Source organism: Phacochoerus africanus, chromosome 1, assembly GCF_016906955.1.
Source record: "Phacochoerus africanus isolate WHEZ1 chromosome 1, ROS_Pafr_v1, whole genome shotgun sequence".
NCBI classification, from domain to species: Eukaryota; Metazoa; Chordata; class Mammalia; order Artiodactyla; family Suidae; genus Phacochoerus; species Phacochoerus africanus.
In genome coordinates this window covers 134,004,859-134,149,037 of record NC_062544.1, presented here as the reverse complement: position 1 = coordinate 134,149,037, position 144,179 = coordinate 134,004,859, and the positions used below count along the sequence as shown (strand labels likewise).

The 144,179-nt window shown below is 41.9% G+C and overlaps 1 protein-coding gene across 1 annotated transcript; it reads left to right on the top strand.

The window, feature by feature from the left end:
- Positions 1-35,305: 35,305 nt before the first annotated feature.
- On the top strand, positions 35,306-118,771 carry RYBP (RING1 and YY1 binding protein). Its single transcript, XM_047779226.1, has 5 exons — positions 35,306-35,530; positions 36,281-36,406; positions 113,940-114,116; positions 114,211-114,309; positions 114,747-118,771. The coding sequence occupies exons 1-5, from the start codon at positions 35,499-35,501 to the stop codon at positions 114,997-114,999; spliced, it is 687 nt and encodes a 228-aa protein (XP_047635182.1). The 5' UTR covers positions 35,306-35,498; the 3' UTR covers positions 115,000-118,771.
- The last annotated feature ends 25,408 nt before the right edge of the window (positions 118,772-144,179 follow it).

The following is a 144,179-nucleotide window of genomic DNA, read 5'->3' as shown; positions in this document are numbered from 1 at the left end:
TTAAATTGGCTTGGAATGAATTGCCCTTCCCAAGCCACGCGGGTCCCTAACCTTCCTAGATGACTGCCAGCTGAAGGATTGATTATCTATGGCTACAGAACAGATCACCCCACAATTTTGTAGCTTGGAGAAACAGTAAGCTCTTATTCTCTCACAAGTTTTCTGTGGGTCAGGAAATAGGGGGTGGCTTAGCCCAAAGGTTGTGGCTTGGGGTTGCTCAATAGTTTGCAGTCAAGATGTTGCCTTGGGCTGGAGTCTTCTGAAACTTCGGGTGGGAGAATCCATTTCTAAGATGGGTGGCAAATGGCACTGCCAGCTGGCCTCAGTTCCTCACACCAAAGACCTCCCCATGAGTGTCCTCCTGACACAGCAGCTGGCTTTCCCCAGAGTGAGTAAGCCAAGAGACGGTAAGGCAGAGTCACATTGTCTTTTATGACCTAGCCTCTGAAGTCACACTTGGTCATCTCTGCCATATCCTATTGGTTGTACAGGTCAGCCCAACTCAATGGGGGAGTTTACAAGGGCATAACTGCCATGCCATGGAAAGAACCGGAGGCCATCAGGGCTGGCTGTTGCTCCCAGGTACCAATTGAAACTATGCTAAAATTCACAGAACCATTGGTTGTTTCTCCTTTTTACATGAATGGGAAACTAGCCAGTTCTCAGTTGCAAGAATAGTTATGATGATAATCCCGATTGACATTTGTGCATCAATTTCATCTTCTGGGAGCTATTGCAGCTCCATGCTGCAGATGAGAAAATGAAGGCACAGAGAAGTTAACTGACTTACTCACTGTTCCAAAAGTTAGAAATTTTGGGACGCCTGGGATCTGAAGTTGAGTGTTGTAGCTCCTAGTTCAGTTCCCTTGCTATCATACCATCCAGTTGCCACCAAGCCTCGAAGACATCACCCATGTCCCTATCTTCCAGGGCAAATGTGAAATGGAGAGCATCCACAGTGGAACAAAGGAAATCGTTCTTCTTTTTTTAATGTCTGCGCCTGCAACATATGGAAGTTCCCAGGCTAGGGGTTGAATTGGAGCTGCAGCTGCCAGCCCCTGCCTCAGCCGCAGCAATGCCAGATCCTAGCCACATCTGCAGCCTATACTACAGCTTGTGGCAATGCCAGATCCTTAACCCACTGAGGGAGGCTAAGGATCAAATCTGCATCCTTGCCAAGTCTATGTTGGGTCCTTAACCCACTGAGCCACATTAGGAACTCCAGGAAATCTCATTTTTAGTTTTACTTAAAAAAAAAAATTATACAGGTAATCCATGCTTATGACGGAAAAGCTACAAAATAAAAATGATTTGTAAAAAGAGGAAGAAAGAAGAGTTCCTGTTGTGGCTAAGCAGTAATGAACTTGACTAGTATCCACGAGTACGGGGGTTTGATCCCCAGCCTTGCTCAGTAAGTTAAGGATCTGGCATCATGAGCTGCAGTGTGGGTCACAGATGTGGCTTGGATCCTTTGTTGCAGTGGCTGTGGTGTATGCTGGCAGCTGCAGCTCTGATTCAACCCCTAGCCTGGGAATTCCCATATGCAGTATGTGCAGCATAAAAATAAATATTTTTCAAAAAAAAAAAAAGAAAAGACATTCCCCCATAGTTATATGACCCAGATCTACCACTGTTAATATCTTAGTGTATTCCCCTAAGAACAAAGGAAACGGTTTTAAAATATATTACATTAACAGCATCTCCAGGGCAGACTCTGAAGGAAACCCCATCCACTCACCTTGCCTGAGGGGAGGAAGGATGTAAAATATAACCTCGTGAGTTTGGTGGGCTGTGTGTGTGTGTGTGCACGCATGCATGTGCACAAATGTGTACACACGTGGTTCTTCTCTGTACAGACCAAGGGACGGTTGGCACATCAGCAGTTAGTTGAGGGAAACTTATTACAGCCTTAGGAAACAGTGTTTTTTCAAATGAGAGGCAGGGCAGCCATGGCTCCAGGGGGCAAAGTGTCTCATCCTCTGGTTTGGTTCAAGTTGCTCCAAACAAGGGAAGGTTGATTCAGTTTAATTCCATCCATCCCACCTTCTATGCTGCCCGCTGACAGCCTGGGCCCCAGTGTGCTCCCAGGGTACCACAAAGCCCCTTTGTCATTTTCCTTACATATGAAACGTCTTTTTTTTTTGTTTTTTTGTTTTGTTTTGTTTTGTTTTTGCTGTTTAGGGCCATACCTGTGGCATATGGAAGTTCCCAGGTTAGGGGTCAGAGGGTCAGATCAGAGCTACAGCTGGCAGCAACAGCCACAGCCACAGCCACAGCAATGCGAAATCCTTAATCCACTGAGCAAGTTCAGGGATTGAATCTGCGTCCTCATGGATACAAGTCCTGTTCATTACTGCTGAGCCACAATGGGAACTCCTCCTTACATAGGAAATGTCTTGTGACCGTTTTCCTTCCCCCTCCCCCAACCAGAAGTTCAGCCCTGGAAAGGGGGCCTCACCTGCCCTGTTCAGCGGAAGCAACCTCTCAAAACCTGCCACTCTGCCTGGCAATTTGTCATACTCAAATTGTGTTTGAATTGACTGCAGGGTTTGAGGGTATACACAGGAAAGTTGCTAAGGGTGTTCACAATTTGTATCTAGAAGGAACTAGACCCCACTCATGGAGGCAGTCAGAGTCCCAGGCACATTCTCTCTGTCATCTCTTTGTAATGCAGACCCCCAAAGTCAGGTGGCCACCACCTGGAGGCAGAAGAGACAGGTCTACGTTTTTTCCTTGAAGAACTGCAGTGTGTGACAACTCACAGTTGAATAGGATCTTCCTGAAGACCCCTTGTATGTTCTCTGGGCGGGAGGACAGGAAATTGTACCCTTCCTGCCTCCAGAGCCTTCTATCTTTCCACAGCATCTGGGAGAGCAATCATAAGGGTTAAGTGTTTGTCTTCTTCCATCGAGACCAGTCTCTCATTCCCATTTTAGGAACGAGAAATCTAAGATTTGAGGGAGTGAAGTAAATTCTCTAGTCTCATGGTAGTTTTGTGGCAGAACCTGCTCAAAAAGCCATTGACTCATTGCCAACTGCTTGTCCTTAATTCTAGATTCTTTCAACTCAAAACGTGATTTGTAGACAAGCAGCATTGGTGTCACCTGGGAACCTTTTAAAAATGCAGAATCTTAAATCCAACCTGAGACTTACCCAAACAGAATCTGCATTTTAACAAGATCTCTGGTTGATTCATATGCATTTAGACTTTGAGAAGCCCTCATCTAGAACTTGCTTTTCCCCCCTGGTTCCTCTCTCATCATTACTTCAACCTCAAGGGTTTGTCAACATCTGGGGCTGAATTTAGCCCAGTCTCGGCACATAACATTCAAGGAGTCCCAGTGTCATTATAGCACAGTTTTCCAGTGGAAGAGATTTCTACTCTGTTTTCTGACATTTTTTTCCTTTGCTTTATTTAAAATTCTAAAAAGAAAAGCCTCGTTAAGAGAGTCTTTTTTAGAATGGGCAGGAGAATCTACCACCTTAAACTTCCAGCAGAAAAGGCATGATAGGCACTTAATAAATAATCACAACTGGGTGGTGAAATGTATGTGAAAGCACTTAGTAAATTATAAAGCAGTGCACAAATGGTACTGATTATAATTCCAAGGCTGTAGGATCACAGAATGAGATCCTTCATGAGCCCATTCAGGGTGAAAATATTTTTCAGGAATAGGATGCGAAACTTTAAAGTTTTCTAATTATTTTCATTTTATTAGACATCCCAAGGAGCTAGACTAGTGGTTATCAACTCTGACCATGCATCAGAATAATTTGGAGAGCTTTATTTAAAAATACATGAGGCTGGGCTCTGGCCCTAGATTCTGTTTCTCCGGGTCTTGAGAGTTGGGACTCAGCAAAGGTCTATTTTTAAACTCTCCCAGGTGATTCTAATACACAGTGAGATTGGAGAACCACTGAGCTGGAAAGTTGTTATTTCCAGGTTTACGGTAAATATATGTGAGTGAGCATTTTATCCATATTTATGGCATGGCTAAAGTCCAAGTTTTCTAATTTCTACAGCTTAATGATAATCAAACCACCAGGAGGTAGCGCATGAACTGAAATACTAATGGCCTCTGATTCCAAAGGGCGTTAACTTGGCAATGACCATTTCATTCATTGTTCATTCTTTCACAATTTAGTCATCGGCCAGCTAACATATACGACTTCAAGGACTGACTTGAATCCTGATGGTCTGTTTGTGTACTGGTTTGTACCCCAGGGTCAACAGCCAAATTCTCATATTCTATGGGGTTTTTACTCCACTGATCAGATGTTTTGACAACATAGGGTTGAAAGAATATTGATGAGGATTTAGGATACTTAAATTCTAGGCAATGTTCCTTCCTGCAATCATCTAAAGTCGATGTCCTACTCTGAAAAATGAAGGTGTTGGACCTGTGATTGTTGAGTCTGGCTGAACATCAGATTCACCTGGAGATCTTCGTAAAAGCCACAGATTTCAAGATCCCAGAGCCACCAAATGTAGACAGCTGAAGTAGGGGAGAAGAGTCTTGTAAAGAAGGATTTTAGAAAGAATCCTGGAAGTTGATTGGACAATCACCTGTGTTTGGAGACATTGAATTAGATAACTTCTTCTCAGCTCTAAGAATCTATGGTATCTCTTTAGTTAAATTCTTATATCAGAATAAATTGGTCTGGAGTTGAGGCCTGGCCAGAGGGCAGGGTCTAGAGAGGAAGAAAACAGAAAATGGGCAAAATAATAAGAGCAGCATCTTTGACTATCTCCCTTGTCTCTCAAGATTTTGTGTTCATGAAGCTTCTGTTCAAGTCTTTTCTTCACAGTCATGTTGCTAAATGTGGAGCTTCCGTCTCATCACATTACCCTTAAAAACCTTTTTTAGGTGCCCCTGGAGAATAATGTGCTGATAGGGAATAATCACTTTTCCTGCTCCTCACCCACCTCACTTCTGCTCTCATTTTCATTGTGTAAAAGAGGCTCCTTGAAAAGCTTGTTTGAAATACAGGTTCCTGGGCCCTCCTTTGATTCTAATTCAGGAGATTTGGGTTGGGTCTAGAAATCTGCCATGTGCATACGTATCTGAGACATCCAAACTTCTTATTTTACTTTATTAAAATTATTTTTAGGGCTGCGCCCGCAACATATGAAAGTTCCCAGGCTAGGGGTTGAACTGGAGTTGTAGTCGCCAGCCTACACCACAGCCATAGCAATGGAAGGTGTGAGCTGCATCTGTGACCTACACCACAGCTCACGGAAATGCCAGATACCCACTGAGCAAGGCTAGTGATTGAACCCACATCATCATGGATACTAGTCAGGTTCGTTACCGATGAGCCACAATGTGAACTCCCCAAACTTCTTTTGATCTCACTGTAACAGTTTGCAGCCTTTCTCAAACTTCCCTTAGGATAAATATCTCTTGGGTCCTTCAGTGAATGAATGGATAAGTAAAAAATGGTGCATCTGTACAGGGGAATACTATTCAGCCATAAAAGCAAATGATGTATGAATACCTGCTACAGCACTGGTAAACCTTGAAAACATTATGCAAAGTGAAAAAACTGGACACAAAGGGTAACATACTGTGTCATTCCTTTTATGTGAAATGTCTGGAACAGGCAAATCCAGAGACAGAAGGTGGATCCATGATTGCCAGGTGTTTGGAGGGAAAGGAATGCAGAGGGACTGCTGATGAGTAGGGGTTTCTTTTTTGGGTGATGGAATGTTCTCAGTGATGATGGTACAACTTCGTGAATATATTAAGAACCACTTGGAGTTCCTGCTGTGGTGCAATGGGATTGGCGGCATCTTGGGAGCGCCGAATTGTATATTTTATTTAAATTTTTTTTTCTTTTTTGGCTGCACTTGTGGCATACAGAAGTTCCTAGGCTAGGGGTTGAACTGGAGTTGCTGCTGCCAGCCTCTGCCACAGCCGCGGCAGCACCAGATCCGAGCTGCATCTGCAACCTATACCACAACTTGGGGTAACACCAAATCTTTAACCCACTGGGCAAGGCCAGGGATCAAACCCACATCTTCACAGAGACAATATCAGGTCCTTAACCCACTGAATCACAATGGGAACTCCTGAAGTATATACTTTAAAAGGGTGAATTCTATGGCACATGAATTATATCTTGAAAAAAATTCCCTGGGATGTTGTTTAAAAAAAAAACAAAACAGTTTCCTGGGTCCTACCCAAGACCTGCTGATTTAGTCCTCCAGGAGAGAAACCTGTTTTTTTAATAAACTCCCCAAATGATTCTTATCAAAGAATCATTTTAGGAAAATCATTTAGGAAAACTCCTTGGTGCATTGAAGGCCTGGCCACCATTCTTCAGGGATCCTTGAGACTCCATCTGTGGCTAGCAGTCTCTAAGAACCTCCCCACTACCACCACGGTCCCTACTTCCTGGTGTTCTGCTCCCCTTGAGTGTGAACCCAGCTTGTTGACTCCCTCCTAATAAATAGAATACAACAGAATTGATGGGATCTTATTTCTAATTTTAGGTTCTGCAGTTGACATCCAAAGAAGATAGACAAAAGACTAAGAGACACATGAAAATACACTCAACATCACTCATCATTAGAGAAATGCAAATCAAAACCACAGTGATATATCACCTCACACCTATTAGGATGGTCACTATAAACACACACACACAAACACACAGAAAAAAGCAGGTAATGGTGAGGATATGGAGAAACTGGAACCCATATGGACTTTTGGTGGGAATGTTCAATGGTGTAGCTGCTGTAGAAAACTGTATGGAGGGTCCTCTACTATCTGATCCAGCAATCCCACTTTTGGGTATATATCCAAAAGAATTGGAAGCAGGATCTTAAATAGATATTTGCTCACTCATGTTCACAGTTGCACTAGCCACAATAGCCAAGGGGTTGAAACAACCCAAATGCCTGGTGATGGGTAAATGGATAAAGAATATGTGGTATATTCATACAATGGAATATTATTCACACTTAAAAAAGAAGGAAATCCTATCACATACTACATCATGGATGAACTTGAAGACTTCATACAAAGGGAAATAACCTAGTCGCAAAAAACAAATACTGAAAAAATACTGGTGGAAATGGTCCCACTTATATGAAATACCTAGATTGGACAGATTCATGGGAACAGAAAGTAGAATGGTGATTGCCAAGGGCTGTGGGGAGTGGTTCAGTGAGAATAGAGTATCAATTTTGCAAAATGAAAAGGTTTTGGAGATCTGATGCACAACAATGTGAATATACTTGACACTAATGAACTGCACCCTTAAAAATGTTAAGATGGTTTTAAGAAAAAAAGATTTTTCAGGAGTTCCTGCTGTGGGGCAGTTGATTCCTGGTCCAGTTTGTCTCTATGATGCCACCAGATCAATCCTCAGCTTGGCACAGTGGGTTAAGTATCCGGCATTGCCACAGTTGTGGTATAGGTCACAACTGTGGCTCAGATTCGATACCTAGCCCAGGAACTTCCATATGCCATGGTGCAGCTGAAGAAGGAGAAGCAAGGAAGGAAGGGAGGGAGGGAGGAAGAAAAAAGACAGACTGTGGCTTTCATCTCAGACTCTCTCACTCTCTCTTGATATGTTCACTCTCTGGCTCTGGCTCCCAATCTGATCATCAGCTGCCATGTTGGGAAGACAATCAGGCAGCTTATGGAGAGACCCACGTGGTAGGAAGTAGAGACCTGCCAACAACCATCTGGGTGAACTTGGAGGTGAATCTTCTGAGGCCTGCCAACATGTGAATAAACTTGGAAGTGGATCTTTAGCCCCCAAGTTGGGTCTTCATAGGAAACTGAAGACCTGGCAAACAGCTTGACTGCAACTTTAAGAGAAATTGAGGGGGACTCAGCTGAGCTGCATGTAATTTCTGACACATGGAAGTTGTGGGATCATGAAGACTTGTTTTAAGATGCTAAGTTTGGGGGTAATTTGTTATTCAGCAATAAGTGACTAATACACCATCCAATGCATTTTGCTCAGATTGCAATGCAGACCCCGCCAGATTGCTTCTCTTGCAACCCTGCTTTTCAAGATATCAATGTATATGTCAAGGTAGGCCAAATAATAGGACCCCCAAAGTGTCCACATCCTACTCCTTGGAATCTGTGACTATGTTAGGTCACATGGCAAAAGGGAAACTGCAGGAGTTCTCGTTGTGGCGCAGCTGAAACGAATCCAACTAGGAACCATGAGGTTATGGGTTTGATCCTTGGCCTTGCTCAGTGGGTTAAGGATCTGGCGTTGCTGTGAGCTGTAGTGTAAGTCGCAGACACGGCTTGGATCTGGTGTTGTTGTGACTGTGGTGTAGGCCGGCAGCTACAGCTCCAATTAGATCCCTAGCCTGGGAACCTCCATATGCCTCGGGTGTGGCCCTAAAAAGACAAAAAAGGCTGGGGGGGGGGGGGAACTGCAGATGTCATTAGGATTACAAAGTTTAAAATAGATTATGCTAAATGATCCAGTGGGCTCAGTCTAATCACATGATCCCTTAAAAGCAGAGAACTTTCTCTGGCTAGAGATAGGAGAGATTTGGCAGAAGTTGAAGTTGGAGAGATTCAAAGCAAGAGGGACCCCAGGGGCAATGTCTACAGCTTGAGAATGAATGTGGGCAGCCTCTAGGGACAAAGACCAGCTCCCAGCTGACTGCCAGCAAGGACACTGGGACCTCAGTCCTACAGGCATCAGGAACTGAATTCAGCCAAAACCCTGAATGAGCTTGGAAGCACTTCATCCAGAAAGTCTCCAGAAGGGAACGCACGCAGCCCTGGTGCCACCTTCATTTTGGCCTTGTGAAACCCAGGACAGAGAAACCAGTTCAGCCAACTGGGACTTTGAATCTACAGAGTGTGGGATAATAAATTTGTGTTATTTTCAGTCACTCAGTTTGGGGTAATTTGTTAGGGCAGCAACAGAAAGCTAATATATTTATATGGATATGATATTTATTGGTTTTCAATATTTTCCTACCAGGTATAGCTATGCAGATGTTGCACAATGCCATTTATCATTTTCCACTTATCCCGCTGAAGCAATCATTCACAATCTCAGTGGTCTCTGTACTGCAGGCTTGAGTGTTCTATGTATTGTTTTTCAAGGCTCTCTGGGAAAGACACTCCTTCTTTGGGAGACTGGCGTCTGGCTGGAGAAAGACTGAGTGCCTCCTGGTTGTTTCTGAGGCCACTGATCAATACTCACCATTAGGACGACAACTCCATGCATCACTAAACTTTGACCTCTGTGCCCTGGAGCAGTCCCAAGATGCCAATTGATGTACAGGCGATATACATATTCCTCAAATGCAATACCCCTTTCATAGACTTCCCTGAATTAAATTTTAGAGGCATTAGCGATGGCAAAATAATGTTGCTAATGTACCAGCAAGCCCAGGATATTCAGAAAGTGTGCTTGGATGAAAGTAATTGTGTTTGTGCTTTTGAAAGAGTTGCATTTGGATTGATGACCAGCCTGTCGTCTGTCGTCTCCACAGCTGGGCGGTACTGGCATAAAGGGTCCCTTAAGTCAGCCAGGAAAAGGAGGACACACCTAGAAGCCCAAGGCCTGAAAGCAAGTGTTTGCCCCCCCTCTAGAAATCACAAGACAGGTCTACAAGAGTCTGAAAGAGGTTAAACTGCACTTTTATCTACAACTTTTGGAGTTTTACTTCCCCAGAAGTATGTGTTTTTCAGGGATCTCTTCATAATGGTGTACCTTCACATAGCAATGTGGTGCTCTCAGTAAGGGGAGGATACATTTTTCCTGGATCTGTTCAAATGGGATCAATTGCCAAACAATTGTTTGTATTAAAACCAAATGGTTAATCTAATCAGGCTTACAAGAGGCAGTTATTTTGATTAAAGGAATCATATCTAAGTGGCCTTTGGCAGGTTCTTGTATCTAATCAGTGGCTCCCACACATTTAATCCTTCTGTAGAACCAGGGGGCGTTGACTGCTCAGGTGCAAAGGGATTTATCGGAAGAAAAGACTCATGAAAACCCTGAGCTGAGCCTCACAGGAACTGAAAAGTCATTAACAATCCAAAAGGGGGAGTTGCCATCGTGACTCTGTGGAAATGAATCTGACTAGCATCCATGAGGACCGAAGTTCGATCCCTGGCCTTGCTCAGTGGGTTAAGGATCCGGCATTGCTGTGAGCTGTGGTGTAGGTCACAGACATGGCTCAGATCTGGCATTGCCGTGGCTGTGGTGCAGGCTGGCAGCTATAGCTCCGATTCAACCCCTAGCCTGGGAACCTCCATATGCCACAGGTATGGCCCTAAAGAAACAAACAAAAAAAAAAAAACAAATTCCAAAAGGGCTACTGCCTCTGTCTCATTCTGGAATTGCTTGCCTCCCATCATTGCTTCCCTCTGGAATTCTTGGCTCGGCTTAGTCGTTGTTGTGCCCAAGGCTGAGAATTCTGCCACCTTGAGTTTACATCACTGAGAGTTCTGTACCCATCACCATCATGACAAACTTCACCCTGAATCTGAATTCTGATCCACTCAATTTTTTATTTTATTTTATTTTTTTCAAGGGCTGCACTTGGGGCATATGCAAGCTTCCAGTATAAGGGTCAAATCAGAGCTGTGGCTGCTGGCCTACATCACAGCCACAGCAACGTGGAATCGGAGCCATGTCTGCAACCTACACCACAGCTCACAGCAATGCCAGATCCTTAACCCACTGATCGAGGCCAGGGATCAAACCCATATCCTCATGAGTACCAGTCGGGTTCGTAACCCACTGAGCCACAAAGGGAAATCCCTGATCCCCTCAATTTTAAATTCCTAGGAGAGAATCTAATTGTCTTGGTGTGGTCATGTGTCTAGTTCTGGCCCAATTAGCTGTAGCCAGAATGCATCGGGGTCACAAGAAATGAAGGGCTGACTCCTCCAGGAGCTGGTGGGAGAAAATAATGGATGCCTCCAGAATGTTTTCTGAACTGGTAATAGTAGATGCTTCTTTGCTACTTCTTGCCTTACCAATCTGCAAACTCTTGAAGGGTAGAGAATTTTTTTCGTCTTTATCTTCACCACCATACTTGGCTCAGTGCCTTATTATATATGTGTTCAATAAGTAAAAAAAGACAAAGTTGGTCATGCCAACTTTCAGTCATATGTACTTCAAATGGTTCTTACCATGCTGGCCTTAACTTATCTGGGTGCTTAAGTAAGAGAAGTGGAGTCAGGTGGGCTGCCAACTCCTGAGTTCTTTCTTCTAGCACTGCTTAGGTCAACAATAATTATTATGTATTGTCCATTTTCCAAGGAGCAAGCATAATGTAAAAGTGCTTTATACATCATTATCTCATGTATTCACTATGATAATCCTGTGAAGAAAGTAGAATTCACAGAAGTTAGGTAATTTGCCAAGGTCACACAGCTACAAAGAACTCTGGCCAATTCTAAGCCTAAATCTATAGCCCAAAGAGTTCCCTGGTGGCCAAGTGGTTAAGGATCTGTCATTGTCATGGATATGGCTTGGGTTCGATCCCTGGCCCAGGTTCTGCATGCCACAGGTGAGGTCAAAAAAAGAAAAAAAAGAAAAAGAAATCTGTAGGTCAGTCCTCTTAAGCACTTTCTCCTGGGCCATGAGTTGTGAATGAGTCTGAGAGGAGAGGTGTTGGCTGAGTCAATGCCAATTTTGTGAACTAAACAAAATTGTTGGAGTTCCCCTCATGGCGCAGTGGTTAATGAATCCGACTAGGAACCATGAGGTTGTGGGTTCGGTCCCTGCCCTTGCTCAGTGGGTTAAGGATCTGGCGTTTCTGTGAGCTGTGGTGTAGGTCACAGATGTGGTTCAGATCACATGTTGCCATTGCTGTGGCTCTGGTGTAGGCCGGTGGCTACGGCTCCAATTAGACCCCTAGCCTGGGAATCTCCATATGCCATGGGAGCGGCCCTAGAAAAGGCAAAAAGACAAAACAAAACAAAAAACAAAATTGTTCCATGCTAACAGTTTTTGAAAGCTTTTTGAACATAGCCCTGGGCCTTTCATGGTTCTGAGGTTTTCCTGCGACTCCTCTTAATTGAGTCTTTCCAGGCTGAGCTGCAGGATTTCAGAGATTCAACAACGAGAAAAGAGTGCTCAGCCTTGCCCTCCTTTCCCTTTAAGCTGGGTGAGAATGTGTCCCCAGCTTTCTGCTTTTAACCACTGGAAAACATGCTGGGGAATGCAAGACAAGACCTGGGTCAGGGCTGTCATTTTTTATTGTGCTTTGCACAGTGAGGGCTAAAATCCAGGCTGCCCTTCACTCACCAAGTCATGTACACTGGCACAAGGCTGGCTGTTTGTGCAGAGGGAGGGGTGCCCTGTTCTAATTCACATTCTATATTTTTGACCACCCCACGGCATACGGAGTTCTCCCGCCAGGGATCAGATCCAAGCCACAGTTGCTACCCAAATCGCAGCTGGAGCAATGCTGGATCTCTAACCCACTGTGCTGGGCTGGGGATGGAACCTGCATCCCGGCACTCCTAAGACACATTGCAACACAGCGGGAACTCCTCATTCACATTCTAGGGCACCCTATAGGTGCACTGTGGGCCAAGGGCAGCCTTGAATGGATTTAACCTTGTTTCAGAGCTGCCCCCCACTCTCCACCCCCAACCGTCGTGAACACCCCACCCCCACCCCTGTCGATTTTGGTTTGGATTACAATTTGTGATGGTGCCATTTCTGGTCAATACCTCTGGTCTCTGTAGTGGTAAGAAGAATCCAAATTCTATAAGTTGTTCTCAAGGGAGAGAGGGGTGGACATTAGGGCCTAGACCTGAGTTTCTGCGTGTGGCTGGGATGATGGTGTCATCTCCATGCCACTTCCTAGCTGATCTCTGGTCTATCTACCCACAGCCCTAATTGCAGCCACAGCAGGCAGTCTTTGCAGTCTTAGGAATGGTGGGAAAAGAAACTAGAAACTCAGCAAGTCGACTCATCCCAACCTTAGCACAAGCCCAACCCTGGGCGAGGCTGGCTTGCCTTTGAGCCCTTTCTTTCTGAGGAAACTGAAAGTCCCTCCGCCAAACCATCAGGACACTATGGGCATAGCGAAAGGGTTAATAACGTTCATGGACTTTCTACTTTTGTTTCTAGGTACTGTTAAGATGGCTTTCTAAGATGCTGCCGTGATTTAAATTAGGCATGTCTGCTCATCCAGAAATATACACACTTTGGAATATATTTGGATTTTAAAGAGAGATAGGATTTTAAAGAGATAGAAAGATTGTGAATTTCGAGATCTCCTTCTTCCTGTCGCTACCCCAGGCTCATTCAATACCTGGAGGTATTTATACATGCCACTACTAGGTAGTAAAGTGTAGTGGTTAAAAACAATCAGTCTGGAGGGACAGATGGGGGTTGGGGAGGATCTTCAGATCTCATCTGCCACTCACTAGCTGCATAACTTTAAGCAAATTTTTTGCTTGTTTGTTTGTTTGTTTGTTTGCCTTTTCTGGGGCTGCTCCTGTGGCATATGGAGGTTCCCAGGCTAGGGGTCTAATCGGAGCTGTTGCTGCCAGCCTACACCATAGCCACAGCAATATGGGATCTGAGCCACATCTGCAACCTACACCACAGCTCATGGCAATGCCAAATCCTCAACCCACTGAGTGAGGCCAGGGATAGAACCTGCAACCTCATAGTTCCTAATCTGACTTGTCAACCACTGAGCCGCGACGGGAACTCCACCTTAAGCAGATTGCTGAAACACTCTGAGCTCCATTTTCCTCATCTGCAAAACAGAGATAGTAAATTTCTTCTCCATAATCTCATTGTGAAGTTCAGGGAGATGATATATGTAAAACTGAGTACAGAGCCGGGAACACAGCACCATAAATGCCAGTTGTTTTTACGTCTCGAGATGGGAGCCTGAATTCTGCTCGAGGACTTGAACATCTGGGACAGTTTCTGTCATCTTTTGTTGGAGGTCCCCCTTTACTCCATTGAGTGCTCTCACAATTTGGTCCTAGTCCCCCAAACATCGTCCATGTCATTCTTCCTGCCAGAAAAAAGTTCTGGTTACCATGATGTGCACTTAACCATGAGCACACCTTTCTGTCTCCATCTCTGGATTCCAGAAATACAATGGGCAAGTGAGCTTGTCAACAAGAGTGCAAATCTGGAAGGAATGGGCTGTCCGTTGGATGTACTTAGTTGCAAAGTTATGTGGAAAAACAAAATACTGATATTTCAGACACTGTAGAGAGAGAAAGATCATGGAAGTAAATTTTCCATTCTTTTTATTATTATTTTATTTTATTTTGAGGGCCACATATTGGCATATTGAGGTTCTCAGGCTAAGGGTCAAATGCCTATGCCACAGCAACGTGGGATCTGAGCCACGTGTGTGACCTACACCACAGCTCATGGCAACGCCGGATCCTTAACCCACTGAGCAGGGCCAGGGATCAAACCTGCATCCTCATGGCTGCTAAGTCAGATTCATTACTGCAGAGCCATGACGGGCAGGCCGAGTTTTCAATTCTTACATACAATTGCTTCTATCCTTGGGATATAACAAAACTTTCCGATGGCTTTTTCTCTAAGGAGACAGTGAATGGGCTGACTTTGGGGTGAGGCAGCCTTGGGTTAGCTGCTACTAGGGACTTCTGGCAAGTTATTGAACCTCTATACCCCCTGTTTTCTCCTCTATACAATGGAAATATTAATAGCATCTCTCTTATCTCATGTTTTGAAGAGTAACTGAGATAATGAATGTAAAGTGTCTAGCACATAGTAAGCATTCAGCGAGTACCCTTTCTTGCCAGCATTATCTTAATTATTGCCTAGATCTTGGTGATTCTCAGTGTATGGTCTGCAAAGCAATCAGCCTTCTGTCCAAAGTTGGTAAATAAATGGTGGATGTCATACCTCTGTTGTGAACATCAATATAAAATTAAATTATTCTTTTTGAAGCTCTCATCCCATTCTGTAAGGTCTCTGGTTTGCTCTCCCATGATCCATCCTCAGCCTGTGCAAGGATGGTTTCCTCTGGCAGACACTGTTTGTTGCCATCCCAAGTGCTAGTCCCTCTTCTTTCCTGTGAACCGAACATAATTCTGTTCAGGTAGCTATGTTGTTAGCCCCAGGGAAGGAATCATGATCATTGCAAGCCATTTATGGCCACCTGTTTACCTTTGTATTAATTGGTCTAGGAGAGGGTATGTGATTGAGTTCCCAAGGAGATATAAGGGAAAGTCTCCCAATAAAAGGAGAGAGGAATGTGAGGCGAGCCTCATTTTGGCCCCTGCTGTCTTCCTTCTTGTTTTAGGTGCTGTCAGGTGAGCTGCCATTTTGTGACCATGCAGTTATAAGCACGAAAATGACAGAGCAGAAAAATAGAAAGAGTCCAGATTCTTAACAACTTTGCTAAGCTGCCCGATTGACTCTGGGGCTGCTTGCCTGCAAACTTTTTTAGTATACAATAAGTGTTCTTATGATTTGGCCGATTGTGAATCTGGTTTGTTGCTGCTTAATTGATATCCTCCTTTTCTGTTTGCCAAAGCTAGAATATGACTGCTATACAAATTCTGCCCAGATATAAAGACATTCAATTCCCATTTTCTTCCTCTACATTTGGGGTAATCAAGTGTCTTTAAATAAATTCTGCACTCGCCATTATAGTGAAACTGCTCTTGAAAAGGTCACCGGTGACTTCTTGATTGACATGTCCAGCAGCTTCATCTAATTTCACTTCCTGCTGAGGCTCTGCTCCATTGGATAGCTCAACCGAGTTCTTATTCTTCAAGTGAGTCCCTTCCTTGACAGATGTCACTTCTCAAAAGACAGCAACTTACTGGTCCCTCTTCTGCTTCCCTGTCTCTTTCTGCTCTTTTAACTATAGGTGAACCCCAACACTCTGCTCTTTGCCTTTTCCTTCTCATCTCTCACTGGATGATTCCCCCAACGGCCTACTCTACTTCCAAGCCTTTGGTTACTGCCCACGGGCACTAGTAGTCCCTACATCCATCCGTGTCTCCAGTGCAGCTTTTTCCTCAGTCCCAGATCCACCTTTCTCTTCATGCACAGATCTTGCCCACATAGATGTCCCCTCAGGACTAAAACACCATATTTCTAAACTGAACTCTGTCCCCTTCAAATTACTTCTCCTCTGTAACACCCCTCACCACTCATGCTAGTCCTCAGCTGGGAAGCTCATAGTCACCCTCAGCAATTCCTTCTCTCCCAGAGTCCAATTAATCACTGAGCATAAAAATGTCTCTATTCTCAGGAATCTGTTGCAGCTTCCTCATGTTCACGGCCATGGCCTCCATTCGTCATCTCTGTATTGCAAAAGCCTCTCACATGCCTCCAATCTCTCCCCTCGCCAATCATCTGCATTGTTATTAGACTGAATTTTCTAAAAGCAAATTGAGTCACATCTCTGGACCTGAAATTTTCCAAGTGGGTGGATGTGAGTGTGACAGCAGTGGGTGGAAAGATCGTATCAGCCCAAACTGCCTTCCAAAGTCCACACTTTATGATATGGCACAGAAGACCCCCTACTTACTCTGGAAACAGAGTGGATATTTTTTCATGTCCTACCATCTCCCTTCCAGTGTCCCTGCATCCTTAACTCGAGCTCCCGGGGACTCCTATGTCCTTCTACCATGTCCTCTGATTAGACTCCAGGTCCCTACTAATGCCCTGCATTCTGAACACCTAGCATTATCTACTTGTCCCCGAAGCATTCCCTGAGCCTAGGACTAAACCCGAGTTTCTCAGCTTTAGCACTTGAACATTTAGGGTTGAATAGTTCTTTGTTTTGGGGGCTGCCCTGGGCGCTGTAGGATGTTTAGCAGCATCCCTGGGATCTACCTCCAAGATGCCAGTAGCTCCCTTTCCCCTACCATGGCAACAAGAAAAATGTGTCCAAAGACTGCAAAGTGTTCTTTTGTGGACAAAATTGCTCCCTTACTCCCATTAAGAATCATTGAAAGAGACAGAGACTGGTTCCCTTTTCATTACCCCCATAGCTTCCTGATCAGAGCACCTGTGGCACTTTGTTGTTGTTGTTGTTGCTTTTTAGGGCTGCACCTGTGGCACATGGAAGCTCCCAAGCTAGGGGTCAAATCGGAGCTGCAGCTGCCGGCCTACGCCACAGCCACAGCAATGCCAGATCTGAGCCTTATCCGGGACCTACACCACAGCTCACGGCCACACCATGTCGTTAACCCACTGATTGAAGCCAGGGATGGAATCCGTGTCCTCATGGATGCTAGTTGGGCTTGTTACCTGCTAAGTCACAACAGGAACTCCCCCACGGTACTTTTTTAAAATGGCTTGTCTGGCCCTCTCATCTGTTTCAATAGATGGTTATCTCAAAGGGGGCGTCTCCCAGGGCCTGGCACTCAACAGGTCTGTAGTATAGCTTCACAAACATTAGCCCTGCGATGGGCGAGATCTTGCCTGTCTTCTGCCTGGCACCCAGCATGGTGCTAGCACATGATAGGGCTCGATAAATATGTGTTGAGTGAAGGAACAGGTGAAAGATCCCACTCAGACATTCCTTTCTCTGTGAAACTTTTATTAAGTATCTGAGAGAATGTTAGAATCTTTTCATCTCTTCATCCCCTAATATTTAGGACATGCCCCTGTCCCCTAGCACTTACTACCTTGGAACAACTTGGTAATGAATGTTTGTGGAAATGAAACTGTGCTCTATCTTCAGGCCTCTTTCTAGAAACAGGAAAACTAGGTCCATGCCTGTGCCCAGGAATCACGTGATGTCTTTCCTTTAAACGGCTACACCTGTTCTGCCCCTGGATGCTCTCAGCCACACCTGCCACACACGCTCATCCATCTTCCTTAGCTGACTTCAAAGAGGACGGTCTCTGAGCTGCTGAGAATTAAGAACCAACTCCCTGGGAGGGGGAGGGAGTGGGAAGGACAGGGAATTTGGGGTTAGTAGATGCAAACTATTATATTTAGAATGGATAAGCAGGAGTTCCCGTCTTGGCGCAGTGGAAACGAATCCAACTAGGAACCATGAGGATGTGGGTTCGATCCCTGGCCTTGCTCACTGGGTTAAGGATCCAGCATTGCCACAAGCTGCAGCATACGTCACAGATTTGGCTCAGATCTGTCATTGCTGTAGCTGTGGCGTAGGCTGGCAGTTGCCACTCCGATTCAACTCCTAGCCTGGGAACTTCCATGTGCTGAAGGTTCAGCCACAAAAAGCAAAACAAACAAACAAAAAAAAAACAACTGACTTCTACTTCCAGGACACATTTTGCCCTGCTCTTCCCTGACTTTGCTCCCTGGCAGTGAAATCTCAGAGGTTTTAAAAACATATGGTCCTGGCTCACAGCCTCTCCCAGGGATGGGAAACACCACCTCTGCAGCATGCCCACCACCTGATGACTTGATATGCATGAAGCTACAGTGGGCTCTCCTATGGAAAGGGGCTGTGATGTTTTTCAAGCAACGGCTATTCAAAATGGTTGTTGAAAAGGAGAGAAGCCTGCTTGGGAAAAGAGCTCAGAACTCAGAGAAGAGTTGAGTGGTTTTTCTGCACAGTAGATGGTTAATATGCTAAACGCCTGTAGGGAGAAGATGCTGAAGTTAATATTTATATTTGGCCTCCAACCCTCCGCATAACTAGCAGCACAGAGGCCCTGTGTTTGGTTTGAGGTCAGCTCCGTTTAAACAGCCAGGCCAGGTGCAGACCTACACGCTGGACCTTTGAACTTGGGGTGTTGCAATCCAGATGTTCAGCAGAGGTGATGAACTTGGGTCACTGATGGTGAGAGAGTGTGCAACGTTCTTCTAGCATCTTCCATGGGGAGCCCTGGACAGTAGACTTGGCCCTGAGCCCACTTGCCTTGCCAGAGTCAAGAAACAGTAGCAGCTGCAGTTGTTGCTACGGATGAGGGAATCAACCACTGGGGAGTTGAGGTAGCCGGGAGGGGGAGGTGGGTAGCAGGAAGGAGGTCATGAAATTGACCGTGCTTAGCCGCTGCCCACGTTTGGATTACTTGGAGACATTCTGCAAGGGGAAAAATATTAGGCTTTTAATGACAGCCCTGACAAACACGATCCGTCTGACCAAATCAGTCTCCGAAGCAACTGCTATCATTTATTAAAGGAGGATTTGCCAAATTGCATGGTTCTTCTTGGTTTTTCCAAGTCCCACACTTTGCCTCCAAAAATGTGCATAAGTGAGGGGTTTGAACCTTTGGAATTTAATGCAAAGCACATATGTTGTTTGGGTTTCATTTGTTTGTTTTTACGGTTGCAAAATATGTTATAGGAAAAGGAACCATATAGCAATAAAATGGTAATGTAAACACAAACCCTCCAAAAGGATGCAACATATTTCTAATGAAAGGAAACAACCACCTTCACTGGATCCACAAAAAATAAAAATAAGGATGAAGAGGGGGCATTTCATTCACAGATTGTAGAATCCTACTCTTTACCACTCTCCAAATGAGTGTTCTGGAGGCATGACTTAAAACGGGAATTTTCAGAAAGGAGCAGTTCCTGGCATCGTGGCAAGGACGCGGATGCTGGCAGCCAGGCAACTTGAATTCCAGCCTTGACTGCTGACCCCTTGCTTCCTGGCTTCCAACCCCGGCACTCCATTCAAAGTGCTCTTGTCAAGGGTACCAGTGACCTTCTAATTGCTAAATCCAAAGGGCAGTTTTCAGTCCACTTCTGACATGACCTCTTCAGCAGATGACATAATTGCCCACTCTTTCCTCCTTGAAATCTTCTCGCCCTGTGCCTTCACTGACACCCTCCCATCATCGTTATACTCCAGCTTTCCCCGTCACTCCTTCTTAGACCCTCTCTAGGCTCTTCCGTTTTCCACCAACGGTTACAAGCAGCTGCTGTGGGCTGAGGTCATGGGAGGCTGTGGGTGTATTTTCTTATCAACTCTTCACAGCAGCTCTGTGAGGTAGGGCTTTGTGGTTCCATTTAACAGCCAAGGAAGGTAAGGCTCTGAGCTGTGAAGCAGTCCTCACCCCAGGTTACGTGACTGATAGTAAATAGCTGGCCTGGAATTCCCATCTAGATTCCAGAGTCAAATTCTGAACTATTGAGAATTTCTCTTTGCCAGGAAGCCCCTTAAATAGGGGTGTTCCCTAGTGTTCTTTCATTGGCTCCTGTTTCTTCTGCCTCATCCCTGTAGAGGTTCATCCTCCCATAGCCACTCTGCTGCATCTTCAGCCAAAATCTGTCCTCTGATCCACGTTTCTAGCTGTTTCCAATATTTCCCCATTGCCTTATGCCACAGTCACCTTGCAGAGATGGTGATGGGGGACTTACTGCCATTCCATTCCTGATATTTGGCCAAAGCCTGAGCTTGCTTATGGGGTGGGCACGTGACCCGAGGCTTCCAGGAGACACTGATGGAATGTCTAAGAAAGGTTTTTCCTCCTTTTTTTTTTTTTTGGCTTTTTGCCTTTTTCTAGGGCCTCTCCTGTGGCATATGGAGGTTCCCAGGCTAGGGGTCTAATCGGAGCTGTAGCTCCCGGCCTATGCCAGAGCCACAGGAACAGCAGGATCTGAGCCGCGTCTGTGACCTACACCACAGCTTACAGCAACGCCGGATCCTTAACCCACTGAGCAAGCTGGGGATCAAACCCGCAACCTCATGGTTCGTAGTCAGATTCGTTAACAACTGAGCCACGGAGGGAACTCCCTCCCTCTTGAATAGACATGAAAAATGGTTCCTTTTCTTCTAAATGTTGTTGTGCCTTATAATACTGGAGTGGTGACAGACAGAGGCAACCACGAGGTGGGCGTTGAATCCAACAAGAGAGGGATGGAAACTGGGTCCTTAACAATCAGCTGGTGGTATCTTTACTGGGACAGGGGCTTCCAGTTATATCAAGCAATACATTTTCTCATTGTTTCTATGAGTTCTTCTTTTTGTTGTGCCATGTTGCTGTTGTTACTGGCAGCCACAAATATCCTAAGTGACCCATCAAATCCATCATATTCACAATTCAATATCCTCTCCTCCAAACAGCCTCCCCTCCTACGACTCTATCTCTTTTAATATTACCCTGATGGACTCATTCACCCAAGTCAGACACCTGGACATCATCCTTGACCCCGCCCTCTGCCTCATCCCCAAAGTGCAATCATGAATTAAGACCCAGAGAGTCTACTGTTGAAAATTTCTCCATTCCTTTCTTTTCATGAACCCTCTCCTTGTTCTTTTCAGTTCTTTGCCATTCTACTGGTGTTCTGCACCCGCCGCCCCCCTCCGCCCCGTTTCAGTCCGACTCAAGCCACTACCACCTATATCATTCCCAAAGAGATTTCTAAAACTCAGTACTGGATTCCCATGGTGGATCAACTGGTTAAGAACCTGACTAATATCCATGAGGATGTGGATTTGATCCCTTGATCAGTGGGTTAAGGATCCAGTATTTCTGCAAGCTGTGGCAAAGACTGCAGATGTGGCTTGGAGCTGGCATTGCTGTGGCTGTGGTATGGGCCAGCAGCTGCAGCTCTAATTCGAACTCTAGCGTAGGAACTTCCATATGTCACAGGTGCAGTTCTAGAAAAATAAAACAAAACCCCCAAACCCTTCAGTACTAGTCCTGCAACTTCCTTGATGAAAATTTGTCCATGGTCTACCCTTGTCTTCAAGATGAAATCCATCCAATCCATGTGGTTTCTAAGATGCTTCAAGGCAGAGCTTGCTTTTCTGGCTTCTCACCTCCCCCATGCCACACGAGCTCTAGGCTTTTGCTCACCAATTTCTGTGGTTCATGAGCCAAGAGTCACTGCATGTGCAGTTCTTTGGACCTGGGATGTCCTCTGTGACTTGACTCCCTGGACAGTCTTGGCTGGCTAATATTTTCTCATGCACCTTGGTTTGCCTCTCCATACAGCCTAGCAGGTTTGAATTTCAGGCATGCCAGAAATAACTGTCTTTATGCTCATCTCTCTCCCTGTGACTTTTATTTTGAACCCCCATCCCAACTCAGTCCCAGTCTCCTTGGTGCTTCCCGTTTCTCTGGTTCGTATCCAAGTTCTAGCCTCTCTAGTGTCAGGGGCTGAGGGAAGTGTCCACCTGGTCTCAGGGAATCTGTTCATCACAGGTTGCCATAGAGACCTCCTTGGTTTTCTCTTCATTGCCCCTTCTGGTCCAGGAGTCACCTTGGTAATGCCTACTCCATGCTGGATCCCTAGAATCTAAAAGGCAGCTTTGGCTCTTTCTGCACAGACACCCCTACTCCTGCTCTGAGATCTTGCCACCTTCCTGGGGGTTTGTGAATGGACACCACAGCCCTCACCTTCTCTATCTCATTCACTCCTTGCCTTCTCTTTATCCCATAGTACCTGGGAAGTTTTCCTGTCCTGAAAGAGCTCCTCTATCTGCTATCTTCTCCTCAACATTTGTTTACTGCTTACCTCCTCTAAGTTCCCCCGTGGGAACCCAGAAGGTTTAGGGTTATGGAACTTGAGAGGCAGAGACTGACAGGCCTTTGTTTGCTTCTACTTTGTAACACTGCTTCCTTCAGATAGAGAACATGGACCCAGTTAACTGTTTGGGAAAGAGGGAAATACCAGGAAAGGCGTGAACACAAAGGGACGATTAGTCACCTGGCTGCCACTGCTGGAGCCCCACCCTGCTGTCATTATCTGCTTCTGGCCAGATAATGAGCTTTCTCCCAGCCCGTGCATTCCAGTGGCCAAGGCTTGCCTGTCCCCTCTCTCAACTTGGTTAGCACCTGGAATCTAGCACCTACTAGGTGCCTCATAAGCAGCTATCAAATCTAAAACTAAAAGTAAGGAGTGGGAGTTCCCATTGTGGCTTGGGTTATAAACCCAACTATTATCCACGAGGATGTGGTTTCGATCCCTGGCCTCACTCAATGGGTTAAGGATCAGTGTTGCTGCAAGCTGCAGTGTAGATCACAGATGCGGCTTGGGTCCTGCATTACTGCGGCTCTGGCTGTAGCACAGGCCTGCAACTGCAGCTCCAATTCAACCTCTAGCCTGGGAACTTCCATACATTGTAGGTGTGGCCCTAAAAAGAAAAAGAAAGAAAAAAAAAACAAAACCAAAAGTAAAAAGAGAGTGGACTTTGAGTCAGGGAGACCTGAATGGATCCTGCCAACTACCTTTCTGGTGGTGTGACCCGGAGCCACCTCCTGCTCCTCTGTCCATGGGCAATAGCCTCGGGAGGTGAGGAAATGAAGAGGAGGTAAGAGAGCAGTACTCAAGGCTCTGGCGTTTGTCTCTTGCCCTCCCCCCAGCCTTCCCAGGTTCCAGCTCAATTTCACCATCTCCACTTACTCTCCATGTGGCCCAAACTTCATATTGGATACCTCTCCCCTGCAAATGCATTTGGTGTGACAACACATTTTTGCCCTGACTTCTCTCACTGTATTCCTGCCCTAGCTCCAGTGACTAACTCTCAGGATTCTGAAGTTCCAGGGATTCAGTTTGTGACAAAGTACAAAGAACTTGGAATTCTGGTTCTGCCACACCCTGGCTCTGAGAAGTCTGACAAGTTTCTGCATCTCCATTTCCTCATCTGGAAGATGGGAATGATGATAACGGAATTAACTAGATCTTTGAGAGCATGGGCTCCTGAGCCCAGGCTGCCTGGGGATCCGTCCTGGTACTTTCCAAATGTGTAGCTCAGAGCAAGTGACTTTTGTCTTAGTTCCCTTGTTTATAAAAAAGGAACACACTGGAGTTCCTATCGTGGCTCAGCGGAAACGAATCTGACTAGTATCCGTGAGGACGCAGGTTCGATCCCTGGCCTCTCTCAGTGGGTTAAGGATCCAGCGTTGCCATGAGCAGTGGTATAGGTCACAGATGAGGCTTGGATCTGGTGTTGCTGTGGCTGTGGTGTAGGCCAGCAGCTACAGCTCCGATTAGACCCCTAACCTGGGAACCTCCATATACCGTGGGTGCTGCCCTTAAAAAAAAAAAAAAAAAAAGAGGAACTCACCCAGCCTATCACAGAACCCATCTCACAGGGTTGTTATTAGCATCCCCTGAGTTGAAAAATATCAATTGTGAGGCACCTCACCTGTAAGCCCTCCATGTATGCTAGTTATTCTGATTCCACAGGTGGTCTCTCTTTAGCTACCCACAAACTTGTGACACTGTAGTCTGCTTGGGCTGCTGTAATAAAACACCACAAGTGGGGTGGCTTAGACAACAAATTGATGATCTCATTTATTTGCCTTACATTGCTGGAGGCTAGAAATCCAACATCAAGGTATCGGCAGGTTTGGTTTCTCCCAAGGTCTCTTTCCTTGGTGGGCAGATGGCCACCTCCTGGCTCTATTCTCAATGCATGTGCATTCCTGACATCTCCTCCTCTTCTTATGAGGACACCGGTCAGATTGAATAAGGCCCGACACTAACAGGCTCATTTTATCTTAATCACAGCTTTAAAGGTCCTATTGCCAAATACAGTCACATTCTGAGGACCTGGGGGTTAGAACTTCATATAAGAATGTGGGAGAGGGGACACAATTCAGTCCATGATAGTGTGTAAAAATAAACCCCACCATTTAATGTTTTACGGCTGAGCCTCTTTCTTAGTCTAATTCTTAATAATGGATCCCAGGGTATTTTAGGGGATTTCATTTCTAGTATAGTAGAGAGGACCTGTTCTCAGAAAAGCAGATTTTGAAGCTCCAGTTTAAAGTCTCACAGGTCTGTGGGCCGCCTGACCCTCAGTGAGCATCTTCATCCTGAGGAAGAGGATGGTAACTCACATGGGAGTGGCTATGAGGACAAAAGCCCCTAATAATTTCTGCACCCCTGGGTTTTCGTCTCTGACCTAAAAAGACAGAACTACCCTCAAAAGTCTATGACTGTGATTCTAAGCATGGAAGTTCAAGCACAAGGACAAGCTGCTGGGGAAGCAATTTCTGGGTCCAAGGCATCAGTAGATACTATTGAGTCAATGAAGGAAATCATGCCAGCATAGGGAGCCCCGCCCCCCACCCCCAGCTCCGCATATTCCTGAGGCCCAAACTGCCACAGTGCTGATGTGTATCATTCAGTCCCTGTTTTTCGGCACATGTAGCTTGTCTGCCTTGGCAAGAACCCACAGCAATGTGGGCCCGTAAACTAGGTGTGCCTGGGCAGAAAACCTCTCTGTCTTCAAGAGGAGCCGAGGATGCTCTGTCAGAAAGGACCACTGGAACTTCCACGTCTGCCCAGCTGCCTCAGGCTCCCTCCCAAACTACCTGCTTCTTTTTTCAGTGAAAGCTGTGTTCTAGAAGCACTGATGAAGGGATGGATTTGAGGAATCAGATGCTGAGTTTGCATTCAAACCCTGTCCCTGACTCTGGGCACATCACTCAGTTTCTTTATCTATCAAATAGGGTCATAATAGGAGATCCCACTGTGGTGCAATGAGATCAAGATTGACAATGTAGCCCCAGGGAAGCAGGTTCATTCCCCAGCCCAGTGCAGTGGGTTAAGGATCCAGAATTGTCACAGCTTTGGTGTAGGTCGCAGCTCTGGCTTGGATTCTATCCCTGGCCTGGGAACTCCAAACGCCGTGGGTGCCCAAAATAGAAAAAAGAAGTGGTGGTGGGGGTTGTCATAATAGTTCTTACCCCACTGGATCATTTGGTGTTTTGTTCATTTCACCAATAATTTTTGAGTTCCTACCATGCGTAGGAACATTTGCTTCACTGTTCTGGGCACTAGGGATACAGAATGGAACAAAGCAAACTCATTGTCCTCTGAGAGAAGTTAACTTCTAGTAGAGGAGTAAAGCAAAAATAAATAATCCATCATGCAATGCCTCGTCATGATAAGGATGTAAAGAAAAATAAAGCAGGATGAGGAGATGGCACCAACTGGGTGCCAAGTTAAGATAGCTTAGGCAGAGAGGTCTTCTCAGAAGAGAGGGCACTGAGAAGACATCTGGGCAATGAAAGAGAGCCAGGGGAATATCCTCGGGAAGAACAGGTGCAGAGGCCCTAAGGGATGGAGGAGCTTGACAGGAAACTGCAAGCCCTGGTGTGCCCAGAGCTGAGCTGGCAGTGGATGAAGTCAGTGAGCTTTGAACACCAGGGTCAAGATTCTGGGTTTTAAGCTAAATTTCATGAGAAGTCATTGGCAGATTTTGAGCAAGGGGAGAGGCTTTGTCACCTACACCTTAGAAAAATCCTCTGACTCCAATTTGGAGAAAAGACTTTAAAGAATTATGGTAATCACCAAGCTGATCGCCAAATACTTCCTGCACTTCCTGGCATGTGGTGGGCTACACTTCCTGTTGCCAAGTGGCGGGGTGCATAAGACTGTGACCATTGAGCTGGGGGCAGACATCATAAGGCTCACTTCCAGGCTACTGCCAGTGCGAGACCCTCCAGAGCGCCTTTTCCCTCTGTCTTGGCAAACAACAATATTGGAGGTGAAGCCTGGGTTCTGGGAGGAGACAGGGACAGAGTTGCAGGGGGCTGGTAGAGAGCATGTCGCCCTAGAGAAAAATCAACCTTTGTTCATCGGATAAATCATGAAGATCTGGGAGCAGTAACCATAGAATAACCTAACATATCCTAACAGGTACCAGGAGCAAGAGGGGGCCTAGGGAGCCAGTAAGGATGCTGGAAAGTGATCCCAGCTTGGACTGGAGTGAAAGCAATGGAGATGCTGAGGAGTGATCAGAGTCAGGATATATACTGAACGTCAAGTGCAAGGGATCTGCTGATGGATAGGAGGTGGGGTATAAGGGAAAGAGAGGCAGTATGCAGGACTCCAATGGTTAAGGCCTGAGTAACTGGGGGAATTACTGGAAAAAACACTTAGGAATGCACAGGATTACCCATAGTGCTAGGCACAAAAAACAACTACAGAACACTAGCTCTTGTGGTTATTACTACATAGGGGGCAGGCAATATGAAATGCAGAAGCTTAGGGAAATTTTCAATCCAAAATTATCAGATTTATCGAGGCATAATGTATGTACAGTAAAATTTACTTTTTCTGGCGCATAGGTCTGAGTTTTTAAGAAATTTTTAAAAATTTTATTATATTTGATTTATAATATGCCAATTTTTTCTGTACAGCAAAGTGACCCCGTCATACATATATATACATTTTTAAAAAATATTCTTTTCCATCATGTTCTATCCCAGAAGATTGGATGTTATTCCCTGTGCTGTACAGAAGGACCTTGTTGTTTATCTGTTCTGAATGTAATAGTTTGCATCTACCAATCCCAAATTCCTCGTCCATTCCACTCCTTCCCCCCTCCTCCTTGGCAACCCCAAGTCTGTTCTCCATGTCTGTAAGTCTGTTTCTGCTCTGTAGATAGGTTTCATTTGTGCCATATTTTAGATGCCACATATAAGTGATATCATATGGTATTTGTCTTTCTCTTTCTGATCTGTTTTACTTAGTATGATCATCTCTAGTTGTATCTATGCTTCTGCAAATGGCATTATTTCATTTTTTATGATTGAGTAGTACTCCATTGCATGTATATACCACATCTTCTTAATCCATTCCTCTGTCAATGGACAGTTAGATTGTTTCCATGTCTTGGCTGTTGTGACACAGGGGTGCATGTATCTTTTTGAATTACAGTTTTGTCCTAGGTCTGAGTTTTGAAAAAGTGCATTTTTTCTTGTAGACACCTCCACAACCAAGATGCAAATTATTTCCATCACTTTCCCAATTCTATTTTGCTATTCCTCCCTTTGTAGTTAAATATGCCCTCCATACAAAGCCCTGACAACCACTGATTTGTTCTCCATCCCTGTAGTTTTGTCTTTTCCAGAATGTGCCATAAATAGAATAACACCCTGTGTGACCTTTGGAGACTGGCTTATTTCACTAAGAATAATGGATGTGAGATTCACGTGTGTCAGTAGTTTATCCCTTTTCCTTGCTGAGTAGTATTCCACAGTGTGGCCATACCGACCACTCTTTGTTTCTCATTCACCAGTTCAAGGGCACTTGGGTTGATTCCAAATTTTGGTGATGAAGAATAAAGCTGCTATAAATATCTGAGTACAGGCTTTTGTATGAACATATGTCTTCATTTCTCTTGGTAAATTTCTAGAAGTAGGATTGCTGGCTCATATGTTACGTGTGTGTTTAGCTTTATAAGAAGCTGTCAAACCACTGTTCCAGAGGAATCATACCATATTGTGCTCCCACTGGCATTGCATGAGGGCAGCTCCACACTCTCCTTAGCACTTGGGAATGACAGGACTTTTTTATTTTAGCCATGCTACTGTGCAGTGGTATCTTACTGTGGTTTAATTTGCATTTCCCTAATGCATAATTATGTTGAGGGTCTTTTCACATGCTTATTAAGCATTCATGTATCTTTAAAAACATTTTTTTTTAAATATTTTAGGGCTGCACCCATGGCATATGGAGGCTCCCAGGCTAGGGGTCCAATTGGAGCTACAGCTGCCAGCCTACACCACAGCCACAGCAACGCTGGATCTGAGGCACATCTGCAACCTACACCACAGCTCACGGCAATGCCAGATCCTTAACCAACTGAGGGAGGTCAGGGATCAAACCAGAAACCTCATGGTTCCTAGTTGGATTGTTTCTGCTGCTCAATGATGGGAATTTCTCATATATCTTTTTTGATAAAACATCCACTCAAATCTTTTGCTTATGTTTCACTAGGTTGCTTGTTTTTTAATTGCATCATAAAAGTTCTTCATCTATTCTGATACAATTCCTTTATCATCTATATGTTTTGCAAATATTTTCTTGCCATCTTTGACTTTTTTTGTTTTTTTTTTTCATTTTCCAGTGCTTTTTCTTTTTCTTTTTAGGGCTGCATCCCCGTGGCATATAGAAGTTCTCAGGTTAGGGGTCAAATTGGAGCTGCAGCTGCCAGCCTATGCTACAGCCACAGCAATGCAGGATCCTAGCCATATCTCTGACCTACACCACAGCTCATGATAACACCAGATCCTTAACCTGCTAAGCAAGGCCAGGGACTGAATCCATGTCCTCATGAATACTAGTCAGATTTGTTTCTGTTGTGCCACAATGGGAACTCCCCAACTTTTTCTTTTATGGGTCATTTTTTTTTTTCTTTTAATCAGACCTAAGAAATCTTGGCCAAGGCCACAAGGGTTTTCTTCTATATTTTCTTTGGGAAGTGTTATAGTTTTAGGTCTTACACTTAGTTCTAAGATCTATTTTGACTTAAGTTTAGTAAATGGTGTGAGGCATAACCCAGGACAAATTTGACTTGTGACATTTTTTACTGTGCAAGAAGCAGATCAATAAAACTTCATTTCTTTGATAAGCACATGCACAGGTGACACTGTAGCTGGTTGCAAAATCTGGTAAAGGTTCAAACACAGATGGTCAGGGAAGCTGCACTTCTTTCTGACTCCAGTGCTGTTTCTTTAGAAGTTAATTCCATCTTCAGTAACTCTTCACTGATGGCCCCAGTGATACCAGCACAGCCCTCAGCTTTTCTTTGTTTTTTTTTTTCTTTTTAGGGCCACAGCTGTGGCATATGGAAGTTCCCAGGCTAGGGGTCAAATTGGAGCTACAGCTGGAGCCTGCACCACAGCTGCGGCAATACCAGATCTGAGCCACATCAGTGACTTACACCGCAGCATGCAACAATGCCAGATTCTTAACTCACTGAGTGAGGCTAGGGATCGAACCTGAATCCTCAGGGACACTATGTCTTAAGCCATAATTGGAGCTCCAGGCCTGAATTTTTCAGTGAAATGAGCTAGGTTTTCCTCAGTTCCTAAGACATTCCAGGCAGTTGTTACAAGAAACATTGTTCTGGCATTCCCATCGTGGCTCAGTGGTGACGAATCTGACTAGTATCCATGGGGATTCGGGTTCAATTGTTGGCCTCACTCAGTAGGTTAAGGATTTGGTGTTGCCGTGAACTGTGGTATAGGTTGCAGACGCAGCCTGGATGCTGTGTTGCTGTGGCTGTGGTGTAGGCTGGCGGCTACAGCTCCAATCTGACCTCTAGCCTGGGAACTTCCCATATGCTGTGGGTGCATTCCTTAAAAGCAAAAATAAATGAAATTTTAAAAAAGAAAGAAACATTGTCTCTCTTAAAGCACTGAAAGAACATCCAGTGCAAAGTAGGGCATTAAATCTTAGGACTTATGATGGTAATCTTAACCTTTCTAGCTTCTGTTCTTCTTGGGTGATTTTTTCAGTCACCAAGTGATACTGTTTTCTCCTTCCTTTTCCCCTCAATAACACTACCTTGGAAAGTTTCATTTAAATTATTTAGATCTTGGTACACTAAAAACATCAAGAATGAAATTGGTGAGGAGAAAGGGTTAGGAAGCCAACAGAGAACTGTCCCTTGCAATTTGGTCAACGGAGTACATTTTAAGCATGGCAAATACTGTCTACAATTGCCAACATTCTATTAAAGAAAGGAGCATTTGGAGTTAAGATCCTGACTGCAGTGCCTCAGATCGCTGTTGAGGTGTGGGTTCGATGCCAGGCCTGGCACAGTGGATTAACCATCCGATGTTGCTGCAGCTGTGACATTGGTTGCAACTGTGGCTGGGATTCAACGCCTGGCCTGGGAACTCCCATGTGCCGAGGGTGTAGCCATTAAACAAAACAAAACAAAAAAAGAAAGGAGCATTTAAATTACTCAACCCTCCAAGTAAAGAAAAAACTTTGGAAGAACTTGATCTCAGAATGAAAAATGGTCTTTGCTAAGAACAATCTCATTGGTAATTTACTTGGATGTAGGAAAGTATTCATATATTTACCCTCTAGTTTTCTCATTTCACAGCAGATTGGTAAAAACCTCACACCAAACCACAGTCTGGACTCAGATTATAGAAAGGTATAACATGGGTGAAGAAAGGCTTTTTTCTCTCACTTGCGTGTAATATTTTTTTTTCATTGCCGAGTGCCCATGGTAAATGTAAGTTCCCAAGCCACAGGTGTGGCACCAGGTCCTTTAATCCACTGCCCTGGTTTGGGGATCGAACCCACTCCTCCATATTGACCTGAGTTGCTGCAGTCAGATTCTTAACCCACTGCACCACGGGGGGAACTCCTGTGTATAATACCTTCATTGAGTAATGCTAAAGTTCACAGTCTCGGTTTTGGATTTAGGTTTTCTGCCTGGGAGCAGCATTTGCAAATTAAAAGGCAGGAGGAAGCTAAGCTGATGCCATTCCAGACCCTTCCTTTGAAAGGCACTGGTATTTTTCCCTTCTTTCTTGAGCAAAAGACAGGAGGGAAGCACCTTTCAAACAGCGCTTCTAGTCCAACTCTCAAGCCAATGGAAAAGTCCTCCTCCCTGCTTCCTCCTCCCTGCTTCCCCCAGCCAAAGGGTCTGCTTCTCCCAGCCCCACGTTCATGAAGGCTGACCACAGACAGTCCTAGGCAGATGGAGTCTAGGTAAACTCATCAATGGCTTCCAGGGAACTCGGGCTGGAGACTCCACTCCCATCTCAGCCCACCCAGCCATGCAGGGTGTGGGTGGGGGCTACCTTGCAGGCCCCATGTCTCCTCTCCACCGGGCTCCTGGCACAGCTGCTTGCCTTCGTCTCCTCCAAAGCTCTGGGTCCCTAAGTGTTTTTCCTTTCTCTTCTCCTAGGCAATCTCGCCTTGCATCCTATACTTTGTCTTTGTAGTAGTTGTCACAATAATAATTAATTACTTGGCTAAAGTCTGGCTTCTCAAGTTAAATGTAAGCTCCAAAAGATGAGGAATCAAGTCTATCTTATTGATCTGATCTTCCAGTCCTGGGCTGGGGGCAAAGTACTGAGTTGCTGCTCAATAAATTACTGTTAAATCAAAGAAATTCTCTTCCGTGCTTATTTACCAGGCACTGTTCTAGGCATTTATATAAAACAGTGTGTGTGTGTATGTGTGTGCGTGTTGGGTGTGGGGGTGGTGGTCAGGGTGGGGACAAAAAGGGGAAAAAAATTCCTTGCTGTTATAGAGCTTATATCCCACAGGGCAAAGATCTGCTGAACAAGATAAGTATGGTATGTTACATGGTGATAAGTGCAAACAAGAAAAAAGTCAGGCAATTAAGGGACACACGGAGGCTGGTGGATGATATTTTTAGATTTGGTGACAAGAGAAAACCTCACTGAGAATGTGACTTCTGAGCAAAGATATGAAGGAGGTAAGGCAGCTGAAAATGGGGTTATCTGGGGAAAGAGCATTCCAAGCACATGGAAGAGCAAGTGCAAAGGCCCTGGGGTAGGAAGCATGATTTGTTCCCGGAACAGCTGGGAAGCCTGTGTAACTGAAGTGGAGTGAATGCCAGGAAAGGAGGCAAAATGTTAAAGGTCTTTTAATGTGCTCCATGGTATCTGTGCATCATTTGCACTAGACATTTCTTGGTGAGTGCTTCTAATCAGCCTCTATTCTAAAACCATGGGTTTCTAATAGTTTTTAAAGCAGTAAAGTAAAAAGGAAAGTTTCCTTTCAATGAAACATGAATTCAAAGTCCAAGATAAGAAACAGAGGAGCCTGAGAGTGGCTCTTTGTCAACTCCCACTCATCCTTTCACTCCACACTGTTTCAAGGTAACATTTGTTTCCCACTCAGCTCAACCTGAAACCACTGCTTCTAGAATCAGAGTCTGAGGCTTTGCCTAGAGCTATGCTGTTCTTCAGCACACTGCTCCAGAAGCAATTTTCTCTGGCTCCTGTAACTACAAGGAGACTTTCAGTAGATATTTACCTCCCACATGTGAATGAACATAGAGCTTCTACAGTTACAACCACAGGGTGATGTATGGGTCTGATATGTCCCTAGAAAGTAGTTCTCTGTTCTGGAACTTTTTTCTTAAAACCACTTTTTTTTTTTTTTTTTTTTTTTGCCATGCCTGTAGCATGTGGGAGTTCCAGGTCAGAGACTGAACCTGTGCTGCAACAGTGACCAGGCCCTTAACCCTCTAAGACACCAGGGAACTCCTTAAAACCAGTTTTTAAACTTTTTCTTTTCTTCTTTTTTTTTACTGTCACACCTGGGGCATATGAAATTTCCAGGCTATGGGTCAAAACAGAGCCACAGCTTCAGGCCTCCACCACAGCCACAGACACAGCCACGCTAGACCTGAGCTGTATCTTTTACCTAAGTCGCAGCTTTGCAGCCACATCAGATCCTTAACCCACTGAGTGAGGACAGAGACTGAACCTGAATCCTCACAGACACCATGTTGGGTTCTTAATATGCTGAGCCACAATGAGAACACCACTTTTTCTTTTTTTTGAAAAGGTAAAACAAGTCAAAGACACACACACACACTCAAATATACTAAAAAAGTCAGTCTCCTAAGGATAACCAAATGACAATGAATTTGGAATGGAAATCTACACATTTAAGCTAACAAAAATGAACTACTGGTATAGGCAACACTCTGGATGAGTATCACAAATATTATGTTGAACAAAAGGTGCTGTCCAGATACTTCAGTACATACCATATGACCCATGCGTTCAGGCAAAGCTAATCTGCAGGGAGGGGAGTAACTCACCGGGAAAATGAAAATATTCTATATCTTGATTTGGATGGTGCATGCAAAGGTGTATGTAGCAGATATACATAAAAGTTCATGGAGCTACAAAACAATTAGAGTGCATTTCACTCTAGATAAATAATCAAGCTACTACCTGTAGCTCCCAGCTACCCAGTTTTCCTCCCCAGAGGTTACTCCTCCAGCTGGGATTTCTTAATGCCCCTTTTCTCTCAGTACCTTCACACTAGGGGCAGAGTTCTGGGAGCATGCCAGGCAGACACTAGAGGCCAAGGCTGCAGGCACTGGGCCATGGCTAGTGTGCATGCCCCTTGCCTTTCTCTGGCCTCTTTGGCCCTCAGCCCCACACCTTCCTCCTCCTCTTCCTCCTTTCCTCCCTGAAGTTTGGGAGTTTGCTGACCATGGCTGAACAGTATTGTCCCTGCCGGCCCTCCAGGGTGTGCCTGCCTAGAAAGAACAGCGTGTGCTGATCAAGCTTATCATTGACACAATCCCTCCCTCTTTTATTCACTCCCTTCTGATCCCTGGACAGATCCTAGGACTTCTTGCTCCCTGGGCATTCAGTCTCCGTGAGCCTCCCTGGTCTCCTGCCCTGGAATGCTTCCCTTTTATGGGGCAGTTTTGATAATAACTCACTTTATGTTTGCATATAAACTGGGAATGGGGGTTCTCAGTGGAAACTAAGGGCCCATATTATCTTCCCGCCACTCCCCTATCCCCACCCCCAACTTCTAGCATCATCCTTTGACCCTGTCCCTCCCCCCACCCAGGACCAGCCCAGCCCAGCCTTTTGTCTTATTATCTGTGGTCCTCCCCCTACCACGATTCCCCCCCCCCCCTCCGCCCCATTGCCTGAGGGCAGAGGGGACTGAGTCACAGTCAAGCCAATCTAGCAAGCATTCTTGGAGCCCGGTGGGAAGTAAAGGGTACTACTTGTTCGACTCCAAGAAGCTTCTAAAGCAGGGGAAATGGTGCACAACCCAGGCCCAGTTGTAAGAGTTCTTAACCCAGTACTTTGTATTGATGTGGGGCTTAATACTTTGTATTAAGTGTGGGGCATTAACCTGCTTGCTCTTCCTGCATTTCGTCTCTGAGTTCTCCAAACAAGCCGAGGAGGATGGTTACTAGACTCATTTTGGAAATGAAGGCGCTGAGGCATAAGGTTTAAACTGCCGGCATGTAGCCGCCGGGATTTGAACAGCAATTTCCCTAGGGAAACGCCCTATTTAGGCTCTGGGGGGCTCAAGCAGAAGCTGAGTGTCGGGTATCAGGGGGACATTTAGTTGTGCCACACCCTTTCTGCACAGTTCTCTCCTGTGTCAGGAGCCTGGGAAGGGGCTTCTGGACGGTGCATTGGCTAGCGGCAGGGACTTGGAGGGAAATACAAAGCTCCGCGTGGTAGAGAAGTAGAAGGGCGTGGGGAAACCCGTACCAAAAGAGGCCCTGCCAGCTCCCAGGGCATTGCAAGCCTCGAGGTATTCCTAGCGTCGCGGCTGTTACAAACCCCAGCGGCGCACGCAAATTGCGCGCAGTTACTTCCTCGTGGTGGCTGCGGGGTCGAGGTATCCACGACACTACCACGGGGCGGCGGCGCGGGGCCCGAAGTCCGGCGCCGGCTCCCGAGCGCGGCCACGTGCGCCCCGCCAGGCTCGCACGCTCCGGCGGGGCCACCGGCAGGCACGCGCCCCCAGCGCGCACACACTCCCGGGCACGCACACCGACGGCCCGGCCCACGTCCGCCACGCCCCGCCCTCCCCCGCGCCCCGCCCCCGCCCTCGCGGCGTCCGCCGCAGATTTCCCATTGGCCGCCCAGCGCGTGACGCGCGGCGCCCGGCCCCGCCCCTCGTCAGTCACTCGGCGGAGGCGGCGCTGGCGGGGACTAGTCTCGTCCGGAGACTGGCAGCGGCGGCGGCGGCGGCGGCGGCGGCGGCCGGAGCTAGAGCCCCAGCGGCTGAGGGCGGGCGGGCGCGGGGGAGGGAGGGGGGCCGGTCCGCGACGACTCCCCGGACGGCGTTTCTCCTCCGAGCGGCGCCGGTTTCTGCTTTGGGGGGGGCGGGGGTACAGCCCATCCATGACCATGGGCGACAAGAAGAGCCCGACCAGGTACCTGCTCCGAGCTGAGGGGGCGGAAGGGGAGGGAGGGCTGGGGGCGGGCGGGGGCCGGCGACGACTAGGCCCCGGAGCCACCCGGGGCGGGGGGAGGCGCTGCTAAGATGGAGATCCGGGGGCGGAGGGAGGCGGCGGCGGCGGGCGGTGGCGGCGGCGGCGGCGGCGGCGGCGGCGGGAGGCGGTGTCGCTCTCGCTCGGGGCCGGCGGCCGTGCGCGCCGCAGCCATGGCGGCTCCTCCTTAGCCGCCCTCCGCCGCCGCCGCCGCCGCCACTCCTCCCAGACAAAGGGAGATTTAACCAGGTGGGGAGGGAGGGAGGGCGCGAGCATGGGAGGGGAGAGGGAAGGAGCCGGCCCACTCCCCGCCGGCGGCCTCGGGCTGCCCCTGCGCGCCCCCTCCAGATCCGGCCCGCGGCTCCCCTCCCGGCCCCCCCAGCCCCACGCTCAAGTCCACAAGTCCGCCCGCTTCCTGCGCCCGCCGCGGCCCTTCCCGGGGCGCCGCCGCCGCCTACTGTGCGAGGCTGCACGGCCCGGGCCCAGAGGCTGCAGGGTGCCGTTGGGGGCGCCCCGTCCCTTTCCCCGGTCCCTCCTCGGCCCCGAAAAGGGTGGGTGGGTGGTCGTCCGAGCGAAGTTTCCAGCGCTGGATTCCTGCGAAATTACGACGGCTCACCAGCGCCTGTGTTTTGCTGTCTCCCCTTTTTTCCTGCTCCCTGACTCTTCCCTCCCCTTTCCCTCACTCCTCCGAAGGCCAAAAAGACAAGCAAAACCTGCCGCAGACGAAGGCTTTTGGGATTGTAGCGTCTGCACCTTCAGAAACAGCGCCGAAGCCTTTAAATGCAGCATCTGCGATGTGAGGAAAGGCACCTCCACCAGGTATTTGAGATGTGTTACCTTTTGTTATAAGACTTTTTTTTTTTTTAATGTTGGGGAGAGGGTTGTGAGCTCTACTTTTTGCCTTCTTTCCAACTTGTTGATTACGGCTTTTTCTACATTTGGGGGGGGGTGCGGGGGGAGTAGTTGATGTGTGATTTTGGTTGTGTGTATTTCATGTTGGGTGCAAAGCCTCGTGTTCACAGAATGATTTATGGAAGGGAGTTTTTCCAGGTTTCGTCTTATTTCAAACAGACGCTGTATTTATTTGACACTTGTATCCATTGGCTTTTGGTATTGGCTCCAAAAGAGAAGCAGCTGTACCTTTGCTATGGATTGTAGGACATAAGATCTTTTACTTTTGCCGTGTTCAGAATGTTTTTAATTGGCCTGTCCTGAATTATTTTTCTCTAAGAAATTTGGTGGTGCTTGTACGGTAACATGGTGTACAACGTGGTGGTTGTTTTTACTGTCTTGAACTGCAAATGTCTTTTTTTCCTTGCACTTGAAAATAAATGCTGGGGTTAGATAAAGAAAGCGTTTTTTGGAAGACTGAACTGTCAGTTTGTGTGTTTTTTTCTGATTAGCTCCTGAGGAGTGGTGATGGAAGACGGTTTTTGTAAAATGTGAAATAAATACTGTGATTATATTGAAGTTTGTTTTTAAAGCCTTATTAAGTGAAAAGAATGTTGAAGGAATTCCTTTTTATTTTGATGAAGGTAGTAAACCGCATGGTATCAAAACGAGTTGAACTACTGCAGATTTAACATTTAAATATACTTGAATGAAATGTCAAAGCTGATTTTGTAGTCTTCTGGTCTTCCGGTATTTGTTTCTGTGATTTTAGTGTTTGAATTTAAACTACTGTTTATGTCATTGAATGGGCAGGAATTGGGGTGTGTGAGTGAGAGAGAGAGAGGGAAGGCAAAACAGAATCAATGAGTTCCTGGTGCATCTTTAAAGTTGATTGCCAAAAATCTCATCAGGTATTTGTTTTTGAATTGGTGGTGGTCCAGCGTGACTGTGCAGTAGTAGTACCTCCACAGTTTTAACTGGATATTGTTCTTTGACTAATGTGTCCTGTTAGAGTTTGATTGCTTTATTTATATTTGGGAATAAATAAGATATTGGGCAATCTGAAGAATATAACCAAGCCACATATCCGACCTATGAGGCAGCTGTGGGATGAATTGGCCCAATTACTGGAGGAACAGTTCTGTGAATTCCACTAACTAATAATGAGACCTTTGAATAAAAATACTTAAGAAGTAAAAATATTTCCCTATAGGTTGGTTGGTTGTTTTAATTGAAGTATCTTTGATTGACAATGTTGTATTAGTTTCAGGTGTTAAGCAAAGTGATGCACACACACACACACTTTTTTAGATTCTTTTCCCTTATAGGTTATTAGAAAATATTGAGTAGTTCCCTGTGCTATGCAGTAGATCCTGGTTGGTTATCTGCTTTATGTAGAGACGTGTGTATATATTTATCTCAGACTTCTAATTTATCCTCCATGGTAATTTTCAAAGTAAATTCATACCAATATTTTGTATTATCATAGAACACATTCAGTTAAAATAAAAAACACTTATTGGAAGTTTAATAGATTCTGTTTTGCTCTCTAAAACAGGGAATTCCATCAAATGTCATCAAAGTTGAGAAATGTATTTGTTATTTAAAGCAATAGTGATTGTATTTTATTTATGAGTAATGTTTTTTTACATGTAGAATCCCTCAGAGGCCAAACCTCTTTATTGTGGTTTTGCTTTGAGTGTTACCGTAGATGATGTGCAAGTAAATGGCTAGGAAACTCCTAAGAACTTGAGAACTTTACTGGTGAAGAGAAACTTAAAGCAAATTCAAAAGTTCACATCCGATGTATTGCTGGGAATAATTACAATAAAATACATTTCAGTTTCTACTCTACACATGTAAAAAATCTGACTCATCAGTTTTTTGGAAGCATGATTTTTAAATACTATAGATGTTTAAAAATCTTCAGTCACAGACAACAGTGGAATTCACTTTTAAAAAACATTAGTAATGAAAATATTGCAGGACTAGAATACTCACCTACTATCTTTGGGAGTTTTTTTTTTTGTTTGTTTCTTTAGGGCCGCACCTGCGGCATATGGAGGTTTCCAGGCTAGGGGTTGAATTGGAGCTGTAGCCACAGGCCTACGCCACAGCCACAACAACTTGGGATCCAAGCGTCTGTAGCCTACACCACAGCTCGTGGCATCGTCGGATTCTTAACCCAGCGAGGCCGGGAATTGAACCAGCGTCCTCATGATTCCTTTCCACTGAGCCATATGGGAACTTCTTTAAGAGTCTTAATGTCATTTTATGATGTTTGTGGTTGTGTAGAATTTTAACATACATTTTATTCTATTTTACTATTTTTTGGCTGCCCTGTGGCATGTAGAGTTCTGGGCCAGTGATCATATCCAAGTCGCAGTTTCGACCTATGAGGCAGCTGTGGGAACTTTCGATCTTGTAACTCACTTGTGCTGGCCTTGGAATTGAACCTGCATCGCTGATCCAATTTCACCACATTGGGAATTGATGAACACACATTTTTAGAGACCTGAGAAGTTAAATTCTTAGCAATTCATGATACTTTTTTTTTTTGTCTTTTTGCTTTTCTTGGGCTGCTCCCGCAGCATATGCAGGTTCTCAGGATAGGGGTCTAATTTGAGCTGTAGCCACCGGCCTACGCCAGAGCCACAGCAACGCGGGATCCGAGCCGCGTCTGCAACCTATACCACAGCTCACGGCAACGCCGGACCGTTAACCCACTGAGCAAGGCCAGGGATCGAACACGCAACCTCATGGTTCCTAGTCGGGTTCATTAACCACTGCGCCACGACAGAAACTCCCATGATACTTATTTTATGTTATTGTCAGTATATTGGTGTGTGAGATCTGTAAGTCTTCATGAAAGATTTTATTCTAGATATTCTATGTCATTTAATTAGAAAGCAAATAACATTTTGGCTTTTTTTTTTTTTTTTTTTGGCTGCACTAAGGGCATTTGGAAGTTCCCAGGTCAGGGATCAGACCCGTGCCACAGCAGTGCCAAAGCAGTGCGCACACAGAGTCAGTGCCTCATGCTGTTGCAGTGACAACCCTGCATCCTTAACCACTGCACCGCAGCAGAAACTGTTTTCACCTTTTGTAAACTGTGAACGGGTTTCTTAAGGGAGGATGAATTTCACAGGTTTTTGTGCTGTGCTGTCCAGTGTATTAACTGTTGGTTAATTTTTCTGTGATAGTAGTTATTACTGCTGTGTTTTTTCTTTGGCTTTGTAATTTTCTTGATAGCACCAGTGTTTGACATGTGCTGCCTTGTGTAGTTTTAATCAGACTTGTTGATGCCAGTGGAAAACTTGTTAGATTTTAGATGCTGGGAAATAGGCAAAATTTTGTAATTTTTAGAATTTTTAGATAATAAAAGGACTTCTAACCCCTTGACCAGTATTGAAATTGGGTTTTATTGCTCTGAGCTGGTGTTTTGTATTATAACAGCCTCACTGGTGGCTAGCCAATGGTAATTTTGGAGTTCATTCATTTTTTCGTTGTTATTGCCAGTATCTACCTACCAATCAAGCAAGGAAGTCAGCTTTGAATTAGCGGTAGTCCAGTAAGATACAGAAATGTATTTACCTTTTTTTAAAAAAAATATATATATATATTTACCCTTTGAGAATAGATTTGACATTCCTTAATTGATTAGGAAAATATTGCCACTCATCCAGATAACATTTATTAAACTCCTAGGATGTGAAACATTCTGCTCAAAACATCGGAGACAGGAGGGAGATGTTAAAAGGTTGGTAAGATACGTACAGAAATGGCTACAGTCCAAGTTGCCAAGGCTGTAGGAGAGGTATAAATAAAGTGCTGTGGGAGGTCTGAGCAGTCTGACTTGGGCATCAATTAGAAGAATTCCCTCTCCCCTCAATTCTTCTGGAGAGGAAGAATTGATTTCTACAAAATTACCTGCCATCTTTCACTGTTATTGCCATGTGTACCAGATAAATTTAATTCTGCAGGTGGAGTCTTGAAAGTGATTCGAAAGGTCTTTTCTTCTTTTCGTAGCAGCAGAGAGCAGAATGAAAGGTCAGAGGCTCCAAAGGAATGTATTAAGGGAAGGAGGCAACACTTAATCGGCTACTTGGAGGTTCAGGGGACAGTAGAGATCTTTATTTTGGATGTATTATCAATTTTGTTTTAGTCATCTTTAGTTCTTAAATATATTCCTTTCCCCACCTATACCGCTCCTCTCTCTACCCTTTGCTAGTTGTTATTTTTTTTAATAGCTTCATTGAGACATAATTTACATACCATAAAATTCACCAATTGTATAATTGTGATTCAGTGACTTTTGTAATTTTAAAAAGTTGTACAACCATCACTGCAAACCAATTTTAGGGCATTTCTATCACATTGAATGGTTTCTTTGTGCCAGTTCTGTGATACACTTTTACTGAGTCTTTAACATTAGAGCATGGAGCAGGCACCTGCAGCTGGAAAAGTTGCCTCCCTGCCATGCTGCTGTATTCTGAGCTTTTCAAGGTAGAAAATAAAGGAATATGTATGGAAGGAGGTGAGGGGGGGGGGAGAAATGCTACCTCTCTCCTAGGTGATAGCTAAAGTAGTATTTCCCAGCCTGCTTTGCCAGTCTCAGGAAAGAGGATGCTAGCTTTTAAAAGGAAAAAAACCAACAAAACTACAAATTCACAAAATTATCTAACCATTCTGCTAAGTTGAAGTTCTTGAGTGTTGGGCAGAGTAACTTCTTAGACTTGGTGATAAATAAAATATATTTTACTTTTGATCCTGTTATATCTGAATGCAGTGATCTCTATTGTAAAATAAAAACTACCTAAACATTGCTGCAGCTCTTCATGATAAATGGCTCTTTGATAACAGTGCTGCATTGAATACCCCCCTGCAAATGTACTACATTTAGAACTTATAGACAAGTGAAAGTGAGGAATTTGCTTTAGATGTATGGTAAGATTGTGTGGCTTAAAAAAAAAAAAGAAGTTGGTACTTAGGATTTGAATGGGAAGTTTTAACTCACTTGTTTTTGTGTAAAACATTTTCCTTGTTCAGGAATTCCCTGATTTTTTGCAGTTGTAATTTTGGACTTTTTCTCCCTTTAAATTCAGATACTCTCATAACTCAAAAGTCTCTTGAGGAGTTGTGAAGTACCTTAGAAGTTTTAGGGGAAAACACATACTTAGTAAAACGTGAAAGTTTTGGTTTTTGCTGGAAGCATGAGAAGTGCCTCATCTTGTGATACTTTTCAGATAGGAAGACTCCCAGGAAGCAGAGGGGGTGTACAGGCTGGAGCAGAGCCAGGCCCTTTCCCACGAACGGTTCTGGGTCATCCACCACAGTGGTTTTCCTCCTTCAGTCCCATTGGTTTTATTGTAGTGTTTGTCTTTCATGAAATTTCTCCATAAAATACATAGAAAAATTACCTGTCTTCCAAACCATCAAACCTTGTCAAACCTTTCAGCTTTGAAGCTGGTACAAAAGCAGGTACGGTTTTAGAGATCACTCTTCTTACCCAGAAACAGTGATAATTTATTTTGTGTTTACTACTACATTGGACTTAACTGATTTATTGGTACTGACTTGATCTTATGTATACTCGGTGACCTTAAAGTAAATTACCTGGGTAGTTGTGGTTATTTGACAAGTTTTTATTGAGTGCACAGCCATCTGGGCTTTGGGATGTACAGCAGTGGTGTACAGACAGACGAGATCTTTGTTCTCATAGAGCTTAAAGTACCATGGAGAGGAAAAGAAAATAAACATTAAACAAGTGAACAGAAAAATAAGGTAATTTCAGCTGGATACAAGTGCTCTGAGGAAATCAAAGCAGGTTAGGGAATTCTGCAGAATGATGAGAACTGGGTGGTAGGGTGGCTGTTTTATAATAAAGACAGTGTTGAGATACACACCTGCCTTTTAGAAAACACTAATGCGGAGTTCCCATTGTGCCTCGGCGGAGACGAATCTGGCTAGTATCCATGAGGACGCAGGTTCCATCTCTGGCCTCACTCGGTGGGTTAAGGATCCTGTGTTGCTGTAAGCTATGGTGTAGGTTGCAGCTCATATCTGATGTTGCTGTGGCTGTGGTGTAGGCTACAGCTCCGATTTGACCCCTTGCCTGGGACAAAAAAAAAAAGAAACACTACTGCTGCTTTCTTTTGGAGCGAGGGGGTAGTTATTTTTGGAGGTTTACCTGTGCCAATTAGCTTATTTGGCTGGGGACAATTTAGAATTGGAGGCTTTGTGCATATATCTTTTTTTTTTTTTTTTTGTCTTTTCAGGGCCTCGCCCACAGCATATGGAGGTTCCCAGATTAGGGGTTGATTCAGAGCTGTAGCCACTGGCCTATACCACAGCCACAGCAACACCAGATCCGAGCCCTATCTGCGACCTACACCACAGCTCACAGCAATGCTAGATCTTTACCCGCTGAGCAAGGCCAGGAATTGAAAACACATCCTCATGGATCCTAGTTCTATTTGTTGCTGGTAAGCCATGATGGGAACTCCGGCTTTTTGCATAGACTACTCAACTTTTAGTTGTGTGTTGTAGACTAAATTCCGGCCAGCCATCATGCTGGTAATATCGTATTGCAGTTGACCCTTGAACAAACTGGTGGTTAAGAGCTGCCAGTTCTCACTCCCATGTGCAAAAGTCAAAAATCCAAATAACAGTTGTCCCTTAGTAGCTGAGAAGCATTGGTTCTGGGACCGGCCACAAAATCCATGTGTGAGTGGACCTGTGCAGTTCAAACCCCTCTTGTTCAAGGGTCAGCTGTTACTAGGATGGGAAGTTTGGTTATATATTATTTTTTCATGCATCATATATTTATAGTGTGCTTCCGTAGATGCTGAAGAAACTCCAAGTGGTTGTAGTTTACCAAAATAGTTGCCAGCACTAATTCAGTTCTTAAGGTCTTTAGGTAATAGCGGATCTCCAAATGTTTCCTTTACAACTTGAACTAAAAGATTCTACAATCATTGTGACTCTCATTTGATCTTTTGCTCTATTGCCAGGGCCTTTTCTTTTTGTGACATCTTTATGCTTTCTATCACTAACATCCCTCGTTTGTTTGTTTTTGGCCTGTTTATTTATTTATTTTTGACTGCGCTCAGAGCCTGTGGAAGTTCCTGGGCCAGGGATCAAATCCGAGCCACAGAAGTGACAACACCAAATCCTTAACTGATAGGCCACCAGGAAACTTCCTGCCTATTTATTTATTTTTTATTTTTATTTTTTTGTCTTTTGTCTGTTGTTGTTGTTGCTATTTCTTGGGCCACTCCCGCGGCATATGGAGATTCCCAGGCTAGGGGTTGAATCGGAGCTGTAGCCACCGGCCTGCGCCACAGCCACAGCCACAGCAACGCGGGATCCGAGCCGAGTCTGCAACCTACACCACAGCTCACGGCAACACCGGATCGTTAACCCACTGAGCAAGGGCAGGGACCGAACCCGCAACCTCATGGTTCCTAGTCGGATTCGTTAACCACTGCGCCACGACGGGAACTCCCTGCCTATTTATTTTTAAGTAAACTTTTTATAAACAGTGTACATACAGAGGAGTGTACAAATCACAATTACAAAGCTTGACAAACTTTCATAAAGTGAGCATACCTCTGTAACCTGCACCCAGATTAAGAAACATTACCAGGCCTCAGAAGCCCCTCGTACTTCTGCCCATCCCATCCCGATCCTAACTTCTAACATCGCACATGAGTTTTGCCAGGTTTTGAATTTTATTTAAGTGGAGTCATAGAGTATATACACTCCTGGGTCTGGCTTCTTTCTCTTATTGTTAATGTTTGCGAATATCTATGTTGTTGTGAGTGGTACCAGTGTAGTTTTATTCTAAGATTATCTTAGAGCTCAACTTTGCTTGCAGGCCCCAACACATTCTAGGGATAGGATCGCTCTTCAACATCTGTTCATTACCTATACTCTTGAACACAGCCATCTCCCAGCAACAGTATAAATCCACACGTTTATTAGGGGAAAGGAATAAAACCTGATGTGTGGAACTTTCTGGTGTATATGAACAGAGCATACTTTCGCCCCTCACAAGTAGTTTGTTCACCAGTCATTTATATTTCAGGGCATTGGTTAAATAAACAGAAAATTCCTGCTCTCAAGGAACCTACCAAACTTGTTGAAATTTTAAGACCATAAAAAGATGGCCAGTGGTGTGAACACCATAGTAGGTATGGAACAAATGAGTACCTGGTAGAGACCATAAATGCTTTTTAGAGGAAATAGATAGTCTGTGGGGTATATCGGGCCTTCCTCCCTGAATCTGAGGTTGTATTTTATTTTAATTTATGTGTTTATTTATTGTAATTATTATTTTTTAATAGTATTTCTCCAATACATTTTTTTTCTACTGTGCAGCATGGTGACCCAGTTACACATACATGTTCGCATTCTGTTTTCTCACATTATCATGCTCCATCATAAGTGACTTGACGTAGTTCCCAGTGAAATCTGAGATTTTTAAATTAGACCTTTTTGATTCTTCAGTGTAGGGTTTATTGTCACAGGTTGATTGATGCAAGTTAGTTTTTTGCCCCCTCCTACCTCATTTTTAACTGTTCACTCTCTTTAGATGTCATCCATACCCTTCCTCTTCTCTTCACAGGCTGGTGATTCCCAGATACTATTTATTACTACCAGTCACCACCCCCATTCATACATACACATGATAAACAGTTCCAACTGGTTCTTGGGCCTCTCCACTTGGACAGCTTAAATTATCTTCTGGTTCTCATTGCCTTTAGGATAGAGTCCAAATCCTGAGCATCACAGGGGGCTTCTGATTTGGGCCCTTTGTTTCTTTAGAATTTTTTGGAAGTAGCCTACCATGACCCCATCTGCCCTCCAGAGACAGTATGTTTCATATCAAACAGCTTGATGTTTTCTTAGCATGGACCATGATGTATCATTTCCATACCTTCACATATTCTTTTCCTCTGGATGTCTTCTGAAATGCCACATTTTCCTTCTGTAACCTGGCTGACTCCTGTTTGTCCTTCTAGATGTCTCAGAAGCCTTACCATCACCCTGCAATCATGTAGACCTCGGCAAAATATTCAGACTGTGTTTTCATTGATTACCTCTGTTATGTTTTCACCGTTTTGGGGGGCATGGTCTTTCTTTTCATACCTTTAATTTTTACAGTGCCAGGCACTTGGCAGGGGTTTAGTAAATGTATTTAAAATAGGTGAAGACTGGAAGTTTGAATTGGAGTAACCTTTAAAACTGTTCCAATTGAGTCTAATACATATCCTTGCTCATTAGTGCTTGTGTCTTGTCTATAAAGTTAATGGATTGAGGAAATTTGTCCTTAAAAAGTAGTAGTCTCATTTTCTGGTTTTGTTTTCTAAACATATTCTAGAAATTAAACACAGACTCACAACCTTGAAGGCCTGGGGCCATGCATTTAAAGTAACCTCCTTGGGGTGATTTTGAGCTTCAGAGCTTTAGCACATTTACTTAAATAACAAAAACTATGACGGTTTTTAATTCATTTTTTTTGCCGCCCATTTGGTGACTTTATCAGCCAAAAGTCATGGAAAAGTCTAATAAATCAAAGGATCTGTCACATTGTGCAAAACCGGTTTTTGAGGTGTGATAAATAGCAAGGTGGCTCTGTTTGTACGATGGTACCTAAAGGCAGTTTAAAATTGGCTACAGAACATTTTGGGTGTTTTTGGAAGTGTTATGCTGTGCTGTCCATCATGTTAAGTTCTTTCTTGTTAACATTACCCATAACTTGTTAGTTGTACCTTGTACATGATGTATATTATTGTTATTTAGATTAGTTACATGTGTTAGGTTGAGGTCTTGACTCATTCTTTTTTTTTTTGTCTTTTTTATCTTTCTAGGGCCACTCCCAAGGCATATGGAGGTTCCCAGGGTAGGGGTCCAGTCGGAGCTGGAGCCACTGGCCTACGCCAGAGTCACAGCAACGCCAGATCTGAACTGCGTCTGAGACCTACACCACAGCTCACTGCAATGGCAACACCGGATCCTTAATCCATTGAGCAAGGCCAGGGATCGAACCTACAACCTCATGGTTCCTAGTCAGATTCGTTTCCTCTGCGCCGTGACGGGAACTGATCATTCATTTTTTTATTTAGCTGTAATTTCAGTTCTGTGCAATGATTGACACAGACTACAGTGCCAAAGATGAATTCTCAGTAAAGGTATTGCAAATAAACTTTTATGTTACTCAGAAATGATAAATACAGATCTTTCTCAACTTCATCTAAATAACCCATCGTAAGTTGAAAATACTGAAAGTTGAAAATAAATTTAATGCACCTAACTTGCCAAACATCAGACCTTTAGCCTAATCTACCTTAAACATGATCAGAACACTAATAAATAGCTAATTGTTGGACAAAATTATCTAATACAAGACCTATTTTATGGTGAAGTGGTGAATATTTTATGTTACTTACTGAATTCTGTACTTGAAAGTGAAAAACAAAATGGTGGTCTGGGTAAGGAATGCTCGTGTCTATCAGTTGTTTGCTCTTGTGATTCACTGGCTGACTGGGAGCCAGGCATCTCCCCACCATCACCAGAGAGGATTATACCACATATCTTTTCTTTTCTTTTTTCTTTTTCTTTTTTTTTTTGCCTTTTTGCCTTTTCTACGGCCGCTCCCACGGCATATGGAGGTTCCCAGGCTAGGGGTCCAGTCAGAGCTGCAGCCGCTGGCCACAGCAACACAGGATCCAAGCCGCGTCTGCGACCTACACCACAGCTCACAGCAACGCCAGATCCTTAACCCACTGAGCAAGGCCAGGGATCGAACCTGCAACCTCGTGGTTCCTAGTCAGATTCGTTAGCCACTGCACCACGACAGGAACTCCTATACCACATATCTTTAGCCCAGGGAAAGATTAAAATTCAACATTTTTTTTTCCTTTTTTTTTTTTTTTATGGCTGCACAGGTAACCTATGGCGGTTCCCAGGCTAGGGGTTGAATTGGAGCTGTAGCTGCAGCCTAGGCCACAGCAAAGCGGGATCTGAGCCACATCTGCAACCTACACCATAACTCACAGCAACGCCGGATCCTTAACCCACTGAGTGAGGCCAGGAATTGAACTTGCATCCTCATGGATACTAGTCAGATTCATTTCTGCTGAGCGATGACAGGAATTCCAAAATTCAAAATTTGAAGTGTAGTTTCTACTGACTAATGCTTTTGCCCCATTGTGAAGTTGAAAAATCTTAGGTTGAACCATTGTAAGTTAGACCGTCTGTAGTTGAAATCACAAGGTAAACAAGTGAAATTTTTACTTTTAAATATGATTAGATCTTTATTCCTTCTCTCATTCTTGACAGTTTAGAAAAATCTATTTAAATTATCCTTTGGTTGGGAAAAGAAAGGATATTAAAAAAAAAAACTTAAAATTTTTTCAAAACATTTTTCTCTGTAAGATCGTTAACAATACAATTGAAGATGAAACTGATAGTCTTGGGAGGGAAAAGAAATTAACAGTGATGTAGGATGTCAGTTTCATCAGATATTGGGTCTTAAAACAAAGTTCATGGTGGTTAGTCAGAGGGAGAAAAACCTGGTGACTGCCTTCTAAGAACAGATCAGATTTTATATGTAGGCTATGAATTTTATGCACTATTTTCACTCTATTACAGATATAAAAATTGTGTCAGTAAGTGCTTCAGGAATATTCAAGGTGGCAAGGAATAGGAATTCAACTTAGACTACCTCAAATCAAATTAAAACAAATGAGTTTACTGGCCCACATAGCCAGTAATGAGAAGGATACCCTTTGAACTCAGAATCAAAGGAGGAATTGCAGAAATTAATCACTTGTCCAATTCCTGGACCATTCTTTGTTGGCTAGACAGTGGGATACTGTGATTAGCAAAGCTTAAGTGCCTGCCTCCTCTGTTATTTGAGGGGAGAGCCAGATAGAGAGGAAAATAGCTACTGTAGTTTAGTATCCTGGCTTTGTTGCTGGGCTCATAGTCATGATATGTTCAGTTCTAGTTTCAAACTATAATGAACTCCTTGAAGGCAGGAGGTCTGGTTATCAGGTATTTAAATCAGCACCGTGTAAACTTTTTATCATATATAGATAAAGGAAAGAAAGATTACCAGTGAACACTGGTAAAATTTAAAAACATTGATATTCTGTAGGTGTATTTGCTTTATTGTTGTATATGATCGCTGATTTTTTTGCCTTTTAATTATGAAGGTAATCCTTATTATACAAAACTTGGGGACAAAACAGAAAACCAAAACCAAACACGGTTCACCCATTATCCTGTCATTCAGAATTGTTTTTATTTATTTATTATATTCACTGGATCACAAATATTTAAGTAACTGTAGGTGCCATGTTTTTAATGTGCTAGTTCATTAAATTTTTAAAAATGATGTAGACTGTAGTTCCATGTGGGAATAGGAACATGAGATAGTATGTACTATGAAACAAATCCAGTTTCTTATTTGAAAGACATATTCTAACCTAGTTTTACATGGTACATTTTGGATTCTTCTAGGGGAAAATATTTTGTAAACACTTCATGGTTTTAGGATTTCTGTTTATAGAAAATAAAGTTAAAATCCAATTTTCAGTTTTCTTTGTAGGTTTTTCTAATTTGGGGAAAAATGAAAATCATTGGTTTCTTACTACTGTTTGTAGGGGAATTAACTTTGCCCAAATCCTTTATTAAAGAACACTTGAGTATACAAGGCAACCCAGATTAAATGTTTTTATACTAAATTTATTTAGAGTGATGGTTCTCAAAATTTTAGCATGCATCAGAATTACCTGGAAACCTTGTAAAACATATTGATGGGGGTCACCTGAGAATTTGCTTTTTTTTTTTTTTTTGCTTTTAGGAGCTGCACCCATGGCATGTCATGTGGAGGTTCCCAGGCTAGGGGTCTAATCGAAGCTACAGCTGCTGGCCCATGCCACAGCCACAGCAATGCAGGATCTGAGCCATGTCTGCGACCAGCACCACAGCTCAGGGCAACACTGGATCCTTGACCCACTGATCGAGGCCAGGGATCGAACCCAAAACCTCAAAGTTCCTAGTGATTTGTTTTCCACTGCTTCATGACGGGAACTCCAAGAATTTGCATTTCTTATAAATTCCTACGTGATGCTGATGCTGCTAGTCTGGGGAGTACACTTTGAAAACTAGTTTAGGTGACCTTAAATTCTCCTTTAAAGAGAAGCCAGCCAGGCTTTGTCATGAAACTGAAGATAGGTTTTGATGCTTGTAATGGCATTTCAGAGTGAACTTAAGAGAGGTAAGTGATCGACATTCTAGGCACCATGTTTTTAATCCAAAGCTGGCATTAGAGGTGATTCCGTAATTAATAAATACATTGTGGAGTTCCCGTCGTGGCGCAGTGGTTAACGAATCCGACTAGGAACCATGAGGTTGCGGGTTCGGTCCCTGCCCTTGCTCAGTGGGTTAACGATCCGGCGTTGCCGTGAGCTGTAGTGTAGGTTGCAGACACGGCTCGGATCCCGCGTTGCTGTGGCTCTGGCGTAGGCCAGGGGCTACAGCTCCGATTCGACCCCTAGCCTGGGAACCTCCATATGCCGCGGGAGCTGCCCAAGAAATAGCAACAACAACAACAAAAATAATAATAAAAAAAAATAAATAAATACATTGTGTGAAGTATAGGAATATTGGTAAATTGGGGGACCATTTCAGCTAAACCTGATTTTTACATTCTAAAATCAGCTATTATTGGGAGTTCCTGTTGAGGCTCAGTGGAAATGAATCTGATTAGCATCCTTGAGGATGAAGATTTGATCCCTGACCTTGCTCAGTGGGTTAAGGATCCGGTGATACTGTGAGCTGTAGTGTGGGTCGCAGACACAGCTCAGATCTGGCGTTGCAGGTGGCTGTGGTGTAGGCCAGCGGCTACAGCTCTGAGTAGACCCCTAGCCTGGAAACTTCCATATGCTGTGGGTGCAGCCCTAAAAAGACAAAAAAAAAGTAAAAATCAGCTATTATCTAGCACTGCCAACAATTTGGTTGAATTTTGGATATATTTATTTTAAAAACTTACTTTTTTGCAGCAAATGTTAGAACCATATCTTAAAAATCAGTAAACCAATCTTCTAGTAAAATGTTGGCAGAGACCATGAATAGGTAATTCATGAAAGAACTACAAACTAAGTTAGGAAAGTGAGAAATGTGTAGTATTATTCAGATAAACACAGAACAAGGTAACATTTTTTGGAAGTTAGAAATTAAAGATAAAAAAAATTTAGTGAGGCTGGAAGGTGGGCATTCTCACAGACCATTAAGGGATGGTGTGTAAAAAAGATTTAAAATTTCTGAAGGCCATTATGGCAGTTGGTATCAATTACTTTAAAATATTTTGTGTCCTGGGAGTTTCCCATTGTGGCTCAGTGGTTAACGAACCCTACTAGTATCCATGAGGACGTGGGTTTGATCCCTGGCCTCGCTCATGTTAAGGATCCATCGTTGCTGTGAGTTGTGGTGTAGGTCTCAGGCTAGGCTCGGATCTGGTGTTACTGTGGCTGTGGGTGGCTTAGGCTGGCATCTGTAGCTCTGATTTGATGCCTAGCCTGGGAACTTCCATATGCCATGGGTGCAACCCAAAAAAGAAAAAAAGAAAATTGTGTTCTGATACCCAACAATTTAACTTCTAAGAATTTGTGTGATCTGCATGTAAAAATTTCTGTGTATATATATTAATTGCATCGTTATTATAACAAAAGAAATCAGCAAGGAATTGTTAAAAACTATGGAATAGCCATGAATATTTTGCAGCTCTTAATGTTTTGAGATTTTTCATATACTGGTGGTAGGAATGTAGAATGGCACAACTACTCTGGAAAATAGTTTGGCCAGTTTTTTTTTTTTTTTTTTAAAGGGAAACTTAACATATGATCTAGGAATTTCACTACTGGGCATTTATCCCAGGAAAATGAAGACTTACATTCACACAAAATCTGTTCACAAGGTTCATGACAGCTTTACTTGGAGTAGCCTAAAACTGGAAACAGAAAAGTCCTTCAGTATGTGAATGGTATATCCATACCATGGACTACTACTCAGCAATTTAAAAGGAACAAACTGTTGATACACACAACTGGCATGGATCTCAGGGGCCCTTATGCTGAGTTGAAAAAAAACTGAACTCTAAAGGTCACATATTGTAGGATACCATTAACATTCTTGAAATGACAGAATTACAGAACAGATTAGTGGTTGTCAGGGGTTAGGGCTGGTGAGGAAGGGAGGGAGTGGGTGTGATTATAAAGGGGTAGAAAGAGGGAGATCTTTGTGGTGATGAAATAGATCTGAATCTTGATTATAGTGAAGGTTTCATGAATCAGGCATAGAACTATTTGTACAAATTATGTCAATATTAAATTTCCTGGCTTTGATTTTTATAGTATACTAGAATCAAAAAGATGCAATTTGAGGGAAATTGGGGTTGTATGGAACCTTGTACTTTTTTTTTTGCACTTTCCTGTGAATCTATAATTATTTCAAAGTAAAAATTTGAGAAAAATTTTAGAAATATGTAATAAAAGAAAATGCTTTTAATATCTTAGAAAAAAGCAAGCTACAAAATGATAAAATGATCCCACTTTAAGTAATATTTCATACCATTTCATCTGATATGTATACCTAGAATTATGACTGATCAAAATAGTCTGCTTAGCAGATAATGGGTTTTTTTGTGTGTGTATACTTTTCTGTAATTTCTGTAGTGTGGATGAGTTAGTATCACTTGTACTCAGCAGAAAACATTTTTTAATAGGAATTTTTTTAAAAATGATCTAATTGTGGAATATTGAACTTTTTTTAGATTATGGCAATTTAAAGGTTTTTTTTTTTCCTTTTTCCTTTTACTGTTGCCCCTATGGCATATGTAAGTTCGTGGGCCAGGGGTTGAATTGGAGCTGCAGTTGAGGCCTGTGCCACAGAAACAGCAACATCTAGATCTGAGCTGCATCTGCGACCTGTGCTGCAGCTTGTGGCAATGCTAGATCCTTAACCTTCAGTAGGTTAAGAGAGGCCAGGGATCAAACCCTTATCCCCCTGAACACTGTTGAGTTTTTAACCTGCTGAGCCACAACGGGAATTCCTGAAGTTTTGTTTATATTGGTTGCACTTGGTATTAAAATAGCTGTTAAGATTGGAAGGTATTTGTACTCTAAAACATTATGTGTTTTTAAATTTAAAATTGTTTTGTGTCCTTTAATTTACAAAATCCTGTATGGTATTCTGAATTAGTGTTGTCCAGTATATGTATTATAAGCTGCATGTAATTTTAAACTTTCTAGTAGTGATAGTAAGAAAGTAAAAAGCAGATGAAATTACTTTAGAATATATTTTATTTGATTATATCCAAATAACTATCATTTCAACTTGCTTGATTTTTTAAAAAATTTTTTTAATGGCCACACCTTCAGCATATGGATGTTCCTGGGCCAGGGATTGGATTGAACCTGAGTGACAGCTGTGGCAACGCCATATACTTTTAACACACTGTACTGGGCTGGGATGAAACCCACACCTCCGCAGTGACCAGAGCTGCAGTTGGATCCATAACTCCTATCATTTCAACTTGTAATTAATGTAAAATTTCAGTGAGATACTTTACATTCTTTTTTTCATACTGTCTTCAAAATCTAGTGTGCATTTTCCAATTATAATACAAGTCAGTTCAGACTAGCCACATTTCCAGTGATCAGTAGCCACATGTGCCTAATGGCTACCATATTGAAAAGTAGTTGCAGTAATAGTTGAGAGTCAGGGCTTTGGTGTCAGACCTAAATTTGAGTAACATACCAGCTCTGTCATTTGCAGACTTTGTAAACTTGGGTATATAACTTTAACTTTTGCTTTAGTTTTTCAGTTATGGATGATAATTTCTTTTTTTTTGTCTTTTTTTGCTATTTCTTGGGCCACTCCCGCGGCATATGGAGGTTCCCAGGCTAGGGGTCTAATCGGAGCTGTAGCCCCTGGCCTACGCCAGAGCCACAGCAACGCAGGATCCGAGCCGCGTCTGCAACCTACACCACAGCTCACGGCAACGCCGGATTGTTAACCCACTGAGCAAGGGCAGGGACCGAACCCGCAACCTCATGGTTCCTAGTCGGATTCGTTAACCACTGCTCCACGACGGGAACTCCATGGATGATAATTTCTCCGTAGAAGTATTCTGAGGATTAAGTGAGTGAATCTGGATAGTATACTTGGCACAGGACGTGACACAGAATACATAATATAAACAATAAATATATAACTGTTGGCAATGTTGTTACTCCAGTAGTTTATGTTATTAAATTAAATGACTAAATCATTCTAAAGGTGTGACTGACTTCTTAATGATATTGCTAGTGAATAAATATATAAGAAGTATATGCGATAACCTTTGTTTTCCAGAATGAAAATTTTAGGCCCTAACTACTATGACTGAATAAATGGACAAATATTTGAGCACTCATGTATAAAATATTGCACTAGGCACTCGAACATTAAGACTGTAAAGTCCTAAGATGATATCCTCAAGTACTATGTTTGCATTGTACTTTATAACATTTTGCATACCAGTTTTACATCTGTTTTCCCAGTGTAAAATTCAAAGCAATCCGGAGAGGTAGTTGTTATTCCAATTTTCATAGTTGAAGAAGTTGAGGCTCAGAAAAGTAAAGTAACTTGTTTGGATTCTACTCAGAATAGAAGAGATAGAAAAATTACTTAATTAAATGGACAAATTAATATGGTATCAAAGTGTTTTAACTGTATTTTTCTAAATTTTTTTTCCCCTTCTACCTTTGATCTCAGGGAAGAAAATAGCCCTCTCTTTAAATTTAAATTAGGAGAAGTGATACTATAATGTCAGTCAAATAGCTACCTAGTTCAGAATTATCCTGCCATTATTAGCCTAGGAAGATCACCTATGATGTAAAAAAAAAAGTTAACATAAACCTGTGAGGTGTTTTGCTTGTTGTGATGTTTCCCTTTGTTGAATGTTTCTCATTTTGTCTCTTGGTTAAATATACCCAAAAAGTGGGCTAAGAGTATGTTCTAAATCTTGACTGCCTTAAAATCAAATTCTTTGAAGTACTCTTTGTTGCCTGCCTTATTCAGAAAATTACACATTTCTTTGGAAGAACATTTCATGCCACCGCTAAAGTCAGTGGTAAGAGGCAGTGAGTTTGTGAATGATTGACTTTTCCCAATGCAGTGGTGCACCAGAAGGCAGTCATCTCCTGAGCAGAGTCAAATGGAGCATGTGTCATTAGGTGTTCAGTCTCTCTGTTCTAATATGTAAATTCTTCTTTCACTCTATGCATTGCTGACCTTATTTCTGGTTTCTTCCATTAAGAAAATTGAGGGAGTCACAGGATATCCAGTTTGTTGTTGGGTGCTCTGGGACAAAAATGTGTAACAATGTCAGCTCATCTTGACAACTACTTCTGGTGTGCATTATCGAAGCATATTTATAAGGAAGTGAATTATATTTTGGTGCCTAGGACAGGAGTAATGGTAGAGGGAGGTTCTACCCCTTGGTTTTCTCTATACCTTTTTTCAGATATATTTCCTTTGGCTCAGCATGAGTTGCCTGACTGCCTTTCTGTATAACCTTTACTAGAACTAAATTGAGAACTAAATTCTACACAGAGAACCCATTAGAATCCCATATGAAGGACTTAATCATTTCTGATCTTGGTGATCCTTAAGATAGGAAGTTCTGCTTTTTTTTTTTCCTTTTTCTTTATTGAAGAGTTGTCAGGATTGTGGAATGTGGCCAGCCTAATTGGCTTTGGGGATGAAATTTGATGTAATCATATTTCAAAGATTGCTATTTTGGCAGGGGCAGTCTTAATGCCTAGGATTTCTTAAAAGTTTCAATGTGCACAATTTCTGCTACTGCAGTTACATTGTGTAAAAGCTTTAAAAATAACATATTGCTGGAGTTCTCCTCATGCCGTGCCGCAATGGTTAACGAATCCGACTAGGAACCATGAAGTTGAGGGTTCTATCCCTGGCTGGCCTCGCTCATTGGGCTAAGGATCTGGCATTGCCGTGAGCTGTGGTGTAGATTGCAGACATGGTTCGGATCCTGCATTGCTGGGGCCCTGGCGTAAGCTGGCGGCTTTAGGTCTGATATTAAACCCCTAGCCACGGGTGTGGCACTGGGAAAGACAAAAAATAAATAAAAATAATGCATTGTAAAATATACATGTTCAGATTTGTGTGCTAGGTTGGATTATAAAACTGTGGGTTGCAGTTAACACTTGAAATTCCCTGAAATTCACACAACTAGATGATTTGTTTTCTTCAGTTCTGAAATAGCGTAATTTCTGTCAGTTTTGGTAGTTTATGGAGTTCTCATTATGGCTAAATGGGTTAAGACTCCTCCTAGCATCTACGGGCATGCGGGTTTTATCCCTGGCCTCGTTCATTGGGTTAAGGATCTGGCGTTGCCATAAGCTGCAACATAGGTCTCAGATGTGGCTTGGATGGGGCTTATACCGGCAGCTGCAGCTCAGATTAGACCCTTAGCCTGGGAACTTCCATATGCCGCAGGTGTGGCCATAAAAAGCACCCCCCCCAAAAAAAGTTAGCTTATAATATAATAATAAAATGACTCATGTATCATGATGCCAAGTTACTTGTCTTAAAATATATGGAAAGTAATGTATTCGCAGTGTCTTATCCTCCTCCACTCCCAAGATTATGCTTTCTCTATTATAACATTTTGGCATTGTTGAGTTGATATGTAGCTGAATACTTACCTTTTTAAAGTTGTAGTTAATCTCTTTATGTTGAAATTCTTTATTTATGGGTAAACATATCCTTGTCCCTGATTTTTCCAAAAGAAATGACCAAAATACTAGATTCAGTTAGCTCCTGTTAAGGATTTTTAAGATAACAGGCTTCCCATCAGAACACTTGGTATGGAAGATGAGGGTTTTTTTTGTTGTTGTTTTTTGTTTTTTAAAGTACCAACAGGTGTACTGCGGCCCTAGGGGTATTCTTACTTAGTCTCTGTTATATCATTTAATTAAAAGAATGGTTCTGATGCCTTTTTTTTGTTTTTTTAGTTTATATTTTTGAAATAGTTAATACTTTATCATGCCTCAAAGCAAAGCTTGGTTCTAATAGAACAGGTATACATTGGACATTTTTCATGCTTAGCATTTATTGGACAGCTATTTATTGAGTGAGTTAGGTGCTGTAAGTGTAACACAGATCTGAAAGGAGCTTCATTTAGAGAGAACAGGAAGAACAGTGGGATACAACTCCTCAGAGGCTTTGGTCAGTTCTGCACCCCACCAATAATAATGCTGATAAGGGGTAACTTTTAATGGGCATTTACTATAGAGCAGGCATAGTATTAAGAACATTTCAGGCATTGTCTCATTTTATCCTTACAAGGCTATGATGTACATGTAGATATATCCCCCCATTTTACAGATAATGAAATGGAGAGGTTACATACCTAGCCAAGGTTTAAATAATACAGTTAAATTTGACTTGGATCTTCCAATATCACAAGGTTTCCTATTGTTTCTATTTAATCTTGTCTGAAAATGGTACTGCATCTATACAGCCATTCAGTCCATATATTGTCAATTTAGACACTCAGCCATAGCAATCAGATAACAAAATTTTGTTGATTTATTCCTCCTGTATTTCTGTTGTTAGTACCTCAATTTAATTCCTTATCATTTTGGTTTTTTTATTTCAGTATGAACTTAATTAATCACAAGTCTTATATAATTTAGATCTGTACTTGGACCACTGCATTAGCCCTGAAACTTGTCAAGTAGGTGATACCTTCAGAAAACATTCAGCTCATGCAGCTTGTCTGCTTAGAGTCCTTGGTTGCTGCTGCCTTGTTGCCCAAGGAGGTATTCCCTTGTTTCCTTAAACGTGACATGCAAGGCTCACCTTGGTTGGGCTCTGTCCCACCCATCAGCTCATCCATGCCATGTCTTAGGTCAATCTTAGTGTTCCCTCAACATGTTCTTTCATGCCACTGTGCTGCCTGATCTCGTGCTACCTGAGAAATGCCACTTTCTGCTTAAAGACCCAGCTCATGTCAGCTTTGGAAAAACTTCCCTTGATTCTATTCTATGATCATTGAAGCATTTTGTGTGCATTCTCCAGCATTCCATAGCATCATTTTTTATTGGAATTTCTTTTTTTGCGTTTGTTGGCCCAAATTTACGTTTGCAGCACTTGTGGGCAGGCTCAGTGACATACTGATTTATCTTCAGAGGCAGGGTCCTCTATGCTGCTGCTTTTTGTACTCTTCATTATAACTTTAGAGTGCAATCCATTCTCATCTCTTATTTAAAATCTTATTTCCTTTTTAAAATAATTGTGTCATGTATTGGTTAACCCTCTCTGTAAAGATGTGTCCATTAAAAAAAAAAAAAACCCTTGGTAAAATGACTTGGAAATAACTTCCTCTAATTTTACTCTTTGCATAGTCTGTTGTTACTCTTAGGATAGGTCCCTTGATAATCTCTCTTTCAAGTTTATACCTGCTTTTCTGCTCACAGCTGAGACAGCAGTTGATTGCAAAATAGAATTCTTCTGAAGCAATATCTGTTTTAAAAAAAGTGATCCTTCTCAGAACTCCCAAAGAATGCCTTTCTCTTTAATTTCATCCTGTTCTCTGCTTGCTGGCTTAAAGTTTTAGAAACAGAGCTGTCGTGAAAGGTTTATAAAAGACAGTGAGTAGAGGGTCTAGGCGAAGGGTATGGCTCAAGGAGGAAAAGGTGGGTTAAAATCGACAGGATCATGTTCTTAGTAATTTTGCGGCTACATAGGACTCAGTGATTGTAATTAAGCAAAAAAAGATCTTCAAGAGGTGGGCTAGAGAATTTTTTGAACTGTTTAGTAATTTAGGTATGTTGGGATTTTACCAATTTTTTTTCAGGAGTCAAGTTCTAGATATTTCCCTTTCATCTGGTACTGTTTTATAAATGAAGCCTCTTGTTAGTATTTTCAAACTTTTTAACCTAATAATGAATTTCATGAGAGAAGATAATTTTTCCTGATGAATTGGGATGTTTTGGTAGAAAAGAGAATTGGTTAAATTTTAAATTAATCTATTAGCTATTAATAAGCACCTAACAACTGGAGCATGAATTTTGAGATAAATAAATCCTCAGTGAAAAATATAAGGTTTCCACATAGCTGTTCATGTGGAAACTTGTGAAGTCAATATCTAATTTTAAAAAATATTTACAAGCAGGAAATGTCCCATACATAGTTGAATAAATCTAGTACACAGCAACTAGGTTAATCAGTAGATGGGAAAACTTGCTAAATCACAGTTAAATTAGAGTTAATCCTAATATTTAATTAATTTATGCTAACCTGAATCTTTGAAATTCTCCTGTGGTTTTAAATGGTATATTTTCAGAATTAATTTTGTTCATAACATGCTCACAGAAAGTTAGCGTGAGGATATTTTTGTTTGTTTGTTTTTCTCAGTGACCAGTATTATCTTTAAAATATGCTTTTTTAGTTATCACTGGAAGTTTGTTTTTTTTCCAGTTGAATGGTTTTTATTCAAGTAAATAGGTCTGAATTATCTTCCCATTCCCCTTTCCTTTATCCAGACTCTATAGTTTTATATGAAATGCTTTAGAAATTTTTGCCTGTAACTTTTTGTTCAGCTGTCTTGTTTAAAAAGTAAAATTGAAATTTACAGTAGTTTTTATTCTCCACGTTCTTAGTAATAGGCAATGTGGTGAAGTGGAAAACCTTTTTAACTCTAATATAATGACAAATATATCTTGGATTTTCTTTCTTGTTTTTTTGGTCTCTTTGTTTTAGGGCCGCACCAGTGGCATGTGGAGGTTCCTAGGCTAGGGGTCGTATCCAAGCTATAGCTGCCAGCCTGTGCTATAGCCACCACAATGCAGGATCTGAGCTGTGTCTGCGACCTAAACCACAGCACACGGCAAAGCCAGGTATCCTCGTGGATACTGGCTGCATTCGTTAACCACTGAGCCACAATCGGAACTCCATATCTTGGGTATTTTTATGTCATTTTAACTTTTTTAGCCTTAATGCTAGTAATGAGATTTTCAAGAGATCAGAGCTGAACATCTAACTTTGACTTTATGATGGTCTCTACTATTATGAATTTCATTTTTAAACTTTCTTTATGTAATTGAGTAAAGCTGTCTGGATTGTAGACAGTAAGATGTTGTATGTGGTTTACTTGTGATCTTGATGTTTTTTTCCTTTGAAGAATAGGCTCTTGGACTTAAGAATTGTTCTTTAGAGTCAAAATATTTGTAGTGTGCAGATAAATCATACTTTTTCTGTAGTTCTGTTCTTGAGGATACAGTTGACCTTCAGTTTAGCACATATTTGTGGAATACATTTTATTGTCTGTGAATTGAACACATTTTTAATTATTTCCACTGGCCATATTTAGAATCAGAGAAACCAATATTCTTGGCCTTGCCTGTTTCTGCTTTACACAATGAAGCAAAGTTAGAGTGATGAATGTGGAGTTATTAGTGCCAGTTTCCAGTTGTCATATATGATTCAGAATTTCCTCATTTAAACCTCAAATTCGTTTTGATCATTAGCTCCAATATTTTTATCACCCCCACTTAAAAACAAACAGAAAAATCCCCAAACAAATAAATAAAACAAAACCCTAGAATTAGATCAAAAAAGACTTTTGGCAAATGGAAATTAACTTACTTTTCTTTCCTCACCTCTGGCTTTTCTAGACTCAAGGATTCCAAAAGTAGGCGAAGAAGTCCCACGTCTCCCTCTTTCCAGCCCCATGAAAAATTTTGGATGACGTGAAATAAGGAAGAGCTCACTTAGATAACTGATAGATGACTTGAAACAAGGAAGAGCTCACTAGATAACTGACCTTTGAGTAAATTTAGCCTGACTGTGTTTCATTCCTTTCATATCTTTTTTTGTGTTGGACATAAAAACATTTGGACCAGAAACTGGTATGGAAATAAGGAAGAGTAGAATTACTCTACTGTAGGGAATATGAGAAATAGCATAGTGGCCCCAAAATTACACGAAATTTTAAGCAAGCTAGATTTATGGTCTCTTCTAGCCTTTAGGAAAACCACTTTATGCCTTGGTGCAGATTGTTTTTGAAAAGATGGGTGTTATAATTTATAGGGTGTTTTGTATGTGAGTGTGTAAAATGGTTATGATGGTATTCACTAAATTTACAGCTAAAATGTTAGGCTTTGTTGCAATTAAAATTACTAGAGGAGTTCCTATTATGGCTCAGCAGTAACGAGCACAACTAGTATCTATGAGAATGTGGGTTTGATCTCTGGCCTTGCTCAGTGGGTTAAGGATACAGCATTGCTATGAGCTGTGGTGTAGGTCACAGATGTGGCTCTAATTCCAAGTTGCTGTGGCTGTGGTGTAGGCACAGCTCTGATTGGACCCCTAGCTTGGGAACTTGATATGCTGCAGGTTCAGCCCTAAAAAGACCACCAACAAAGAAATTACTAGGAATGTGGAGTTCCCATTATGGTTCAGTGGTTTAAAGACCCAACATTATCCTTGTGAGGATGCGGGTTTGACCCCTGACCTTGCTCATTGGGTCAAGTATCTGGCATTGCCACAAGTTCTGGTGTAGATTGCAGATGTGACTCAGATCTGGTGTTGCCCTGGCTGAGGTGTAGGCCCCAGCTGCAGCTCCAGTTCAGCCTCTAGCCTGAGAACTTCCCTATGCCACAGGTGTGGCCATAAAAAGAAAAAAAATTATTAGGAATGAAGGTAGAATATTTTAAAAGTACTAAGTGAGAAAATAACCTCTCTTTAAGAGTGTGACCTATTTGTATCATTTCTAGAATGTGTTGTCAAATAGGACTAAGCAACTAGATTTTATCTCCTGATTTTATGATAAGCAGTGAAACTTGTATAAAGTAAATTTTGTAGTATAATTTCTGTATTAACTATAAGTGAAACTGTGTAACTTAATCTTCTCATATTTAAACAAAACCGTGGAAACAACCCAAATGTCCATCGACAGATGATTGGATTAGGAAGATGTATATATACACAATGGAATACTACTCAGCCATAAAAAAGAATGACATAATGCCATTTGCAGTAACATGGATGGAACTAGAGACTCTCATACTGAGTGAAATAACACAGAAAGAGAAAGATAAATACCATATGATATCACTTAATAACTGGAATCTAATAATAGCACAAATGAACCTTTCCACAGAAAAGAAAATCATAGACTTGGGGAATAGACTTGTGGCTGTTCGGGGCGGGGGAGGGGAGGGATCAGGAGCTTGGGGTTAACAGATGCAAACTATTGCTCTTGGAATGGATTTACAGTGAGATCCTGCTGTGTAGCATTGAGAACTATGTCTAGATACTTACATCCCAGCAGAACAATGGGAGGAAAAAGTATGTATACATGTATATGCAACTTGGTCCCCATGCTGTACAGCAGAAAAATAAATAAATAAAATAATATTTAAGAAAACCCAAAAAGTATTATACTGCAGTCAGGAGAAAAAGCATAACACCTTGTCATGTGTGTTTATTTTTTTCAGTTTTATTTATTTTTGTTTGTTTATTTTTTGTCTTCTGAGGACTGTATCCATGGCACATGGAAGTTCCCAGGCTAGGGATCGAATTGAAGCTGTAGCTGCCAGCCCGCACCACAGCATGGCAACTTGGGATCCGAGCCGAATCTGTGACCTACACCATAGCTCACAGCAACGCCAGATCCTTAGCCCACTGAGCAAGGCCAGGGATCAAACCTGGGTCCTCATGGATACTAGTCAGATTCATTTCCATTAGCTCACAACGGGAACTCCTTTTTAGTTTTATTAAAGTGTAATTGGCATGTAAAAAACTTCACATTTAAGAGAAAGAATGTATATATATGTGTGACTGGGTTATTTTGCTGTACAGTAGAAAAGTGGCAGAACACTGTAAATCACCTATAATGGAAAAAATAAAAAACATTAAAAAAAAAGACTTCACATTTGAAGATTTAACTGGGAAACCATCTAAAAGATAATGATCATATCTATCACCCCTGAAAATTTCTTCTTGCGTTTTGGTAATAGTTTTGCCCTGTTTTATCTCCAGACAAACATGAATCTTTTTGTCACAATAAATTAGCTTCCATTTTCTTGAATTATATACAAATATAATAATACTATATACACTTCTTTGGGTCTATTTTCGTTAGCATGCTGATTTTGAGATTCATTAATGTGCATTACTTTTTATTGCTGAATAATATTCCATTGTATGCAGTTTCTGCTATTTGTTGCTCCTTTCACCTGTTGATGGACTTTTTTTTTTTTAATGATTTTTATTTTTTCCATCATAGCTGGTTTACAGTGTTCTATCACTTTTCTACTGTACCAGCAAGGTGACCCAGTCACACATACGTACATACATTCTTTTTCTCACATCATGCTCCATCATAAGTGACTAGATATAGTTCCCAGTGTGTTGGTGGACATTTTAGTTTCCATTTTCTGCCAAAACAAAGCTGTTTTGTACTTTCTTTCTTTCTTTTTTTGTCTTTTTGTCTTTTCTAGGGCCACACCCACAGAATATGGAGGTTCCCAGGCTAGGGGTCTGATCAGAGCTGTTGCTGCCAGCCTACACAACATCCACAGCAACTCAGGATCCTAGCCGCGTCTGTGACCTGTACCACAGCTCACAGCAATGCTGGATCCTTAACTCACTGAGCGAGGCCAGGGATCGAACCCGTAACTCTTGGTTCCTAGTAGGATTTGTTAACCATTGAGCCATGACTGGAACTCCCTGTGCTTTGTTTAACAAGTCTTTGTGTAGACATGTTACTTGTATACTTTGACTTCTCTTGAGTGCATACCAGGAGTAGAATTGATACATATGTTTAACTGCCAAACTTTTTTCAAAGTGATTGTATTATTTTAAATTCCCAAAGCAATGGATGAGCGGTCTAGTTGCTCCACATACTTGGCAACCTTGATATGGACAGGCTTTTTATTTTTAGGGTGATAGAAGATTTCTTTAAGTTCTTATTTTTTGTTTTTGGATCATTTCTCCATTTGAAAATTTCGTTGTTTAACTTACTGAATTGTGAGAATTCTTTATTCTAGTTTATGTCTGTTTTAACAGTGTATTAAAGAGTAGATGACTAATTTTGGTGAAGTTAATTTCTTATTTTTTTCTTTTATAATTTGTGTCATGTTTAAGAAACCTTTGTCAAACATACTAAAATTTTTCCAGATATTCTAAGAAGTTTTATATTTATAATGCCTACATTTAGGTATTTAGCCTGTTCTGAGTTAATATTTGTATACACATTTGTAAGGGTGAAGTTTGTGATTTATTTATTTACTTACTTACATATAGCTATCCAGTTGTTTCAGCACCATATAAACTTTAAATCATCTCTGTAGTATTTTTACTACCTAATGCAATGTAAGTAGTTGGCAGTATACAGTAAATTCAGGTTTTTCTTTTTGGAACTTTCTGAAATTTTTTCCCCCAAATATTTTTAATCCACAGTTGGTTGAATTTGTTGATGTAGAGCCCTCAGATACAGAGGGCAGACTATAAGATCCTTAACTTCATTTTCTTTTCTTTCTTTTTTTTTTTTTTTGTCTTTTTGCCATTTCTTGGGCAGCTCCTGCGGCACATGGAGGTTCCCAGGCTAGGGGTTGATCGGAGCTGTAGCCGCTGGCCTACGCCAGAGCCACAGCAACGCCAGATCTGAGCCGCATCTTCGACCTACACCACAGCTCACAGCAATGCCAGATCCTTAACCCACTGAGCAAGGCCAGGGAATCGAACCCGCAACCTCATGGTTCCTAGTTGGATTCGCTAACCACTGAGCCGTGATGGGAACTCCTTTAACTTTATTTTCAAAGTTATTTTACTTATTTGGTTATTCTAGGTCTTTTGGATTTCCATTACATTTTTTTTTCTGTTTTTACCTTCTTTTTTTTTTTTTTTTTTGCTTTTTTAGGGCTGCACCTGTGGCATATGGAGGTTCCCAGGCTAGGGGTCTAATCTGAGTTACAGCTGCCTGCCTACGCCACAGCCATAGCAACAGGGAACCGAGCTATATCTGTGTCCTACACCACAGCTTACAGCAGTGGCAGATTCTTAACCCCCTGAGTGAAGCCTGAGATCCATCCCACCTCCTCATGGATAGTAGTCAGATTCGTTTCTACTGTGCTACAATGGGAGCTCCCTCCATATGCATTTTAGAATCAGCTTGTCCATTTCTATAAAATTTGCTGGCGTTGTTACTTGGTTTCATTGAATATATAAACTTGGGGAAATGGACATTTCAACAACATTAGATTCCATTTTCCAGTCCTTGAACATGGTCCATTTACTTAAATCTGGTCTCAGCAGTGTTTTGTGGTTTTCCAGTGTGCAAATCTATCACATTTTTGATGCTTTGTGAATATTGCTACTTTAAAATTTCAATTTCTGGTTGTTGTAGCTCGTTTATAAAAATAAAGGCTGTTTTTGGATATATCTTATATCATGCAACTTTGCTAGCTTACCTATTCTAGTAGCTTTTTGTTGTGGTTTTTTCTTTTGTGTGTGTTTTGTTTGGGGTTTTTTTGTTTTTTCAGATTTCTGTTGTAGTTTTTTCATAGATCTTGTCTGTGAATTAAAATAGTTTTATTTTTCTAGTTTGGATGCCTTGTTGTCCTCTGGTCGCTATTTTTAACTTGCTTATTTTATTGGCTAACCCTCTAGTACAATGTTGGGTAGAAGGTGTAAGAGTAAAAGTCCTTGCATTGTTCCTCATTTTTAAGGGAGTGAAAGCATTCAGTCTTTTATCATTAAGGTATAGTGTTAGCTGGGGATTTTTTTTGTAGATTGAGAAAGTTTCTTTTTATTCTAGTTTGGTGAGAATTTATTTGAGAATAGATGTTGGACTTTGTCAAATACACAACACTCCCTCCCCACCCCCACCCTGATCTATTAAAACAGGTTTTCATGTGTAATGCTGGGTTACTTTGGTTGATTTTGGAATTTCCACTCAACTTTGTATTTCTGGGATAAACCCCACTTAATCATGGTATATTCTAGGACAGTAATCCATGTTGGATTATTTCGTTAATATTGGCATCTATGTTTGTGAAGAATATTGGTTTGTAGTTTTATATTCAGGCTAGTGTGGAATGTAGAATGAGTTGGGAAGTGTTTCTTCTCTTTAATTTTCTGGAAGAGTTTGTATGGAATTTGTGTTATTTCTTCCTGAGATGTTTGGTAGAATTCACTAGCGAAGCTGTCTGGGTCTGGAGTTTTCTTTCTAGGTAGTTTTAAAGCAGAAATTAAATTTCTTTAAAATGCATAGGAATATTTATATTACTTATTTCTTTTTGAGTGAGCTTCGACCATTTGTATCTTTGAAGGAATGGTAGAACTTTATCCATTCCATTGAAATGAAGTTGTTCATAATATTCCCATATCATGCTTATGATATCTGTAGCATCTGTAGAGATGTGATCTTTCTTAATCATTGGTAATTTGTGTCTTCTCACGTCTGATGAATCTGGCTTACCAGTATTTTATTGCTCTCAATGAGGTTTGTATTTCACTGATTTTTCTTTATTTCTCTTTTATATCTCGTTGATTTCTGCTTTGATCTTTACTATTATTGTATCTTCTAGTTTTTTAAGGTATAAATTGAGGTAATTGATTTGAGAATTTTCTTTTTTATTTACATTTACTTATTTACTTATTTAGTCTTTTGTTGTCTTTTTAGGGCTGTACCCACGGCATATGGAGGAGGTTCCCAGGCTAGGGGTCTAATTGGAGCTGTTGCTGCTGGCCTACACCAGAACCATAGCAGCGCCAGATTGGAGCTGCATCTTGAGCCTACACCACAGCTCATGGCAACACCGGATCCTTAACCCACTGAGCAAGGCCAGGGATTGAACCTGCAACCTCAGGGTTCTTAGTCGGATTTGTTTCCACTGTGCCGCCATGGGAACTCCAGAACTTTCTTTTTTAAATGTAGGCATAGGATGCTATAAATTTCGCTCTGAAGTACTATTTTAGTTACAGCCCATAAAATTGAATAATGTTGTGTTTTTATTTTCAGTCAGTTCGGAATACTTTTTTCCTTTTAATTTACTTTTTGACTGATGCATTATTAAGAATTATATTATTTAGTTTCCAGGTGTGTAAGGATTTTCCAGGTATCATTCTGTTTTTGACTTCTAGTTTGTCTCAGCTTTGTTATTAGGGTGCCTAAACATTTAGAATTATGTCTTTTTGATAAATTGAGCTCTTTGACATTGTGAAATGACTTTCTGTATCCCTGATAAGTTTTTGCTCTACTACCTACTTTGTCATGTATTAATGTAGCCACCCCAGCTTTCTTTTGACTAGAGTTAGCATGGCACAGCCTTTCCCATATTTCTCTCTTTTTATTTGAAATGGGTTTTGTATAGGCAGTATATACTTGGGTTTTGTTTTTCTAATCAAATATCACAGTTTTTGCCTTTTTAATTGTGGTGTTAAAGCCATTTACACTTAATGTGATTATTGATATGATTGGTTTCAAATTTGCTGTCCTGCTGCTGTCCTTTTTTTTTTAATCCCATGTATGCTCTATCTTAACTATAGTATAAGAACCTTATGGAAAGGGGTATGTTACCCCTTTTCTGCATTTAGCCGTTGTGCTGTTATTGTCATGCATTTATGTCTACATATATTGTAGTCCTCCACAGTTATAACTTTTGTGCTTTAAATAGATTATCTTTTAGAGAGATTTTAAAATGTAACAAAAGAAGTCTTCTATGTTTTCCCATATACTTAACATTTTTGGTGCTCTTCATTCCTTTCTGTAGATCCAGATTTCCATGTAGTAGTATTTTCCTTCTGCCTGAAGGACTTCCTTTAGCTTTTCTTGTAATGCAGTCTGCTGGTGATTGATTCATGTTTATGGTTCATAAGCAGTTATTACTATCTTAGACTTCCACTGTTTATATGTTGTCTTAGGAAGTCTGAGATTTGGTTTTCTTGACAAGTAGACTTCTTTTGATATGAGAGGGTTTAGGGTGTGAGGTTGCTTTCTTTTGACATAGGTTTATGCTCTTCAGCCCATTTAATTTTCCCTGATGGAAAGTATGTAAGAGTGATTGGTGATTTTTTTTTTTTTTAAAGTTACCATCTGTATCACATCCATAGCACTTGCTTTCCCTTTGTAAGATGTCCTTCGTTTTTAGAATCCTTTCATATTGGTTATTCTTTTTGATGACTTCTTATAATTGTGGAGCACCTTGGATGCTTTTCAAGAGATGGAATACTTCACATATCTTTATACTTTTTGAAACTTGTCTGATTTAGTTTTACATTTCTTAGCATTAGAAACAGATTGTCTAGTGATGTGGAACATCCAGTCACCCTCTTTTGCAGAGTTGAGGTATGATGAAAGCTGGTTATATGAGGCTCCCAGAAAGCCATCTAGAAGGACATGATGAAAGGAGTTTGTGACTAGAAAACTGAAATGATAAAATGTTTTAGAGAAAATACTTAAGAAAATATGTGAGAAATTTTTTTTTAAGTCCGGTTTATTGAGGTACTTGTATATAGTAGTATTAAACTTTTTCACTATAGGCCTGAATTTTTATGAACTTGGTCTTGTAATTACAGTCAAAAGAAAGAATATTTCCATTCTCAAAGTATCATTTGGCATTTACTTCAGCAGTGCAGGAATTCCAATTTTTGTGTGTTCTCCTCAGTCCTTGGTATTGGCAGTTGCTGGTGTAGCAGGTTGTGGTGGTATCTCATTGTCCTTTTTACTTTTTACTAATGAATGCTAAGCCTCTTTTCATTTGCTGATGTAAGTCATTTATACATCTTTGGTGAAATGAGTTCAGCCTCCGCCCCCCCCACACCTTTTTTTTGTTTTTAAGGCTGCACCCAAGAGGTTCCCAGGTTATGGAACCAGTCAGATTGGAGCTGTAGCTGCTGGCCTACACAACAGCCACAGCCAACACCAGATCCGAGCTGCATCTGCGACCTGTGCCACAGCTCATGGCAACGCCAGATCTTTAACCAGCTGAGAGAGGCCATCCTCCTGGATACTAGTCAGATTCCTTTCTGCTGAGCCACAATGGGAACTCCTTTTCCCACATTTTAAAATTTATTATTATTATTATTATTATTAGTGAGCTTTTAGAGTTTTCCATCTTGGGTAACAGCTCTTTATCACATATGTATTTTGCAAATTTTTTTTCCTAGTCTCTGGCTTTATATTTTAATAGTATCCTTCAGATGGGAGGGAGAATTGAAATGAGATGGTCAAAAGGTACAAACTTCAAGTTATAAGATATACTTGGGATTCAGTGTACATCATGATGAATATAGTTAGCATTGCTGTATGATATACAATAGTCCCCCTTATCCATGGGAGAGACTTTCAAGGACTCTCCAAGGGATTCTAGAAACTGGGGGTAGTATTGAGCTCTATATGTACCATGTTTTTCCTGTACATACATACCTATGATAAAATTTAATTTAAAAATTGGGCACAGTAAGAGTAACAACTACTCTTGTGCTTTTATTAAATAAAATAAGAGTAACTTGAACATAGCAGTGGAATACCATGACACTTGTTCTAACAACCACCACAGACAGTAAGCGACTGACAGGTAGGATGTGCTAAACAAAGGGGTGATTCACTTATTGGATGGAATGGAGTAGACAGCATGAGGTTTCATCACACTATTCAGGATAGCCCACAATTTAAAACTTAAGAATAATTTTTTTCTGGAATTTGCCGTGTAATATTTTCAGACCACAGGTAACTGAGACTGTGGAAAGTGAGACTGGATAAAGGGGGACTCTACTCAATAGTAAATTTAAGAGGGTAGATCTTAAGAGTTCACGAGAAGAAATTTTTTTTCTTTTTGTTTTATCTGTATGAGATAAACCTATTGTGGCATTTATTTCACAGTAGATGTATATTAAACTCATGCTGTATACAAACTTGCACAGTGATGTATGTCAATTATTTCTTAATAAAAGGGGGAAAAATAGTGTCTAGCAAAGAGCAGATGTTTTTAATTTTTATGTAACCCAATATGTCAGTTTTTTCTTTTGTGGCTTATGCTTTTTATGTTTTATCCAAAGTCTTTGTTTAAACCAGTGTCATTAAGATGTTGTTTTGTGTTTTATTGGAAGCTTTGTAAGTTTGAAGTTTTACAGTTAGGTGTATGATTCATTTTGAGTTAATTTTTATATATGGAGAATGGTATGGATTGAGCCTCTTAATTTTCCCGTGTGGACATCCCAATTTTTTCTGCACAGTTCGTTGACTCTTTGCTCTATCAAATTTAATTGGTATCTTTGTTGAAAATCAGATGTGTGGAATCAAATATTTCTGGACTCTGCGTTCTATGGATTCTGTGTGTCTGTCCTTTTGCCAATACCACACTTTTTTAAATACTGTAAGTAATAATAGCATAAATCATGAAATAGGTGATGTCACACCTTCAGCTTCGAACAGTTGGCCCTCCATATCTGCAGCTTCTGCATCCCTAAACCAACTAAAGATTAAAAATATTTTTAGAAAAATACAAAACCCGTTCCAGTCAGTTCCAAAAAGCAAAACTTGGAGTTGCTCCTCACTGGCAGCTATTTGAGTAGCATTTACTTTATGTTAGGTACCATAGGTAATCCAGAGATAATTTAAAGTATATGTGCATAAGTTATATGCAAATATACGAAGTCCCTTTTATATAAGGGACTTGAGCATCTATAGATTTTGGTATCCATGGTGATTTCTTCAGATACTGGGGGCAATTCTACTTTTTCAAAATTATTTTGACCTTACTAGGTCTTTGTTTTTGTCATGTAAATTTTTAAATCAGATTATCAATTTCTGTGACATTTGCTGGGGTTTTAACAGGATTGCACTGAATCTAGAGATCAGCATTGCCCAATAGCAATAGAACTTTGTGTAATGATGGTTGTGCCTTGTATCTACACTGTCCAGTATATGTGACAATTGACTACTTGAAATGTGAATAGTGAGACTGAGGAAATGAATTTTAAATTTTATTTGATTTTAATTAAATGCAAATGTAAATGATCATGTCGCTAGTGACTACTTAATTGGGATAGATCAGTGCTAAATCATTTTGAAGATTATTGACTTCTTAATAATAATGAGTCTTCTGGCCCACAAACATGGTGTATATCTCCTTTTAAGTCTTCGATTCTCTCATCAATGTTTTGTAGATTGGAGCATGTAGATCTTGTTCCTTTTTTGTTAGCTTTATCTATGGGTATTTCATGCTTTTTTTGATGCTATTATAAATGGTACTTTTTCCTCTTTAAAATTCCACTTGTTCGTTACTATTATGTAGAAATAAAATTGATTTTTGTATTCACTTATTTTAGTAATTTTTTTGGTGTGTTCTTTGGGGTTTTCTCCATAGACAGTCATATAAACTATGAATAAGACAGTTTCATTTTTTCCTTTGAGTCTCTCTTTTTTCTGTGTGTTAATTTTCCCCCTTTATTACGTGAGCCAAGACCACCAATACAGTGGCGAATAGAAACTTAGCTTGCTGTCTTTTTGAGAATTACGATGGCTAGATGTTGAATTTTTATTAACTGTGTTTATTCACTGCATTTATTGAGAGAGTTTTTTTTTTTTAATCTGTTGACATGGTAAGTTATTTTGATTTTTCAGAGAGTGAAACAGCTTTGCATACATGGTACAAATTCCACTTGGTCATCATGTGTTACTATTTTTATGTATTGCTGGATATTGGTAGATTCATTTAACTAGGAATTTGTTAAGGAGTTTTAGATCCATATTCATGAGAGAAATTGGTCTAGAGTATTCTTGTGTTGGCTTTGTTTAGTTATGGTATTGTAGTAATGCTGACCTTACAACATTGAATTGAAAAGTGTTCCTGGGTGTTTTGTTTTTTCCTGTAATCTTAGAATTCTTTCTTAAATTTTTGGTGGAAATATACTAATGAAGTCATCTTGGCCTGGAGAAATTTTAATTGCTGAGGGTTTTTAAGTATAAATCAGTTTATTTAGTACATATAGGTCTATTTGTTACGTATGTCTTTTTTTTTTTTTTCCCTTGTCTTTTTAGGGCTGCACTCGCAGCATATGGAGGTTTCCAGGCTAGGGGGTCTGATTGGAGCTGTAGCCGCCAGCCTACGGTGCCTCAGCAACACTGCATCCAAGTCACATCTGCGACCCACACCAGAGCTCCTGGCAACACCGGATCCTTAAGCCACTGAGCGAGTCCAGGTATCGAACCTGAAACCTCATGGTTCCTAGTTGGGTTCGTTTCTGCTGCACCATGACAGGAACTCCGTGTCTTATATATTTCTGCTTAAGTGAGCTTCGGTTGGTAAAGTTTCTTGACCCTTATTTAAGCAGTCAAACTTAAGCATGAAGTTGTTTATAATTTTCTCCTATCTTTTTAATATTTGTAGGATTTGTAGTGATGTCTCTTCTTTTTTTATTTTTTATCTTTTTAGAGCTGCACCTGTGGCGTATGCAAGTTCCCAGGCCAGGGGTTGAACTGGAGCTGCAGCTGCCGGCTTCTGCCACAGCCACAACGATGTGGGATCCAAGCTGCATCTGCAATCTATACCATAGCTCACTGCAGCACCAGATCCCGGACCCACTGAGCAAGGCCAGGGATCGAACCCGAGTACTCACAGATACTAGTTGGCTTAGTTATCCCTGAGCCACAATGGGAACTCCATCTTCTTTCATTCTTGATGCAGAGAGTTTGTGTCTTTTTTTCCTTGACTTAATATGCTAACCCCTTTCAGAACTTAAGAACATAATGCCTTGAACTAATAGAAAAGGACAAAAGAATAGTAAAAAGTGCCTATGTACTCACCACCCAATGTTAATAAATTGAAATTTTTTTCCAGATTTGCTTTGGGCAGTTTTAAATGTTTAAATAGTGAACATTTAGTAGGGGTTTAAATGGTGTGTACACCACTGCTACTGAACCAGATGTATATCATTCATGTGATATATATCATATCATCCTTTTTTATAAGTATTTGTATGAATCCATTATCAATAAAAGCCTTTTTTCTTTGGACAATCTACCTAAGTGGTGTACTGTACCTGTCCTTTTACATTGTTTTTACTGAGCATTTACTTATATCCATGTTGATACTGATCTGGCTTGCACATTTTAACTGCTGTGTAGTATTTTAGTGGGTAAAATACAGCTTGTCTATTCTTAGGTTGCTTTGCCTTTCTTTATTAGAAATAGCACCATTGAAAGCATCTTTATATAGTTTTCTTGTGATAAGTATGGGAGTTTCTTTAGGTTAGAGATCTTTAAGTGGGCCTGCTGGATCATTGGATAGAGCTTCATCATTAAGAATCACAGTCATCCCTAGGTATCATCAGGGGATTGTTTCAGGACCCCTTGCAGATACTAAATTCTGGGGATACTCAGGTCTCTTATATAAAATGGCACACCATTTGCATATAACCTACCCACATCCTCCAGTATACTTTAAATCATTTCTACATTACTTATAATATTATATTACTTGTAATATAATACCTATTACAATGTAAACTGTGTAAATAGTTGCTGTCACACTGCAAATTTAAGTTTTGGTTTTGAGAACTTTCTGGAAAATTTTCCCCATTTCTTTGACTAGTTTTGGTCCACAGTTGGTTGAATCCATGATGTGAAACCTGCAAATAAAGGGCTGTGTATCAAACTATAATCCATACTGTTTTTGCCAGCAGCAGAGTTCCAGTTTTCTTAGTACAGACATACCTTCTTGCTTTATTGCCCTTCATAGGTTAATGCATTTTTTTACAAATGGAATGTTAGTGGCAACCCTGTGTCAGACAAATCTATCAGCATTATTTTTCCAACAGCATTTGCTCACTTAGGGTCTCTGTGTCACATTTTGGTAATTCTTGTTATATTTCAGATTTTTTCATTATGATGGTGATCTGTGATCAGTGCTTCCTGATGTTACTATTGCAAAAAGCTTACAACTCACTCAAGACTCAGATGATTTATTGCCTTTTTTTTTTGGTCTTTTTTAGGGCTACAACCGTGGCATATGGAAGTTCCCAGGCTAGGGGTCGAATCAGAGCTGCACCTGAGGCCTACACCACAGTTCACAGCACAACCAGATCCTTAACCCACTTGAATGAGGCTGGGGATTGAACCCGTGTTCTCTCGGGTTCATTACCACTGAGCCACAATGGGAATTCCTGGTTTGCATTTTTTAGCAATAAAGTATCTTCTAATTAAGGGATATATATATATATATATTTTAAGACTACAGTATAATATAAACATAACTTTTATATGCACTGGGAAACCAGAAAGTTCATATGACTCACTTTATTGCTGTGGTTTGGAACTAAAGTTTGGGTAACTCCAAGGTATGACTGTACTAGCAACACTCGGGATTATCAAATTTAAACTTGAGAAGGAAGAATGGAATATATAGGGTGGGAAAGGATTTTTCATTGTTTTAATTTACATTTCTCTTATCAGGAATGTTAAACATCTTTTCATAAGTTTGTTAGCATTTTGAAATCCTTCTGTATTTATTAACTGTCTTGGAATGTTGAGAGGATTTAATCTTCTGAACATACTTCCCTGAGTTATCATTTGAACTTTGGCATTCCTTTCTTTTAATTCCCTTAGAGTTTCTTCCCAAGTTTTCTATCCTTGTGTCCTTACTTACCTGTTCAGTTCAGGGTGCAAAAGAACTGCACCCTGAGCCTGTTTTGAGCAATATGAACCTATTTTGCTTTTCTTTCTATTGTTAAAACTACCAGGTAATGTTAGGATTTTTCAAACGGCTAGTTTGCAGCAGCTCCTTTCTTTAAAATGGACAGGAAGTCTTCCTTAACTCCATCCCCCAACTCTCCTATTCCTGGTAACTATCCATTCCATCTGAGGACTTGATGGTGCTGTCCCTAGGTCACCAGATTCAAGGGGCTGAGCCTTAAGGGCTGTAAGTGGAGACAATAGGCAGAGATGAAATCAGGCAAAAGACAGGTAGAAGCTTAATGGCAGTTTATGGTGATAAACTTCTTTGCACTAATCAGAATGCTCAGATAGCCTGTCGGATGTACTTTGTTACATGTCAAGATGCTAGCTAAGAAGCCAGGATAGTGATTCCAGGTTAGTAAACCTGGGATTGGTCACACAAGATGTGCCTGTTTGTATGTCTTACAGTTTTAAAGGCATGGCGTATACCACACTGTAGAAAATACCTTTCTGACTGTGATTGATAAGATTTTTTTTTGAAAATTTTAAATTCACCTCCAGAGATTGTTTTATGTGCTTGGTGTGGAAGTTTTAAGTGCTAAATTTCTTTCCTACCTTTTTCCTCTGATGTTTAGGAGTTAATGATTGATTTTGATCACAGCTTTTCTTCTGGTGAGGAGAATTATGCTCTATAAAAAAGAATAATGTATTGGAGTACCCATCGTGGGTCAGCAATAAAGAGCCTGACTAACTAATATCTGTTAAGATGCCCTTGCTCGGTGGATTAAGGATTTGGAGTTGCCGTGAGGTGTGGCATAGGTCGTAGGTGCATCTCAGATCCCACATTGCTGTGGCTGTGGTGTAGGCCGGCAGCCGCAGCTCTGATTTGACCCCCTAGCCTGGGAACTTCCATATGCCTCAGGTGTGGTCCTAAAAAGACCAAAGAAAATAATAATAATGTAGTGCAAGACTTAAAACATACATAACGCAACCTCAGAATATGTGGTGTATTGGTATTGCACAAAAGTAATAATGCAAATTTAGTACCTTGGTTTTTTAATTAAAAAAAAAACTTGAAATAATTATAGATCCAAATGCAGTTTGTAGGAAGTACTACAGAGAAATCTCTTATGTCCTTGACCCTTTTTTCCCACTGGTATCATCTTGCATGACTAATATCATCTCCAGAAAACTGACGTTGATACAATCCACAGACTTTATTTAGATTCCTTGTAGTTGTACTCAGAACTATGTAGTGGTGGTGGTGAGTGTGAAAGAATCATATTTGCTTGTTTTTACTGTTAAAACGTGTTGTTTCTGTGACTACCATCACAGTCAAAATACAGAGTAGTCCTGTCACAAGACTCCCTCATTCTACTGTTTTATTGCCACAGATACCTCTCCCACCCTCACCCACTTTGGCAACTACTAATCTGTTCTCCGTCTCTGTAATTTTTTCATTTCAGGAATGTTATATAAATGGAATCATACATATGTAATATTTTGAGATTATAATTTTTCATCCTAATTGCTTTGATACCCCTTCAGGTTGTGTGTATCAATCTTTTATTCCTTTTTATTACTAAGTGGTATCCTGTGGTATGAATATACCATAGTTTACTGACCCATTGAAAGACATTTGGATTATTTACAGTTTGGGGCTGTGAACAACTAAAACTGGTATAAATGTTTGTGTATGGGCTTTTTTGTGAACATAAGTTTTTGTTTCTCTAGGATAAATGCCCAGGAGTAGTTACTGGGTGATGCATTGAATTTTATTTTATTTTTGACAACTACAGATATGCTATGTTAGAAATGCCTTAAAAATATGTCTTTAATGGGAAACTGCCACCATCTTTAGTTTCCTTTAATCTTCATACAGTTTACGTTTGAAAACAGTCTGATATCTATTGATAAAGAATAAGATGTGGAAAATTAAATTAGCTTTTATATTAAAAAAAATTAGAGGATTGGGTTAAAATTAACAGTTTTGGAGTTCCCGTCATGGCTCAGTGGTTAACGAATCCGACTAGGAACTATGAGATGGCAGGTTCACTCTCTGGCCTCGCTCAGTGGGTTAAGGATCCAGCGTTGCCGTGAGCTGTGATGTAGGATCCCGAGTTGCTGTGGCTCTGGCGTAGGTTGGCGGCTACAGCTCCAGTTGGATCCCTAGCCTGGGAACCTCCATATGCTGTGGGTGCGGCCCTAGAAAAGACAAAAAGACCACCCCCCCCCCCCAAAAAAAAAGTTTTATTGCTTTATAATTTACTATACAATTCACCTATGAAACAATTAAGTGAGTTTTAGTAAACTTCTGTGTTGTACAGCCATCACCAAAGTCTAGTTTTGGAACAGAGAACTCCCATTTGCAATTTTTTCATGTCGGTTTTATTATTGCAACATGTTTTTTAAAAATTGACAGCTGAAGGTCAATTTCAGCGGTGTAATTCTGGCTTAAGAAGTGTCAAGTTTTTATCATCCTTTTTCCTCTGTTCATATCTCAATTTTGTCTTAGTTTGACATTGCCTCAGTAGTAAATTATTCAAGTGCAAGGTGGATCTTGAGTAAATTGTTTAAAAAAGGAAGGAATGCAAACTGTATGCCTAATTACGGTATTAGAGTTGGATTTCTTAGCCACTTATCTTCACAAGCAAAACGCAGCAGAATGGTAAGACGTAATTGACAGTCAACTTCTTAGGTGGATTTCAAGATGGGTACAAATTAAAGATTGAGTACTTTATCCACTGCTTTGCATCAGCCATCTTTTACGCACCTCATCTGTACAGAAGACTCTTGGCTTTGGGGCAGTGTGTAAACATGTATGGACAGCAAGCCATATAAGTGACTGATAAGAAGCTCAGAAACTGGAGGGACTGGAGATCACCTCTCAAATAGTACACTTTAGTATGAATTGAGTGTACTTGCCGGTAAAAGTTAGAATTTTTCTTGCCAAGAGGTAAAATGACATATCTAAACTTGGCTGTAAGGTGGGGGAAAAATTAATAGAAATTTAGTTGTTGCTTCACTGAAAAGCCTCTTAAATGAAAGATTCCTATGAGGGAGAATGTGTGGCATCCAGAGTATTGGTAGAGTAAAATGTTAAGCTTTTGAGCAAGAGCATTCCCATCAGAGAATTAGCTGCCCCTTTTTGGAAGTTGTCTCCTTTGTTTTGCATTGTACACAGTTATGTGGAAGTTCATCTTGTAGACAAGGAGCACCTGCTTGTGCAGACATTTAGCTTGATGCAATTTTTCCCAACATAGTTGACGCACAAAAATGAAAATATGCGAAATTGTTTTAATAAGCATGCTATAATCTTTTTAATATCTGCTCTTGTGAGTTTGCCAAAAATGTATGTATTTCAAGTACTTAATGGTTTTCAAGCCTTCTTTGTTGGTGTGTCCTGCTGAGTTAACCACAGTTAACATTTGGTTGGAGTGCAATTAGTAAAGCAGCACTTAGCTATATAGGCAATCTCATTTTGACCCCTTACCAACTGTAGTCTAGGAAACTGAGGGCCCTCCAGCCTGGTTTGGATGCTTTCCCTCAATTACCAACCAAGATGCATATTTTGCAGGCTGTTGAAGAAATGTGGATAGTTAACTTTAACCAGAAGTTAAATACTTCTTTAATTTTCTTGGTGAGAATGATGGTTTTGCTCTCACTGGTTACGTTTGCACTATATGATTTAAGGTTTTCTTCACAGCATTTAGAGCTGATGATAGGTTTTATTTTTCTATTTTTTGAAGAATATTCTCTGAGACACTTGTTTGTCAGTGTCTTTGAGAGTATGGAAGGGAGGGTCTTTTGGGGAGGAATTTTAATTTGACTGGGAAATTTGAACTGACGAATCTTTAGGTTGCTTTACCCCATTCAAGCATAGATGTGCATAAAAAGGTGAATCTATTAACAAATATTAGAACCTCATTTGCTGCAGTTTAGAAAAGATGTTAGATGGTCTGTCACCTTTTATTTGCACAACTAGTATAGCTGCATTAAGGATCAATTGGGACCCTTCTAAATCTTTAGATAAGAGTGAAACTCTTATCACTTTTGCCTCCCTGCATACAGATTTTGGTTTTTAAAGCTGCCATGGTGGTGCATGTATAGTCCTGGCTGCCTACGAAATGGTTTCATGGCCATGGGGGAATCTTTTTACATTGTGGTCTCTAGAGATAAATATTGGCATGTGTCCTCATCACATATTTACAAATTGACTGAATCATACTTAATTTTTGCTCTTTCTTGGTCTAGAATTTGTCATATGGACTAAAGTTGAATGATGGCTCATTTCCCTTATATATAAATTGTACTTAAGTTTGTGTTCTGAGGTGGCTGTGTAGTTTAGAATATACTTTAAAAGTTTCTAAACAGATCACGGCAGAAGAAAAGTAATAATCACTATTAATACCTGTGGCAGAGTGAAAATGAATTACTTTCCCTTGAGCCAAGTTAAAACTTTGCTTATTCTGAAGGTGTAAATGAGACATAAGATGTATTAAAGTTGAATTTGTAAAGTATCTTCTTATAGAAACCTTTAGGATGGAGTATGTATTTTATTTTTAACTGTAATTTTCAGAAATTACTATAAAATTGGATATCTATAAGTTACATATTCTTAGCATGTTAGAGTATTTCTCTTGATAGTAATCATTTTCTCACTGACTGGAACAAATTTCGTTAAGGTAAATGTAAAAGTATTTTCAGACTTAAAAAGTTCACATTGAAATGCAACCAGACAAGCTTAGTTATTAAGTGTTCAAGTGAATATAAATGCCAAATTTGAGAAGCATTATAAAATAATGCTTATTCTCTCCCATCATTGCAATTGCTAATTATCCCTCCATTATAAAGTGTTTTTGTTGTTGTTGTTGTTTTAAAGTGATGTGTATCCATTGTAAAGAGGATGAGAGGTGAATGGACGTGGAAAGGCTTGAGCTCCTTGTGGCCTCTGCCTGAGCACTGGGTGTGATTCTGAGCAAGTCACCTAAGTCTGGCTTTTGTTTTCTAATATAGAAAATGAAAGGCTTGTATTTGATGTATCTCAGTAGCGCTTTCTAGCTCTAAATCCTAAAATTTGTAGGTTGTGATTTTTTTTTTTTTTACCAAGTTTTGTTCTAAATAAATACATCATATGAGATGCCTCACAATTAAATTATTTGCACATATTTTATGGACTGTGGAAATTCCTTACTGATTATTCTTTTTCAGAGAAGAGCCGAAACCTCAGGTTGCATTGATATGTGTTCTGTGTTCAGTATTAAGATAACTGCACAGAGTTACTAAACTCAAACAGGCTTTCTTAAGTAGTTCTGAAGAAAATTAAGCTCAACTGCTCTCAGGCTTTCATTGGAGATGGTGAATTACCTTCTCCCCTTTGCAATCAGAATCATACTAGTGTATTTGAGAAAAAAAAAATCAATGAAATAATTTTTTGTGTTCTGTGGTTCACACTGAGAAAGGCTGTGAACACTGTGATGTGGTATAATCAATTCTCATATGAATTTACAAATGCGAAAACAAAACCTGCAAGGAAGATGTTCTTTGTACTTGAGGCATCACCACCTGGTGTTTGCTTTTAGTTTTAGTAACCCAAACACTTAGTAAATACTAACAGTCCTTTCTATCACTGGTGGTAATGTGCTTTGGTTGCCCAAATTATTTAGAGCTCCCCATACTAATTTGTCTTTTGGAATGTTCCCTTTGTTCTTCTGGTTTAGTGATTGAAGACTCCCTAGTCAGTTTTTGTTACTCATATCACAGGACGAAGTTGGTATTCCCTCCTTTGTGCCCAAATTCCTGGCCTCCTAACCATCATCTTTCATATTTAAAAAATAATATTTTATGTTGTGGTCTGTGCACACGGGTCGGAAAATAATTTCTGACTCAGATGAAAAGGAAGAAGAGTTTTTTGAGCATGGCAAGTTGGAGAAAAAGTAGAGTTTATTGAGACAAGAGATCCTGTGAGCGCCACAGGTTGACTTCCTGATGATCAGGGAAAGCTGACATATCTGTTGATATGAGTGGGCATGTGTGTTTTTATAACCCTGGGAGAAGAGAGGTCTCGGGAATACACCTGCTGATTGGTTAGGGAAAAATGGGGTCTTGGGATACACTTTTTGGTTGGTTGGGGATGTATAAGGGCCCTAAAGAGGCAGAATGAGGAGTGGGTCAACTACCTCTTCTAGTAGGAGGTAGGAAGGAGTAGGCCAGGTTGCTTAAGGTGGGGAAAGGGCCATTACAGTGAGACGGGTTGGGTGATGCTAAGGATCTGGTAATTTTTGTCTTGGCCAGAGACTTTTGAGTTCTATATCCTTGAAGGGCCTTGAAGCCCAACATTTTAGAGAATCCTTTCACCAACCCACTCCCTATTCATTTCCAGAGAGACTGTTCAACTTGTCAGCACCTGATGTGTGTTGATTAAATATGGAATGATCCATTTACAATCTTGCTCAGTTATAATGATAGGCCTTTACTGGTAAGGATTTGCAGTAAAGACAGCAGCAGTGTATCTAGGTACCAAACAGTGGAACACCTTTTTGTTCTATCTTGGCTCCGTGAACACCACATTCTAATCAGCTGAACCCATAACTGCACTTACTGCCTCACAGGAGCATGAGGACATTTAAAAATGGCTGAAGTGGTAATAAAGACTGTAATACATCAAAATACAAGTATGTAATTAGTGGTACAGAACAAGCCAACAGGATCTTTAAAAAATAAATAAATAAAATAAAATAGAGCTTTAAAGGAGGTAGGTACCTAGAAAGCTAAAATGACATTGCCTCTATTGTCGCTATCTGGAAGGTCTTAAAAGGTCAGTACCATCCTTGGGCCTCTCGTTTTCTCATTTGTGAAATTGTTGTTTTGAGAGAATTGCTTTGAGAAGGTACAAGCAAGGGTGCTGAAAGTGAGAAAGGAACAAAATAGAAGTGTGAAGCATTAGTGAAACTGAACAAATTCTAATCTTGAAATGTTCAGAGGTTTCTAGCTGTCACTACTTTTGTCAAAGAGCTTAGTACATAAGGCTTTGCATGTAGCTAGCAAATGTTCAGTAAATATTTGTTGAGTCAGTGAAACAAGTGAGATTTCAGGATAAATTAACAGGAATATCCTGAGAGTTGAATTAGGGTACGTAAGAGTGGTCCGGCAAAAGGTTCCTTTGGAGAAAGTCTAGAAGTGCCAGTGCTACATGGCACTGGATTATGAAGGTAATAAGAGCTTGAATCTGGCTCACTGTACATGTGGGAGTTCATGCTGATACTTGGAGGAAGGGAGTGGTATAATTAGTGACTGTGAGGGAATGAACTTTGACACTCCTATGATAACCTAAAGAAAGCACATGTGAGCTGTACTTTGATCTACAGTGGGAGGTGGACTAATAACCATTTATTGAGGGACCTAATTATATACCAGACCTGTTGTGAGGCATCTTATAGATGAGTTTTATCTTTATAGTAGCCATGGAGACATCTAGTATTGTTACCCCATTTTAACAATGAGGGGGTAGACATAACCCATCCAGAATATAAAGGGAGTCAGTATGATATACTGACTCGAGTTGCAGAGAAGGTGTTACATGGAAGAGAAAAGTAATGGTGGGGTGGAAGCTGTAGTGTTGAGAAAGACCCTTAACTTGTGGGTCTCTTACCTTTACAAATTTGGTGGAGGACTAAGATGAAGCTGGTTTTGATTTCTTTGTTTATTGTTATATTGAACATTAATCTTACTGTGAGGAAGGATCTTTAACCATTTTGAAAATGCATATTACGTATGTTAAAAAGATCGTCTGATGAATGAATGATGGTAACTTGTAAAAATTCTGAATTAAAAGAGAAGAATAACAGTTACGTTCATTTGAAAGTAAAACCGAGAATTCTGTCCTGTAATTAACTTCCCACTTGAGTAAGTTAACCATATTAACCACTCAAAGAAGAAATGAAAATAACATTTTTATCATTCACTTATTTGACTGTGTCCATTAATTGTCTTTGTTTTATATACTACACCCCCTTTCTTGAACAGATTGCATTTCCCCTCATGTCTTCATACTTACTTGCCTTATGTAACATAGTTTAATACACAGCAATCTACTTCATTTATGCTTTCTGTTCCTGCATGCAAGCTTCCTTTCTAATTGGATTTATTTCTGAAATGCCTTATACTGGCTTGCCAGCTTCCTCCCCTCAGTAACCCCAGAGATTTGAATCAGGTAGATTCCTATAATTCAAGAAGTGTTGAACTTTTCTATAGGAAGTCATGATGATTTGTTGTAACATATTGCTGTTACTCCTTTGCCTATTTATTCACTAGTCTACTGTCTGCCCTCTTTAGCTTACATCAAGGTTGAACACTTGGTGTTGTAAGTGAACTAGGGAACACAGAGAATTGTCAGCCTAACACTGAATGTCTTAAGTAGAGTCTTGAAGAAATTAATGAAATTTAAAAACAATGACTGCTCAGCAAATGTCTCTCACCTTTAAACTTCTAATTTTAAACATACACGAAATGTTTTATCTTTAAATCCAGGAACAAGAACATTCCATTCCACCTTTTAATGATATATAAATTCTTTCTATAAACTTAGCAATTTAATATTCCCCCAAACCATTTACTCTACCTCTAGTAAAACACACAAAACACTAAACAAAACTACTTCTTACTAATTTTTTTTTTAAAGAAATGAGCCTGTTTATACTGGACTAAGTAGTAAGCTCAGTGCCAAACAAGTGAAAGATATTACACCCCCCTTTCAGAGATTATGATCTGGACCTGTAAATAAAAACAGAGTGTGCAAAGTAAAAAGCAAAAATAAAATATCTGATGTAAGCTAAAGGCATTAAGAATCCCGGCAATCCACTTTCACAACATATATTCTGGTCGGTGGAACTGGGGAGATATTGGTGGGCATTAAGTGGGTTAGACAGTAAAAGGCAGTTCTTCCATTGATGTGAGACTCTTTAAATGGAATATGATTTCCGATGATGAATGGTGCCAGGATGTGATTTACAGTTGGCCCAGGTTCATCTTAGAATGGAAAGTTGTTGGAGAGAGCTAATTTTTCTCATTGTGTCACCTGTAATTGTTCTTAGAATGGGTTCACACTTGAAGGTGAAGAACTCCCACTATGGCTCATCAAGATTGGTGGCGTCTTGGAAGTCTTGGGACTTGGGTTTGACTGAATTTTAAGGTTGTTTTTAATTTTTTTTTCTCGTTGTTGTTTTTCTTTTTTGGCCACCCTGCTGCACATGGAGTTCCTGGGCCACGGATCAGATCCAAGCCTCATTTGTGACCCATCCTAGGCCAATCCCGTTGTTCCACAGCAGGAACTCCCAGGATGGTTTTTATTATTCCAACTCAGCTCTTTACTCCATATCCACCTAATTTTTTATACCAACTTGATTATTTGAAATGGTGTGCAAAGAATGAGGTATTTAGCTACTCAGATGGGGGATCCAGAAGTTGGGTTAAATCTAGGAGGAATCAGCGGGACAGTGTCTAATGGTTGGGGAAGGGCTATGAGAAACACCAGGCTATTTCTGAGAAGTTTGTTCGGAGAGCTTATCCCTCAGAAAAATTATTCTCCACCCCTATTTCGCATTAGAATCTCTTGGGGAGCTATTTAAAGTACCTTGGCATAGGTAGGCCCCCATATCAGACCCATTAAATCAGTGTTTCTGTTGGTGGGACCAGAGCCCATTGTTCTTTAAGGGCTCCTCAGTTGTCTATTATGTAGTCAGTTGGAGTCACTGATCTAAGGATAAGTATAGTTGGGAGTCAAAGGTATGAATATGATAGGATTGTCTACCAAGCTGTTCTTTTCTTTAGCGCTTTTTGTGTCTTTTAGCTTATAGCATATTGCTATTGATGAGTTTAACTTTTCATTCAGCAAGTGAGTTTTACCTTTCTAACTACATAGTACTGTAGTAGGCAATGTGGAGGGTTCATAGTAGTTGAATACATGCTCCCTAAATAATAGTGCTGATCAGCGTGCCACTCCCCCCACTCCAGCCTTCCCGGCCTCATCTGGGGCCAAGTTTCTACAAATCTGCCACCGTGGTTGTCTTTTATTATCACCTAACACCATTTTCCGCCCAACCACAGGGTCATTTCCCATGCCTCTCCTACCTGAGATTCCCTGTCCTCGACTCTTCCCTCCCTCATCCCTGGTTAACTCTCTCACCCTCCAAAAGCCACTTTCTTTGGATGTGCCCTTCATGTTCCTGCCCTTTGGAACACATCCTCAGTTGTAATTTTCTGTGTATGTGTGTGATTATTTACTGGTTTAACTCCCTATTTAGACCCAGCTCTTTAAAAGCAGGGGTCAGGAGTTCCCTTCACGGCACAGTGGAAACCAATCCAACTAGGAACCATGAGGACATGGGTTTAATCCCTGGCCTCTCTCAGTGGGTTAAGAATCCAGCGTTGCTGGGAGCTCTGGTGTAGGTCTCAGATGCAGCTCGGATCTGGCGTTGCTGTGGCTGTGGCATAGGCTGGCAGCTGCAGCTCCGATTAGACCCTTAGCTTGGGAACCTCCATATGCCATGTGTGTGGCCCCAAAAAGACAAAATAAATAAATAAAAGCAGGGATCAGTCTGTTTTTATGTACTATTGGATATTTCTATCTAGCACAGTTCTTGAGAACACAGCATGTGTCAATTGAATGAATAAATGAAAGTGCAGGGTAACAGGGCACAAATTCCATTAGCTTGTATGTGTGTATAGAACCATACAAATAGGAGAGCTGATAGGAACTCAGATGTGAGGGTGAAGATATTGAATAGGATATGGATTTTATCTTACAGCTTTCTGGAATGTTGTTTTGAGGATTCTGGAGCCCCATTTGGGCTCTGCCATGTTTGCTCTGGGTTTGGAAGGGAGAGAAATTGTGCTTGGGTGTTTGTCCTCTACGGCCTTTGCAGGACAGGTGGTAAAGAGTCAATGTGGAGAAATAGTGGCTATTTTTAGATGAGTTGTTACCAATGGTAGCAGAAGTTATATGAACGTAAATAAGATAGTTATGCCTTTTCTGGGTGGCTTCTTTATAAGAGATGGGGGTAATCCGCACCTTTCTAAAACTGTCAGGCAAACCAATTGTTCATTAAATCTTTTATGCTTATTAATAGCAAATGAGTCTTAGGACATATTTCCAGTATTTAAGAATGTATTTTCACTTTTCTGTATGTATTACTTTAGTGGTATTGTGTGAATTTTAAAAGGAAGACAAAGCTGTGGAATAAAAAGAGCAAGACCACGCACGGTACCAGAATTTAAAAGATGATAAATAACAGTAAAATCTTTGCAAATCACCAAGTATCTGTGTTTCATTTTTGTTATCTGTGAAACAGAAGAAATTGAACTGTCTGGGAAGAATGAACAGAACATGGTTACCTACTATTCTTTTTTTTGTCTGGACTTATTTCACAGCTTAAAAGAAAACGCATCCTGATACGTATATAAACCAAAAAAAATTAATAATAATAATCATGGATGACTCCTCCCACCTCCATTAATTCTTGGTTGGTTGGTTTGTTGGGGTTTTTTTGTTTGGTTGGGTTTTTTTTGCTTTTTAGGGCCACACCAGCAGCATATGGAGGTTCCCAGGCTAGGGGTCGAATCAGAGCTGTAGCCACTGATCTACACCACAGTTTCAGCAACACTAGATCCGAGCTGCATCTGTGACCTACACCACAGCTCAAGGCAATGCCGGATCCTTAACCCACTGAGCAAGGCCAGGCAGGGATCAAACCTGCGTCCTCATGGATGCTAGTCAAATTCATTAACCGCTAAACCATGACTGGAAGTCCTAATTCTTGTTTTTAATTGTTCAGGGAATAAAGTTCATGGGGATTTATCAGTGTTCTTTGCTAATGACGAGCCTTGCAAGAAGCCTAAGCCTTAGGCTCACTGGAAAGCATAGGCAAAGCTGGAATGTCCATGGCAGTGAAATTAAGACCTTTCTGTGATCCTGGTGGGCACTTCTGGAAAATTTCCAGGCAAAAATCACCCTCTGCATGTAGCCTGTCATGTAGAACTTTGGGGGGTCAATTTAGTACTTGTGCTAATAAGGTGGACTCTCCAGATAACAAAAAATGAGTCAGCTGCCTCTGTTTGTCTCATAAAGGGGGTGGTTGGCTTGGTTTGAGTGCCTTAATTGTCATGCCTTAAGACCTACTGTGTTTGGTTGCCAATATCTAGACTTCATCAGAAAATTCCTCCTCCAACTGATTCTTTTCAGCTTCTTTCAAAAATTGGCCAAAAACCACCCCCCAAAACAAAAAAAACCCAGCATCCAAAACAAGCATAACTGATGCTAAAAAGTTAGGCTAAGCCATCCATTTGCTCCTAAATTCTCTACCTTAAGTATCCAGTGACTCTAACCAAAGGCTTTTGCCCGTTGGTTTTCACACATACCAGGGAGCCCTAAGAAACTCAGCCAGAATTTGAATTTTAGCTCTCTATGATGACATTATATTATTTTTACTAGTTCTAATTTTCTGCCTTTGTTTTTCATTGGTTGATCTTTTAAATACATAAATAATCTAATTAAGAAAAATTTTAAGCCACTTCCTCCTTGTGGTATACAGTGGAGGTAGAATGAATAATAGATTTTTTTAAAGTCCCAAATCAGCTCGTTTATTTAAATATTAGTTTCATTTTCACTCTTTGATACATTTAGACCTTTTCCATCCCTCTATTAAACCCTCATTAAAGCAGTATATGGAATAGATTTATTGGTGAGGAGTTAGTTGATTAGCCATGGCACAGCACTAAATTTAAGAAATAAATTTAAGAACATGTAAGTTTTCTTAAAACATTGTGTTTCCCTAAGGTACTAATTTTTCTGGTTTTAAAGATTTTTACTCAGTATGGACTCACAGCTTTATGCTAAGTATGTCTAAAATGTTAAGAGTTTAAACAGTGTCTTAATGCATAGCATACTTGGATTCAAACTGAATCCTTACCTGTCACCAAATCTCAGAGGTAGGATAATGAAGTCTTCCTGAAATGCTCTCAGCCACCAGTCAGGAAACCCTGTTAGCCAAGTGACTGCAGGACTTTATGTTACATTTGCACAGTGAGTACTCAGCTATCCCATTTGTGGCAAATGTAGCTTGATCCTGTTATTTTTCCTATGGGGGTTTTCAGGGTCATTGATTGGCCCATCAGACTGATTTTAAGTGTTGTCAGTGATATTTCCATGTAAGGGGGGGGACATTTAACAGGAAACCTTTATTGGGGAAAGGAGAATTGTGTTGAGAAGATTAATGGGTCTGTAATTTTAGAGACACACAAAACACTGTCTTAAGGCAAATTAAACAACAAGATTGGTGTTCCTTTAGAAAACATTTCGCTGCCTTCTAAGAGAATTTTCCTTATAGAAGAACTTAAGCAAAGGATGTATTTTCCAGACTTCAGTTTCTTCTCATTGTCTCTGCCTCTTTCACTGCTAGTATAAGAACACCTGCTTACCACTTAATAGCAGCTCAGTAGTCAAAATTAAATTATTTTAGGCTTCTTCATATTTGCTTTAAATATATATTGAAGTCATGGGGTTTTTGCTTCAGAGGATTCACATACAGTAAACTTGAGCTCCATCATGCAGAATCTGAATCTCAGAGAAAACATGACTGAATAAAGGTTGAACAAGCTAGTACAGAAAATAAGGACTAGACTTTGTATTGTAGTCCCTTGACTGTTATTACAAGGGCTAATTTAATATGTTTATTCCATTGGTCCAAATAAGTTGAGGTTACAGAACTATGCTCATGTGCTCTATTTTTTTTTAATTAAGTAGGAAACCTGTAGCTTGAGGAATTTTAAAGCCAGTAGATGTGCTAATGGCAATAGTTGAAGGTGAATTGTCTGATTCTTTGCTGTATTGGGTAAGTAGTATGTCCTTATTACTATACTCAAACTTCGTTCTTGTTTAAAGATGAATTTAGAAGTTCCTGTCGTGGCTCAGTGGAAATCAGTCTGACTAGTATTCATGAGGATGCAGGTTCTATCTGACCTCGCTCAGTGGGTCAGTGATCCAGCATTGCTGTGAGCTGTGGTGTAGGTTGCACATGAGACTCGGATCCGGTCGCTGTGGCTCTGGTGTAGGCCAGCAGGTGTAGCTCCAATTTGACCCCTAGCCTAGGAACCTGCATATGCTGTGGGTGCGGCCCTAAAATGAAATAAAATAAAGGTAAATTTATACACTAGAAACATTACCACCATCACTCTTTGGCCCCTAATATCCTTACTAAAACAAGTTTGTGGGGGTTTTTCCACTTTGACGGGAATGTATGTCTTTTTTCTTAGAGCTCTGATGCTGAGATTCTGTTAACTTTAGAATGGCAGGCCTTATTCTCTTATGTAAAAGCAGTTTTTCTAGTTATTGTTGCATATTTTTTTTAAGATTTGCATAATATGTGACCTATGGGAAAGTGCTTTGACATACAAGACTGTGAAAGCTTTGGGTTTGCTTTAGTATGGGAGACCATATACTGTTTATAGTCTAGACCTTTAATTGGCAAGCTGGCCCACCACCTTTGTTCTGAGCCTGGGAGTTCAGATGGTTTTATATTTTTTAAACGATGGTTGTTTAAGTGTCTACATAATCTTGATTTTTGCCTCTTGGCTTACAAAACCTAAAATAGTTACTTGACCTTTTGCAGAAAACATTTGCTGACCCCTGTTTTAAAAGAATACAGTAAATGTTACTGAACTGAGTATCTGAAGAGTTGACTGAGGTCAGAGGTGGGTTGTTTATACTAATTAAGATTCACTTCTGGTTTACTTGAATTAACCATTATTCCCTCTAGAATAAATCTCACCAGAATGTATACTTAAAGGTTTTGTAGAAAATAGATGCATTTTAATCTGGAGCATAGATCCTCTTTTCTAGGCATTTGTCTTTACTATTGTCCATTTGGGAATAGATTTGTCCAATAGATGTTACACATCTATTGCTGTGTAACAAATTATCCCCAAAATAGCAAGTTAAAACAAACGTTATCTTACACTTTCTTCTTCCTGTTTTATTGAGATATAATTGACATATAGCACTATATAAGCTTAAGGTGTATAGCATGATTTGACATAGTGAAATGATTACCACAATAACTTCAGTTAACATTCATTGCCTTAGATACCATAAAAAAGGGGAGGGGAGTATATTTTCCCTTATGATGAGAACTTTTCAGGATTTACTCCCTTAGCAACTTTCAAATTACCATACAGCGGTGTTAACTATAGTCATCATGTTTGCACATTACATCCCTAGTACTTCATTTATAACTGGAAGTTAATACCTTTTCACCATCTTTATCCAGTTCTCACACCCTTTAAAAGGGTTAGGAATCTAAGAGTGGCTTAGCTGGAGGGTTCTGGCTCAGAGTCCCTAAAGGTTGTATCAAGATATTGGATGGGGCTACAGTCATCTGAAGACTTGACTGGTGCTGGAGGATCTGCTTTTCAAGATGACTTCCTTACATGGCTTTGCTGAAAACCTGAGTTCCTTGCTGGCTTTTGGCAGGGAAGGCAGGAGGTCTTAACTGCTCACTATGTGAACTTCTCTTTAAAACTTTGTAAACGTCTTCAGTACATGACTGCTAGCTTCTCCCTCCCAGTGGTCCAAGAGAGAGTGAGGAGGAACCCACAGTGTCTTTTTATTCTCAGCTCGCATCACTTAATTATATTTTATTTGTTAGATACATTTCATCAAGTGAAGCAACAGAAAGAAGACATACGAGTATGTATCTTTTAGATGGAATTAGGAGCACTGGGTGCTGTATTTATATTTTATTGATATCATGGTGTGTGTGTGTTTGAAGAGCATATGCCTTTAAGCATGTGTGTATTTGCGTGGGGTGGATTTGGGAGATTGCTGGAGGGGTATGGGTGGGCATGTTTATGTGTCTGTCTGAAGGGTTATGTGTTGATGGGATTGAGACACGATGATGCTGCTGCTGCTGCTGCTGCTGCTGCTGCTGCTGCTGCTGCTGCTGCTGCTGCTGCTGCTGCTGCTGCTGCTGCTGCTGTTGTTTTACCGGGAAGGAAGGGTAAATGGTGAGAAAAGGTAGACGTCACTCTCCCAGGCAAGTTGAGATTTCATTTGGAGGCCTCCAGGAGAGGCTACATCTCTGCTATAGGGAACTGCCTTTGCCATGAACTGGGGTTAGTGTGTGTGTTTCTCACACACACACACACGTATGTATATACATGTATGAATTTTGTATGGATGGCTTTTCTACACAAGTCTATGAAATTTGTCTTACCCAAGCTACCCCATTTTAGTCTGTCCCCATCAGCTAAGTTTAGGATCTTCTTGTGGAATCAGCAAACAACATTTTCAGTTGAATTCAGCTATGAAGGAGATTGAATAAATCTTTGTGTAAAGACTTACTCCCTCCTATTGGAATATATTCTCAAACATCTCTGTTTTGAGAGAACTTTAAAGTGTGGATTTTGAATTCATGGCTGTTGTCCAAGGTGTCACAGGAGAAAAGAAACACAACTTCCTGTGACAGTAGAAGTTGGTAATTTTTCTTAATCTTACAGGTTGTACTTTATAGAGGCTCAGATTTTGAAAAAGAATAAGGAAAAACTTGGGTCACATAATGCTGAAAATTTAGGGAAATAAACAAAAACTAATTTTAAGAATAAATAAGCAAGTTTAAAAATATAAACTCTGTGGCAGTTCTTCTATTATGAACAGAATGTTGGGGCCAAGGTGGAGAGGGGAAGATGGACTGATTCTTGGATGTGGGTGTTAAAGTGCACCCTAATGGAAGTAGTGTCGGTGATGGTATCTGTAGGAAAGAGATAGGATGGCGTTTGCATGTGACCATTTCCAGTCATTTCCATTTAGGTTTTCGGATACTCTTCAAGGCCTGATCCAACTTAAATGCTGAGTTTGCAGTTTTCATAGTTGATGAGAGAAAAATAAGACAGCTTGAACAGTAACATCCTGAGAGTCTGCAAGTCCCACATGGAATCGTTGTCAGTTACCCCTCACGTTCTTGTTTAAAAACTGGTATTTGCTGGACCAGCCATAACTGTGGAGTCTACACATCTGAAATGGCATGCTGACATTTACGTGTGTGTACTTTTTTTTTCTGAGTAAGTTAATAGCATATTCACAAAAGCTTCCAAGAACAACGTACCTACCCACCCATGTTAAGAACGGCTGAAGAATTTATTTGAGCTACAGATAGTGTTCTTTATCTCTGTTTTCTCAGCTCTTAGCACAGTGAATAAATATGCCCCAGGGATCCAAGTCTGGGAAAATTTGTTACTGTAGATGTCTCATAATTCCCTCTACTAACACCATGTTTCCTTCCTTCTTCTTGGGCCCTAGAACCTCAGAATAAAATGCACAGCATTTTAAGCAGTGCTCTTTTTCTGGATAATTTTGAAAATTTTCATTTTCAAAACACTTGATAGACATATGGTATTCTTTAGGGGTTAAATATTAATGAAAGTTAATTATTTTGGATTAAGTGAGGGTAGTGGGGAGGTAATCCAGTCCAGACCTCAAAATGAGAATATGAAGAGTATTTAAAAATTAATTCACTCTTACTTTTAAGCACTGTGTCTTACTGCAGTGGTTAACAACTCTAGACAAGTGTTGAGTGATCCAGTGGAGTAAATCAGATCATACAGTTTTACTTGTTCTGTTATGTCAGATTCCCATTCAGACTAACCTTTCTGAAATGGTGACATATACTAAAATCGTTAACATTTCATTTAGTGTTAGAACGTAGAAGTGTAAAAATTTTCCTTTGACATTTGGTAAGATTAAGAAAACATGACATCCGTTGTGTAAAGAGGCAAATTAAACCCAGATTCTTGAGAAACTTACTAGTTCTAGAGAGGCCTGTTTGCTCATCTGTAAAATAAAGGCAATTTTTCATTATTATTAAAAACAATTACTTTGAAACTAAGCAGAGGAGTGCTTCAGTGCACCCAAGCAACCTCGGGGTATTCTGTCTCTGTCCATGTTCCTGGATGACAGCAGCCATGGTAAAGACTATGCTGGGAATTGTAATGTGGAAAATACATAAACTCATTACCATATTGGTTACTAATTCAAACTTTTATCACAGACATATAATACTTTATTGACTTAACTTTTATTATTTGAAAAAAAGGAAAACAGTGAACCCCAACTTCTTTAGGATAAAACACCCTTCTACCCCCACCCTACTCTCCCCCGCCTCAAAAAAAAAGCACCAGTCCTCATGCTTTAATTCAATGGTGAAACAGTTGAAACACAAAAAGAAAACACTATGAAAACTAGAAATTCAGTGAATATAATAAACAAGGAGAATAACCAAAACCAAAGGAATCTGTGATCAAATAAATGTGCAGTCATTGGGTAAAAACAGTACTTTCAGATTCATTGTAGAGCTTTTCAGTCTTTAATGTTTACTGTCTCTTGTGGACCTTGAGGATACTACGACATATATTTCTCAAATTTATTTGTTCAAGAAACACTTATATGCACCTAACCAAACACTACTAGTAACTGCTCTAGGTTTCTGTAAAGTCACATAATAACTGGAACTTCAAAGTAGGTCTTCAGAAGCTTGAAAATCCTGTTTATTCCTTACAAAGTCCACTGGGAACCTCCTCCTTAAACATTTTTCATCATGCTAACCGGATGTGTTTTCTTTCCCCTTTGCATGAAATTCTGATACACTTTGTAAACTTTAGGGTTAGTTATCCTTCTCTCTCTATCTCTGGTCCCTGTCCTTTTGTCCTTTTCACCTTTATTTTCCTGTAACACCTAATACTGGGCTAGTTTTGCATTTAGTAGGCCCTTAACAATGTAGACTTGAATCCCCATCCTCCCTGATGAAGGAACAGAAATGAGAGACCAGCTTCTGTTTTTTTTCCTAAGCACTATTGATTTCCTCTCTTAACGGTTCAGTTCTGCACAGGCAGTAGTTCTAGGCTTCAGGCAAGATCTTGGTGACCAAGAGATGAGTCTTTCAGGAGCTTAGGTGCACATGGAAGAGAGGTTGGCTATCAGCCCCCTTGTCCAGTCTAATCACTGCAGCCTGTGGATCTTGAACTCTGGATAACTAACTTCTTAAAACTCAAAAAGAGTGAGTAGAGGAGATCCGTTGGGGCTCAGCAGGTTAAGAACCCAACTAGTATCCATGAGGACATGTGTTCAATCCCTGGCCTCAATCAGAATCCAGCGAGTGTTGCTGTGAGCTGTGGTGTAGGTCACAGATCTCTAGTTGTGTGGCTGTGGTGTAGGCCTGCAGCTGCAGCTACAATTCCACCCCAGCCCAGGAACTTTGATACGCTGCAGGTGCGACCCTAAAAAGAAGAAAAAAATAGAGGAATTGTGCTGTGCTGTACTTTGCTCCAAGGATTGAACCTCTTGCTCTCCTTATCCTTTCTTTTATTTTAAATATGTTCACATTTTTCTTAGCTCTGTGGCATAGTTTGTTTAGTTTTGCCAAAATGTGGTCAGCAGGCTGTTCATATTTTTCAGTAGTTGAGAGGGTTGAATAAAGCTGATTTTGTTAAAATGAACAACAAACAAGATAAATTAGTAATTAATGAATATTATTTAGAGTTTGGGGCTTTTCTAAAAATTCTAAATTGAGTTTGCTAATTCTTCTAATAGAAGATGAGTCATTTGTTGGGTAGGAAGGATTTCAGTGGTTATTGAATGGTTATATAGTGTCAAGCCTTCTGAGGCATATATTGGTGTAAAGATTGGGGGAATATTCTGTTTTTACTAAAACCAAAGTTTTTAAAACTTAAATTTGCTTTGTGACTATGCATACAAAAGTGTGTGTGAATGTGAAAACCAAAATAACTCTTCTGTACTTTTCACCCTAGATGTTTATTTCCTTGGTTCCAACATTTTATCTCAACTGTTGAGAAGAATATAGGACAGATAATTTCTCTCTTTTAACATTTGAAAAAAAACTGAGGCTAAAGGCTGTAGTTCTTATAAATTATTCTGTGAATTGACAGGAGAACCAGGGGTAAATTTCCATTTTCTTAACATCTCTCACTCATTTCACTAGACCAGTTACATTCAGATTAAGAAATACAGCAAGAAGATTACCCTCTGTATAAATATTGCTGTCCTGTGAAATCTTACTGTCCGATCTCAAATCCATTATTCCACTTAGTTCCCTGAATGCCTTCAGATTTTCATTCTGTCAAAAGTGGTGGATATCCCTCCAGCTGACCTTTCTAATTTGGCCACCTGTTTATTCTGTCTATTACTCATTTATTAATTTTTAACAAACCTTTATATGGTACATACACTCTTATTCATCTGAGTCTGTTGGGTAATTTTTAAGAATTAGTTGATAGTAGGTTCTTGGAAAGCTGTTCACCTCAAAGTCAGAATGCTTTAATTCCATTACTCATTGACAAAGTTAGATAAGCAGCTGTCTTTACTTTTTCTTCTTTCTGAGTCCTTGCACCTTGATTAGGGGTGATGATTACACTGCTGAATATATTTGTCAAGATGAACTGTACTCTTAAAACCATATGTGTTTTGTTGTATGTAAATTGTACCTCCTTCAAATTTGTTCTAGGCAAAGATTGTCCAAATCAGCAAACCTCAGCATCTACTACTCTTCCTAGCCTCCACAATCCTAGCCCCTTTTCCGGTATTTTGATAGCAGGTGATATGGCACCTGTGAGCAAGCAGGGAGTAATTTTGGAGGTACCACTATTCTTAAAAGTTCTTTCAGAGCTGTGGAGAGGGCTAGATAAAAAGTCTGTTGCTTTTTTTTTTTTTTTTTGCCACAGACTGCTTACTCTTTGGGGCATGCACTCAGCCTTGGCTCTTGTACCCTTATTCTTGTGCACAACCTCTCCATTTTTCTTCCACAGTCTGAAATCTTTTCCCTTTTTATCTGCAAAATGCCAGAAAAATATTTTTATGTTTTAGGGAACACTGTCTAACTAACTGAAATCTATCATCATTCCACCTGGACTTTTTACGTCTGGCCACAAAATGTTTGATGATGAGGTATGTCTTTAGAACACAAGTTCTCTCTTAACAGAGGCATTAGATTAGTGAGTATCTTCTGAGAAAATGTACTCATTATGATATTTAGAACTCTCACTTGCTTGGATATCACCCAACTTTTGTTAATGGTTATACTGTCTGGAATATAATGCTAACTGGGATAGGATTTATCACTTTGAATGACTGACAAGTGTTTCATTCCTTCTGTAGCCGGGCCATAATGGCTTGATCTGAGCTTCTAGACTTTTAAGGGCTCAGAAAATGATGGGGGCTTATCAAAAGAACTCAGCCTGAAGGAAGAGCTCCTGATGGCCAATGCTGGAATAATCTGAGCAAAAAAATAAATCATGATAGTATTGGATTTTAACCCATAGAATGAGATAATTATTCATGAATTCATACTGATAAAAATAATTGAATAAATAAATAGGTTTGAAGAGACAGCTCTTACCTACTAAAGAATTCCAGTTAATAAATGTAGAAGGAAAGAGGGAACTATAAGATCACCATTAGGCCAAAACAAAACAGTAGCAATATTAGCACAATCCATGTTTGAATGCTAAAGTAAGTGGGTGGAAGTTTGAAGAGAAACTGCATATTTGTATATATATGGTCTCAAGATAACTCTTCTAAAGTCCTTTGTTTAGTAGATAATAGCTTTAAAGTGGAGAAACTTGACAGGCACCACTGTAGCCAAGTGGTCATGATTATCACCAGGGATAAGACATGGAAGCATCAGGAACCTCTTGCTGTAATTTACTCACTTTGCTGTAGTAATGTCAGAATGTATGACCTCATTCTGATCGTGAGAAAAACCTAGTTGAGGGACATTTTTACAAAATATCTGACCTTTGCTCTTCCAAAGTGTCAAGGCCATCAAAGGCAGAGACTAAAGAGCTATCATAGGTAGGAGGAGGCTAAAACCATGAGAAATAACATCAGAATGTGATGTGGGTATCTCAATGGGAGACTGAAGGAGAAAAGGACATTTGTGAGAAAAGTGAGAATCCAGAAAAGTGTGCAGCTTAGTTAACAGTATTGTACTGGTGTTAATTTCCTGGTTTTGATAACCACACTGTGTTTATGTAAGATGTTAACATTAGGAGAAGCTAGGTAAGGAGTATATGGAAACTCTACTATTTTTGCAACTCTAAAATTAACATAAAATGAAACATTTAAACATTTTCAGACTTCAAAAAAATTGAAACATCTCCATTGTACCTTTATAAGTTAGTGAATTAAATTTTCAGTGAATATTTGAAGGACGTGCTCTTGGAGCAGTTTAGTTTAAGAAGGGAAAACGTCCTTTTCAAACGACATTTTGGAGCACACAGGATCCTTACCTTGTTGGGCACTTACCACAGGGAGTGCACATTGGCTTATTTGGATGCCAAAGGCAAATGCTTTGGCGTGGAATACCAACTTGAAAAGTGCTTGCATCAGAATGATGCAGCTATGTACATATATCACTATACCATCATCCCAGTTGAATTAAGTATCCCTTTTTATAAGCTAAGGATTTAGATAGATTTGTGTAATTGGAGAACTTGCTGATAGTGTGAATCCCACTTGATTCCATAGTACTTACTCTGGTGATAATGTGGTTTCTCTAAGGTTAAGTAGGCAAACTTGTTAATTGTGCTTGCTTTCAGAAGTCAGTTGTTCATACCCATAGGTCTTTTTTTTTACTTTGATAGAGAAACAAAAGATAGAGCATTGTGGAAGGACTTAGATTTGACATCCTAAGAATTATGTCCTAATTCCCTACCCCTAGATATATTTGCATCATACTACAAAAATGACAAGAGTTGGCTTTTTTCATACCTGTACAGTTGTTGAGTGTAGGTGGGATATGTTGAAGTAGTTGAGATGTTTGAGGTAAGAGGCAAGGTGATCTAGGGAAGAAGTGGAAGAGAAAACACTTCCTTTGGAAGGGTACCTCATTGACTGGCAGATTCAGAGACCTGTGAAGGTATACTTCTGTCAGCCATGGGCAGTGGCAGAGGTTTTAAACAAAGAAATTGGCAATTACTCTTTCTTTTTGGACTTTTGCCTCAGTAGAGTCACCTAAGATAACTTAGAGGGAAGACTAAAAATAATCCGACAGGACATTGCAGAGGAAGGTGTTTAGATCCTGAGCTAGAATGGAGGAAGACAATGAAGTGTCAAAGTGGAGGTAAGATAGATTTGAGAGTCTTTCCTGAAGTAAGCAGACCATGTTCTGAGGTTCTGCAGCATGTGGAAAATGAAGAAGAGGGGATATACTAGACTATTTCCAGGAAAGTCTTCTGACATAGTAGCAATAAAAGGTTGCCACTGAAAACATTAGATGACACCTGCTATAATACATTCGTTTGCCATCATCACTATTATTTGCTAGAAAAGTTCTTTTGAGAATTTTGCTTCGGCAAGCAAAATACTCCTAGGTAGGGGCTGCATAGGATTAACAGTGTATATAGAAAAGTATGTTGATGTCATATCTCAAACACTGCTTTCTTTGATCCTTCAGTATAGAAAAGATATATTCTACAAATAATTGGTATCAAGATTTTTCAACAGATGTTTTCTTTAGCTAAAAGAGGTTTTAACACTTGCGTGACTGATTTCTTTTTCTTTTTTTTTTTTTTGTCTTTTTGTCTTTTCTAGGGCCACACCTACGGCATGTGGAGGTTCCCAGGCTAGGGGTCTAATCGGAGCTGTAGCCACTGGCCTGCGCCACAGCCACAGCAACACCAGATCCAAGCCACATCTTCGACCCACACCACAGCTCATGTCAACGCCAGATCCCCAACCCACTGAGCAAGGCCAGGGATTGAACCTGCAACGTCATGGTTCCCAGTCGAATTCGTTAACCACTGAGCCTTGATGAGAACTCCTATGAGTAATTTCTTAGGCCCTAAGATAAAGGTGTATTTTGGACCTCTTGAAGATGTAGTATGTGACTAGAGTTGACCCCCTGTTACCAGAGATTCTGCATCTGGGAATTCATTCAACCTCATATTGAAACTGTTTGAAAATAGGAAAAGAATTCCAGAAAGTTTCAAAAAGAACAACTTAAATTTGCTCTGTGCCGGCAGCTACTTAAATAGCATTTACCTTGTAGTAGGTATCCTTTTGTTGTCTTTTTTCAGGGCTGCGCCCACGGCATATGGAAGTTCCCAGGCTAGGGGTTTAATTGGAGCTGTTGCTGCCTGCCTATGCCGAGCTGCATCTGTGACCTACACCACAGCTCATGGCAACACCAGATCCTTAACCCACTCAGCAAGGCCAGTGATCAAACCCGCATCCTCATGGTTCCTAGTCAGATTCGTTAACCACTGAGCCACGATAGGAACTCCTGTAGCAGATAACTTAAGTGATTTATAGATGAGTTTAAAATAGATAGAAGGATGTGCCTAGGTTATATGCAAATGGTATGCCATTTTATATAAGGGACCTGAGCATCTGCAGGTTTGGCATCCATGGAGGTCCTGGAACCAGTTGCTCTCAGATACTGAGGGACACCTGGATTGATGCCATATCTCAAGATATTCTTGTATTTATTCCAGTCTCTATTCTTCTCCAAAAAACTATTTTCTAGTATTTTGAGAAATGCTTGAAACATAAGTAGCAAATGACCAACATTTAATTCAAAGATTTACTGTACTGTTTAAATTGGTGTGTGAATTCCCATCTTCACCCTGTGCTACACTGTCCCTTTGGCCTACCTAGCACAACAAAATTATGTATATTGAGTTGAAGGAATTCTCAAACCCAGTGCTCCTGTCTCCAGCTGATAGCTACTAGTAGTTGTAGCATCTTTACACTTCATTCACATCTGTTTTTTCACCCATTTGAAGTAATAAAATATCGTAAAAATTTCCTTCCCTTACTGGAAATAAAGACTGTGATTAAACTGAAATTCCCCCAAGTATAAGATAACTCTAGTTGTCAGAGTCGTAATTGTGTAGAGACCATCAAGTAGTCTTTCCCTCAAGCATCAGCTTGGTATTTGATCAGTCTAGTCTTGTGGAATTATACACAGAAGTTGCTTTACATTTTACCTTGGGTTTTCCCCCTAAAATAGGTGCTATACATTAAAATAATGTTACTTAAGATCTGAGTGACTGGTATGTTCCTGACCAAATGTATAATGCTTAGCTATATAGAATTATCAAACATCGTGTTTAATCGTTGTAACTGATGTCTCTTATGATGGTAAATCTACGTGTTGCTATGTAGTGTAGAACTTTTCAATAAAACTCTTGCAAAATGTATGAGAGAAGTGATCAAACAACTTTATGAAAACAGCAACAGCGCAAAATTGGTATATTCAAAGCTCTCAGGATTGATTCTTTCTTTTCTTTTTCTTTCTTTTCTCTCTCTCTCTCTCTCTCTCTCTCTCTCTCTCTCTCTCTCTCTCTCTCTCTCTCTGCTTCTTAAGGGCTGCACCTGCAGCATATGGAAGTACCCAGGCTAGGGGCTGAATTGGAACTATGGCCTATGCCACAGCCACAACAATGCAGGATCCAATCTGTGTCTGCAACCACAGCTCAGTGGCACTGCCAGATCCTTAATCCACTTAGCAAGGCTAGGGATTGAACCCGTATCCTCATGCATACTAGTCAGGTTCATAACCCACTGAGCCACAGCGGGAACTCCCAAGGATTCTTTTTTTCTAAATCCTAACCTCTTGTAACCCATACCAGTTAGAATAATGAATATATTACATATGTTTTTGGCAGATCTTTTGAAAATTTTGATGGGAGAGGTGCTATTTATTGCTGACCACCTCCCCATGTTTATAAATATTTCTCTTCCCCCATATTCTTATATCTTACCTGGGACTGATTTTGCCATACCAGGAGTATTTGGCAATGTCTTTCAGAAGTCGTGGAGTGGGTGCTACTGGCATCTGGTCTGTAGAGGCCAGGGATGCTGCTTAACATCCTACAGTGCATAAGCACAGTCTTCACATCAAAGAATTATGAGGTTTAAGATATCAACAGTGCTGTGATTGAGAAACCCTGACGTAGATATCCTTACAGCGCAATGATAGGCTTTAGGAAAGTTGTTTACCAGTGATTTAGGAAACCCATTATAACGTGATAGTTTGACCAAGAACTAGCCTGTTTGTTAGAACTGTTATTTTCTAGAATGTATGTTTTTGTTTTGTTTTAAGGATTAGATTTGAGAGAATCCTTAAGATTGCCTTAGTTTAGTCCAACCCTTTAATTTTACAGGTGAGGAAACCAAGACCCAAAAAGGGCAGCTGATTTGTTAGACCTTGGATTTCTTTGAATTATCTAAATAGCTTTTTTTTTTCCTTTGAAGAATTACTTATTCTTCTGTGTTCTTTGTAAGTGCCCAGTTTTGTGACATGAACTGTAATTTCAAAATGGTTAAATGTATTTTAAATGGGATCTCTGGCAGCTATAAAGTAATTTGTAGAACAGATTGGATTGCTTTAGTATAATGTTTCTTGGAGAGAGAAAGCCTTGATTCATCATCAAGTTTGTTTGCATCTGAAGATATGATTTGCTTAAAGATTTATAGTTTCTGTAATCCCTCTTAAAGTCATTAATGTGATTTATAAAGTAATTTTGTGTATCTTTTGGCAGGGGGTTGGGAGAGGTCATATCAAAGGCACTAAACCAACAGTATGGTCTGTAAAATGTACTTCATGGAAAATTGCCTGTACCTTAAGAACAACTACTCTTAATTGTTTTTATTAAATATTGAATACAATTGTCTGAGCTAAAGGAAACATAGAGATTACTTTATTCTAATCTCTATCAATGAGGAAACTAAAGTTTGGAGAGAGTATATAACTCACCCAAGGTCACCATTAGGTTCCTAAATAGATAACGGAAAACAGAGGAGAGAGCTGAGGCATCTTACCTGCTAAGTCCTATGACCCAGCTTGTGTGACAGAAAATACAAAGGTCTCTCAACAGAGATCCGGGCCATTGAAATCTAATGGGCCTATTTTATCAACTCCTTGGAAAACAAGGATATATCCATACACTTCCAGAGTGCAGAGCACTCTGCCTTGGCATAGAGTAGTCACCAGGACAGATCTGTTTAATGAGTTTCTCAAAACATAAGCCAGAATGCCAAAGATGAAACTGGGAGAGGAGACAGCACAAGGAATGTTACATTTCTCTTCTGCCTTTACCCAAATGGGCTTTGGGAAATGGGGTGCTGCCCCAGAGAGTACCAGATTTGGTACTTATATGGGCTTTCCTCCTCAATGAGGCAAGCAAGGGGAGGTGTGTCTCTACCATTCCCAGCAACTACTATAATTCTCACACAGCCTCAAGTGTGGTGGCAGCAACCCTAAAACACTGCTCAGATCAACTCCTTAGCCAGCAAAAGACCCTTTTCAGTCTTAACACCCAAGTCTTTTTCTGTAGGATAAAGTTTATGTTGAAGATACAAAGTGGCAGGTATCAAAAAGAAATGCAGTTAGCCATTTTCAAAGAAGGTCCATTTTGAAAACAATTTAGGAGATGTTTTTCTTTACCTGGTATTAGTTGATCCATCAGTGGGCTTCCAGCACTTTTGGAGAAATGCTGGGAGTAGCTAGCTCTAAAGGGCATGTTTATCATGGTACATTTACTTAAAATATTTGAATGACCACAGTGAAATTCTATTATTTTAGGTACCAAAGGGGAGAGGAAATGGAAGGAAGCCAGATTTATAGCCTGTGGTTGAAATAGTTTAAGTCCACCTCTTGAAAGTTGTTCTTAAGTTTATTAGTAAGTTTAAAATTTTTTATCTTCAAAATTCAAAATGTTTTCTTAACCTTTATTTGGGGGTGATGCTGCTTTTCATGGTGGGTTTTTTTGTTTTTGTTTTTGCTTTTGTTTTTTAAGTTTTGCTAAGAAAGAATTTAAGCTTGAATTGTTTCAGAGGTTATCTTCTAAAGAAATTCTCTTTGCTTGTGATGAAGCAGCAGACTTGCACAGTAAAATATTTGGCATGGTCCTAGCAGTTCTCAAGCGTTTTGGTCAGAGGATCCCTTTCACTGTTTAAAATTATTATGGATGTATTATGCACCCCAAGTAGCTTTTGCTCGTGTTGATTCTACACATAGACATTTTGTACCTCAGGAATTAAAGCTGAATAATATTTAGAACACAAGAATATACAAACGTATATTTCCTTGGCTTTCAGAGCAGTGATGTCGTATGTCATTTAGTCTTCCGAAATCAAAAAGGCAAGTAGGCATTTTTATGGAGATGATTATGGAAATAGTTTTGGCCTTGTAGACCCTCTTGAAAGGGTCTTGAATAACCCCAGGAGTCTCTAGACCTCACTTGGAGAACAGCTGGACTAAGATATCTGTCCATTGTTGGTTTATAAAATAGAAGTTATTTTTTCAAGAGTCTAAACCACTTGTAGCTCCTTACACTTTCTGAATATATATTTCTGAGTTGGCAGAAAAGTTATAGTGCTGACACTTACTGGTGTTCAAGTATTTTTTGAGTTAGTATGTTTTCAGGGTGTAAGAGACATTTGAATTCTCAAAATGACAATCGTGAATCCATAGTAGAACATTTCAGAGTCTGCTGTTTATTAAGTTAAGGATGCTTATGTTGTGTTGGAGGCAGTTGTTTTTCCACCAAGTTGTATCCAGTGAGAGTTTATGCAATACCACGTATGTTATAAAATTGAAGTCTGATAGCCTCCTCCAAAAGCATCCTCTGTTAAAAGGAGTATCTGCAAAACCAAAATTCTATCAGAAGTAGTGGAGAAAACAGCTAAGTCAGTGAGGATCTTAACAGTGAGAGTAGCTTTTGGACACTAACCTCTGTGAAGGTTTTCTGTCCATAAAACCATTTCCTTAGGGCAAGGCCTACCAGCTTCTTTCCCTTGTAAATCTTTCCAGTTGCTTCCCAGTCTGAGGAATGGTGGTAGACACATCTACAGCTGGAATAGTAGAACCTTGAAGTTTATCTACTGTATTACTTTATGGGAATTATTTTGTGAAATATATACATGTTCTGTGTATGTGTACTATGGCAAGTACCCAGTGAATTTTATCTCCTTTAATCTTAATTTCAACTCTGTCAAGTTAGGTGTGGCCCTATTTCCATTTTGAGTAATTTACCCGATTTCCAAAGCAGAGTAGATAAAGTCCAAAGGCTGTCCTAACTCCAGAGTCCATACTCTTCCCTCTCAGCTGTGAAGGAAAGATAAATGGGATGGCTTGATTTTTTTTTTTTTTAAATTCAATAATTGGAGTCTTTCGTAGGGTGGAGGAGGATTTTAGTTTTCTGCTACAGAGCAGAGTGGCTCTCTTAGTCAAGGATGTATATTGGTGGGAAAGAGTAACCTAGCAGATGAACTAAGAGCCACCCAGCAGCTCATTCTAGAAAATGAGCATGAAGACAGATGTTTACATGAGAGGGGAACGAACTATTCTGAAGAGAAGCGAGTGGCAGGGAGAGTTACTGTTTGGGGAGAGAAGGGGATTTAATAATGCCATGTAGTATATGATCCTAGCAAAGTTAAGTTACAGAGTACTTTCAGAATTATCCATATTATAATGGTAATTGGCTTCAGTGAATGAAGGTCCATATTACCCTGGTGTCCATGGCCTGACACTTTGGCAAGAGTAGCTCTGGGGAAGGCCATGAGTATTAGTCTTTGCAAAGCCAAAGCCAAGTTTTGGAGATTAAAACTGTTTATTACAAAGTTCTCAGCCTAGCATGGTACACCTGAAAGACTACCAGATTAATAGCCTAGAGATCCTGATTATCTTTGGTCTAGTTGTAAATCCTATCTCTTTTTTTTTCAGCTGAAAATATTAGTGTTGTGTAACATGCCTTTTAGATTTGCTGAGGATAAAGTGAGGCAGTAGTTGTTAAAATTTAAGTGGAGGGGAAGGAGCCCTAAAGGTAGCCGAATTATTTCAAATCTGTTCTTTGCATTTCTAGATTTAAAAAGTCTTTTAAGATCTCATAGTCATTGATGTTGGAGCTGGAATCCTGAGTTCCATATTCTGCTCCCTGCACCCTTGGCATACAGAAGTTCCCAGGTGAGGGGTTGAATTCAAGCCAAACCCGCAGCTCTGGAAATGCTGGGTCCTTTAACCCATTGCAGGGAGCTGGGAGTGGAACTCTTGCCTCCACAGTGACCAGAGCCACTGCATTTGGTTCTTAACCCACTGGTCTATGATGGGAACTCTTCCTCTACTCTCACTCTGTTTAAACATTTATAATAGGTCAGGAGTTGGGTGGGTAAAATGAAGAGAAGACAAGCTGTCTTGTAGGGCCTCTTTTCTGTACAGCTCATCAAAGCCGGGAGCCATTCATGTGCGGTTGATGATGTTATTGGGACAAACTCCGATGCTTAAAATGCTTACATTACTTTGGAGGTAAATATAGGCATTAGCCATTTTAAAAATGGGTTGTCCACAACTGTATTTTCAATTTGATTGTTTCAACTTGGATACAGATGAGTCCAGATAGAGATCAAATTTATTATGACTTTAACAAGTTACTTCTGCAAAGAAAAAATATCGTGCAGTTTATAAGGCATTTTTATGCATTTAGCCCACCCCATTCCAAGGTTGTGTTTACTATTCCCATTTCATTTTCAGAATATTTTAGTCAGCAGATGTTTTGGAATAACGGCTGTGCACAGTACTTTAAAACTGTGAGGGGGGGGGTGCGTGTATGGGAGGCATCGGGAATACAAAAATTCAGTCGTTATTTGGTAGAGTAGAACATGTCCTAGTCCACTCAGTGCATATACCTAGGAACAGGAAAATGGGTCATGTGGAGAAGGCAATCTTAAATTACAGAGCCGTGATGTGATCTATCATAAAGAATCTTGGTCTTCTGATAGAGTGAATAAATGGACAGGCATTTTCAGAATAATTAGATTCTTGAAATTGCTGATTCTTCAACCATAGTAGTTTGCCAAAGCAAGGAGGGAGTTAGGGCAGGTGGGCAGTGTTCAAAGCCGCAAGGGAAATGTGCCTTTTTTTATTAAATGGATAAATTTATTGTCTGATTCAGAGCCTTTGGGGTATTTTAATTGAAATTGAAGTTCTGTAAGTGGGTAAAACACATGCATGATAGTTTAGGAAGAGCTGGACATAAGAAAAGGAAATGATTTGTTACTACTCTGTTGTCTGAACTACAAGAAGATGGCTTTGTCTTGTTTCTCATTGTAGGAACTGAGCTGTAGAAAAGCGCATGCGAAATGATTTAAGATCTCACATTTCCCTGAGCACACAATGGAAGAGGAAAGGGCTGTATGGGGACAGTATGGTTTGCTCATATTCCCCCAAAGTGCTATAAGTACACATATCAAAGCAATCCCAGAAGATAGCTTGTTTTTTACTCTCTTGTGTTCATGTGTGCTTGAATTCTGAAATTTTTTCTTTTCAAAATTTAAGGGTGTCCCTAGATAAGATTGGTTTCACTTTATGGAATCAATTCTTTGAAATAGTAGCAAATATATAGATACAGACAGATTTTCCTGATGCTATCATTGAAATTCTACAGCAGATTTTTGACTATAAGCTCTTTTGAAAAAACAACAATAAAATTATAACACAATTTTAAGAAGGCAATTTTTATTTAAAAAATATAATTTTGAGGAGATCCCTTGTGGCGCAGCAGGTTAGGGATCTGGCATTGTCACTCTGGTGGCCTAGGTCACTGTTATGGTATGGGTTCCATCTCTGGCCCAGGAATTAAAGGAAACCAGGCCCCCTGTTATATACAATGTGTGTAGTATTTCTGGTCAAATAGGGCTTTTTTTTTTGTTATTGTTGGTTGATTGGCTTTAATTTGAGGCTTAAAACAACAAAAGTAGTAAGCCTTGTGCTTTGAGTCTGATGTTTTCACTTTATTGTGAATTGTTTATTTTACTGTTAATTGTTTACTTAAGATTTATTAATTGGGAAACGTAGGTAATTTTGGAGGACCCGGACTTTCAGCTCTGTATTGAAGAATTGACTTCCTACAATATGCTGAAAATTCTGCTCATTAAAAATACTAGCTATTTACAGTGTGTTGTATGGCACTTTAAAGGCATCATTAAACAATGTAAATCTGTGCGAAGTAGCTATTTCTCACTGATCAGCAATGGTTTTTTTATTATTATTTTTTCTCTTTTACAAATTTTATCACATCTGTAGTTGTATGATGATCATAACAATCCAGTTTCACAGGATTTCCATCCCACAACCCAAGCACATCCCCCCACTCCCCAAACTGTCTCCTCCAGAGACCACAAGTTTTTCACTGTGAGTCAGCATCTGTTCTGCCAAGAAGTTCAGTCTGTCATTTCTTCAGATTCCACATGTCAGTGAAAGCATTTGATGTTGGTGTCTCATTGTATGGCTGACCTCACTTAGCATGATAATTTCTAGGTCCATCCATGTTGCTAAAAGTGCTGGTATTTCGTTCCTTTCAATGGCTGAGTAATATTCCATTGTATATGTACCACCTCTTCTTTATCCACTCCTCTGTCGATGGACATTTTAGGTTGTTTCCATGTCTTGGCTATGGAAAATAGTGCTGCAGTGAACATCGGAGTAAATGTGTCTTTACAAGTTGTGGTTTTCTTTGGATAGATGCCTAGGAGTGGGATTGCTGGATCAAATGGTAGTTCTATTTTTAGTTTTTTAGTTTTTTTTTTTTTTAATTTAATTTTTATTTTTTTTACAGAATAAAATACATATATTTAAACGCAGTTACATTCACACAGATTATTATATCATGGATCTTAAACAGATTAAGTGACTCCCTCTGGAGAAGTGGAATGGAAAATATGCTGAGACAAAATAGGAAATTTATTCTATACTTTATACCATTTTTATGGCTTTCATCTTTACTATTTAGTATTATCTATTAATTTCAATTTTTCTTTAAATATTAGCATTCTATTAAAATTGTGTATATTTTGCAACTAAGATTTATAAAGAAGAAAGCCTTATATACCATTAAATATTTTATATAGCATAATAAAAAGAATAACTTAATTGGTAAGAATAACAAAAATAATACACCCTCTGAAAATAAGTAAAATATAAAATGCATAAATTTGTTAAAAAAACTGTAACTATATAAATATGTCCTCACAATTTGTTATATCTTATTGATTCTTTAATATAGGCATTGCACCATTCTAGGTGATGTGATAAACAAGACATTATAGACCTTACATTGTACCATGGAGAGAAGTGGTTATTAATAATACAGTTATAGAACTATATTATTTAATTGTACAGTTGCATTATTTAATTATAATTATCATAAATTCTTTGATGGAGAGGAAATCAGAATCAGATCTAAGGAGACTTAAGCATTCCAAGAATGATGTCAAATGACCCCTTCATGGTGGATTATGCACTTATTGACTATGAGATGCATTTCTTCTCCACAGATTCCTTTTGTGTGTCAATTGTAGATTTTTGGTTTGCAGTTATTCTGAAGTTTTGATATAAGAGTCTGTATATATATGAGAATGTTATAAGCTGTTGTTCTCTTAATTGCAGGTTCATCTCCAGTGCTCTGCATTTGTACCCACCTCTTCTCATGATTTCTGATTTTGGTGTTATAATTATGCATGGATTATTTCGTGTCTTTACTGTGTATATTCCTTTACTGGTGAGCCTTGTCATTTGTGGAATTTTTGTTTCTTGTTGCTGTGTTTTCTTTTCTGCCTAGAGAAGTTCCTTTAGTATTTGTTGTAAGGCTGGTTTAGTGGAGCTGAATTCTCTCAGCTTTTGCTTATCTGTGAAGGTTTTGCCTTCTTCAAATCTGAATGAGAGCCTTGCTGGGTAGAGTAATCTTGGTTGGAGGTTTTTTGCTTTCATCACGTTAAGTATATCATGCCACTCCCTTCTGGCCTGCAGAGTTTCTGCTGACAAATCTGCCAATAACCTTATTGGGGTTCCTTTGTATGTTACTTGTATCTTTTCCCTAGCTGCTTTCAAGATTTTCTCTTTGTCTTTAATTTTGGTTAGTTTGATTAATATGTGTCTTGGTGTATTCCTCCTTGGGTTTATTTTATATGGTACTCGTTGTGCTTCCTGGATTTGAGTGAGTGGTTCCTTTCCCATGTTAGGGAAGTTTTCGGCTATCATCTCTTGGAATATTTTTTCTGTCTCCTTCTCTCTCTCTTATCCTTCTGGCACCCCTATGATATGGATGTTAGTGCATTTCACGTTGTCCCAGAATTCTCTGAGACTCTCTTCATTTGTTTTCAGTCTTTTTTCTCTTCTGTTCTGCATCCATAATTTCCACTTATCTGTCCTCCATCTCGCTTATTCATTCTTCTGCCTCCTGTATTCTGCTGTTAGCTGCTTCTAGTGAGTTTTTTCTTTAAGTTATTGTATTTTGCATCTCTTCTTGTTTAAGTTTTATATCTTGTATCTCTTTGCTCAGTGTTTCCTGTAAGTTATCCATCTTTGCCTCCAGTTTATTTCCAGTGTCTTGCATCATCTTCAGCATCAACAGTCTAAAGTCTTTTTCCTGGAGGCTGAGAATCTCCTCATCGCTTAGCTGATTTTCTGGGGTTTTTCCTTTCTCCCTCATCTGAGTTATAGTTCTCTGTCTTTTCATTTTTATAGGTTTTTGGTGTGGTGACCTTTTTATAGATAGTAGAGTTGTAGCCTCTCTTCTGATGTCTGCCTCCCTTGTGGCTGAAGTCAGTATGGGGGTTTGCTGTAGGCTTCCTGATGGGAGGGGCTGATGCCTGCCCACTGGTAGGTGGAGCAGATTCTAATCCCTCTGGTGGGTGGGGTTTAGTCTCTGGATGGAATTAGGGCAGCTGTGTGCCTGAGGGGTCTTTAGGCAGCCTGTTTACTGAGGGGTGGGGCTGTGATCCCACCTGGATTGTTGTTTGCCCTGGGGCTTCTCAGCACTGACTGACAGGTGGGGCCAGGTTTTCCCAAAATGGCCACCTCCAGAGAAAGGCACAGCTGCTGAATATTCCCGAAAGCTTTGCTTCCAATGTCTCTCCCTCACAACAAGCCACATTCACCCCTGTTTTCCCAGAATGTCCTCCAAGAACTGTGGTCAGGTTTGACCCAGATTCCCTTGGAAACTTTGCTTTGCCCTGGGACTCAGTGCACGTGAAAGTCTGTGTGTGCCTTGTAAGAATGGGGTCTCCGTTTCCCCCAGTCTTGTGGAGCTCCTTCACACAAGCCCCACTGGCCTTCAATGCCAGATGCTTCAGGGGCTCTTTCTCCCAGTGCCGGAACCCCGCATGTGAAGGTTTGATGTGGGGCTCAGAACTCTCACTCCTGTAGGTGAGTCTCTGTGAACCAGTTAGTTTCCAGTCTGTGGAGCTTCCCACCTGGGAGGTATGGGGTTGTTTGTATCGAGAAATCACCTCTCCTACCTCTTGATGTGGCCTTCTTTTTTTTCTGGAGTAGGGTATCTTTTTGAAGGTTTCCGGTCCACTTGGGTGGAGATTGCTCAGCCTTTAGTTGTGAGTTTTGTTGTTTTTAGGAGAGGAGTTGAGCTCCAGTCCTTCTGTTCCGCCATCTTAATCCAAAATATCTATTTTTAGTTTTCTGAGGAATCTCCATACTGCTTTCCAGTGTGGCTGCACCAATTTACAATCCCACCAACAGTGTACTGGGGTTCCTTTTTCTCCTCACCCTCTCCAGCACTTATTATTTGTAGGCTTTTTGATGATGGCCATTCTGACTGGTGTAAGGTGGTACCTCAGTGGTTTTGATTTGCATTTCTCTAATAATGAGTGATGTTGAACACCTTTTCATGTGTTTTTTGGCCATCTGCATGTCGTCTTTGGAGAACTGTCTGTTTAGATCTTCTGCCCATTTTTTGATGGGGTTTTTTGTTTTTTTGGTATGGAGCTGCAGAAGGTGTTTATAAATTTTGGAGATTAACCCCTTGTCAGTCGATTCACTTGCAAAGATTTTCTTCTTCTTTGGGGTGTCTTTTTGTTTTGTTTAGGGTTTCCTTTGCTGTGCAGACTCTTTGAAGTTTGATTAGGTCCCATTTGTTTATTTTTGCTTTTTTTGTAAGAGGTGGATCTGAGACGATGTCAGCAATGTTAAATATCATGATATGGATTCATTCCTTATGAGAAATGTTCCATAGGCCTTGGAAAATCTTGTGGGTCACAGCCACTGCTCTGATTCAACCCCTAGCCTGGGAACTTATTTCCATATGCTGCAGGTGCGGCCCTAAAAAAAAAAAAACCCAGTTTAGCCACTTACATAACCTTAGAAAGTTTCTTAATCTCTCTGCTTTCAATCGTCTTAGTTTGTAAAATGGAGACAACAGTTTCTGCTCTAGAGAATGTGCTGCTAACTCTGGCTTTAAGGTGTGCTTGTCCTGTGATGGCTGACAAGTGCTTCTGCTGCCACTGCTTCCTGTAGCTGGGTGGGAGTGGGATGCAAGTGGCTCTTGGTGGAGGTGGCCATTCCATTCTTACACATGGTCAGAGTGCCTGGAAATGAGGAGGGGACAGGTGGCAGGAATTGCCACATTAGTTCTGACAGGATGGCACCTTGACGGGGAGTGCGGTTGGGGTGGTGTCTTCCAGTGGTAGCTCTTCTCGTTTCTTCACCTTCTCCTCCAAAAGATACACATTTTCTTCAACAGTGTTACGCACGTTCTCAAGATGGATTAGATGCACTTCCTTGCCTCACCCCATTCCCTGACCCCTGTTGGGGAAACTAGTTTGAAAAAACCACTCTAATAATTAAAATAATAAACGTTAAGGGTTTTTTGCAGGGGTCGGGTGAATGATTGTGGCAGAATCAGTAGCTCGTTACTGGAGAACATTGAGAATACAAAAACAACACAGGTGCATTTATCAGATACCCCGTAGTTGGTAATAATCAAATCCCAAATAGCCTTAGGTCCTTTTCATTTGTGAGGTTTTCGTGTTGTTGACCAGTAGGCAGGAGGAACATCAGGGGCTGTTTGTGAGGTGCAGGTGACTTCTTTGCTCTCTACCCATCCCTAGCTCTTTGTTCTGCTGATAGTACCAGTTGCTCACCAAACCAGGCACCACTTTTCACATCTGCGGTCTCAGAATCTCTTCTCTGATTTCTCATTTCCATTTTCTGCCCATAACCCCCTTGTACCTTGAATCCCTTCACCATCTCAGAAGAAAGTGTCCCTATTCCTTTCACAAGACTTTTCTTAATTGTGTTCTTTCTCTCCTCTGCCCTGTGGCTAACCCTGTCCTGCCTGTCTCTGGTCTTTCTCCCTCTTTCAGTGTTTGTCATGGTATAAGCCTTCCCTTTCCTATGGAAATCTCCTCAAACCCTGCTGACCCCTTTCTCCATTGCCCGGGGCCATCCTTTACCTCAACACCACAATTTTCAGAGAAGGGTTCCTGTTGGCCACCTCTCAGTTAGTCATCTGACATTCTTTGGTCTCTTAGTCTTTGTAGCCCCAATTGTATGCAGCCTGCTTACCTGAAAGTTAGCATTGACCTCCTGATTATCAAAGCTTAGATCCACTTCTCAGTCCTCATCCTATTTTGTCTTTCTCTGCAGTGTTTGTTTATTCTTTATTCATCCAGTAGGTAATTCTATTGAGTTACCTGCCACTGTGCTGAATGCCATGGTGACAAGGATGATTCAGATGTGGTTGTGCCATTCAGTAGTAGACATTTGATTAGCACTTACAATGCAGCATGGTAGTGACATTGTAGAACTTTGTAGGACACTCTGGAGACAGGGATTGAAGTCTTGGTGATGAGGCTGGAGGTTCTCTGGGGCAAACGTCTGGTGTGCTGTTACTTGTCGCTCTTTTGAAAGTGATCTTAGACTGGTATCCAGGTATCCTCTCTTGTTGCTATCAGATTTCTGTACATTGAAGTACACATACCAACTTAATTGAAATACTCCTTCAAGATGATGTTAAATAAAGTTTTAATTTTTTTTTCTCAGTTTTAACTCTGGTTGAGCTATTTCATTTTGACACCTGAGTATTGGTTAGTGTATGCAGTTTGTTTAACTCGGATTTAAACTGCTGAGTAATCCACGTAGACAGCTGATCTGTTTGTGTCCCCAGTGAGAAATGGGGACACGAGAAGTGTTTTGTAGTGGTGATTATTTTCTTTGTAAGACTCAAGAGATATCCTTCCTCTTTGAAGGAGTAGAATGTTACAGTGGCTGCTGCTGCCCCTTTGTTAAAACCTGTGAAAAGAGAAAGTTACCTTTCACCTGAGGAGGCAAGGGCTTAGAGTAAGGCCTTTCCTCCCTTCCTTTCAGAGCATTTCAGATCTATGTTTGAATCTCTCGCTCAGTGGCAGGTGAGGCTGCTTGTGGTCCAGACTGATTTGTCCATATCTGTGACTGGGTTTCATAGTATGTCACTTGTGACCCAGACCTGTTTTTGCTTAGAGGAAACTTGCACTGGGGTTGGTCTGCTTTTGCAAAGCTACGCTACTGTGGAACCACCACTGAGACACTCAGAACAAACCCAGCAACTTGTGCGTAGGCTCACCTTCATCCAGTCGTGGAGTAAGCAGCTGTCCCCTCCTTGTCCTCTATCTCTCCTCAGCTGCACGACACCCCCTTCCAAGAGGTACTCCCGGAACCTTGCTTAACTTAGGGGTCAGCATGTCATGTATCAGCAACTTTTTCTTTGTTTTCTTGCAAAAAATGACAAAATTGTGTAAGAAAGAAGCTGGTTTTGTTTCTCTCAGGCTTTTTAATTTTTTCCATTTCTGTTCCTCCCCCATTGGCCTTCTCATTGATGAGCCAGACCTAGTTTGTCCAGTTATTTTTCTCTGGCCAGTGCTTCTATCCAGGAGTGAGAAGGGCTGGATCTGAAGGGGATCTTACGTCATGGCAGACAGTTGCTTCATCTTTTTTATAACCCATTTAGATATTTGTTCCCTACTTTGTACTTGGAGAGTTTATTATATTGTAAATGTGAATCTAGATGTGAATGAATGTCTTTGAAAATTAATATTGTGCAGAAATAATGCATGGGCTTTTCTGTCTCCTTTTGCCATTGGGGTCTGAATGGTCATGAATTGTGAGAAGCGTTTGGCACCACTTAGAATTTGTAAACAATAGTGTTAAGAGCCAGTGTCAGTTGGAGATTGGCACAGACATAATGGTAGATGGCACAATGAATGTGTCACTTGTCTAAGATGTTTTTTATAGTGACTTTCAGTCTTCACCCCCTTGGGAGCTAGTATGAACCACCTTTTATTGGTTTATATGTGTTGTCCGTGCCAGTCACAGAGCTGCAGGGGAGCAGACCAAGTCAGAATAATTAGATTGAGGAGTGAATGTCACACTTCTAATTTCATTCTCTTTTCACGGGATTACTAGTGTCCATTTAATAAAATGAGATTAACCCTCTGCAGCAGGAGTATTTGAAAGCTGTCAGTATAATCTTGACAGCTCAAAAGAAGTATAGTGTTCTCTGCACTCTTAGAAACGTCATGTTTTATTGGCCAGAAGTCTTGACTGCACAGGGAAATGGATGTGTGAGCATGTGTGTATATGCCATTAAAGGTAGATGTACAGAGAGGGGATTCGAAGGAGGAAGAAGTTTATGGATTTAGCCATACTACCAAGAAATAATAAAGTAGGAATAACACCATTTAATTTACTTTTCAGTTCCCAGATACCAGTAGTAAAATACCTAAGAAATTATGAGGCCAAAATTTTTTTTTAAAAGAAATACTTACACAGCAAATAATGACACATCTTTTCTTGAATGTTTTAGAAAACCTCGGATCAATTCTCAGCTGGTGGCACAGCAAGTGGCCCAACAGTACGCCACTCCACCACCCCCTAAAAAGGAGAAGAAGGAGAAAGTTGAAAAGCAAGATAAAGAGAAACCAGAGAAAGATAAGGAAATTAGTCCTAGTGTCACCAAGAAAAATACCAACAAGAAAACAAAGTAAGTTCTTGGGTAACTCAGAAGGTACTATATTATTTTGCAGGTGAATCAAAGATGCCTTTGAAATGCCTCTTTTTTGTATCTCTCCTTTTAGACCAAAGTCTGATATTCTGAAAGATCCACCTAGTGAAGCAAACAGTATACAGTCAGCAAATGCGACAACAAAGACCAGTGAAACAAATCACACTTCAAGGTATTTCAAACTGGAGTGAAGTACTCCACTGCTGCCCTGATTCACCCAGTCATAATCAAGAGCCCAGGGTGCTTTTGTACCTTTGTGTTGGGAGGCTAAGAAGGGGTAGAGTAAAGACCTAGGTGTGGGACGCTTAACCTTCAAAATGCACACACATGGATATGAGAGACTTTTATATCACTGAGGCCAAAACAGGAGAAAGATACATTGATTGTAATTTGGCAGTGGTCCAAAGCTTTGCTAACTGATAGTGGTTTCTATTCTTACTAAGCTCTGTCGGCAGATTTGGCCCTAAGTGTTGGTATACATGCTGGCAGTTTAGTAGAGTCATTGCCACGGAGTAATGGAGTTTGCATGTTTGTAGATGACGTTGGCAGAAGTCTTTTTAATCTGTAGCTGTGATTTAACAGGCTCTTCCCCTGTGGTGTTGCTTTCAGGCCCCGGCTGAAAAACGTGGACAGGAGCACTGCACAGCAGTTGGCAGTAACTGTGGGCAACGTCACCGTCATTATCACAGACTTTAAGGAAAAGACTCGCTCCTCCTCGACATCCTCATCCACAGTGACCTCCAGTGCAGGGTCAGAACAGCAGAACCAGAGCAGCTCGGGGTCGGAGAGCACAGACAAGGGCTCCTCCCGTTCCTCCACGCCAAAGGGCGACATGTCAGCAGTAAATGATGAATCTTTCTGAAATTGCACATGGAATTGTGAAAACTATGAATCAGGGTATGAAATTCACATTCTCCACCTGCCCATGCTGCTCGCATCCCTGGAGAATCTTCTGTGGACATCGACCTCTTAGTGATGCTGCCAGGATAATTTCTGCTTGCCATGGGCATCTGGCCACCAAGGAATTTCGCACCCTGACAATTACTCTTGACACTTTTATGTATTCCATTGTTTTATATGATTTTCCTAACAATCATTTATAATTGGATGTGCTCCTGAATCTACTTTTTATAAAAAAAAAAAAAAAATCTGCTGTGCACAATTTTCCATGTACATTACAACTGGTTTTTTGTTTTTGTTTCGTTGGGAGGGGGCGGGCTGGGAGGGGGGGTACTTTTATTTATTGTGTTCACAAACTCCATCCTTTCAGCATATCCTTTTTAAGTTTAGTTCTTTCTTCCAGTTATACTATGTACTATCAGTTTTGATATAACTATATATATATAAATATAAAATTATATATAAAGGGTTATTTGAAACCAATCCATGGCAACGCTGGTGCTTGATACACTGTGAAGTGAATACAACATTGAACAGTTACAGATCTGGGACAGTCCCTTCTATGAAAGTGCTGAAATTAAGTTAAAATCAGTCTTACATGAAGTATGTTCCAACCCACACGGGAACTTGACTCTCTCATCTGTCTAAAGAATACTGGACGATATAAAAATATATATTTTTTAAACAATGTGATCTCAAATTCAAAGACTGCTCCAGATAGCCTGCATTTTTTGATGGAATAACTGACAAATCACAAGTGGTTTAGTTGGGAGGGCTTTGATCATTCATAAGTAACTAAACTAGCTCCAGAATGCCAAGTATTCGTGTAAATTACGGTTAACATGTTAACATTGCTGTTCTTACATAAGCATTCATGAAAATATGGTATTCTGTAACTCGAATTCCATCCATTTTCCAGACCTCTACTCATGTCTGAGGTAAATCTATAAATTTTCTCTTAGTTTTAGGATTAAAACTGTCTAAGCTGTATTTTTGATCCATACAAGAAGCAAATCCCTGTTTCCACTTTGCACGTGACAGGGCAGCAGCTGTGTTTCGTTGAATTGAAATTGTTTGCCTCACATCCCCTCGTTTCCCTTACCCTACCAATTCAGTTATGGGAATTCTTTTTCTTTCTTAAAATCTAGTCTTGTTTGCTTGACTGAACAGAGGTTATCAGCTGCACATCCAGTCCTGACATGGAGCTTTTCGGTGGTGTTGGGAGAAGGTTCTCAGTCCCCTGCTGTGGGAAGGAACTCAGTGGTGAATGGGTGAAGCGAAGCGCCGGCAGCCAGAATTGCAGGGACAGGACAGCTCCTACTTCCTGCGAGCCTGTGATCTTTTTCATCCTCAACATAAAGACAGCTTGAGTAAACTCTCTTTGAAAAAAGATTCTTATCACTCTCTTTTTTTTGAACTGTCCTGCAAAAACAAAATATGAGGGGGGAAAAAAAAAAAACCACTGACAAGACTCCACCCCTCCTCTTTTTTAAAATGTTTTGTTTTGTTTGGATTGAGGGTCTGTCTGCTTTTCAACTCTTAACATTCATATCCACAGAGCTCATAGACTTCAGAGTCACTTCAAGCATGGGAACTTGATGTCACCTTCCTTTATTTGACCATACTTTAGGGACTTCTGGGAGGGCAGCAGATTGGTAATGAAACACCACATTTTGGTGTGAAAACCCTGGTTTGCTTAAGAATAGAAGTAATTTCTGTCTGTGGAGGCAACAAGTAAAAAGAAAAATTAACAGCTTGATTTGAGTAGCCAACAGGAAAGGCTCCTTTCACATTTACATTAAAACTATTCTGTAGTTACTAATGTACCATCATTTAAATTCTCAAAGGTATAGAAGATAAAGCAGTGCCATTTGTTCCTGTGGTCTATTCTCAAATGCATGGACAATGTCCCCCCCTTTTTAAAATAACTGCTTGTATCTGGAATGCAAGCTATACTTACCTTTTTAAATACATTTTTAAAGTATTTATTAATGAACCAAAGGAAATCCGATGCTTTCTATAAGCATCAGAATATATAATACATAGTGATTTGACTATGAATTTTAAATCCACATTTTAATATTAGTGGGGTATTGCAAAGACATTCCTTCTAAAGTTTTAATATTCCTTTAATAAGGGTCTCAGGGAGGGTAAATTAGCCATATTTATTTTCCAGAGATGTAAGGAATTGCTAAGTTTTTTAATTAACTTTTTAAAAGAAATTTAAATGCCACCAAACTCATGTGGGTTGCACTGCTTTTGGAACCAATAAGTGTTGGTATGCACTTTGTTCAGAAACACTGTGTACTTTTTTCAAAATTAGTTTCATGTAAAGTGATTGGACCCCTAGATTAGTGGAAAAAGCTGATTAACCAGCTACTCAGAGGCTGCTAATTAATTCATTGCCAATGTCTTGGTTTTTTAGTTTTGCCTCCGTGATAATAAAAGAGTGGAGAGGGGTGAAGTGAGGGAGGTTGCTGATTTGGTAGAAACTGCAGCCCACAGAGGGACTGCTCTCGCCAATGCGGTGTCATCGGGCCCGCCCTTTAGCTGCTGTTGTGTATTCTGTTACGGTAGTGAGGTGGTGTAGGTACTTTAGACTTTTAATTTCCGAAGTTGATGACATCCCTCAGGCATGTATTCTGGAAATGGAATTCCTGTAACTTCCTGCATTTGCAGTTTGCCCTACAATTAGTAGGCAGCATGTAAAACACTAGTGTAGATGATAAAGATATATATTCAAAGAGGACCAGAAATACTTGGTATTCAGTGGCACAGTAAGCAGGTTATAAAAACGAAACAAAAGCACAGTGTTAACGCTTGCAAGTTTCCATTTGTTTTAATACTACGCAATCTTCCACATTCAGGCGTGTGCATGTGCACACGCACACAAAGACCTTAATTGACCTGCTCTGCTTGAGTCATGAAGTTCAAAAAAAAAAAAAAGTAAAGACATCTTGACACCCACAAAGTAATTGAAAAATTTCAGTTTCAATCGGGATATTTAAAACATTGGCAGAAGCTTCTGTGAGTTTAGTTCCACTAAGATGTTTCACCTGCCTTATCAAGACCATTCTCAGTCTACTTTTTTAAGCTACCGTATCTTAAATTATTGAAAATTTATTAATTGCTGAATATATAATAACCTTTGCTTGTATGTAACCGAAAATGGTTTAAGAGCCAACATTTAGAGTATGACAATGGAGCTGAACAGTTTTTAATGCGCAAGCAGTTCTGTTCTTGTGTATGACTTGTAACCTTAATTTACTGTGTAAAGATGGTTACATTATTTCCTTAGCTTTGTTTGTTGGAGACAAATAGAGAATGCTTGTTAAGTATGTCAAAACATAATCTTGTGAATTTTTGTTACTGTATTATACGAGCTATATTTTTCATTTGCCCAGAAAGACAGCTTGTATAACGCTTTTGGAAGTTTCTGCTCTGTAATGTCTTTAGAGCTGACAGTCTGTTAGGTTTGTTTTTTTCTTCATGCTAAAGTGTCAGTTGGTGGTTTTGTGAACTGGTCAGAAATTCACAGGTCTTAAATGTTTGGGGGAAATTTATATTGGACACTGCTCTTTGTCTAGCAAATAAAAGATGTTAATATATTCCTGTTACTGGCATGTGCACGACTATGTTATTAGAAGCCACTTTATCGTTTTCCTGCTTTAAATAGAAATGTCTATTTATGAATTCTGCTTGTAGTTTTTTCACAAATAAAATAGTAAAATTTACATTGAAATCTTTATTTTTGTCTGTATAGATTTCCCGTAGGAACATAGTTACAATCTGTACTCAGATTTTGCACTTGTGTAATATTTCCAGAGAAGACAAGGTTAAGAACTTGAGTTTGTCATATGCTGGAGTTGATTCGGGTGTCAGTACACTGCTCAGAGCAGCAGCAGAAAATGTAATTAAAAGAATGGCTGAATTTTGGAAATGAGCTGATATCTCTAAGCATGTCCTTTGAGATAGGTTGCAGTGATTTAAAGAAGGAGATGGTGGCTAACGGTTAATTCAGTGTACGGCTGAGAACCCTCAAAAGACAACTCATTTCTGGCCAAGTGCAGTTAGGTAGATTGTGACTCTGATGTAAAGGAAAATGAATGTCGAAAGCCACATAGAACCAGCTTACTGCCTCATGCTGGGGAGACTGCTGCCCGGGCAGCCACTCTAACCTTCCAGAGAATATGGAAACCACAACTTCTAAGATTCATCCCTGATGACTCTTCTCTGTCCTGGCTCTGCACTTCAACTGAGGACTGAGAGGAAGAGAGTGTAACTGTGATTGGACCCTAGTTTGAAACTGGGTTTGTCCTGGTAAAAGAAAACCTAGTGACCTTCTTTTTTGTTCTTATTTTCACTACTGAGATATCACCCAGGTCTGGCTCCTTAGGAGCCTTGGAAAGGATCTGGAAGGACTGGAGAGCAGAGACCAGATGGTGTGTCTGAGGTTTCCCAGGGCCCTCAGGCCATGGGCTGTACCCCGACCTCTTAGCTTTCCTTGGTACCTACAGGGTCCTTTTTGAGGGTCCCCACTGCTGGTGGCACTGTCAACACCTTTGGGGAGGATGGGGGCTCCCCACACCAGATGGAGGCCTTATAGCAAGAGCCTGACCCCTATGTGAAAGCACAAGGATGTCTTTTAGGAAGAGTGGATTCTTTCAGTTGTGAAGATGAGAAGGGAGTTGAAGGCTTCTTTTTGAACTAAACCCCAGCACTGACACCACATGTCCAGACCCTTACTGAGGAATACCATGGCTGATATGGGACACCATGGTGGTGAGAAGCTCTTGCTGAATTCATCTTGGTTAAGGGTGGGATGATGTCTGCAGCTGGAAAGTGCCCAGGCTGGGCTCTGCTTCCACAGTCCCATGACACGGAAGCTGGCAAGCCTCTGCCAGGGTCATTGAGAGAATGAAGGCTGTCAGGGAGGCCCTGCGACTTTGATCCCCGAGCTCCCAGCAGTTCTGAAGAGCTCCTCTGAAACCTTAACATCATAGAAAAGCAAGCTTCAGAACCATCCTCATATTAGGATTAAAAACATGATCAAGGTCTTGCTTGCTAATAATCAAGAAAAGCCAGGTTCACATCTGGCTGCCTTAATGCTGTTTGTAAGGAAAAACAGTCTTCCTGGCAGCATTGGCCCTGTTAAATGGAGGAGAAATGGACCACTGAGAACTTCAGGAAAGGCTTTGATTTTTTTTTTAGAAAACATCCTAGGCAATGTCTGTAAAGTTGAGAAGGGGGCTCAGGTCTGGGTTGACCCTGGAGTAAAAGGTATCCAGCTGCAGTGTTCCGCTGGTCAACCTGCCTTCTCTGCAGGCATTAACCCCAAGGCTGGGGTGGAGGCCTGGCTGTAAGTCATCCAATGAAGAGGCATTTCTCTGGTCCCAATAATGCTCGCATCCAGTGCTTTTCTGATCAACAGCTAATAGGGTTAAGTGTGCAGAGAGGAGGGCCAAGGCCGCAAATGACGCTCCTGCTGGTGCTTTTGACTTAGACCAGGCAAATAAGTGGCACCACCCACCCTGTTCTCCCTGCCTTGAACTTGAGGCTGGCATCACAAATCCATCACAGTACTCTTTTTTTTTTTTTTTTTTAGCTGAATTCAGACTTAGAAACCTCAGCACAACTCTACAGGGGTCCCAACACCACGTTCCTGCAAGGAAAGACTCGTTTGACCTTCCTGCCCTGGACCAAACCCGCCCAAAGGCAACTGGGGAGCCCTGCAAGGCAGTTTCCAATTAACTCTTCAGTTGTGGAGCATCTGCTGGGGCCATAGGACTTCCAAGCAGAAGGCTTGGAGGAGTCAGGAGAGAGATTTAAATAACCGACACTGGCTCTTCAAAAAGCTCCGCTTCCTCATGCAAAACAGGACCCAATGAGGAAGCCAGTGCTGAGAACTATCCCTTTAAATGCCAGACCCACTGGCCTGCCAGCCAAGATGAGTGCTGGGTGTCACCATGTAGGCCAGACCAGGACCTGCTCAGGCTGTAGCACCGGTTCTACCAACCTTGGGGACTCTAAGATAACAGGGCAGAACACCAAACGGATGTGATTCCTGAAAACAAAAGGATACACCTTTGGAGCCAGAACTGGGTGAGATTCCCACCTCCAACTGCCTGGGTGGCCTCAGGCAAGTCAGCCTCCCCGGGCTCATTTTCCTCCTTCTGAAACAAACCTCTCCTGGTCTGTTCTCTGCTCTTAGAGGCCAGGAGCCAGTGGTTATTTGTACTTTGCTGTGTTTCTAGTATGGAGAGCAAAACTCCCTATAGTCATTCTAATGCTTCACAGATGTTAACACCAGGAATGAATAAGGAGAGTTTGTTTTGTGGTTGTCTTATCTTGTTTTTAAATATTTCCTTTATCTATCTATCTATCTATCTATCTATCTATCTATCTATCTATCTATCTATCTATCTTCTTGGCCTAGAGGAAGGAGCAGCTGTTTGGAAACCACATGTAAACAAATCAAGTCGGTGCCTGGTGTTTGTCACTATAAACAGTATTGCAATAAATATGGCTTTTCGTCATTAAAAGTTTGAGTTTCCTCATGATGGTCACTGACCCCTTATTATCAAAAAGGAAAGAGCTCCTGTTGTGGCTCAGTAGGTTAAAAATCCGACTAGTATCCATGAGGATGCAGGATCGATCCTTGGCCTCAATCAGTAGGATCTGGCATTGCTGCAAGCTGTGGTGTAGGTCACAGCTATTGCTCAGATCCCGCATTGCTATGGCTGTGGTGTAGGCTGGCAGCTGCCTCTCCGATTCGACCCCTAGCCTAGGAACTTCCATATGCCGCAGTGCGGCCCTAAAAAAAAGAAAGAAAAAGAGTCAGGGGGAGAATTAGAACTCTGCATTGTACCTGGCATCACCACACTGTAGGAGCCCAAGATGTGTTGGTCTCTGGGTTTCAGATGTAGACGTATACATACATACACACACACGCACACACGCAAGCTCCTAGTGCACAGGAGTTTGAACCACTTATATTCTTACTGGAGAGTGGATTCTAGATGAGAACCATCTTTCAGCCTGAGTAATTCAGCACTTGCAGCAGCAGCCTCAGAATGTGGAGAGCTCTCTCTGTGGAAGCCAGGCTGTATATATAATATTGTACTCACTGCCTCTTCTCATTTTAAGGAATTGATACTCATTTGGAAAAGTTTACTGTAGAGTTAGCTCATTGGCTGGACTCTTTAACAACTTGCCAGAGTGGAAAATATGTGAATTTGAGGCTTTCCCGAGAGGCAAGACCCTCTAATAAATTATACTATAAAGTTCCAAGCAACTCCTCCTTGCAAAAATCATGCTGACAGTACAGCCAAAGGCAGCGAACAAACTGGATAATAAGACAGAGGATCGCAGCATCTCCCATTTATCGTGCGCTTGTCCTGCGCTGGTGGGCAGATGGGCTGGCTCACTTGTGCAGCCAGCAAGAGAAGAGGACCACTTTGGTGAGCTGCTGAGCGAGGCGGACTGCCAACTCCTGGCCGGCTCGCTGCTCTACTGGAGAAGCAGATAAACCCCAAGTGGGAACTTAAGCCCCAGTGCAACTGAGTAAACTGGGAGTGGAGACACCTGGGAGTTGGAGGTGGCGGGAAACCCAGTTCACCCTAGGACTTTTATGTGTGTTCCCAGCCTTATGAGAGTTCCTATTTCATTCTGACTCTGGAAACCTTTTCTATTCAACATACACAGTCACCATCATAGCAAAATGCATTGAAGTAGCAAGAACAGCACACTTTATTGTTACTGTTTGAAATGGCTGATGTGTGTTAACTCCTTTAATCCTCACAGTAACACTGTTGATTACAGCCAGGGTGGGCAAACTACAGCCTGCATGCCACATCCTACCTTAATGCCTGGTTACATATAGCCGGATAGCTAGGAGGTTTTCATATTTTGAAATGGTTGAAAACAATTTTTTAAGACATATTTGTGACGTGAAAATTATATGAAATTCAAATGTCAGTGTCAATAAAGTTTTATTGGCACACAGCTGTGCTTGTTCATTTAGGTCTTGTGTATGGCTGCTTTCCTGCTACAATGGCAGAGTGGCATCATTGCGACAGAGCCTGGGAAGCCCACAGAGCCTAAAATAGTTATCTGGCTCCTTCTAGAAAAAGTGTGCTGATCCCTGGAACACATCCCCATCTGTCTCTTTCCAGGAGGTGAGAACTGACATAGCCCTCAGTGTCTAAAATGGTTTCTGGTATAGTCAGTGCTGGGTAAGTGGTTGTAGAATGAAGGAATCACTAACTGTCTGTTTTACAAAAGTGGAAACTTGAGCACAAAGAGGTTAAGGAACTTGCCCAATGTCACCGAGCTAGTAAGTGGAGAAATTAGGATTTGAATCAAGTCCGCCTAATCCAGAATCCTGACTTTTAGTTTTCTAGAGGCTGAATGGGCAGCCAGCTCCCAAGCAAGTTCCTTGGAACACCAGTTAGGCCAGAGCCTAGCTATGGCCAAATAAGTTTTGGTAAGTGCTCTTTAATGTAGAAGCCCTCTTGGAGTTTCTTAGTGATCATTAGTATTTCAAAGGCTCTGAGAAGTCCTGCAGGGGAAAAAAAAAATTAACTGTCTTTAACATGGTGTTTATACTTATTTGACTTAACTCCTCCCAACTGGTCAAACTCTGTCCAGAAAGAATTTAGTGGCAAGACTTGCTGTTAAGACAAAGTATGGTTGAATCTCTGTGACCTTGGGAAAATCATTTGGTGAGACTTTCTGAACCTCAGTTTCTCTGGAGAATGATAAGGTGGTTGGAAGGATTTAGTGAGACAAGGCGTTTCTGGCTCCCAATAGATGCTAACAAAATGGTAATTCCCTGCCCCACTCTGGGTAAACTCAGCTGTTTGGCACAACTGCCACTTCTCACCCCGGAGGCCGCATTTGGAATCGTGGTTGCTTTGCAAAGAGATCGCTCATTTCACCTTCAGGTGCCAATTAGTTACCGAGATAAGACCATCAGCGCCATAAACCAGAACAGCTATTGCAGAAGAGAGAAGGTTCTGGCACCTTCATTGCCAGAAAATTCTCCTGGAGCACCTGCGCGCCAGCAGTGTGGCCTTGGCGGGGTCGGTGTGGGTGTGGGGTGGAGGGGCAGCTCCCTGCCTTGTGGATTTGTCTTCCACCACTTCCCAGGGAGGATTTCACTGCGGCTTCAACTGTCAGCAGTGCACTTGAATCTGCTCTCTTCTTAGTCACACTCCTGCTTAAGTGAATCCCTGGATGCCAGAAGCCTTTCTTCCTGACAGCAGGTGAGATGCTGGCAGCCTCTGGATGTGACCATCCACTTCAGTGCCTGAGAAAATCCCCCCTGCCTCACCACCACCCAGACATCTGAAGATTTTGCTTAATGGAGTTGGCGGAGCCCCGGGGACCCCAGTGTGAGACCCGCTCCACCTGTGCCAGGGACCCTGTCACTGCTGCCTTGGAAGGGCTGGAGAAGCGAAATACACAAGACTGGTACCGAAGCGTGGAGGGTGGTGACACACTACTTTAATGTGAATTTTATCAGTAAAACACAGGACCTCAAAGAAATGTCACTCAGTATATTCTGCTGCTTTGATATGTGCTTCCGTTGAAAAGTTAGAGGAAGCCTGCTATTTTCCTGCCCCCCAGCTGCATAGAGCTTAATTTGTGGAGGGGGAGAAGGAGGCAGTAAATGTCCATTTGACAATGGCTACATGCGTCTGCGAATCTCTGGCAGTCTGTAGATAGAGCCAGCGGTCTTCCCCCACATGTACTCCTGAGGACCTCAAAACAGTGTCACCTCCCTCAGTTCTTAGCCTGTGTCTCCCTCCCATGAAGCCAGCCCCCCTCCCAAAGCCCAGCATCGACCCTGCTGTTGTTTTATGGTAAAGCATAGCTCCTGGACAGCAGGTAGTCAATCCCCTCACCCCCTTCCCCATACAGAAGGTTCTGACTTGGCCTTACACTTCTCCTGGAAGACATGACCTTCCACTCCAGGGCCAACGCCCTGCTAGGAGCTTGCATCTCAAGACGCAGCAGGCCCTGTGGGAGGAGCCAAGGTGGTGGCCAGCCGCCCACTGTCCTGTTGAAAGGCTTAAGATTCTATCTGTTAAGTTTTCTTTGGAAGCCTTGGCTGCTTTTCTCTTGATTTGTCAGATGTCAGTATGTTTACCTTCACTTCACAGCCTGACCTGGCCTTCCACAAAACCACCATTGTGGACCGTGCAGAGACGCATCGTGATAAACCTCACCCAGTGTTGCAAGGGGCATGCTCAGTCTGAACAGCCTGAGCCCAGGTCCAGCTGATCAAATGGCCTTATTTGAATATAAGAACACTGACATTTCCCAATTATGCAATAGAGACTTAATGTCCTTGAAGGACTGAAGGGAAGTAAGCACCCTTTAGCTTTGCCTGATTCCTCAAGCTTCCAGCTTGAACTTAAATGTGATGGCTGGAACTCGGTTGTCTCAACCTATGAGGTCACCTTAAGGATGGAAGCCAACATAGTAAAGATAACAAGAGCAAAAATCGAGCCTGGGTGCCCTGCCCAGCCCCTGACCTCTTTACAGATGAGAAATGAGCTTCTCTTTTATTTAAGCCATTGTGTACTAGTTAGGGTTCTCCAGAATAAAAGAACCAATGGGAGATGTACAGTTGACCCTTGAACAACGTGGGAGGTTTAGGAATGCAGATCCCTTCCCCATGCAGTTAAAATCTGAGTACAACTCAGAGTCAATCCCCCACATCTGTGGTTTTGCATCTGAGGATTCAACTGATTCAACTAACTGGGGATCCAACCAACCACAGACTGTATAGTACTGTAGAACTGATTTATTGAAAAAAAAAAAATCTACATCTAAGTGGACCTGAGTTGTTCAAAGCGTGTTGTTCAAGGTTCAGCTATATATGAAGGATAGTTAGATAGATAGACGATAGACAAATTTGTATATCTCTCTAAAGAGAGATATGTTATAGACATTGGCTCACATGATTGTAGAGACCGAGAAATCCACAGCCTGCCATCTGTCAGCTGGAGAAAAAGGAAAGCTGGCGCTCAATTCGGTCTGCGTCTAAAGGCCTGAAAACTGGGGGGCTGCTGGTGTAAATCACCATCTGGTCCGAACTCCTGAGACCCAGGAGTGCAGACGCCCTGAAGAAGCTTGTGTCCCCACTCCAGCAGCAGAAGAGGAAATTCACGTTTCCTCCACTTTTTCCTTCTGTTCAGGCCCTCTGTGGATCTGCTGATGCCCACCCACAGTAGTTCAAGTTCAAATGGTTCAACTGATTCACATTCTAATCTCTTCCAGAAACACCCTCAGAGACACACACATCCCTCAAGAAGTGATCTTTTACCAGCTCTCTGGGCCTCCCTTAGCTCAGTCAAGGTGATGTATAAAATTAACAATCACACACTATTATTTGGGGATTTTCTCTTACATGAAGGTGAAATTAACATTAAGCGATAACAAAAATTCCTGATGAAACTCATTCCTCAGAAAATGTGCTACGTTTCTCCTGCATACCTTTTTGAGTATTTTGGGCCAATGGACAGTGCCTGGGTCTGAGATCAGTAGATTTGGGGTACAGATCTAGCCATCACTTAATAGCTGGATGACCTTGAGGTCTTCTATACAATGGGATGCCTTCCCATAGGGCTGCTGTATTTAGTCCAACATACATCTCTTTTTCTTTTTCCCTTTTTTTTTTTTTTTGTCTTTTTAGGGTTGTGCCCACAGCATATGAAGGTTCTCAGGTTAAGTGATGAATCGGAGCTGTAGCTGCTGGCCTACACCACAGCTCAAAGCAATGCCAGATCCTTAACCCACTGAGCCAGGCCAGGGATCAAACCTGCATCCTCATGGATGCCAGTCAGATTCGTTTCCATTGAGCCACGATCGGAACTCCCAACATACATTTCTTGATTGCCTACTTTGTACTAAATATTGTAAGGACCCAGAGCTGAATAATAGAGTCCCTGTCCTCTAGTGGAAGTTTTCTGAAGTGGTATGTCAGATTTTGGTTGCCCAACTTAGATTCTGCTATTGGGAATATTTGAAGAAGGCTAGACTTTAATTGGACCTGAAATCAGGGTTACCCAAATAAGCTGCAGGGAGGCTGTGGGGTGAATTCCTGGAAATTACTTACAAAAATATATGTGTGTTTTATTGCAACTGTGCTTTTTTCTTTTTTTTTCGGGCTGCACCTACAGCATGTGGAAGTTCCCGGGGATAGGGGTCAAATCAGAGCTGCAGATGCAAGCCTACACCACAGTTGCAGCAACATCAGATTGGAGCCACACCTGTGACCGGCCTGAGCTTACGGCAACACCAGATCCTTAACCCAGTGAGCGAGGCCAGACATTACATCAGGTTCTTAATCTGTTGAGCCACAATAGGAACTCCACACTTGTGCATGTGTCTGGAGAGCAGCATTCAGAGTTTTTGCTGGATTCTAGAATGGTTCCATCATCTGAAGCACCACTGCAGATAAAGAGAATCTAGATAATTTTGAAACAGCATCTTTCCTCTAGGTGACTTCCTCCCTGAAAAAGAAAGAATCTATATTATGCAGAGAATGTGATGGCCAAACGAGTTAATGGGGAGCCCTCAGGCAGCTTCAGACTGCAGAAATCTCCATCTGAATCAGTCAGCTCAGGCTGTGTTTTGCTGCTGTAACAAACACACATTCCAGCCCAGAAGAGGGCTGGGGCACAGTTCTCAAGTGGGACCTCCCTTGACCATCACCCTGGCACACCCTTCCTTTTCTTCTGTGTCGGATCTCCTATTTCCTGTCATCCCAGTCTTCCTCTTTCTTGCTTTACTCTGTCATTTTGATGGTGATCCTCTGCCAATGGTTTCCTGAGAAAGAATGGATGTGGAGGAGGCATATTCTCTGTGTCCTTTGCAGACCAATGACGTCTTTCTTCTTCCCTCACACATGCCTGGCACAATTCCCAGGGTGGATGTCATTTTCCTTCCTTATAGCAGGTAATGCTCAGGAGATGCCGAAGCCCTCTGGCCCCTGACCTGTGCATGGGACCAATTTCTTCTCTCTAATCACTTTAGACACTAAAAGAAACTTTTCCATGTCCCTAGCGTGATCTTTCCTGGCTCTTTGCCCAGTGGGCCCTTTCTGTCCCCAAATTTAAGTCATTCAGTGTTGAGAAATTGTCTTGAAATATTTCACTGGTGACATCCCTTCATTTACACTAAGTTTTCTTTCTGGAACTCCTGTTATTCAGATATTTTATGTCCTTTGATTTTCTTGAGATTTCCCTATTGTGTTCCATCTTTTCATGTTTATGTTCTTCTAGGAAAGAATCCTCACCCTATGGATTGAATTGTGTCCCCCCAAAGGTTGTTGACATCCTAACCCCAGTGTCTGTGAAGGAGGTCTTATTGGGAAATGGGGTCTTTGCCGAGGATTAAGTTAAAATGTGGTCAGTAGGATGGGCCATGATCCAATAGGACTGGCATTCTGGTAAAAGAGGAAATTTGGACACAGAGACAGACACACAAACAAGGAGAATGCTATGTGCAAATGAAGGCAGAGATGGAGTTTCTACAAGCCCAGAAATGCCAACAATGCCAGCAAACCACCATAAGCTTTGAGAGAGGCAAGAAACACATTCTCCCTGTTAAGAGTCCTTAGAAACACCCTACCCTTGACTTTGGACTTCAAGGATCCAGAACTGTGAAACAGTAAGATTAGGTTTCTTTAAACCACCCAGCTGATGGCAGTTGGTTTCAGCAGCCCCAGGAAACTAGCACACCTCTTCCTTGCATTGAAGTTCTTCTGTGAAGCTCTCCTGTCATGTTTCTGATTTCCAAGAGCCATTTTTGGAGTCATTCTCTGCATCTTTTTCTTTTGTTGCATCCTCTTCTCATTTCATGCCTGTGGTGTTAAATTCTCTTATCTCTGAGAAAATTAATGACGATTTAAAGCTTTTTTTTTTTAACCCAGACTAGTCTCTGTTAAGTTCCTTGTTTTATGTCCTAGTAAAGGCTTTTCCCAGGTGTCTCCAAGTCTCTATTTAAGAGGTGGGGGAGGGATAAAAGGCTGAAACACCAAGCTAAGTGTAGGGCTTGTTAAGCGTTGAAGTATGTGGTTGGGCTCTTTGGGGGGGTGTCTTTTTTCTTTCGGTCTGTCCACTTTGGACATGTCAGACTCTTCCAAATTCCTACCTGGAGGTAAAGACCTACTAGAAGTCTCCTGGGACTGCAGCCTTCATCAGGTACTGTCACACGTCTTTCTACTTGACTCTCTGGGGCATAAACATCCATTCTAGAGTGGAGTGGGAGAGGGGCGAGCCTCCTGCCTCCAGGAGTGAGGAGAGGGCCCGGGAGCAAATCCGGGCATCCATCTACTCCCTTAATAGCTTTTCACCAGTTCTCTTTATTCATTCATACCTGTCCTTCACTCTCCATCTAGAATTACATGAGGAACACGTTCTTGACCTTTTGGAGGATTTGGTTTGTTGGCGGTTTTTGCAACTGGGTTTAAGATTTGGCTTTCTTAAGGCGGTGGCTTCCTATCCATCTATTTTCCAGCTTAAAATATTTTCTTATTATTGTCTCCTCTTCATTCTCTCAGACCTGTTTGTTTGGTTTTGTGGTGGTTGTTTTCTGAAACCAACCAAACAAAAAAACCAAAAAAACAATACCCCCTACCCAATCCTAACCCAAACATTTAATTTTGTACCCAAGGGCATACAAAATATGTGTGTTCGAGGCTCCATCTTTATCTGAAAGTCTCAAGGTCTCTATTTAAAATAAACTTTTGCCTTCGTGACGAAAATACTCAATGAGCTAGGAATAGAAGCCCCTCAACCTGATAAAAGGCATCTATGACAAAGACATGTCCTACTTCCTTGGGTGAGACTAGATACTGGCCAGACAGATGGCAGAGGCAGTGGCTGGTCCTGCCCCACCTGCTACAAGGAAGTTTCCAAGCCTGGCTAGAGAGAACTGCATTTAGGCAGGGCTGCAATGGGGCGGTGGCAAGCAGGGAAGCTCCTTGGTCCAACTTAATAGTGGGGAAGGGGCTGAGCCTTGGAGCTGGGGGCCTGTGCCATGCTTTGCCTTTCCAGGGACAGCTAGGGAAATGAGGCCTCTTGGGCTTCCTTGAGGCCGAGGAATGCCATGTGGTACGCATTACCCGCCCCGTAATAGGCCATTTACCTTCCCCGAGGCTGGGAGCAAACAGGCCTAATTGGTGCAGCCATTGCAATGCTGTCGTCTCTCTCATTGTGGTCTCAGAACTCAAGACCCTCTTACTTTTGCAACCAGGACAGCTTGTTGAAAAGATGGTGGTCTTCGGTCTAAATGGAAAAAGCAACAGGACCACATTGGAGACGGTTGGGGAGGGTTTGAAGTGGTTTCTGGTTAATCCCAGCTGCATCTGTCCATCGGAGAGGTTGGCTGACTCTGGGGGCTGCCAGAATGAGGAAACGATTTCGCTAAGCCAGCCTGCCTCTGCTTTCCCAAATATGGAGTTCAAGGATTCATCTCTGGAGAAAATGAAACAGAAGCTTCCAGCAAAGGGTTCTTGGAAGTCAGTTTGTAATTAACCTTTCTGTGTAACATGAGATTTCTCAACTAAATCGAGGGGAAAAAAATAGATTTGATTTTAATAATTAACAGATACTTGTAAACAGCTGTTCCAGTATGTTTTCTAGGGTATTGATTACGCGACATGCTGGGGGTCTTAGTCCAGAGTCGTGTCTAAACTGATCCAATCTATCTCTTTCCTTTAATTCAAGTTTTCTCCTGTACTTGACAGACAGGCTGGCCTGTCTCTGTGGGGGGGCTGTCGCACTGCTTCTCAAGCCTGGGGCCCCGGTTCCAGCCTTTGCCCTCATTTAATCTGTGACCTCGAGGACTTGTTTCCAAACCATAATTGAATTCCCATTTGATCCGGTTGACCTTGGCTTCCCACGGAGCCGACTCCCCTGTGGACGGTGGGCTCTGGGGACTCGCGAGGCAGCAGGGGTTGCCACCTGCGCCCTTTCAAGGCAGAATGCAGCTTATTTGGCCCACAGGGGTTGAAAAAGATTGTTGAACGTTAATGTGATCTGTGCTGTATGCGTCTGCAAGGCTGCCATGATAAAGGATGGCAGTCCAGCTGGCTTAACAACAGAAATCTCACTGTTCCTGTGGCTGGCAGTCCAAGGTCAAGGTGTCGACAGGGTTTCTTACAAGGGCTGTGAGGGAAGAACCTGTTGCATACCTGTCTCCTTGACTTATGGGGGGCTGTCTTCTCCCTGTGTGTTTTTAAGTCATCTTCCCTCAATGTGTCAGTCTCTGTGACCAACTTTACCCTCTTTCTAAGGACACCAGCCATATTGGACAAGGCCTACCCTTGTGACCAGGACCATGCATGCACCCAGGATCTTCAAGGACAGCCTAAAATAGGATTGGGGGCATAAGCTTGAGAATCAGAGTTGAGTTCAAGTCCTAGAGCTGCCACCAGCTAGCTGTGGGATGTGGGTCCATCACTTCGTCTCTGAGTCTCAGTTTCCTCAGTGGAAATGAAATGTACAGCAGCGGAGCAGGATGAGCTGAGAACCAAGTATTACACTGAGCATGTAAAGCAGCCCCCAGCAAGCCTTGAATTAGCCACAGCTTAGCCAGGCTCACGCTGCCAGGCTGGGGACAGGAGGTACCCCAAGGCAGCCCTTGAAGAAGGCAGGACCAGGGGCTGGTTTGTCACTTAGCATGAAACTCCTACCTCGCAGTGAACTTCCAATGGAAAGGAAGCGTGGGAGTTCAATGTTTGCCCACTTAATGGAACTGTGACTTTGCTTCCTGCCGTGCCTCTTTTCCATGGGTCAAAGTTGTAGCAAGTGCTGTTGCCATTAGCATGTCTTTGTTTTGTTTTTGTGTGGGAAACCAGCAACATAAATAAATTGGCTGTGTGATTTCAAGGAACTAAAACAAAATACAATGCAACACAAAAAGAAAACCTAAGAACAATCTGCTTTGTCATGTCCCAAGTTTCTCTCCTCCAAGGTTCAGGCACCTGGGGGCTTCTTCATTCTGGGTGCAGAGATGCTTATTGCATGATCTTCTCAAGGCTTAGAGGGGCAGACTCAACATGCAAATGCACCTGTACTCCTCTAGTAATTTAAAAATAAATATAAAGCTAACATTTATTGAGCCATATTACTGCACCAGGTACTCTGTGTTTTCTATCAATTATCCTGATCAGCCCCTCCCAAAGCTAAGGATTAGCATTATCCCCTTTGACAGATGAGACAGTTAAGACTGAGAGAGGACAAATGACTTGTCCAAGGTCACACAGCTGATTAAGATCCTTGGAGACCCTGGAGGGAATATAGGGCAGTTGTAGGGCTCCAGAACAGATGCTGAAACCCCTTCTGGCCTCTGTGGGAGTTGAAATAGGACTGTTGTGTTAAAATGTGGTGTCTGTGCCTTTCTGGGCTCCCAGGACATCTTGGCAGAATACAGACTGGCCACAGCTCAGAGTACTAAGTCTCTAAAAGACTGTTTACTTCAAAGAATGGTGGTCTCTCTCAACATAAATCCTCCCAAACTTTCAAAGTGTAATAGTCAGGTTTTGCTGTGATAACACTGCATAACAAACAACTCTCCTCAAACTTTGGGAGCTTCCAGCAATATCCATGTATGGGTCTTGCTCTTGGGTCTGTGGGCCTTCTGGAGTAGCTCTGCTTTAGGCTTTGAGTCTTTGACCAGGTACATTCCATGTATGTCTTCCTTCTGGAATAAGTGGTTACCCAGATGTCTTATGGTAAGTGGCAGAGGCACAGAAGACCTAATGAAATGAACCAAACACTTTTAAAACCTCTGCTCACACACACTCACTTACATCCTGCTGTCCAAAGGCAATCCAGTGGCCAAGCTCACTGTCACTATGGGGAGATGACCAATCCACCAACCTGATCGACCATTCAAATTCATCTCACTCCAAGGCCATCTTACCTGGCTGCAGTGGCTACAGGCTTTGCTTCTTCTTTCCATGAGGATAAGGCTGGACATTTCCCAAAGGAACTTAACCAAAGACTGAAAGGGAGTGACAGAGAGGCTGTCCTGGATATCTGATGGTTCTGCTTGCCAGGAATGTGCTCTGCTAGTGAGTGATACTTGATTTCCCTTTGGTGAGTCACTCACCCCATTCTCAGTCTCTGACTGGGGGGTGAGGATGCTGTCCTCACCTGCCAGCTTCAGAGGTGGACACCTGATCCTTTTCTGGCCAATGGGAATACTCTCTTCTCTTGACCAAATGATTAGTTCTGAGCTGGTCCAAGCTGGAACACTGACAATGATACTCAGGACTTGTGCTAAAACTGTTAGAACAGAGTGATATCTTTCCAGAGATTTTGTGAAGCAGAGTGGAGCCTGGAACCTTGGGTAGCTATCTTTGTACTTTTGGTAAAATAAAGTGAAACCTACACTGAAGAAAACAAGGTCAAGGGATGTAACAGAGTTGTGAGAACATTTGTTGAGCATCTGGATCCAGTTATGCTGGAAGGCCCGAAACTCTGCAATAATTCTTTTTGTAGTTGGAGGTAGGCTTGGGCCAGATTGAATTGGAAAGTTGTCCCTTGCAACTGAAAACAACTTACTAGTTCAGAACTAGATCTAAATGGGGTATTGTGAGATGGCTAAGTTCAGCCTTGGGTACAAATCCTAACCTTGCCCCTTAGAACTGTGTGGCCTAGTTGAGCCTTGGTCTCCTCATCTGTGAAATGGGAAGAGTAATACTCACTTTAATGGTTGTTGTGCTGATAAACCATATAAAACAGATTGTCTGGGTTTGGCAAGTTGTAGATTGTCAGTGAACAGTTGATGTTTATTATAAGCAGAAGATTGAGAGGCAGGCTTCCTGTCTTCCTGGGCCAGTGTCCAGCCTCCTGGTTTGTTTGCCCGCAGATCCCACAAGTCACACGACATTCCTTCCTGTCGCCTGCGGGAGGGTGGGGTTGGCACGAGCTAAGAGCTCTGGCCAGCTGTACCTTCTCTCCCAGAGCTTCCCTCTGGCCTGTCCTCCAGGCCCACGTCTGGGCCCAGAGAGCTCAGCACCTGAGAAATGCTGCTGTCCCAGCCCCACAGCCCAGCCCCAGCTCTGCCCCTGTAGGGGAGGCCTCTCCCTTTCCAGAACCACAGGCTTTTAGAGACAGGGAACTCAGGAGTCCTGGAGCTCCTTTGGCTTTGCTGTCAGGGTTCTTTCCCAGCTAGAAAGTGGCATGCCCATAATTCAAATCCTGTTCTCTGCCTCCACCCTGCTCCCTCCCTGGGAGAGAAGTTGTGGGTCTGTTTCAAAACTTACCCGCAGGGGGGGTCACTGACAATTTTAGGACACATGCCAATGAATGTTTTCAAATTTTTTTAATTTAATTTTTTTTTTTTTTTTTTTGCGCCTGCAGCTTATGGAAATTCCCAGGCTAGTGTCAAATCAGAGCTGTAGCTGCCAGCCTACACCACAATCACAGCAGGGCCAGACCTGAGCTGTGTCTGTGACCTACACCACAGCTCATGGCAATGCCAGATCCTTAACCCACTAAGCAAAGCCAGGGATTGAATCCACATTCTCATGGATACTAGTCAGATTCTTAACCCCATTAGCCACAGTGGGAATTCCCGAATATAGTTCATTTTGACAGCTTTGCACTCAGTGGGGGTAATTAGCCCCCAGCCCTTCCACAATAGAAAGCCAGGTCACAGGAGGGGGATTCCAATCTGTTTCATCCTCTTGCATTTCCAGAGACTTGAATAGTGCCCAGCACATAGTCAGTGCTTCATAAAGGTTTTATTGACTGAATCAATGAATAAAAGGGTGGAGTTCCAGTCGTGGCTCAGTAGTAACCAACCCGACTAGTATTCATAAGGATGCAGGTTTTATCCCTGGCCTTGCTCAGTGGTTTAAGGATCCAGTGTTGCCATGAGCTGTGGTGTTAATTGCAGATGTAGCTCAGATCCTGTGTTGCTGTGGGCTGTAGTGAAGGCTGGCAATTGCAGCTCCGATTTGATCCCTAGCCTGGAAGCTTCCATAGGCTGAGGGTGCAGCCCTAAAAAACAAAAACAAAAACCCAAAAAACTAAAAACAAAAGGGGGGTGGGTGGAGAGAATGCATCGCTAGCAGAGCTGGTTCTCAGAGATCAAGGTGTCTCTGGAAATCTATTTGAATAAGAAAATGTTAGGTCAGTCTGAAGACAAATACCAAGGGAGGAAAAGCAGCGTGTGTATGTGTAGGTGGAAATAGTGGTCAGGTGGAACCTGGGTCCCTGGATTCATGCAGTGCCAGGTGACTCAGCCCCCATGTCTGCTCCAGCCAAGCAGTCTGTGACGCTTTGTGGGCTGAGGCAAGAGATGAGCCTGCCCGTCCCAGGTGTATGAGTTTCCTGTGGTTGTCGTGACAAATTAACCACCACCTGGCTGGGTAACAGCTACAGAAATGTCTCCTCTCACGTTTCTGGGGGCTAGATGTCTGAAATCAAGGTGCAGACAGGACCATGCTCCCTTTGAAGTCCTTGCCTCTTTCAGCTTCTGGTGGCTCCAGGTGTTCCGGGGCACGTGGCCACATCACTCGAATCTCAGTCTCCATCTTCACATGGCCTTCCTCTCTGTGTCAGTGTCTTCCTGCTGTCTCTTAAAAGGACATGTCCTGGGGTTTAGGGCCTCCCCCCTACCCAGTGCTAACCCAGAGTATCCCATCTGGAGATCCTTACTTACATCTGCAAAGACCCTTCCTCAAATGTTCTGGGGCTTAGGACCTAGATCTATCTTTTTGGTGGATGCTGTTCAACTTAGGACTCCTGGGGTCTGGACCCTGTTTAGTCCCAACCCCAGGCCTGCAGTGTCACCTTCTCCAGGGAAGCCCAGTTACATCCCAGAGATTCTTGTGGTGGTGGTGTGACAATCTTGGGGACATTTGATAGGGTCTGGGTGAGGGGAGCAGACTCCTTCCTGGGGAGGGACTACTCGCAGGCAGCCACCTGGGGCTTCTCTTCCGCAGCCACCACTGCCACTGGCATGTCAGAAGGAGGACGTGGGGAGGTGGGAGTATTTGATCCGGAGGCTTCACTGAAGAGAGGGCACTGCTTGTTCACCTCTCTGAAGCTGTCTATCCCCTCTGCAGACTTTTTTTTTAAATCAATATCACTTGTGGGAAGGAAGAAGGGACAGGAGCACCTGCAAGAGGAATGTGGCTCAGGAGTACCCCCAGGCCCGTGCTACTGTCGCTCAACAAACATTCATAGTTTACCAGCTAGGCGCCAGGCAATGGATAGAGCACTGAACCTCCCAGCCACAGCCCCGGCAGAGAGTAAAGGTGAAACTGTAGATAAAACAGTGACAAACCATTATCGATGGTAGAAAGGAAATAGACTGAGGGTGGGGATGGAGAATAACAACATGGGAGGCCTTTCGGAAGAAATGGAATTCGAGCCAAGATTGAAAGCTGGGAAAACGCATTCCAGATATGGGAACAGCATGTGCAAAGGTCCTGAGGTTAGAAAGAGCTCATCACCTTGGAAACATGGAACCAGGTCCCCGGTGAGTCGGAATGTTGTCATGGGGGTGAGTGGGGTAGAGGTTAGTGGATGCCAAATCCTGCTGGCCCTGTGGGCTGTGGGAGGAAATTTGGATTTTATTCAAAGGATTTTAAATATGTTGTGTTATGACTTGAATTAGCTTGTTAAAATATCCCTTTGGGGAACAGGGAGAGACTTGATGACAGGGCAGGGATTGGCAACCTTTCTCTATAAAGGTCCAGATAGTAAGTGTTTTTGGCTTTGGGGGCCATATAGTCTCCATTGTGACTAACCAGCTCTGCTGTTGTTTGGCCCCAAAGCAGCCAGAAGCAATTTATAAGCAACCAGGTGTGGTGTGGTGTGGCTGTGATCCAATAAAACTTCATAAAAATGGGCAGCCACTGGACAAGACTGCAGGCAGTGGTTTGCTGATTCCTGATGTAGGGGCACAAAGGTAGAAGTGAGAAGAGCATCATGGGAAGTTCCCATGTGGTGAAGCAGCTTAAGGATCTGACATTATCACTGCAGCAGCTTGAGTTGCTGCTGGGGCATGGGTTCGATCCCTGGCTCAGGAACCTCCACAAGCTGAGGGCATGCCAAAAAAAAAAAAAAAAAAAAAAAAGTCACCCTGTGCAAGTGATTTAACCTCTCTGAGTAGAATGGGCACATCTTACCTTCAAGGAACATTATGAAATTTCTGAGTATTACTCTAGAGAAAATGCTTAGCGTAGAGCCTGGGTTGTGGTAGGAGCTGGACATGTGGCCACACACTAGTGGCTTCTCTCTTACCACTTGGAGCCAGGATGGTTGTATGTGTAAAGTAAAGACTTTAAATCATGGGGTCTGTACCGCTGACCATCACTGCTTGTCCTCACGGTACTTAAGTGGCTGATTGATAGGCTTGTGTATGGAATTGCATGGATATCCGTTAGGGCTACCTCTTCATTTGGGCTGATATGACTTCTGCAATTTTTCATCCCTTTTCATCAGTGTGGCCTCAGCCACCTCCTGCCATGGGCAGCCCTGCAGACCCCCTGTCATTCTCTTCTCCCCTTGGGGAGATATCTTTGCAGCCACAGCTGCCACCACACTGCCCCTCTGGGGCTGCAAATTACATAAGCCTCGTTTACACCTTCCTGTGGCTTTTTTCCTTCTCTCACTATGGGAGATTTCTAGACTTCTCTTTCTGGCAGCTTGGGAGGAAGGAGACTCTACAGAAAGGTAAGGGACTGTTTTTCTTGAAAATCCTGGCTCGGGAAGGGAGAGGTAGGAACAGAAAAGTGGGAGAGTCAGTGAGAGCTCATCTACCTTCACCTTCTGGCCAGTCCCTGAGCGTGCAGTTCGGGATGAGAGGCAGGGAGGCCTGTGGAACTTTTTCCACCATGTTTCCCTTTGTTCTTAGGGTCGTTACCATGGCTGACCCCTGAGAGCAGGTACTTCAGGGGACGGCGGGGCTCCTCCTGATGTACCACTGGAGGGACCATGTGGTGAGACTCAGAGATGCAGAGGCAAGAAGGATATATGGAGATGCAGGGAATGTGGCCAGGACCACAGGGCAGAAAAATGAGCTGTCCCCAAAGCTCAGAAAGAGAGAGACAGATGGACAAATAGATCTATAGATACATCAATATTAGTACCTTGATACACAGCACATCTTCTCTCTGCAGCAAAGTGAGAGCCATTCATTCAATTGTCATCAAAGATTTCATGAGCACCAACTATGTGTGGGGCATTGTCTGGCACACTTACCATGGTACCAAGTGAAACGGGCCCGCTGCCTGCTCTCACAGTACCCTCAGTCTGTTGTGAAATCCAATGCCTTTGGTCAACAGAAACTATTTTTGTTCCTCTAATTATTTCCTATGGTGAGTCACATAGCAGCCCACAATTACCCCATCATTAACCAGGAGAAGACAGAAGGCAGGACCTGATAGCCTGGTTATCTACATAAGTACATAGAAAGAGGCTGACTGGCATCATTGAGCCAAAACATGAAGATATGAGAGTTAGACCTGCCTAGGTTCAAATCCCTAGCTTTGCCATTTGTTAGCTGTGTGACCTTGGGAAAGTCACTCTACCTCTCTGAACTTCAGGTGCCCCATTTGTTCCTTACTGTAGGTGTTGAGGATTTAACAATGAACAAGGCAGACAGAATAGACAGAATCCCCGTCTTTGTGGCAGTTTCCATCGGGCTAGGGGAAACAGACAATTAAATAAAAAGACATGAATTTCTAGGACAGCAGTTGGTGTTGAGTGGAATGGAGAAAAATGACCCAGGGAAGAGGATGAGAATTACCAGGATGTGGGTGAGAGGTCTCATCTGAGTGCTTGAAGGAGGTGAAGGAATGAGCTTTATGAATACCTGGGGGAAAAGCACTCCAAGCAATGGGAAAAGCAAGTGCAAAGGCCCTGAGGCAGGCAGGAGTTTGCAGATGTGATTAATAAGGATCTTCAGATGGGGAGATTATCCCAGTGAGACCAGTATAATTCCAAACATCCTGATTAAGAGTGAGGCAGGAGACTGGAGGAATAGACGGTAGCATGAAAATGGAAGCAAGAGGTTATTGTGCTCACAGGAAAGGGCCACCAACTGGGGAGCATAGTGGGTATCTAGGAAGAAAAGACAAGGGACCAGTTTCTCTGCTGAAGACTTCAGAAGGGACTCAGTCTTGGCAGCTCCTTGATTTTAGACCTCGGCTCTCCAGAACTGTAAGAGAATACATTTGTGTTGTTTTAAGCTGAGGCATTTGTGGCAATGTCTAACAGCAGCCAGAGGAAGCAAGTAGAAGAAATAGCTCAGTTCTACTTTTGTGAAATGGAACAGTGATTGCACTTGCCTGAGGGTGGTGGAATTGGGGGAGGGGGGAAACCAGCAGCCCCGAGGCTCCAAGGTTGCCTGCTGACCTGGCCAAGGAGTGTTCCTGGGAGCCAGGAATGGGGGCCATCATTCTGTCCCCATATCCCTCTCCAGCCAGAGACCTCGGGCCTCTTTTCCTGCCCTGTCCCCCTGGGACTCCAGCTGTGGCTCCCCTGGCTGGTCTCCATGCCCCAGAGGCTCCAGCTTACTCTTTCCAGCCCCTAGGCCTTCCCCAGTGCCTGGAGCCCCCCAGGTGGCATAGCCTGTGCCTTGGGTTAGCCCTAAATGACTGTGACCCCTGCTTGTCCTTCCTCATTCCCTCCTCTAAGTGGTGGCCCCTTTTCTGCATTTTCACCCTCCATAGCCCTTAGCACACCCTTGGTGTGCTATTTAAATGTTTATTTCCTTCTTCGCTTTCCCCTCCAAGGGGAAGACAAATAGCTCTATTTATCAAGCCCTCAAGCTGGCCAGTCAGGGCTGCTGTGAAGAGCTGAGGGGTCACATGACCCATCAAGCAGGCTGTGAATAGCACCTTCTGGAGCTGTGCAAGGTGGTGGCCACGATGAAAATTATCATCAACTCATCACAGTCACCTGTGGGCTAAGGTTCAGCCCACTGTACAGATGAGGAAGTGGTTGTGTGGAGAGGGGACACACGCTCAGCTCCCTGAGCCTTATATTTTTAAGTGCCGATTGACCATTTTGCCCAGTCCTCTCATGACCTTGTAAGATGGATGTTGCTGTCACCCCCATTGGGAAAAGTGAGACTCAGGCCCAAGATCATAGGTCTAGTAATCGGCTGGGCTAGGATTCAAGTGCAAGTTGGCCTCGTCTGAGGGCTTAAGCCTCATGAAGAAATGAATTGAGAGGGAGCTCCCATTGTGGCTCAGCAGGTTAAGAACCTGACTCATATCTATGAGGATGCAGGTTTGATCCCTGGCTTTGCTCAGTGGTTTAAGGATCCGATGTTGCCGTGAGCTGTGGTGTAGGTTGCAGACACGGCTCAGATCCTGCATTGCTGTGGCTCTGGCGTAGGCTGGCAGCTACAGCTTCGATCCAACCCCTAATCTGGGAACCTCCATATGCCACAGGTGCAGCCCTAAAGACAAACAAAAAAAAAAAAAAAAAAAAAAAGAGAGAGAGAGAGGAAAAGAAAAAAAAAGGAATGAGGAAGGCACAAGTCAGGAGGTGAACTTTTCTTCCTTGACTGTGACCTTGGGGATGTTTCATTACCTGGTTTGCTGTAATTTGTAGCTATGTGTGGCCCTGAATTTCCAGTGCGCTCATGCAGCCAATTGAGAACGGTCAGCAGCAGCAGTTTCTGGGCTCACACCTGAGTTGGATTCTCAGCCTCCTGGGGAAATTCTGCCCCTCAACCTGCCCTGATTCAGGCCTTTTCTCCTGGCCCTGGAGGTCCTGAGACCTTGGGCCTCCCTGGAAGAGGCTTCTGCCCAACCAGGGCTACTCAGGACTACTGGGCCCTTGGCTCTTCCTGGAGGAACAACTGAAAATTTCTTGGTTTTGCCTCCCTGTCCCTTGGGGTCCAGGCCCCAGTGGCTGTGGTGTCAGGGGAGCTGGTGATCCCAGAGGGTCTGTTGGATCTTTTGGGGGCATAGGGGTCATTTCAGGGCCTCTGGGAGGGCCTTGCCAGTCTCTGTGAGGGGGCTGTTGCCATGCTGAGTGGCTGCCTCCCATCATTGTGGGTTCGGGCTTCTTGGCTTTCCTCCGAAGCTCTTTATTAATCCTAATACATCCCCTGTGATGTGAGCATTAATAATCATGAAAGGTCACATGTCTTGTTTGCTGACCAGGTGCCGGGCCCTGAGCTGAGGTCCTACCTGTGTTCTATTTTTTCCTTTCACACCACTCTTGCAGAATAAGAGCCATTAATGATATTCCCTTGGTGGCTGAGGAAACCACACATTCAGTAAGTGGCAGGGGCTTGTGAAGCCAATGTGAGTTCTGACAAACGGCCTCCTCAGATATACCTGTGTAATAGATGAGGAGACGGAGACTCAGAGAAGTATAATGCCTTGCCCAAGGTCATGAAGTTTGCCCCTAAAAACCTGCTGTCCAGTGCCTTCTGGGAGAGTGAAAGAGGATGAGAGTTGACCAGTTTCCTGGGCTCTGGTGGGGCAGCCCCAGGAGGGCTGTGCTTTGGGAAATGCTTTGGGCCTCTGTTTCCTCAGCTGTAAAATGGCGGTGGTAACAGAGCTGTGCCTGACAGACACATGTTCCTTCCTAAGGCTTCCCCAGTCTTGCATTATAGGCTGAATTTTCTGGAGCCCTGCTTGGCCCCCATCCAAGCCCCGTAACACACAGTCAGCAGCCCTGCCCCACCCCCACCTGGCTTGCCTCCTTCCCCTCCCCCACCAAGCTCCTATAATTGGCGTCCTGTCTGTGAATTATTGGCTCAGTATTTTTATAGGTTCCCCCAGTTCCCCAGCCCCTCACTCCCCCTAAGTAAAGGAGCTATAAGATTTGAGCCAAAAACACAGCTCAGAGAATGTATGCCAGTGACCCAGCCCCTCTGAGGGTGAGGTGGAGAACTTTCCATCTGGGCCCAGCCCTGGGCGGGGCCTATTCCTGTTCTCCCTCTGGCGGCTCTGGCTTCCCTTTTCCCACTGCTGCTCCACAGAAGCCGCTCTGTCCCCTCAGGCTGGGCCAGTTCCCTGCAGGGCCTCTCATAATTCTGGGACAAGTAGGGACTGTGTTTGCAGGCTGACCTGGAGGCAGCCAGCCAGGAAAGTCAGTCAGTCTGTCATTGTCTCACAGTCAGACTCTGACACACAACCAGGGCCACACAGTGAGGCAGGGCTCCTTACAACTTACGTCACAGCTGTGGTCAGCTGGTCCCCTGGCCAGCCTCCACCAGTCAGGCAGTTAGCCATCGACTCACAGATGGATTTGGTTACACCCAGTCGCAGCTGTTCACACTGGGGGTCACAGTCACCACCCGCCGGTCACCCAGCCAATCTCAGTCAGCCAGTCAACTGGTCATTGCCTCACAGACCCGCCTGTACAGTCAGGGCTACAAGGACAGACATGGCCACTCACAATGTGAGTCACAGCCATGGTCAGCAGGCCTCCCTGCCAACTGGTCAGTCTCAGTCTCGGTCTCTGCCAGCCAGTCACTTCCGTCACCTCATCCTCTGTCATCAATAGCCCGACAGGGTCAGTCAGCCAGTGAGCATGTAACAGTCAGTCAGCTGGCAGGACTTTGTCTCTCAGACAGACTCAGTCACACGGCCACCTGGTCAGCCTGTCAGTCAGGCTGATCTGTCTCAGGCAGCCCATGGCAGTCAAGGCTGGCACACAGTCATTTTTCAGTGATGGAGGTGGGGGGTCGCTCCACTCAGCCAGACCTCTCATTTGGGCAGAGTCAGTTTCTGTCCCTGGAACAGAGTGAGTCACAGGCAGCCACTGTCTGTGGCCTGGTCAGTCCCAACCGCAAGGAAACACTAGCCAGCCAGTCAGTCAATCTCAAAGAGTCAGGGGTGCAAGTGAGGCGGCCAGCCAAGACTCTGGAGTGGCAGACAGACATCCAGTCATCTATTCAGTCTGAAGGAGATGGCCTCTCCTCCAGCCAGAGTCCTTCAGGCAAGGTCACCCTCAGGGATGTTGAATAGGAGGCCATAGTTAGTCACCCTGTCATCTAATTAATTTGAATCAGCCACCAGCCCCACTGAATTGGTCTGTCAGTCACAGTAGTTGGGTAGGCAAAAAGTAAGTCATGGTAAGTTCCAGCTGGAGAAAAATGACTCTGGTTCAGATCGTCAGTGTCGGAAAGTGAGACACATGAACACGGAGAGATCTCGACAAGGCTCTTTCTCTTTGCTTCTGCAGAAGGCTGTGTGTACTCAAAAAGCACGCCCCAAGAAGAAAAGATCCCCCTCTTTATCCCTAACGCAGGGGGTACATCTGTCCCCTTCCCATTGGTCAGGTCAGGGTGCACATTCTTCTTGGTTGGCTAATTGGAACAAACTGTTAGTGGGAGAAGAGGGAAAGAGGATGGGGTCCCAGGAGGGCATCTCAGTTGAAGCGGGAGCAAAATGGAGTAACCAAGACTTCCTTTGATAGAAAAGACATATGTTAACTTTCACGTCCGTTCAGTTTGAATTAGTCACGCAAACAACCAGTTAACTACCCACCACCAGGCCCATGGTCATGAACTTGCCAGTCAGTCAGTCAGGCAGCCTATGAGTCAGCCTCCAGGTCAACCAGTCACTTGGCCAGTCAGGCTCAATCCATCAGCCCCTTTTCAGTTGGTCCAGTCACTTGCAGTTTGGTGCAGGCTTCCACCCTCTGAGGCCAGGTCCATCCCAATCAGAACCAGCTGGCCACCATCAGACAGTCAACACCAAGGTGCAGGGTGGCTTCTTACAGAACCAAACGAATCCCTAGCAAATTCCTCACAGAAATCCTAAATCCAACCCCAGGGTTTCCTTAACCCCCATTAGCAGTGTCCAGAATTCATGGTCCCACATCAGCCTCTGCTTGTAATTCATCAGGAAGATTGTGGGTGAGGGGGCAAGGAAGCTGACTTAGGGCTCCAGTGGAACCCACTTAGCCAGAGAGGGTGAAGGCCTCTGGGACAGAGCAGGGGACCGTGGCACAGCTTTTGACCCATAGCACCTGTATGCTCTGTGAGGGCTGTTTCAGGGTGGCTCCCGGGTGTTCTTCCCAGAGGAAGACAGGAGGCAGGGGACAATAGAACGTGCGATGTCCTGAAATCCACCCCCTGCCCCCACCGTAATTTCCTTTTCCTCTCCTCCCCCACCCCTTTCTCTCC

What these genes read in the sequence shown, in the direction of transcription:
- RYBP (XM_047779226.1), top strand. Translation starts at nt 35,499, where the DNA reads ATGACCATGGGCGACAAGAAGAGCCCGACCAG. An exon ending in GACAAGAAGAGCCCGACCAG is followed by an intron (nt 35,531 to 36,280) that starts GTACCTGCTCCG and finishes ACTCCTCCGAAG; the next exon opens with GCCAAAAAGACAAGCAAAAC. An exon ending in AGGAAAGGCACCTCCACCAG is followed by an intron (nt 36,407 to 113,939) that starts GTATTTGAGATG and finishes TGAATGTTTTAG; the next exon opens with AAAACCTCGGATCAATTCTC.